We start from the raw sequence: 130,794 nt of genomic DNA on the forward strand, positions 1-130,794 counted from the left end.
CCGGCAGGATCATGAGACCAGCCACCTGACAAAACTGAGGAGTATTTGTCTGTAATATAGCTCTTGTGGGGAAAAAAACAATCATTCTGATTAGCTGGGCCTGTGCCCCTGCCCAGTAATGTGAATTCCATAGATTCGGGCCTAATGAATTTATTTCAATTGACTGATTTCCCTATATGAACTCAGTAAAATCTTTCAAATTGTTGCATTTGTTTGTTTATATATATATATATATATTCCCAGAGATGAAAAAAGCAAAACTACAAAAACAGGGTTTCAGTCCAAAAGATGTATTAAATTAATCACTTGCATTACTTTAACAAGCACAATTTACAGTCAAAAATAGGACACGGTCCATTAGTGCCTTAAAGTAATTTCCAGTACTTTACTTTTCCAACAAGGGGGACAGTTAAAAGAGTTCAGTCAGGTCTGGTCTAAGCTTGAGTGCCAGTCTGTTTGCGCCATCATGCCCACTTCCTTGTCACTCATTGTCATGGCAAACAGCTTGGGATTGACAATGAGCAATGGAGATGGAAAGAGCACAACCAGATATGGATCCAGCTCTGGTCACCTTATTTAGACATTAAAAAGTGTACAAGACTCCATGTTAGACCACCATACAGTAAGAGAGGCATGAGAAGCTAGAGCCACATAAATATGAAGACAAGTCTATTGGTGGACTGCTATGTGCTGTGGCGACAGAGAACAAGGCCTTGTAACACACTTGTGGTTGAAATGTTTATAGAAACAAAAAATGTTCAAAGTGTGTCCAAGTCTCAAGGCTGATGTTAATTGTATCTCTAACCCAGCAGAGAAGCTATACAGCATGATCAGAGTGAAAGCCATGGGCTGTAATGCTGAAGGGGGCTTTGCTGTCCAGAACACTTCCTCAAAAGGATTTAGAACCCGAGGACCACTTTCTGCCAGCCTGGTAAAGTTCTGTCTGTACATTAGCAAACAGAACCCAGCTAGTTCCGTTCAGAACTCCTCTGAGAAGAAATCACTTCAACAAATCCTTCAAATGCCCCTCTCACCAAGCAAGAACGTTAAGATGTCACAATGGAATCACAGTTATCCATGTAGCGTTGAAACAGACAACAGTATTCCCACGGAAGATATTGCTCAGTAAAACCGCATGTACTTGGGGAAAATGTTAGCAGGAACTCAAACGTGCTCCATATAATTTTACAAAATGCAATTAATAAACCCCCCCCCCCCCCCCAAAAAAATGAAACGGAATCAAGAATGGGTTAAGGTTAACATCTCACTTAAACTAGACTATGGGGTCAAAAGCAAAAATTTAGTACTGATTTTAAATATTAAACCTGGCGAATCATCTTCTATAGGCAAATGCATCATCAGACAAGTGATTTTTACAAGACTCAACAGGTAATCAATATATAATAGAAATGAACCAATTCCACATTTATGTAAACTATCTAATGAATAAACCTGGTTAGGAAGCGAGGTTCCATCTACACAGTCATCCATTTAGTTGCATATGTTACTGTTAAACGTGTTGTTTTCTATCTGAGGAAGAGGGATAAACGTGTTGTTTTCTATCTGAGGAAGAGGGATAAACGTGTTGTTTTCTATCTGAGGGGCGAGTAGGAAGAGGGATAAACGTGTTGTTTTCTATCTGAGGGGCGAGTAGGAAGAGGGATAAACGTGTTGTTTTCTAGCTGACTAAGGGGCGAGTAGGAAGAGGGATAAACGTGTTGTTTTCTAGCTGACTGAGGGGCGAGTAGGAAGAGGGATAAACGTGTTGTTTTCTATCTGAGGGGCGAGTAGGAAGAGGGATAAACGTGTTGTTTTCTATCTGAGGAGGAGGGGCGAGTAGGAAGAGGGATAAACGTGTTGTTTTCTATCTGAGGAGGGGCGAGTAGGAAGAGGGATAAACGTGTTGTTTTCTATCTGAGGGGCGAGTAGGAAGAGGGATAAACGTGTTTTCTATCTGAGGGGCGAGTAGGAAGAGGGATAAACGTGTTGTTTTCTATCTGACTGAGGAGGAGGAGCGAGTAGGAAGAGGGATAAACGTGTTGTTTTCTATCTGAGGAAGAGGGATAAACGTGTTGTTTTCTATCTGAGGAGGAGGGGCGAGTAGGAAGAGGGATAAACGTGTTGTTTTCTATCTGAGGAGGAGGGGCGAGTAGGAAGAGGGATAAACGTGTTGTTTTCTGTCTGACTGAGGGGCGAGTAGGAAGAGGGATAAACGTGTTGTTTTCTGTCTATCTGAGGAGGGGCGAGTAGGAAGAGGGATAAACGTGTTGTTTTCTATCTGAGGAAGAGGGAAAAACGTGTTGTTTTCTATCTGAGGATGAGGGGCGAGTAGGAAGAGGGATAAACGTGTTGTTTTCTAGCTGACTGAGGGGCGAGTAGGAAGAGGGATAAACGTGTTGTTTTCTATCTGAGGATGAGGGATAAACCTGTTATTTTCTATCTGAGGATGAGGGGCGAGTAGGAAGAGGGATAAACGTGTTGTTTTCTATCTGAGGAGGGGTGAGTAGGAAGAGGGATAAACGTGTTGATCTTTTTCATTTTTCCAAAAACAAATTGAGAATTGGAGGTATGGGTCACCAATAAATCATTTTCTGTTCCCAGGAATTCGAAGTCTATTTCAACCTTCCTGGAAAGTTGAACACTGCATTTTCCAAGGCCGTTGGAATGTTGACCACTAAAAGCCCAGGAGATCTCTCTCGGATGTCACAACGGAGAGGGAGGGACGGAGCTATGCACCGTACTGGACCATGGAGAAGTTCTTCATGATGCTATCCACAGCTATCCCAGCCTCCTGTATGTTGTACCTGGGGAACACACAGGAAAAAAAATCGTTTGACTAATAAAGTTGCAGTGGAACACAATAAAATCAGGAATGGGCAATGATGGTAAAGCTTCCAAAAATATTTTCCGATATACATCTTGTCAATGATATATTATCTGTCACAAACAGTGAAGATGAAAGAAATGGGTGCGCCAATATACATCACCACTTCGGAATGTGAACTCCTAGCATGACGGACATAACATTGACATCTAATATGAGTGTGGATGCAAATTTCAGTCAATTTTGTTGTCGACTAACCAACCCCCATTAACCGGTTAAACAGGAAATACTATGAACAGACTTTTTCCAATAGGAGATTCAAAAATATCTCACAGTATTGAACATGCAGCTACTGGAATGAGGCAGAGAATAGAATACATAATTTGCAAACATTTGCCAAAATGCTATTTTTTATTTTATTTACTTAACTAGGCAAGTCAGTTAAGAACAAATTTGTATTTACAATGACGGCCTACACCGGCCAAACCCAGACGATGCTGTGCCAATTGTGCGCCGCCCTATGAGGCTCCCAATCACAGCCGGTTGTGATACAGCCTGGATTCGAACCAGGGTCTGTAGTGACGCCTCTAGCACTGAGAAGCGGTGCCTTAGACCGCTGCACCACTCGGGAGACCCAAATATATCCAGCGACACTGGTTCTGAGCGAAGAGATGGTAAGGTAGGTAGTTGGTTCTGAAGGAGTAGAGTACACTACCGTTCAATTTGAGGGGGGAAATGCTTGTGCTTCTAGTTCCGACAGTGCAGTAATATCTAACAAAGTCCCCAACAACTACCTTCAACACACACAAATCTAAAGGGGTGAATGAGAACATGTACATGAATGTATATGGATGAGCGATGGCCGAGCGGCGTAGGCAAGGTGCGGTAGATGGTATAAAAAAAAACAGTATATACACGTGATATGAGTAATGTAAGATATGTAAACATTATTAAAGTGGCATTATTTAGTGTCATTGTTTAAAGTGACTAGTGTTCCATTTATTAAAGTGGACAGTGATTGGGTCTCCATGTAGGCAGCAGACTCTCTGAGTTAGTGATGGCTGTTCAGCAGTCTGATGGCCTTGAGATAAAAGCTGTTTTTCAGTCTCTCGGTCTCAGCTTTGATGCACCTGTACTGACCTCGCCTTCTGGATGATAGCGGGGTGAACAGGCAGTGGCTCAGGTGGTTGTTGTTCTTGATGATCTTTTTGGCCTTCATGTGACATCGGGTGCTGTAGGTGTCCTGGAGGGCAGGTAGTTTGCCCCCGGTGACGCGTTGTGCAGACCCATTACCCTCTGGAGAGCCCTGCGGTTGTGGGCGGTGCACCGTACTAGGCGGTGATACAGCCCTACAGGATGCTCTCAATTGTGCATCTGTAAAACTTTGTCAGGGTTTTAGGTGCTAAGCCAAATGTCTTCAGCCTCTTGAGGTTGAAGAGGCGCTGTTGCACCTTCACCACATATTTATGTGGATGGACCAATTCAGTTTGTCTGTGATGTGTACGCCCAGGAATTAAAATCTTTCCACCTTCTCCACTGCAGTCCCGTCGATGTGGGCGCAGTCCTTGTTAGCGGGCCGTAACAGTGCCACTGTATTATCCCCAAAGTGGGAAAATGTGTTCAGTTTGTCTGGAAACGTGACATTGGTGTCCGTGACTTGGATTTATTTTTTCCCCCGTAATTTCCTGTATACCCTGCCACATACGTCTCACATACATCTCGAGGGAATAACTACACTGTTTATATTCAGACATATTCCCAGACCAAACTATCTGACTAGAGACATAGCCATTAGTTGTTAAGAAAGCTACGTTCTAACTATCTGACTAGAGACATAGAACGTAGCTTTCTTAACAACTAATGGCTAACTATTTGACTAGAGACATAGCCATTAGTTGACGTAAGAAAGCTACAGTGAGGGAAAATAGTATTTGATCCCCTGCTGATTTTGTACGTTTGCCCACTGACAAAGAAATGATCCGTCTATAAGTTTAATGGTAGGTTTATTTGAACAGTGAGAGACAGAATTACAAAAAAAAATCTAGAAAAACACATGTCAAAAATGTTATAAATTGATTTGCATTTTAAATGAGGAAATAAGAATTTGACCCCCTCTCAATCAGAAATATTTCTGGCTCCCAGGGTGTCTTTTATACAGGTAACGAGCTGAGATTAGGAGCACACTCGTCTGACCTCTGATTGCCACAAAGTACTAAGTCATGTTTTGCAGAGGGGTCAAATACTTATTTCCCTCATTAAAATGCAAATCAATTTATAACATTTTTGACATGTGTTTTTCTAGATTTTTTTGTTTGGAATCTGATTGATTGCTTCTGTGGACAGGTGTCTTTTATACAGGTAACACACTGAGATTAGGAGCACTCCCTTTAAGAGTGTGCTCCTAATCTCAGCTCGTTACCTGTATAAAAGACACCCTGGGAGCCAGAAATATTTCTGATTGAGAGGGGGTCAAATACTTATTTCCCTCATTTAAAATGCAAATCAATTTATAACATTTTTGACATGTGTTTTTCTAGATTTTTTTTTTGTAATTCTGTCTCTCACTGTTCAAATAAACCTACCATTAAAATTATAGACGGATCATTTCTTTGTCAGTGGGCAAACGTACAAAATCAGCAGGGGATCAAATACTATTTTCCCCCTCACTGTACGTTCTAACTATCTGACTAGAGACATAGCCATTAGTTGGTAAGAAAGCTACATTCTAACTATGACTAGAGACGCAACACGAGAGAAATACACATTAGACCTCCCCCTGCAGCACTATAACTAGGCCGTACCAGTCAGCAGTGGAGACAGTGTAGTAGACAGGTGGTCTGATGGCTGAGCGGTCACTGAAGGAGGAGATGTCCCCCAGACCAGCAGCCCCCATGTTGTTAAAGACCAGCCAGTCTCCAGGGCTGAGCTCAGGCAGCAGGCAGTGGTCTACCAGCTGGTCTAGGCTGTCACATGATGGACCCCACAGGCTGCTGGAGAACACTGGCTCCTCAGCCCTAGACCCCCTCTGTGGAAGGAGAGGTTAAGATTACACACGGTCTTTGAACAGGTGAGGCATATCAAACTATATGTTCAGCAAATGATAGAGGCTTCTTAACCCACTGTCATCTACGGAGGCTTCTTAACCCACTGTCATCTACGGAGGCTTCTTAACCCACTGTCATCTACCGAGGCTTCTTAACCCACTGTCATCTACCGAGGCTCCTTGACCCACTGTTGATCTAAAATGGTCAATCTACACACAAAACCCCTTAATAAATTCAATTTTTAATTTTTTTTAAAAAATACCTTATTTAAATAAGTATTCAGACCCTTTGCTAAGAGACTCAAAATTGAGCTCAGGTGCATCCTGTTCCAATGGATCATCCTTGAGATGTTTCAACAACTTGATTGTAAATGTGGTATTTCAGTTTAATTTGTTATAAATTAGCAAAAATGTCAAAAAACATGTTTTTGCTTAGTCATGATGTGTAGTAGATTGATAGGGAAAAAACAATTTCATCAATTTTAGAGTAAGGCTGTAAAGTTACAAAACTTGGGAAAAGTGAAGGGGTGTACATAGGTATTCAGACCCTTTACTGACCTCGTCTCCTCAGATGAGGACCCCAGCCGGCTGCTACTGACCTCGTCTCCTCTGATGAGGACCCGGCCAGCTGCTACTGACCTCGTCTCCTCAGATGAGGACCCGGCCAGCTGCTACTGACCTCGTCTCCTCTGAGGACCAGGCCAGCTGCTACTGACCCGGCCAGCTGCTACTGACCTCGTCTCCTCTGAGGACCAGGCCAGCTGCTACTGACCCGGCCGGCTGCTACTGACCTCGTCTCCTCTGAGGACCCGGCCAGCTGCTACTGACCTCGTCTCCTCTGAGGACCAGGCCAGCTGCTACTGACCCGGCCGGCTGCTACTGACCTCGTCTCCTCAGATGAGGACCCGGCCAGCTGCTACTGACCTCGTCTCCTCTGATGAGGACCCGGCCAGCTGCTACTGACCTCGTCTCCTCTGATGAGGACCCGGCCAGCTGCTACTGACCTCGTCTCCTCTGATGAGGACCAGGCCGGCTGCTACTGACCTTGTGCACAGCCGGGGCAGGGATGGTGCTTCCTAGCAGCTTGCTGGAGAAAGACCCGTAGACGCCATCGTTCAGGTAGTACAGGAACTCTGGCTCGTCATCTGGGGTCAGCTCATCTGATGGATGGATGAGGAGATAGACAGGATGTTTCAGAACAAAGTACACCAACAAAGAGACCACAGTATACCGTATTCCCCTTAGTGGGTTCATTGTAATGTTCTGCAGTATACCGTATTCCCCTTAGTGGGTTCATTGTAATGTTCTGCAGTATACCGTATTCCCCTTAGTGGGTTCATTGTAATGTTCTGCAGTATACCGTATTCCCCTTAGTGGGTTCATTGTAATGTTCTGCAGTATACCGTATTCCCCTTAGTGGGTTCATTGTAATGTTCTGCAGTATACCGTATTCCCCTTAGTGGGTTCATTGTAATGTTCTGCAGTATACCGTATTCCCCTTAGTGGGTTCATTGTAATGTTCTGCAGTATACCGTATTCCCCTTAGTGGGTTCATTGTAATGTTCTGCAGTATACCGTATTCCCCTTAGTGGGTTCATTGTAATGTTCTGCAGTATACCGTATTCCCCTTAGTGGGTTCATTGTAATGTTCTGCAGTATACTGTATTCCCCTTAGTGGGTTCATTGTAATGTTCTGCAGTATACCATATTCCCCTTAGTGGGTTCATTGTAATGTTCTGCAGTATACCGTATTCCCCTTAGTGGGTTCATTGTAATGTTCTGCAGTATACTGTATTCCCCTTAGTGGGTTCATTGTAATGTTCTGCAGTATACCGTATTCCCCTTAGTGGGTTCATTGTAATGTTCTGCAGTATACCGTATTCCCCTTAGTGGGTTCATTGTAATGTTCTGCAGTATACTGTATTCCCCTTAGTGGGTTCATTGTAATGTTCTGCAGTATACCGTATTCCCCTTAGTGGGTTCATTGTAATGTTCTGCAGTATACCGTATTCCCCTTAGTGGGTTCATTGTAATGTTCTGCAGTATACCGTATTCCCCTTAGTGGGTTCATTGTAATGTTCTGCAGTATACCGTATTCCCCTTAGTGGGTTCATTGTAATGTTCTGCAGTATACCGTATTCCCCTTAGTGGGTTCATTGTAATGTTCTGCAGTATACCGTATTCCCCTTAGTGGGTTCATTGTAATGTTCTGCAGTATACCGTATTCCCCTTAGTGGGTTCATTGTAATGTTCTGCAACATCCACCTGTACAAAGATATTCTCTAACATGGTGTGTGTGCTCTGTTATAGATATTTTCTCATCCCACAGAGAAATACTGTCTCCGTTCTATCCCATTAATTAAATGGAAATGTGTGGGGTTTCTTTAAGCATATCCTAACTTCCGAGACACCCTCAGAGGGCGGAGTCACGGCCAGGGTCTGTCATTATCAACAGCAACCCGGGAGAAATTAATAGTAGTGACGGCAGTAGTCAGTCAGCAGGCTCACCCTGAGCAAGGCCGTTCCAGTCCCGGGCCACAACCTTCTTGCCGATGACATTGACAGCCAGAGTGAAGGCAGAGGAGACGTAGTAGCTACCAGGCTGAGCGATGACCTGCACTCCAGACAGAGTGGGGAAGTAGGCATCCAGCAGCAGTCTAACGGTGGTATGAACCTACAGAGAGGAAGTCAGTTGAGTAATGCCTGTGTGCAAAAAAAACACCATTATAGTCCCTCTATAGTGCACTATGTATTACCAGGGCCCATTAGGAATAGGGGGCCATTTGGGAAAACATACAATCTGTTTGTTTTGGTAAGTAATGCCATGTGATGAGAGGTATCATCACATACCTGTTTGAGCTGAAACTCTGAGCCAGAGAATCCACCACCAATATCCAGGATGCTCATGTTGAACCCCAACTCCGCCTAACCAGGAAAGAGACAGAACAATTTAAAGAGCAAAAAAAAAGATGGGGAGGGGACACGGGGGAAATCAGGCCTGAGAAGTAGATATTGAACACTTACAGGATGTCTATGGACATAAACGTCTCACGTGTGAGTTCCAAATATTCAGCTGGTCTCCCCCCCAGATGGAGTGGTCAGAATGCACTCACTGCGCCAACATGTGATTGTTACACAACAGGACAGTTAACCTGCCCTCCAACCAAGGCACGCTGCCTGCTAACTATCTGTATGTGGTCCTTCCTACCTTCTGTATGAACGCTGCATTCTACCTTCTGTCTGAACGCTGCATTCTACCTTCTGTCTGAACGCTGCATTCTACCTTCTGTATGAACGCTGCATTCTACCTTCTGTATGAACGCTGCATTCTACCTTCTGTATGAACGCTGCATTCTACCTTCTGTCTGAACGCTGCATTCTACCTTCTGTCTGAACGCTGCATTCTACCTTCTGTCTGAACGCTGCATTCTACCTTCTGTCTGAACGCTGCATTCTACCTTCTGTCTGAACGCTGCATTCTACCTTCTGTATGAACGCTGCATTCTACCTTCTGTCTGAACGCTGCATTCTACCTTCTGTCTGAACGCTGCATTCTACCTTCTGTATGAACGCTGCATTCTACCTTCTGTATGAACGCTGCATTCTACCTTCTGTCTGAACGCTGCATTCTACCTTCTGTCTGAACGCTGCATTCTACCTTCTGTCTGAACGCTGCATTCTACCTTCTGTCTGAACGCTGCATTCTACCTTCTGTCTGAACGCTGCATTCTACCTTCTGTATGAACGCTGCATTCTACCTTCTGTATGAACGCTGCATTCTACCTTCTGTATGAACGCTGCATTCTACCTTCTGTATGAACGCTGCATTCTACCTTCTGTATGAACGCTGCATTCTACCTTCTGTATGAACGCTGCATTCTACCTTCTGTATGAACGCTGCATTCTACCTTCTGTATGAACGCTGCATTCTACCTTCTGTATGAACGCTGCATTCTACCTTCTGTATGAACGCTGCATTCTACCTTCTGTATGAACGCTGCATTCTACCTTCTGTATGAACGCTGCATTCTACCTTCTGTATGAACGCTGCATTCTACCTTCTGTATGAAAGCTGCATTCCTAAAGTTCTCAGACCCTTTGACCTTTCCCCACATTTTGTTGAGTTACAGCCTTTTTCTAAAATTGATTAAATCACCCCCCCCCCCCCCCCCCAAATCTACACACAATACCTCATAATGACAAAGCAACATTTTTTTTTTGGAAATCTTAGCAAATATATTTAAAAAAAAACACTACTACTACTAATAATAATAATAATATCACATAGTATTGAGTGAAGGGTCTGAATGCCTGTTGAAGCACCTTGAGTCTTCAGTGACTACAGCCTTGAGTCTTCTTGGGTATGACAACACAAGCTTGGCACACCTGTATTTAGGGAGATTCTCCCATTCTTCTCTGCAGATCATCTCAAGCTCTGTCAGGTTGGATGGGGAGCGTTGCTTCTACCATGTTGGTGATCAGGCTCCTGTTGATGTCAACTAACTTTATGGTGTTGGAGACATGCTTTGCCACGCAGTCGTGGGTGAACAGAGCACAGGAAGGGGCTGAGCACGCACCCCTGAGGGGCCCCAGCGTTGAGGATCAGCGTGGCAGATGTGTTGTTGCCTACCCTCACCACCTGGGGGCGGCCCGTCAGGAAGTAGAGGATCCAGTTGCAGAGGGAGGCGTTTAGTCCCACGGTCCTTAGCTTAGTGATGAACTTTGAGGGCAATATGGTGTTGAATGCTGAGCTGTAGTCAATGAACAGCATTCTCACGAAGGTGTTCCTTTTGTCCAGGTGGGAAAGGGCAGTGTGGAGTGCAATAGAGATTGCATCATCTGTGGTTCTGTTGGGGCAGTATGCAAATTGGAGTGGGTCTAGGGTTTCTGGGATGATGGTGTTGATGTGAGCCATGACCAGCCTTTCAAAGCACTTCATGGCTACAGATGTGAGTGCTACAGGTCTGTATTCATTTAGGCAGGTTACCTTGGTGTTCTTGGGCACAGGGACTATGGTGGGTCTGCTTGAAACATGTAGGTATTACAGACTCAGTCAGGGAGAGGTTGAAAATGTCAGTGAAGACACTTGCCAGTTGGCCAGCACATGGTCACAGTACACGTCCTGGTAATCCATCTGCCCCTGAGGCCTTGTGAATGTTGACCTGTTTAAAGGTCTTACTCACATCGGCTACGGAGAGCGTGATCACACAGTCGTCCGGAAGAGCTGGTGCACTCATGCATGCTTCAGTGTTGCATGCCTCGACAAAAAAGCATTTTGCTCGTCTGGTATCTCGTGTCACTGGGTAGCTCGCGGCTGGGTTTCTCTTTGTAGTCCGTAATAGTTTTCAAGCCCTGCCACATCCGACGAGCATCAGAGCCGGTGTAGTAGGATTCAATCTTGTTTTTTTTAACCTTGACCCCTTTTTCCTCCACAATTTCATGGTATCCAATTGTCTCATTGCTGCAACTCCCGTACAGACTCGGGAGAGGCAAAGGTCAAGAGCCACGTGTCCTCAAAAAACACGACCCAACTAAGCCGCACTCCTTCTTGACACAATGCCAGCTTAACCCGGAAGCCAGCCACACCTGGCGATCGTGTAGGCGCGCATGCGCCCAGCCCGCAACAGAAGTCTCTAGTGCGCGATGGGACAAGGACATCGCTGCCGGCCAAACACTCCCCTAACCCAGACGACGCTGGGCCAATTGTGCGCCGCACCATGGGTCTCCCAGTTGTGGCCAGCTGCGGGATTTATTATAAGAGTCCGGGTTAGTGTACCGCGCCTTGAAAGCGGCAGCCTTTAGCTCAGTGCGGATGTTGCCTGTAGCGGTAGACACGGGCGGCCTGTAGCGGTAGACACGGGCGTGGCCTGTAGCGGTAGACACGGGCGTGGCCTGTAGCGGTAGACACGGGCGTGGCCTGTAATGTAGACGCCATCCCCTGTAATGTAGACGCCATCCCCTGTAATGTAGACGCCATCCCCTGTAATGTAGACGCCATCCCCTGTAATGTAGACGCCATCCCCTGTAATGTAGACGCCATCCCCTGTAATGTAAACGCCATCCCCTGTAATGCAGAACAATAAAGGCCGCTGGATGCTCGCCAACGTATTTAGTTCTAGATCATTTAGTTATTGTCCTTGGTGTGGTTGGCCCTTTAACCTTCCTGATCAGAGGACAACCTAGACAGAGTTAATTCATAACCACTCCACCTGACCATGTAAACTAACCCCCTTAATACCCAGTAATAAGCTCCCATGTTATCTCCCCCTTAATACCCAGTAATAAGCTCCCATTTATCCCATCTGACCATGTAAACTAACCCCCTTAATACCCAGTAATAAGCTCCCATTTCGCCCATGTTATCTCCCCCTTAATACCCAGTAATAAACTCCCATTTCACCCATGTTATCTCCCCCTTAATACCCAGTAATAAACTCCCATTTCACCCATCTGACCATGTAAACTAACCCCTTTAATACCCAGTAATAAGCTCCTCCACTCACCCCCATGTCAAACACACAGCGGGCATCCGACAGCGCGTGGGTGTAGGCCTGCAGGTCCTTGCAGGAGCTGGGAATGTGAAACCTGAAGACACAACCAAAGACAATTGTAATTACTGTACTAACAGTAATAATTAGGTTTCTAACATACGATTGTAAGGATTAGGAAGATGCTAAATCATGGTAGCTACTGCCTGAAGCAGAAGTAAACAGTTAAATTTGTCGCTACAGCCAAACAAGGTAACCCAAGGTCAAATTAATTTAACCTAAAACATGTAGATAGGATAAACCAACCCTTTAAATCACTACAATGGACAAAGTGCTACTTGTGATGGTCACCATTTAACAGCATCCAGCTACACAATGAAAGATGTGTACTTACGTAACTCCCACCACCTGCACCCCCAGGTCCTTGGCAGCCTCCAGCAGGTGTCTACAGCTCTTCAGAGAGCAGCCAAACTCCATGCTGGTCTCTGCTGCCTGGGCCCATGTAGTTACCTGAACCAGCAGCCTGGGAGAAGATGAGGAACAGAACAAGGCACAATTCACTTTATTCACTAAGGACATTTACATTGTCCCAGGAATCTGACCTGTGGTGCTGACAAAAAACAAACAATATACAGAAGATTTACACCATCTACAAAAATTCATTAGTGACTGGTTTCTTCCATAGTTCACAGAGACCCGACACGGTCCTCTCGTCCATAGTTCACAGAGACCCGACACGGTCCTCTCGTCCATAGTTCACAGAGACCCGACACGGTCCTCTCGTCCATAGTTCACAGAGACCCGACACGGTCCTCTCGTCCATAGTTCACAGAGACCCGACACGGTCCTCTCGTCCATAGTTCACAGAGACCCGACACGGTCCTCTCGTCCATAGTTCACAGAGACCCGACACGGTCCTCTCGTCCATAGTTCACAGAGACCCGACACGGTCCTCTCGTCCATAGTTCACAGAGACCCGACACGGTCCTCTCGTCCATAGTTCACAGAGACCCGACACGGTCCTCTCGTCCATAGTTCACAGAGACCCGACACGGTCCTCTCGTCCATAGTTCACAGAGACCCGACACGGTCCTCTCGTCCATAGTTCACAGAGACCCGACACGGTCCTCTCGTCCATAGTTCACAGAGACCCGACACGGTCCTCTCGTCCATAGTTCACAGAGACCCGACACGGTCCTCTCGTCCATAGTTCACAGAGACCCGACACGGTCCTCTCGTCCATAGTTCACAGAGACCCGACACGGTCCTCTCGTCCATAGTTCACAGAGACCCGACACGGTCATATCAGTATGTGATAATGATTTTTTATTTTTTATTATGAAGGAGCTTTTTTCCTTTTGAATTACTTCAACTTTTCCCAGTTAACTACAAACCAAGAAACACCTAGATGGGCAATTGCCTTTTAGACTCTGGTCTGCATGGGCACCTACCTGGCTTTGGGGTGAGAACGGGCTATCTTGCAGAGTTCCGTCTCGCTGTCGCACACCAAGAGGTCGACGCCATTCTTGGCTGCGTGTTTGATGTGGGACAGCTGTTTGCAAACTCCAGAGAAGATGATGTTGTCGGGGGGCACGCCGTGGTCCAACACCAGACTGACTTCAGCCTGAGACAACACATCATAGACACATACGTTAGAACACAGGACATACAGGTTCCATTTTAGGAAACTGCTCCCTGTGTAGTTAAAATAAAATATGTTATTCGTCACGACTCGGAAAACAACCGGTGTAGACCTAACCGTGACGTGCTTATTTACAAGCCCTTAAGCAACGACGCAGATTCGTTTTTTGCTAATATTTTCTTTAAAAACAAACTAAGAAAAAATAAAAAAATAACAGTGAGGTTATATACAGGGAGTACCGGTACTGAGTCAATGTGCGGAGGTTAGTTGAGGTAATATTTACATCAAATCAAACTATATTAGTCACATGCGCCGAATACAACAAGTTTACCGTGAAATGCTGACTTACAAGCCCTAAACCAACAGTGTAGACTTCACCGTGAAATGCTGACTTACAAGCCCTTAACCAACAGTGTAGACTTCACCGTGAAATGCTGACTTACAAGCCCTTAACCAACAGTGTAGACTTCACCGTGAAATGCTGACTTACAAGCCCTTAACCAACAGTGTAGACTTCACCGTGAAATGCTGACTTACAAGCCCTTAACCAACAGTGTAGACTTCACCGTGAAATGCTGACTTACAAGCCCTTAACCAACAGTGTAGACTTCACTGTGAAATGCTGACTTACAAGCCCTTAACCAACAGTGTAGACTTCACCGTGAAATGCTGACTTACAAGCCCTTAACCAACAGTGTAGACTTCACCGTGAAATGCTGACTTACAAGCCCTTAACCAACAGTGCAGTTCAAGAAGAAGAAAATACTCACCAAGTAGACTAAAATAAAAAGTAACACTAAGAATAACAATAACGCAGCTATATACAGGGGGTACTGGTACAGAGTCAATGTGGAGACTATATACAGGGGGTACCGGTACAGAGTCAATGTGGAGACTATATACAGGGGGTACTGGTACAGAGTCAATGTGGAGGCTATATACAGGGGGTACTGGTACAGAGTCAATGTGGAGGCTATATACAGGGGGTACCGGTACAGAGTCAATGTGGAGGCTATATACAGGGGGTACCGGTACAGAGTCAATGTGGAGACTATATACAGGGGGTACTGGTACAGAGTCAATGTGGAGGCTATATACAGGGGGTACCGGTACAGAGTCAATGTGGAGGCTATATACAGGGGGTACCGGTACAGAGTCAATGTGGAGGCTATATACAGGGGGTACCGGTACAGAGTCAATGTGGAGACTATATACAGGGGGTACTGGTACAGAGTCAATGTGGAGGCTATATACAGGGGGTACTGGTACAGAGTCAATGTGGAGGCTATATACAGGGGGTACCAGTACAGAGTCAATGTGGAGGCTATATACAGGGGGTACCGGGACAGAGTCAATGTGGAGGCTATATACAGGGGGTACTGGTACAGAGTCAATGTGGAGGCTATATACAGGGGGTACCGGTACAGAGTCAATGTGGAGGCTATATACAGGGTGTTACGGTACAGAGTCAATGTGGAGGCTATATACAGGGTGTTACGGTACAGGTTAGTTGAGGTAATCTGTACATGTAGGTGGGGGTGAAGTGACTATACATAGGTAACAAACAAACAGCGAGTAGCAGTAGTGTTCAAAAGGGAGGGGGGGGGGGGGGCAATGTAAATTGTCTGGTGACGATTTTTATGAATTGTTCAGCAGTCTAATGGCTTGGGGGTAGAAGCTGCTGAGGAGCCTTTTGGTCCCAGACTTAGTGCTCCGGTACCGCTTGCCGTGCGGTAGCAGAGAAAACGGTCCAGAACTTGGGTGACTGGAGTCTGACAATTTTATGGGCTTTCCTCTGACACCGCCTGGTATACAGGTCCTGGATGGCAGGACGCTTGGCTCCAGTGATGTACTGAATGCACTACCCTCTGTAGCGCCTTACGGTCAGATGCCGAGCAGTTGCCACACCAGGCGGTGATGCAACCAGTCAGGATGTGGACACTAAGGAACTTGAAGCTCTCGACCCACTCCACTACAGCCCCGTCGATATGAATGGGGTTGTTTTCAGCCCTCCTTCTCCTGTAGCCCACATGGGGTTGTTTTCAGCCCTCCTTCTCCTGTAGCCCACATGGGGTTGTTTTCAGCCCTCCTTCTCCTATAGCCCACATGGGGTTGTTTTCAGCCCTCCTTCTCCTATAGCCCACATGGGGTTGTTTTCAGCCCTCCTTCTCCTATAGCCCACATGGGGTTGTTTTCAGCCCTCCTTTTCCTGTAGCCTACATGGGGTTGTTTTCAGCCCTCCTTCTCCTGTAGCCCACATGGGGTTGTTTTCAGCCCTCCTTCTCCTGTAGCCCACATGGGGTTGTTTTCAGCCCTCCTTCTCCTGTAGCCCACATGGGGTTGTTTTCAGCCCTCCTTTTCCTGTAGCCCACATGGGGTTGTTTTCAGCCCTCCTTTTCCTGTAGCCCACAATCATCTCCTTTGGTCTTGAACACGTTGTTGAAGGAGGTTGTTGTCCTGGCAACACCCGGCCAGGTCGCTGACCTCCTCCCAAAAGGCCGTCTCATCGTTGTCGGTAACACCGTTGAGTCGTGGGCAAACTTAATGATGGTGTTGGAGTCGTGCCTGGCCGTGCAGTCACGGGCGAACAGGGAGTACAGGAGGGGACTAAGTACACAACCCTGAGGGGCCCCCGTGTTGAGGGTGACGGATGTGTTATTACCTATCCTTTAGTGTTTGTGCTCCCACTGGCACAGAGAAAGCCGACAGAATGAAAAGGTATTCAAGAATGCCGTTAATGTTACTTGATTTATCATTTGTTTTAATAAAACACCCAAACATAAGTGATAAAATACAATTTAAAAAAAAAAAGGTACCACTCACCTTGTCAGCACAGACGAAGCCGAGGCCGAGAGAGGCCAAGACCTCAATGACAACCGGGCTGCTGTTGGATTGGACCTGGTAGTAGGGCCTGATCTGGGGCATGGTGAGCTGCCACTGGGCATGCTGTCTCATCAGGGACCCAAGGTCAGACACTACAAACACACTCTTTTCAGCCTGGGGAACACAAGAGCTAGTGTTATATATATATATATATACACACACACACACACACAGGGTGGTTCCTCCCTCCATATATGCACACACACACACCCTCTCTAGCACTTGTCTGTCTGTGTATATACACACACACACACAGACATATACAAAGAAGCGCTAGATATAATATATATAGATATAATATATACACACACACCGAAAGACAGGCGCTGGTTACACACACACACACACCGAAAGACAGGCGCTGGTTACACACACACACCGAAAGACAGGCGCTGGTTACACACACACACCGAAAGACAGGCGCTGGTTACACACACACACCGAAAGACAGGCGCTGGTTACACACACACACCGAAAGACAGGCGCTGGTTACACACACACACCAAAAGACAGGCGCTGGTTACACACACACACCGAAAGACAGGCGCTGGTTACACACACACACACACCGAAAGACAAGCGCTCGTCACACACACCGAAAGACAAGCGCTCGTCACACACACCGAAAGACAAGCGCTCGTCACACACACCGAAAGACAAGCGCTCGTCACACACACCGAAAGACAAGCGCTCGTCACACACACACCGAAAGACAAGCGCTCGTCACACACACCGAAAGACAAGCGCTCGTCACACACACACACACCGTAAGACAAGCGCTCGTCACACACACACACACACCGTAAGACAAGCGCTCGTCACACACACTGAAAGACAAGCGCTCGTCACACACACCGAAAGACAAGCGCTCGTCACACACACCGAAAGACAAGCGCTCGTCACACACACCGAAAGACAAGCGCTCGTCACACACACCGAAAGACAAGCGCTCGTCACACACACACACCGTAAGACAAGCGCTCGTCACACACACTGAAAGACAAGCGCTCGTCACACACACACACACCGAAAGACAAGCGCTCGTCACACACACACACACCGAAAGACAAGCGCTGGTCACACACACTGAAAGACAAGCGCTGGTCACACACACACACACACACACACTGAAAGACAAGCGCTGGTTACACACACACACACTGAAAGACAAGCGCTGGTTACACACACACTCATCTTGTTGCCTGAAGAAAAGTAAATGTGGGCAATTCCAACATCCTCAATGTGCGCCTCTGAATTCGATAAGGATACGCGGTGTATCCGTCTCTTCACTAGTCCTTCATAGCTGCGATGCCTGCGAGAAGGACTCCATCTCATGGCATTAGCTTATAAGAATTGAGATCTGAGAGACATGCGAGTGAGTAGTGCTTCGGGGCACAGCAATTGGTTCAGCCCCAGGGCACAACAGCCACAAGGCAAGGAATTTTTTTTGGGGGGGGGTTTACACATTGTTAAGGCTTTCATGAATCCTCCACCAGGGTTCTTTTAGCTCTTCTAATCGTGTGAATACAATCAATTCCCTCACCAGAGCTTGTTCGTACACATGCCCGTCAATGACATCTTCCAGGGTGGTTCCTCCCTCCAGGAGTTCAATCATGTGGTTTGGTTCGTCCGCGAGTCCTTTCATCTCAACCGTATTCAGCAGACAATCATAAAGAAGTAGTAGTCAAGTAGTCAAAGTCGCGACTGAGCCGTGGGTCCTGCAACACACAGAGAGAGGACAACCATATGTAGCTGGTAGGCGGACAACAACTTCATTATTACAAATCTCCTTTAAGAAACCATGCAAGCTAGTACAAAAAAACTACTTTTCATGAATTTTGTTTATCTGAAGTAGATGATAAATCAATGTATTTTCCACCATGCTTGCCGAGACATGGGTTGGACTGTGTATGATGTTTCCAATATTGACCTCAATTCCAGAGGCGTCAGCTTGATCCAAAAGCTGCTTACATCACATGTTGACATAAACAAGCCCCTTTGTAAGGGTGCCTTCAAACCAAAACACATCAACTGGTTGTCTGACGCAGCGAAACACCACTAGGCCTTCCCACAACACACTGCTCTTATTGGAAACCATCGAGTTCCTGCTTGTCTTACACACGTTCGTCCGGTTTGAAGGCACCCTACGGAAAGGGTCAGAATGGCTTCTGCTTACATGGACAAGTCTGTAGATGGCCGTGTCCCGCTATCAGCTAGGATCCCAAGGCGGCTCAGCGTTGAAGTCAAAGCGCTCCCGGTAAAGGGACGCCCCTAGGCCTTCTGGGTAGCAGTTATACACCTGTAAAGAGAAGAGGGAGCCCTGTGGGGAGAACAGGTACACGTTTTTAAAAAGTTGCTGATTGTTTGTGTTGAAACTGGAAATGTGTGACTCAAAGGCCTAAAGGCTCAGACAAGTCATTAACATAGTCAGCCAGGCGTAACAGCATGGATAGAGGGTACAGTGTGTTCAGATCTAGTCACTATTGCATAAACCTGGAAACTAATTATATTCATTGACAGATTATACTGATGGTAAAGTCTGTACACACAGCTATGATGAGTGAAATTTACTGCACCCTAAAATAACCATTTGTTAGTGACTTTTCCACTATGCAGTGGTGTATGGAAGGATCGATATGTTAGGTACTTAGCTTCAACCCAGTGGTGGTTTAGGTAAATATTGACAAAGTCAAAACATGGCATTATGTACTCATTTACCGGAGCACTGTAACCAACTATGTTTAGGAAAACATTTCTTGGGGAGTTTAAGATTCATTTATTGAGGCTGAAAGCTGTTGAATACACATCAATAACACATACTATTTGCATAATAAATCAATGTGCTTTGACAAGCAAAGAAATATGGGGGAGAAAATGCTTCCATGCAACGCAAAACACTATCTAGCAAGTGTTACTTTGATTCCCAGTAAAGGTGGTATTTTGAATCAGTATCATGGATGACCATGATGAATGGGTAGGATATGAGCAGGCACAGAGAAGAAAATGTAACTAGGTCTAAACCTGTATCTGTACTTTAGACCTAACGCCCAGACTAACTCCCACTCACCAGCTCGGCAGGCGTTTTGCAAAATACGTTCATTGATAATAACCAAATATAAAGTTTCGTTGAGCAACTATCTTAAATTTACTCACGTCGGGCCGGTGGGTACTTCCAAAAAACGTCTATATTTTTAAAACAATTAATCGAAAATATAATGTATATATAATATCTACAGCTGCTGTAGACTTCCGACCTGAGCGTGGCAATCACGAGTCAACCCTGGAAGTGACATTTTCTCGGTTGTTTGTACATTATTATTTATATCTAATTATTTTTTAAAGTACATACCAGTCGTACCGGGAGTAAATGAAGATAGTTGCTCAGTGAAACTCTGACCAACGACCGTATTTTGACATACCGTTCGGCGAGCTGGAGAACGGGAGTCTGAACCGGAGCTTTCTGGGCGTTAGAGAAGTCTAACAGGTCATTGGTTTGTTATCACAACACAGCAAACGAGCAAGGAATGATGTCTGATAAACATTAAGAGGTAATTAGGTAACTACTTAACATTCATTTGGCTGTCAATGTCCAGAGACACAGCGAAACGTTTTTAAACATTTGACAGTAGTTAGAAGTCGCTTTGGTTTCATGAAGAACGCGGGCGCTATTGACATTGCGCTAACAAATACATGTAGCTACTAACCAACTAAAACTGTAAAATACATTAATGCTATCATTTATCAAATAGTATCTTATTTTGTTCTACAGGTAAACAACGTGTGCAAATGTTTACAAGAGAGCGCCATTTCCAGATGGAAAGGAAAGCAGGTCGCCCGTGTTGTGGCTAGTTAGCAGTTAGCGCCCTGTTAGCTGGCTAGGACTCCGCCCGCCATGTTGCGTTGGCTAGCCAGCGTTCTTAGCACCAATTCAATCGAAGTCTTTTTTTATACTTACGTGAGATAACGGCGAAAATGTTTCGGAAAATCGTCTTCTCTTTTTCGGCGGAATTTTTAAAATGTAGTACACACCACATTAAAAAGAAAGAACAAGGTCTATTTTTGCCATATGTTCGGCTGACGACAGCTCTGTAAATGTACGGCCGTTGTTTCTCTTGGCTACTGGGAGAAGGGGCGGGGTCTGCTTCGCCCTAGCCAATCACGTTTCGCTATTTTTAAAGGAAATGCCAAATATGTATTTCCGAATAAAATAGATTTGTTGCGTGTTTAATCATGGTCATTATATTTGGTGCTAACATATGACTTTATACAGACAGGGACTATCATGGGAAAACTGGAAGATTATTTCACACTCATGAATGCGATGACAATTTACTTGCATTTGCTGTTGAATAAGATTCTGAATCATTTATATAATTATGAACACCAGCAACAAATGCTTCTCACATTGAAACCAATTCACTTGTCCAGAGTGTGTGAGAAAAGTAAACGCTGGCTATTTGTGTCTGATCTCCTATTATTTATGTGGCTCAGCTGTCACTCTGTCAGTGCAATGCACACATCATGTAAACACACATACTGTACATCAAACAGGAAAATATTAGTTTACCTGCTATACTATAGAATCCCATTTCAGCTACCCAAATACCCTAATCCAGTGGTACCAAACTCCAGTTCTACTGTCCCCACAGCGGCACACATTTCTGTTGTAGCCCTGGACAAATGTACCTGATTCAACTCATTGAAGGCCTGATGATTAGTTGACAAGTTGAATCAATTGTGTTTAAACATGTGTACTGTAGGGGGTACTCGAGGACCGGAGTTGGGCACCACTGCTCTAATCTAAACTCTTGTTTGTTCTAAATAAATATGGAAATGTTTCTAATTTCTTTCACTTGTTTGAAACACAGATCCAGCTTATGCTCCTCACAGAGTGAAATGGTTTAAATCCAAATTTATTTACAGGGTGAATTATGCATAGTCACAAGATTCGGGGAATATTCAATAGCTGTAAACATTTGGGTGTGACAGTAGGGTATAACAGTAAGGTGTAACAGTGGGGTGTGTGACACTCAAACTTTGAACTCCTGTGTTATTTGTTACAGCAACACTTTCCTCACAGATTAACTTTGTTCAGCGCCCATTTGTTTGGCTTGGTAAAATTCAGGTAAACATTCACTCGAGTGACCCAGTTTTATGTAATTGGTTCTATAAAAAACGAAATCCATAACTATTCTGTAACTAGTGATTCATTTCTCATCCTGCTACAGTTTGTCACAATTTGTGTCTGTGTCACCCTACACCAGTTACAGAATAGTTATGGATTTCATTTTTTATAGAACCAATTACATAAAACTGGGTTACTCAAGTGAATGTTTACCTGAATTTTACCAAGCCAAACAAATGGGCGCTGAACAAAGTTAATCTGTGAGGAAAGTGTTGATGTAACAAATAACACAGGAGTTCAAAGTTTGAGTGTCACACACCCCACTGTTACACCTTACTGTTATACCCTACTGTCACACCCCACTGTTACACCCCACTGTCACAGCCCACTGTCACACCCCACTGTTACACCCCAATGTCACAGCCCAATGTTACACCCTACTGTTACACCCTACTGTTACAACCCACTGTCACACCCCAATGTTACACCCCAATGTTACACCCCAATGTAACTAGTGCCGGGGCGTCAGGGTAGCCTAGTGGTTAGAGCGTTGGACTAGTAACTGAAAGGTTGCAAGTTCAAATCCCCGAGCTGACAAGGTACAAATCTGTCGTTCTGCCCCTGAACAGGCAGTTAGCCCACTGTTCCTAGGCCGTCATTGAAAATAAGAATTTGTTCTTAACCGACTTGCCTAGTTAAATAAAGGTTAAAAAAAATATATACAAAAAATGTTACACCCTACTGTTACTATTACACCCTACTGTTATACTCTACTGTTACAGCACACTGTTACATCCTACTGTTACTGTTACACCCTACTGTTACTGTTACACCCTACTGTCACGGTTACACCCTACTGTCGCGGTTACACCCTACTGTTACTGTTATACCCGACTGTTACTGTTATACCCGACTGTTACACCCTACTGTTACTGTTATACCCTACTGTTACACTCTACTGTTACTGTTACACCCTACTGTTAATGTTATACCCTACTATTACTGTTATACCCTACTGTTATACCCTACTGTTACTGTTACACCCTACGTCTGTTACAGCCTACTGTTACTGTTATACCCTACTGTTACTGTTATACCCTACTGTTACACCCTACTGTTAATGTTATACCCTACTATTACTGTTATACCCTACTGTTACACCCTACATCTGTTACAACCTACTGTTATTGTTATACCCTACTGTTACACCCTACTGTTACTGTTATACCCTAGTGTTACTGTTACTGTTACACCCTACTGTTATTGTTACACCCTACTGTTACTGTTATACCCTACTGTTATACCCTACTGTTACACCCTACTGTTACTGTTATACCCTACTGTTACACCCTACTGTTACTGTTATACCCTACTGTTATACCCTACTGTTATACCCTACTGTTATTGTTACACCCTACTGTTACTGTTATACCCTACTGTTATACCCTACTGTTACACCCTACTGTTACTGTTATACCCTACTGTTATACCCTACTGTTATACCCTACTGTTATTGTTACACCCTACTGTTACTGTTATACCCTACTGTTATACCCTACTGTTACACCCTACTGTTACTGTTACACTCTACTGTTACACCCTACTGTTATACCCTACTGTTACTGTTATACCCCACTGTTACACCTTACTGTTACTGTTACACCCTACTGTTACACCCTACTGTCACTGTTACACCCTACTGTCACACCCCACTGTTAATGTTATACCCTACTATTACTGTTATACCCTACTGTTACACCCTACATCTGTTACAACCTACTGTTATTGTTATACCCTACTGTTACTGTTATACCCTAGTGTTACTGTTATACCCTACTTTTACTGTTATACCCTACTGTTACACCCTACTGTTACTGTTATACCCTACTGTTATAATCTACTGTTATACCCTACTGTTACTGTTATACCCTACGTCTGTTACAGCCTACTGTTACTGTTATACCCTACTGTTACTGTTATACCCTACTGTTACTGTTATACCCTACTGTTACACCCTACTGTTAATGTTATACCCTACTATTACTGTTATACCCTACTGTTACACCCTACATCTGTTACAACCTACTGTTATTGTTATACCCTACTGTTACTGTTACACCCTACTGTTACTGTTAAACCCTAGTGTTACTGTTATACCCTACTGTTACTCTACTGTTACTGTTACACCCTACTGTTATTGTTACACCCTACTGTTACTGTTACACCCTACTGTTATACCCTACTGTTACACCCTACTGTTACTGTTACACCCTACTGTTACACCCTACTGTTATTGTTACACACTACTGTTACTGTTATACCCTACTGTTACACCCTACTGTTATACCCTACTGTTACACCCCACTGTTACACCTTACTGTTACTGTTACACCCTACTGTCACACCCTACTGTCACTGTTACACCCTACTGTTACACCCCACTGTTAATGTTATACCCTACTATTACTGTTATACCCTACTGTTACACCCTACATCTGTTACAACCTACTGTTATTGTTATACCCTACTGTTACTGTTATACCCTAGTGTTACTGTTATACCCTACTGTTAATGTTATACCCTACTGTTAATGTTATACCCTACTGTTACACCCTACTTTTACTGTTATACCCTACTGTTACACCCTACTGTTACTGTTATACCCTACTGTTATAATCTGCTGTTACACCATACTGTTACTGTTACACCCTACTGTTATACCCTACTGTTACTGTTATACCCTACTGTTACTGTTACACCCTTCTGCTATAATCTACTGTTACTGTTATACCCTACTGTTACACCCTACTGTTATAATCTATTGTTAATGTTATACCCTACTGTTAATGTTATACCCTACTGTTACACCCTAGTGTTACTGTTACAACCTACTGTTACTGTTATACCCTACTGTTACTGTTATACCCTACTGTTACTGTTACACCCTATGGTTACACCCTACTGCTGCACCCTACTGCTACTTTTACACCCTACTGTTACACCCTACTGTTACCGTTACACCCTACTGTTACTGTTACACCCTACTGTTACCGTTACACCCTAATGCTACTTTTATACCCTACTGTTACTGTTATACCCTACTGTTACACCCTACATCTGTTACAACCTACTGTTATTGTTATACCCTACTGTTACTGTTATACCCTAGTGTTACTGTTATACCCTACTTTTACTGTTATACCCTACTGTTACACCCTACTGTTACTGTTATACCCTACTGTTATAATCTACTGTTATACCCTACTGTTACTGTTATACCCTACGTCTGTTACAGCCTACTGTTACTGTTATACCCTACTGTTACTGTTATACCCTACTGTTACTGTTATACCCTACTGTTACACCCTACTGTTAATGTTATACCCTACTATTACTGTTATACCCTACTGTTACACCCTACATCTGTTACAACCTACTGTTATTGTTATACCCTACTGTTACTGTTACACCCTACTGTTACTGTTAAACCCTAGTGTTACTGTTATACCCTACTGTTACTCTACTGTTACTGTTACACCCTACTGTTATTGTTACACCCTACTGTTACTGTTATACCCTACTGTTATACCCTACTGTTACACCCTACTGTTACTGTTACACCCTACTGTTACACCCTACTGTTATTGTTACACACTACTGTTACTGTTATACCCTACTGTTACACCCTACTGTTATACCCTACTGTTACACCCCACTGTTACACCTTACTGTTACTGTTACACCCTACTGTCACACCCTACTGTCACTGTTACACCCTACTGTTACACCCCACTGTTAATGTTATACCCTACTATTACTGTTATACCCTACTGTTACACCCTACATCTGTTACAACCTACTGTTATTGTTATACCCTAGTGTTACTGTTATACCCTAGTGTTACTGTTATACCCTACTGTTAATGTTATACCCTACTGTTAATGTTATACCCTACTGTTACACCCTACTTTTACTGTTATACCCTACTGTTACACCCTACTGTTACTGTTATACCCTACTGTTATAATCTGCTGTTACACCATACTGTTACTGTTACACCCTACTGTTATACCCTACTGTTACTGTTATACCCTACTGTTACTGTTACACCCTTCTGCTATAATCTACTGTTACTGTTATACCCTACTGTTACACCCTACTGTTATAATCTATTGTTAATGTTATACCCTACTGTTAATGTTATACCCTACTGTTACACCCTAGTGTTACTGTTACAACCTACTGTTACTGTTATACCCTACTGTTACTGTTATACCCTACTGTTACTGTTACACCCTATGGTTACACCCTACTGCTGCACCCTACTGCTACTTTTACACCCTACTGTTACACCCTACTGTTACCGTTACACCCTACTGTTACTGTTACACCCTACTGTTACCGTTACACCCTAATGCTACTTTTATACCCTACTGTTACTGTTATACCCTACTGTTACTGTTATACCCTACTGTTACTGTTACACCCTATGGTTACACCCTACTGTTACACCCTACTGCTACACCCTACTGCTACTTTTACACCCTACTGCTACACCCTACTGTTACTGTTACACCCTACTGTTATAATCTACTGTTACACCCTACTGTTATAATATACTGTTATAATCTACTGTTACTGTTACACCCTACTGTTATAATCTACTGTTACTGTTACACCCTACTGCTACTGTTACACCCTACTGTTATAATCTACTGTTACACCCTACTGTTACTGCTACACCCTACTGTTACTGCTACACCCTACTGTTACTGCTACACCCTACTGTTACTGCTACACCCTACTGTTACTGCTACACCCTACTGTTACTGCTACACCCTACTGTTACTGCTACACCCTAATGTTATAATCTACTGTTATAATCTACTGTTACACCCTACTGTTACTGCTACACCCTACTGTTACTGCTACACCCTACTGTTATAATCTACTGTTATAATCTACCGTTACTGTTACACCCTACTGTTATGCCTAATCCTGTGGAGCACAGTGTTATTTCCAGGTCTGCTACTCCATAACCACCACTGACACAAACTAGATGCTAGGGTATGTCCAAGTGTTGACAGAGACTTTAAACTATACTTTTTAATGACTCATTGATAAAACATTTACCCAGACAATATCTACAAACTCTGACGACAAACCTTGTTTGTGTGCGTGTGTTGCTGAGGGGTTGAATGTGTCAGTGGGTCAACATCCTATAAAGATTTAATCTCACACCAAAACATCCTGAAGGAATCCCATGACTGACTGTGAGGGAATCTTCTGATCTGTTGAATTAACCAACTTCTCAGTATAATTGCCTCACAAGAAAACAGTTATTTGAGGTTGAGGAGGCCATGATACTCTTGTCCTTCTTCTGTCTACTGGGACTTCAGGAACTTAGTTTGTCTGTTTTTTTTGGTACAACAACATGAACACAAACATAGTCTACGTCCCAAATTAGTCCTGATTCCTGGTGACCAATGCTGACTGTTTTCCTGCTCCCAAATGTCACCCTCTTCCCTACACAGTGCGCTACTTTGATGGACCCTATTCCCGACACAGTGCGCTACTTTGATGGACCCTATTCCCTACAGTGTGCTACTTTGATGGACCCTATTCCCTACAGTGCGCTACTTTGATGGACCCTATTCCCCACAGTGCGCTACTTTGATGGACCCTATTCCCTACACAGTGCGCTACTTTGATGGACCCTATTCCCTACACAGTGCGCTACTTTGATGGACCCTATTCCCGACACAGTGCGCTACTTTGATGGACCCTATTCCCTACACAGTGCACTACATTGATGGGAATAGCGTGTCATTTGTGACACAAAGTAATGAGACAGAAGATTGTAATAACAACCACAAACTCTCTCATGTATCAACATCACCACCATGTACTGGGGAACTAACAGACAATCCCCACCATGTACTGTACTGGGGAACTAACAGACAATCACCACCATGTACTGTACTGGGGAACTAACAGACAATCACCACCATGTCCTGGGGAACTAACAGACAATCACCACCATGTCCTGGGGAACTAACATACAATCACCACCATGTACTGTACTGGGGAACTAACAGACAATCCCCACCATGTACTGTACTGGGGAACTAACATACAATCACCACCATGTACTGTACTGGGGAACTAACAGACAATCACCACCATGTACTGTACTGGGGAACTAACAGACAATCACCACCATGTCCTGGGGAACTAACAGACAATCACCACCATGTCCTGGGGAACTAACAGACAATCACCACCATGTCCTGGGGAACTAACAGACAATCACCACCATGTCCTGGGGAACTAACAGACAATCACCACCATGTCCTGGGGAACTAACAGACAATCACCACCATGTACTGGGGAACTAACAGACAATCACCACCATGTACTGGGGAACTAACAGACAATCACCACCATGTACTGGGCAACTAACAGATAATCACCACCATGTACTGTACTGGGGAACTACGACAATCACCACCATGTACTGGGGAACTAACAGACAATCATCACCATGTACTGGGCAACTAACAGATAATCACCACCATGTACTGTACTGGGGAACTACGACAATCACCACCATGTACTGGGGAACTAACAGACAATCACCATGTACTGGGGAACTAACAGACAATCATCACCATGTACTGGGGAACTAACAGACAATCCCCACCATGTACTGGAGAACTAACAGACAATCCTCACCATGTACTGGGGAACTAACAGACATTCACCACCATGTACTGGGGAACTAACAGACATTCACCACCATGTACTGTACTGGGGAACTAACAGACAATCACCAGCATGTTGTTATCCACCAAACTAATCAACATGATGTCATAGTCCATGTTGTTATCCACCAACTAATCAACATGATGTCATCGTCCAGATAATTCTATCCAAGGAATGCAGCTGATTTAGGGCTTACTTACTGCGTATTTTGGGCACAAATAAAGACTTTGTTACAATATCCTTCTCGCCATGTAAGGGCTTTGTGGCACCGTTTGAGCTGTTGGTTGTAACTGCTGTTTAGTATGTTAGGATCACAATAGAAGTGTTTCTGCATTCAACATGGATAGAGTGGGATTTCGCATTTATCAGCAGAGTTAAACACAAACACTGAGGCTACAGCCCAAATGGCACCCTATTCCCTCTATAGTGCACTACTGTGATAGACCCTATTCCCTGTATAGTGCACTACTTTTCACCAGGGCCCAGAGGGTGCCAGTTTAAGGACTGCTCACAAGTCAGGAAGTGTTGCTGAAGTATGGATCATCTGTATATGTCTCACTCGCTCCCTGACATGCCATCAGTTTACTATCTGTATCTGTCTCACTCGCTCCCTGGCATGCCATCAGTTTACTATCTGTATCTGTCTCACTCTCTCCCTGACATGCCATCAGTTTACTATCTGTCTCACTCTCTCCCTGACATGCCATCAGTTTACTATCTGTCTCACTCTCTCCCTGGCATGCCATCAGTTTACTATCTGTCTCACTCTCTCCCTGGCTTGCCATCAGTTTACTATCTGTATCTGTCTCTCTCTCTCCCTGGCATGCCATCAGTTTACTATCTGTCTCACTCTCTCCCTGACATGCCATCAGTTTACTATCTGTCTCACTCTCTCCCTGGCATGCCATCAGTTTACTATCTGTCTCACTCTCTCCCTGACATGCCATCAGTTTACTATCTGTATCTGTCTCACTCTCTCCCTGGCATGCCATCAGTTTACTATCTGTCTCACTCTCTCCCTGGCATGCCATCAGTTTACTATCTGTCTCACTCTCTCCCTGACATGCCATCAGTTTACTATCTGTCTCACTCTCTCCCTGACATGCCATCAGTTTACTATCTGTCTCACTCTCTCCCTGACATGCCATCAGTTTACTATCTGTCTCACTCTCTCCCTGGCATGCCATCAGTTTACTATCTGTCTCACTCTCTCCCTGACATGCCATCAGTTTACTATCTGTCTCACTCTCTCCCTGACATGCCATCAGTTTACTATCTGTCTCACTCTCTCCCTGACATGCCATCAGTTTACTATCTGTATCTGTCTCACTCTCTCCCTGGCATGCCATCAGTTTACTATCTGTCTCACTCTCTCCCTGACATGCCATCAGTTTACTATCTGTATCTGTCTCACTCTCTCCCTGACATGCCATCAGTTTACTATCTGTCTCACTCTCTCCCTGACATGCCATCAGTTTACTATCTGTATCTGTCTCTCTCTCTCTCTCCCTGACATGCCATCAGTTTACTATCTGTATCTGTCTCTCTCTCTCCCTGACATGCCATCAGTTTACTATCTGTATCTGTCTCTCTCTCTCCCTGACATGCCATCAGTTTACTATCTGTATCTGTCTCTCTCTCTCCCTGACATGCCATCAGTTTACTATCTGTATCTGTCTCTCTCTCTCCCTGACATGCCATCAGTTTACTATCTGTATCTGTCTCTCTCTCTCCCTGACATGCCATCAGTTTACTATCTGTATCTGTCTCTCTCTCTCCCTGACATGCCATCAGTTTACTATCTGTATCTGTCTCTCTCTCTCCCTGACATGCCATCAGTTTACTATCTGTATCTGTCTCTCTCTCTCCCTGACATGCCATCAGTTTACTATCTGTATCTGTCTCACTCGCTCTCTGACAGCAGTATACTAGTTAGAGCTGTATCTGTCTCACTCTCTCTCTCTCTGACAGCAGTATACTAGCTATAACTGTGGGTGCTCTGCCTGAAGCCTGGCCTCTATTTCTATGTTTAAACAGACAGTGGATGCTCTGCCTGAAGCCTGGCCTCTATTTCTATGTTTAGACAGACAGTGGATGCTCTAACTGAAGCCTGGCCTCTATTTCTATGTTTAGGAAAACAGTGGATGCTCTAACTGAAGCCTGGCCTCTATTTCTATGTTTAGACAGACAGTGGATGCTCTGCCTGAAGCCTGGCCTCTATTTCTATGTTTAGACAGACAGTGGATGCTCTAACTGAGCTGTTTACGACTGTTCAGTCATGCTGTAGCCCAGAGGAGTCCAACACAGACCAGGATTAGTTCAGTGATTTCTCAACACACCACATGTTTCTGTAAGAAAATAACCCATGATTTATAATATGACATAAATCACATCAATGATACACTGTATTAGTTTGGAATATGGGGTTGAGTTATCCTACTTTTGTGGCAGTGTCACTTGAGGTAAGGCTGCTTCACATCAACTGGGCTAGAAGAGAACAGAGTGTATACTGTGTCCCTATACTCTAGTAGATGTGCTCTTGTGCCCTCTGGAGGCGTGGGATGGGTTTACCAAATATGGTTCAGTACATGCCCCAGAAGTCATTGGTACAGGTCCGCTGGCCCTGTTACAATAATACTTGAAAAGGGCATCATACTTTTCCCCCTTCCTTGAAAGAATCACATTCATATAAGTTCAGTTGTTATCATCATCAGACTGTATTTGGTTCATATTCTGTTATGTTCGAATGAAGGGATATTCCTCTGCTGTGTGTACAATGCCCCATGTCAATGCCCCATGTCAATGCCCCATGTCAATGCCCCATGTCAATGCCCCATGTCAATTTCCCATGTCAATTTCCCATGTCAATGCCCCATGTCAATGCCCCATGTCAATGCCCCATGTCGTAGCGTCTCCCTTTCACAAGAGGTCAGTAATGAGAGCTGTGACTGACCAAAACAAAATGCCTCTGCACATCTGCTACTGCGCATACGTACAACTTCTTATCCGGTCCGGTGAGAGAACGGCAGGTTGAGGTTGCCAAGGTCAGAGTAGTGCAGAAGGTGTCTTAAGCTGAGGCAAAGAAGACAGAACGAGGAAGATGGGTCCAGGGTGAGGGATTTGAGAGGATGCTGAGGAGGTGAAGACAGTTGTAGAGGAAGATGGGTCCAGGGTGAGGGATTTGAGATGATGCTGAGGAGGTGAAGACAGTTGTAGAGGAAGATGGGTCCAGGGTGAGGGATTTGAGATGATCTGTGTAAGTAGGCCGAGGACAATAGAGGGTGATAGGAATAACGTGTTTCAGTAAGGTTGGCTCCTTAGCGTTCATAGAGAGTGATAGGAATAACATGCGTTTCAGTAAGGTTGGCTCCTTAGCGTTCATAGAGAGTGATAGGAATAACATGCGTTTCAGTAAGGTTGGCTCCTTAGCATTCAGAGCCATGGTTATCAACTGTCATTGAATCACAGAGAATAGATGTGTTGGCAGCTGATGAAATGTACAGGGGTTGCGAGATTGGACTGCAGAAGAGTTACAAGGTGTTTTGAACGAGAAGATGTCGGCCTGGTGTAGGATCAGATCGGGTCAAGTAGAGGAATAGTGGTGAGATTTGAATAGGTGTAGGGTTAGTTGGTATAGCAGTGAGGTTTTAATGGGTGTAGGGTTAGTTGGTATAGCAGTGAGGTTTTAATGGATGTAGGGTTAGTTGGTATAGCAGTGAGGTTTTAATGGGTGTAGGGTTAGTTGGTATAGCGGGGAGGTTTTAATGGATGTAGGGTTAGTTGGTATAGTGGGGAGGGAGGTTTTAATGGGTGTAGGGTTAGTTGGTATAGTGGGGAGGGAGGTTTTAATGGGTGTAGGGTTAGTTGGTATAGCAGTGAGGTTTTAATGGATGTAGGGTTAGTTGGTATAGTGGGGAGGGAGGTTTTAATGGGTGTAGGGTTAGTTGGTATAGTGGGGAGGGAGGTTTTAATGGGTGTAGGGTTAGTTGGTATAGTGGGGAGGGAGGTTTTAATGGGTGTAGGGTTAGTTGGTATAGTGGGGAGGGAGGTTTTAATGGGTGTAGGGTTAGTTGGTATAGTGGGGAGGGAGGTTTTAATGGGTGTAGGGTTAGTTGGTATAGTGGGGAGGGAGGTTTTAATGGGTGTAGGGTTAGTTGGTATAGCAGTGAGGTTTTAATGGATGTAGGGTTAGTTGGTATAGTGGGGAGGGAGGTTTTAATGGGTGTAGGGTTAGTTGGTATAGTGGGGAGGGAGGTTTTAATGGGTGTAGGGTTAGTTGGTATAGTGGGAAGGGAGGTTTTAATGGATGTAGGGTAAGTTGGTATAGTGGGGAGGGAGGTTTTAATGGGTGTAGAGTTAGTTGGTATAGCAGTGAGGTTTTAATGGATGTGGGGAGGGAGGTTTTAATGGGTGTAGGGTTAGTTGGTATAGCGGGGAGGGAGGTTTTAATGGGTGTAGGGTTAGTTGGTATAGCGGGGAGGGAGGTTTTAATGGGTGTAGGGTTAGTTGGTATAGTGGGGAGGGAGGTTTTAATGGGTGTAGGGTTAGTTGGTATAGTGGGGAGGGAGGTTTTAATGGGTGTAGGGTTAGTTGGTATAGTGGGGAGGGAGGTTTTAATGGGTGTAGGGTTAGTTGGTATAGTGGGGAGGGAGGTTTTAATGGGTGTAGGGTTAGTTGGTATAGTGGGGAGGGAGGTTTTAATGGGTGTAGGGTTAGTTGGTATAGTGGGGAGGGAGGTTTTAATGGGTGTAGGGTTAGTTGGTATAGTGGGGAGGGAGGTTTTAATGGGTGTAGGGTTAGTTGGTATAGTGGGGAGGGAGGTTTTAATGGGTGTAGGGTTCGTTGGTATAGCGGGGAGGGAGGTTTTAATGGGTGTAGGGTTAGTTGGTATAGCGGGGAGGGAGGTTTTAATGGGTGTAGGGTTAGTTGGTATAGTGGGGAGGGAGGTTTTAATGGGTGTAGGGTTAGTTGGTATAGCGGGGAGGGAGGTTTTAATGGGTGTAGGGTTAGTTGGTATAGTGGGGAGGGAGGTTTTAATGGGTGTAGGGTTAGTTGGTATAGTGGGGAGGGAGGTTTTAATGGGTGTAGGGTTAGTTGGTATAGTGGGGAGGGAGGTTTTAATGGGTGTAGGGTTAGTTGGTATAGCGGGGAGGGAGGTTTTAATGGGTGTAGGGTTAGTTGGTATAGTGGGGAGGGAGGTTTTAATGGGTGTAGGGTTAGTTGGTATAGTGGGGAGGGAGGTTTTAATGGGTGTAGGGTTAGTTGGTATAGCGGGGAGGTTTTAATGGGTGTAGGGTTAGTTGGTATAGCGGGGAGGTTTTAATGGGTGTAGGGTTAGTTGGTATAGCAGGGAGGTTTTAATGGGTGTAGGGTTAGTTGGTATAGCAGGGAGGTTTTAATGGGTGTAGGGTTAGTTGGTATAGCAGGAGGTTTTAATGGGTGTAGGGTTAGTTGGTATAGCGGGGAGGTTTTAATGGGTGTAGGGTTAGTTGGTATAGTGGGGAGGTTTTAATGGGTGTAGGGTTAGTTGGTATAGCAGGGAGGTTTTAATGGGTGTAGGGTTAGTTGGTATAGCAGGAGGTTTTAATGGGTGTAGGGTTAGTTGGTATAGCAGGAGGTTTTAATAGGTGTAGGGTTAGTTGGTATAGCAGGGAGGTTTTAATGGGTGTATACAGTGGGGCAAAAAAGTATTTAGTCAGCCACCAATTGTGCAAGTTCTCCCACTTAAAAAGATGAGGCCTGTAATTTTCATCATAGGTACACTTCAACTATGACAGACAAAATGAGAAGAAGATCACATTGTAGGATTTTATTGAATTTATTTGCAAATTATGGTGGAAAATAAGTATTTTGTCAATACCCTTGTGTTTTTACAAGGCCTACGGTTGCATAGGCCTGCATGATGAAAACATACGTAAATCAAGCACAGCCCTGTGAGTTCTATTGTCTAACAGTTGTCTCTGTGTCTGGGTAGAGGAAATCCCCCTCCTGATCTAGTCTAAATATAATTTCTATGAATTTCTATGAATTAAATGAACCCCCCCCCCCCCCCCCCCCGGAGCCAGGAGTTTCTTTCTGTTTTTTAAAACCATGTGACCTGATTAGTAAAAACTGGTCCCATCATAACCCTTAAACCTTTTTACAACTGATGAATCACTGTCATACCATATAGGGTCAGGGGTTTTCTTGGTTATGTTGACAGGGGGTAAAAAATTCCCCACCGCTCTGGGACCTATGGCGCCACCAGTCTGACCGCTCTGGGACCTATGGCGCCACCAGTCTGACCGCTCTGGGACCTATGGCGCCACCAGTCTGACCGCTCTGGGACCTATGGCGCCACCAGTCTGACTGCTCTGGGACCTATGGTGCCACCAGTCTGCTTGCAGTTGTCAGTTATCACCAGGTATGTGGATGGGCTTTATTCAGGAACGTTTCTTGGGATACGTTGATGTGTCAGGTGGGTGAGATGTGCAGTCTGTGTTGGACTTGATGGATTTTGAGATGTTTGAGTTTAACTTCAAGAAGAAACACGTTGTCCAAACCTACGGTGGCACAGCTGTAATGGAATGTCTCTGCTGTTTGTATGTACAGCTAAGTCCCCTCCTGTTCTCTAATTAAGAGGTGATGACCACTCCACTACCATTGTCAACTCTCTCCTGACATGAACTGAAGCCACGTCTCATGTGCCCGCTCATCCACTGGCACATTGAATGTTTCCTCTCCAATCACTGTGAGGACCCTAATCAATTTTCTCTCATTACTGTGTGTAGAGTCACATCATGTAGAGAACACATCATTACACAACGATTTTACTCCTTGCTTGGACTAACTCATTCGGAGCTCTTTTGTCTAACTGTTGTTGTGTTATTGTTTTTTGTCTTCTCAGTCAAATCCTGTTCTGCACTGAAGTCAAGCCTTTGAACACCTCAACTCATGCCTCATTCAATCACAACTGTGATCTCTTCCCGACACTATGCAAGTAGCCCTCTCATTCCCATTCCCCATAATATTGTACTATAAATGTCTTTATTAAATGCTTTAGTTTAAAATAATTAGTATTTTACGATTTTTTTTAAACACACTTTGTCGTCTCTGTGCATTCCGCACCTATACCGTGGATCTCTAATCCTCCTAAAGTTCTCACGTCACCAGCCTCCACTGGACTACAGACGGTATCTTGATGCATGTAAGGATAAATCGACCAAAAACAGTGTGACCCCCCCCCCCCCCCCCCCCCCCCCCAGCCAGCTGAAGTAATGGGGGAAAAAAATGGTGTTCACTACGGCCCTGTCCTGCACCACTTCTACCGCGAGACCTGTACACAGCATCCAGTCGACGCTATCAACTGCCTTTTCTCTCACGAGTGTGACATGAATCCATGTGGAGTGAGCACGGAGAGAGATCCTGTCCAAACTTCTCTCATGCAGTCTCATGTGTCCTGGGAGGAAAATGGACAAGACAGTGGAGGCTCAGGTGACAGACATTATCGAGGGCCATCCACTTTGAACATGTGCTATTTGCGAGGACGAACTGAAACACTATCTGAAGCAGAACATGAAGAAACGCCAGAAGAAGAGTGCCCGGGAAGGAGGGTGGCTGTCAACTGTGCCTGTAAATTGTTTACTCCATGTGTAACTCTGTGCTGTTGTTTGTGTCACACTGCTTTGCTTTATATTGGCCAGCTCGCAGTTGTAAATGAGAACTTGTTCTCGACAAGCTTACCTGGTTAAATAAAAAATAAAAAATAGATTTACTGTTGATAAACTGTTTATTTGGGCTATCATGTTGATTTTGGAAGTCTACACACTGAGAAGCTTAATGTAATGTAGATAAAAATTAATTGGGATACCGATCTGTCATTAACATGCCACTCGCAACAGTGTAAGACGGGGACAAACAGTAATGAGAACAGTTAATACTGGTAATATAAGTAGTACATACTGTCTATATATGGTTCCCTGTCTGTAAATGTACATTCTGTGTCGGTGTGTGCTAAGTTGAGGGTCTTGAATTTGAGCGATAGACCCAAAGTGGGGCACTGAAGACTGACATTATAAATTTGGGTTGTATAACATTGATAGTAGGGTGCTAACATGTTGTGGGTAGATGGAAGGATTTATGTGCAAATGTATTTGTAGCCGGAGGCTAAGTATATACGGGGCATATGTTTGCGTAAGGGTGTTAGTTGCAGAGATAGTTTTGTCATTTCTATTGTCACTTTCAGTGAGGGGTTTGTCAAAGAAGATACAATGCTTGAAAAAATAACCACAGTTCCCTGTAAACAGGAGGCCACCTCACCAGAAGGGAAGTTGGCTGTAGTAGTAGTAGCATCACATCTCCTGCAGAGGGCGCCGAACGATAGGTGACCATTGCTGTACATTCATACCCCAGGGTGACTATTGTAGTGGAGCATCTGAAAGAGCTCAGCGGTGATCTCGCAAACGAACACCAACCAGACAACAATTGGAATCCGTTTGGATGGGTTCAGTCATTGTTTGGTGTTAGGGGGGCTACAAAATTTCATTGGTTGATTACATGTCTGATAAAGCTGATAATCCTGATCACCGAAAACACTGAATTAATGGTGCAGCATGTCCATAGGCCATGCTCATGGCGGGGGGGTTCTGTAAACGGTGCTCCCAAGGTAGTGTTAAGGGCCTACCGTCATGGTGACCCGTGGCAATGTGGACAGTGTCAACGAAGTGATTGCCTTGTGTGTGTGGTGATAAAGAATGTACTGATGTTTAACATTCATATGTTCCTTTCCCCCTTCTGAGAATGAATTGCACTATGTGAAGCTTTGAAACTCAATGACAACATTGTCATTTACGGGCTAAGTGTAAGAAAGTATTTCATTTTCCCTCTTTCCAAACCATGTTAGTGCTTGTTTGATGAAAATGATGTGCTTGTTTGATGAAAATGATGAAAATGATTCAACAAATAGACTATAACTCAGGTTGTTGTTGTGTCCTGGTGTTAATATGCAATTGTGATCAAGGCCACAGCTCTATCGCAATGTATCAATCTGCACATTTAATGTCAGTTTCCCTGTGGACTTTTCCCTGCAATGTGATGCAGTCCTTTCAGGGGCTGTAGGCTACCTGCATCTTGTTCAGCAAACCATGGCAAAGTTGAATTGCAATTATAAACCCAGATTTTTGTCAGTAGTCTAAGCCTATTGAAATAACAAGTCAATCTTGCAAATAGGCCATTTATAATGGTTTGCAGTCATTAAAAAGGACATAGATATTTCTTAATTCGCTTGATAACGTTATGGAAAAAGTATTTTATTAATATGTGGCAACTCCTCTGTTGCTGCGAAAAAAAATCTAATTTAGGGTAGTTTTCAGGCCTTGTGGGCGGGTTTTCACAGGTCACTGTTCTAGAAATTTTTGATAGATCCGGCAACCCTGCCGCCTGCCAAATATCCGCCCTAACCTTCATTAACAGAACTGCGGGAAAACGGTGCCTGACAGGAGGACAATGTCGACATTTACAGAAATGTTTGGTGATCAACTAGGAATGCCTTGGAGATCGACCGGCTGGTGACCACGGTTTGGCTCTTTTCACTGACAGCCACAACTCAATCAGCTAGACCTATTGACACTACCCAAATCAAGGGCTTCCCAAACACACTGATGATATGAAACAATCCACAGCGAAACATTTGTAAAGAAGCTAATGACCATTTGTGGTTAAGTCGTGCTCCCTGGGGAAGTATTTTCTATTTTATTTAGACAGGAGTAATTATATCATTTGGCAGAAACATCCATTTACTTTAGGGCAATCCAACATCCTAACAGTGCACTGTTCACCCGCCAACTTTCCTTTCCAATGTTCAGGGATATAATATCTGTATATAATGACGAGATGCTCATGTCTTTGCCCTAACAGGCTGGAAGACAGGCGACAAGCTCAAAATCTGGAATTGATTCCCATAGAAACACATTGGGTTTATCCTGGACAGAATTTGGCGAGTGAGCCCTCTTGCTTCTCTTCCTCCCTGCTGAAACTATATCACCGAAGAAAGCATCAGAGCGTAACAGATCCCCGACCACCACACGGACTACTTCGGCACTGCATTCCCCCACATGCTCTTCATGGTGCACCCCGAGTACAGACCAGCACCAGCACTACTTCGGCACTAGATTCCCCCACATGCTCTTCATGGTGCACCCCGAGTACAGACCAGCACCAGCACTACTTCGGCACTAGATTCCCCCACATGCTCTTCATGGTGCACCCCAAGTACAGACCAGCACCAAAACAGAAAAGTTGGAGGGAAAGAAAGTCCATGGATGTTATTGGATTTGACTGTTTCCTTTTGTGATGTTACCCCATTTTGCCCCGATGATGAACTCTCGCCACGTTCAGTTCTGTTCTGTCTTTGGCACGGTTTGGTAAAGGGTCATGGTAGACCACCACCACTGGTTGAATAACAATGCCTGCTCTACCCCCATACGCATGGACACTGGCTGGCTCTCACGGAGACTGCTTGGTTGATGATAAGGACAGAATCTGTCACTAAAGGTGTTGCCATTTCACCTGCTTCTGTAAACTATTGTTTTACCAAGGCACACACTCGGGCTTGTGTCACTGTTTCACTGTGTGACACTCACTGAGGCCAGTGTGTCAAGGCAGTCATTCACAATAGTGTTCTGTCAAATTTGCCTTAAACAGAGAAACGTACGGGCGCTGTGATTTATGGTTTACAGGAAGTGCGAGTCTCGAACACATTATAGCTTTGAATTTGTATGCATGTGCGACATAGGATAGACAGGAATAAACCTGAAATTAATTAAATGTTCTAGAATGACCCAGAAAAGACCAACCAAACCCACCTGCTGTCTCTGTCACGCAAAACAACAGTCCTGTTGGAGGTTCCAGACTGTGGCCCGTCGCCATTAAGCGCCGTTCCTCCTTTTCACGCTGCTAGGGCCTTGTTTGGTGGATTATTCTGTCACGGTCGACATGATGAGGAGACCAAGGCGCAGCGTGATATGAATACATACTTCTTTTAATAAAGCAAGAACACTAAACCAAAAAACGACCGTGATGCTATATAAAACGAGTGCACACATAGACAATAACCCACAAAGCCAAAATGGAAAATGGCAACCTAAAAAGGATCTCCAATCAGAGACAACGATAAACATCTGCCTTTGATTGGGAACCAATTCAGGCCACCATAGACCTACATTTACCTAGACAATACCAAAACCCCATAGATATACAAAAAACCCTAGACAAGACAAAAAACACACATACTGTACCACCCTCGTCACAACCTGACCTAACCAAAATAATAAAGATAACTAAGGTCAGGGCGTGACAATGTCAGCTCTGTCACATGTTGCAACAGGACACATCTCTCTCCACAACTGCATTGACCTGACTGGTGTCCCTCCACACATTATAGTATAATTATTAAACTATAGTGACAGCTCAGGCTTTTGTGGAGCGATGGGTAACGATGCTTCGTGGGTGTCAGTTGTCGATGTGTGCAGAGGGTCCCTGGTTTGAGCCCGGGTATGGGCGAGGGGACGGACTAAAGTTACACTGTTACATTGATGCTGTTGACCCGGATCACTGGTTGCTGCGGAAAAGGAGGAGGTCAAAAGGAGAGTGTAACCGATGTGAAATGGTTAGCTAGTTAGTGGTGGTGTGCGCTAATAGCGTTTCAATTGGTGACGTCACTCACTCTGAGAACTTGAAGTAGTGGTTCCCCTTGCTCTGCAAGGGCCTTGGCTTTTGTGGAGCGATGGGTAACGATGCTTCGTGGGTGTTGATGTGTGCAGAGGGTCCCTGGTTCGAGCCCGGGTTGGGCGAGGGGACGGAAGCTATACTGTTACATTGGTTGTCAGAGAGTTGGGACAGAATCATTGAGTGCATGTCCAGTTTAGCAGCATCTGTTGACATGTGGTTTCTGATTTATTTGAAATTTAGCAGGTTGCATTTAGCTGTTCCTCCCAAAAAATGTGTTTTTTGAAGGAAAGGCTCAATCCTCTGTCCCTTTACAGTTATCCCCGGCTGATGGTGACTCCCGAGTGGCGCAGCAGTCTAATGCACTGCATCTCAGAGTTAGAGGTGTCACTGCATACCCTGGTTCGATTCTGGGCTGTATCACAATCGGCTGTGATCTGGAGTTCCATAGGGGGGTGCACAATTGGCCCAGTGTCATCTGGGTTAGGGGAGGCCGGGGTAGGTTGTCATTATAAATAAGAATTTGTTCTTAACTGACTTGCCTAGTTAAATAAAAGATGGGTCTCACTTGACTTCACTCATTGTGTGCTCTCTTGATTGTGTCTGCAAGTACAGTAGCTAGCAAGCTAGTCAACTTTAAACTGTTAGCTTGACTGCCATTGTGAGATCAGAACGCTCGGATCAACCAGTGCGCTCTCTGAATGCCCCGAGAGCGAGAACGCACTGCATTTATGAACTGACAAGCCTCTGAATTTATGAACAGACAAGGCTCTGAATTTATGAACTGACAAGGCTCTGAATTTATGAACAGACAAGGCTCTGAATTTATAAACTGACAAGGCTCTGAATTTATGAACTGACAAGGCTCTGAATTTATGAACTGACAACTGACAAGCCTCTGAATTTATGAACTGACAACTGACAAGGCTCTGAATTTATGAACTGACAACTGACAAGGCTCTGAATTTATGAACTGACAGGGCTCTGAATTTATGAACTGACAACTGACAAGGCTCTGAATTTATGAACTGACAAGGCTCTGAATTTATGAACTGACAAGGCTCTGAATTTATGAACTGACAACTGACAAGGCTCTGAATTTATGAACTGACAACTGACAAGGCTCTGAATTTATGAACTGACAAGGCTCTGAATTTATGAACTGACAACTGACAAGGCTCTGAATTTATGAACTGACAAGGCTCTGAATTTATGAACTGACAAGGCTCTGAATTTATGAACTGACAAGGCTCTGAATTTATGAACTGACAACTGACAAGCCTCTGAATTTATGAACTGACAACTGACAAGGCTCTGAATTTATGAACTGACAACTGACAAGGCTCTGAATTTATGAACTGACAAGGCTCTGAATTTATGAACTGACAAGGCTCTGAATTTATGAACTGACAACTGACAAGGCTCTGAATTTATGAACTGACAACTGACAAGGCTCTGAATTTATAAACTGACAAGGCTCTGAATTGATGAACTGACAACTGACAAGGCTCTGAATTTATAAACTGACAACTGACAAGGCTCTGAATTTATGAACTGACAAGGCTCTGAATTTATAAACTGACAACTGACAAGGCTCTGAATTTATGAACTGACAACTGACAAGGCTCTGAATTTATGAACTGACAAGGCTCTGAATTTATGAACTGACAAGGCTCTGAATTTATGAACTGACAACTGACAAGGCTCTGAATTTATGAACTGACGAGGCTCTGAATTTATGAACTGACAAGGCTCTGAATTCATGAACTGACAAGGCTCTGAATTGATGAACTGACAACTGACAAGGCTCTGAATTTATGAACTGACAAGGCTCTGAATTTAGAAACTGACAACTGACAAGGCTCTGAATTTATGAACTGACAACTGACAAGGCTCTGAATTTATAAACTGACAAGGCTCTGAATTGATGAACTGACAACTGACAAGGCTCTGAATTTATAAACTGACAACTGACAAGGCTCTGAATTTATGAACTGACAACTGACAAGGCTCTGAATTTATAAACTGACAACTGACAAGGCTCTGAATTTATGAACTGACAAGGCTCTGAATTGATGAACTGACAACTGACAAGGCTCTGAATTTATGAACTGACAACTGACAAGGCTCTGAATTTATGAACTGACAAGGCTCTGAATTTATGAACTGACAAGGCTCTGAATTTATGAACTGACAACTGACAAGGCTCTGAATTTATGAACTGACGAGGCTCTGAATTTATGAACTGACAAGGCTCTGAATTCATGAACTGACAAGGCTCTGAATTGATGAACTGACAACTGACAAGGCTCTGAATTTATGAACTGACAACTGACAAGGCTCTGAATTCATGAACTGACAAGGCTCTGAATTGATGAACTGACAACTGACAAGGCTCTGAATTTATGAACTGACAAGGCTCTGAATTTAGAAACTGACAACTGACAAGGCTCTGAATTTATGAACTGACAAGGCTCTGAATTTATGAACTACCCAGATCACACTCTGGCACCCCAGACTGAATTTACAAACGCCGTGAAGATGATCTATTATATTGACAAGATAGCCGAGTGACCGCCCTAACAATGGAAATGCATGTCCTCAATGAGTGAAGGCAAGTGAGATCAGGTGGGACCATTCTAGCCAATGAGAGGGCAGATATGCGTGTGAACAACAGGTAAGTCGTTTTTCTTAAAGTTGCCGGAATGACACGTCTCCACTTATATCAGTACATTTGTAACAAGCTAAACATTACGAAACGTATATTCGGTAAAATAAGCCTAATGTAATTCGATACACTATAATAGCACTCCATACAAAAAAAAGGCTTATCTCACGCGGACAGATTTTGGGCAGAGTAAATCCTCTCGCTTCTCCTCTTCCTCTCTGCTGGTGGCCACAATAAATTGCTGTAGGTGGACTCAGTGGCCGAGACAGTTGAGGAATACGGACATCACAACGCGGTTCGACGTTTATTTAGTTCTGTAGCAATACCTGTTTCGTACGCCGAAATACATATTTTTTTCTGTCGAAGACTGCCATTATTTACGTGGCTATAATAATGGTGTGAAGGTGGATAAACGGCCGGGGACCCAGGCTTCTCCAAGATTTCGGCGTTAATCAGTATCTGAACGCCGGTGCCGTGAACATGGATATCGCCGATGGAGCAGAGGAGCTTTCCTTGGAGGAAATCTTATCGTTGTACAGCCAGCCGATCAATGAAGAGCAGGGATGGGCTGTTTGTTACCAATGTTGCAGAACTTTGGTTCAGAAACACCGGAGGGTTCATTCCAAGACCTCCAGCGCTTCAGTTGGGGATTTGCCGAGAAGGATTGAAGGACCTGGCGATGTACGGATTCTGAGAGATGGAACAGTTCAATTGCACCACCAAGACAGCACAGGTAAACACAGTGTCTGTCAAAATCGGACCTACTTTGAAGCCTATCTAGGCTCCCCTAGTTGCATGGTTAACTGAAGTGAACATAACTAATGGGTTAGGTTACACACGTGTATAGACGCCATGCTTCTCAGATTGGATCGGATTTCCACATCTTTACTGTGGCAGAGGCCTAAACCAATTACCTTGTCAATTCACTGATATTACACATGGAGCTTGAATATACAGTGTTTAGGCCTACATATTTGTATCGTTCAGCCAAACAGGCTTAGTAATGCCTGTTAATTATGAATGCAATTATTTGTTCATGATTAATCACTGTATCAATCATTTTTGATTGCAATATGCCTAGTAATCAAATCATATATGTTTGTAAACAATGCCTTTGACCAGGATCCATCACTCACAGACCTGATGCTCAATGGGTATTTGGCCAGAGGTCGGCTGCATCCCAATCTCTCCTTTCACCCTTCGAGTTGACTTGTTCACTTCCTTTCATTGATTTTAAAGGAAATTACTGGTATCTGGAAACTTCCTGTAGGCTAGCTGATGCCTACACCATGCTTTTACATGTGTGGGGAGTAGTGAACGAGTGCACACTTCGGGAGGAAGGAGAGATTATTGGGACGCAACCGTGGAGGTAGAGCGGCTGCTTACCTGTGTAGTGTTGGTGAGCCTGTGGCAGAAAGCTGTAGTCTGTCTAGCATGTGGTTTAATATCTGCGTAGGTAAGGGGAAGTAGTTGACACCACAGCCGCTGGCACTGGGTTTGATTTCCTTTTCACGCTGTTGTGTTATCTTATTACCCTCTGCCACACACACACAACCTCCACTCTCTCACTGTCGGAGGCCATTAGATGGTGATAAATAATGGGCCGCTGGCTGGGATTGGTTGTGTTCTGGTTTGGTTTGTCAAACCTGTGTAACGTCACATCCCGAGCACAGTCTCTGTTAATGTGTCTATCACACTTCTCATCAGAAAATGCAAAAACAACCCTCCTGTTTGACTGAATCAGAACTTGAGTGGTTGGGTCCTGCAGATTTATAAGGTGAGGTATTTTGAGGTATTATAACCTCTGAAGTGCCTTGCGGTCGGAGACCGAGCAATTGCCATACGCGGCAGTGATGCAACCGGTCAGAATGCTCTTGATGTTGCAGCTGTAGAACCTTTTGAGGATCTCTGGACCCTTGCCAAATCTTTTTTTTTTTCCCGAGGGTGCCCTCTTCACGACTGTCTTGGTGTGTTTGGACCATTATAGTTTTGTTGATGTGGACACCAAGGAATTTGAAGCGCTCCACCTGCTCCACTACAGCCCTGTTGATGAGAATGGGGGCGTGCTCGGTCCTCCTTTTCCTGTAGTCCACAATCATCTCCTTAGTCTTGGTTACGTTGAGGGATAGGTTGTTATTCTGGCACCACCCGGCCAGGTCTCTGACCCTCCTCCCTATAGGCTGTCTTGTCGGTGATCAGGCCTACCACTGTTGTGTCGTCAGCAAACTTAATGATGGTGTTGGTGTCGTGCCTGGCCATGCAGTCGTGGGTGAACAGGAAGTACAGGAGGAGACTGAGCACGCACCCCTGGGGAGCGCCAGCGTTGAGGATCAGCGTGGCAGATGTGTTGCTACATACCCTCACCACCTAGGGGCGGCCCATCAGGAAGTCCAGGATCCAGTTGCAGAGGGAGGTGTTTAGTCCCAGGTTCCTTAGCTTAGTGATGAGCTTTGAGGGTACTGTGGTGTTGAACGCTGAGCTGTAGTCAATTAATAGCATTCTCACATAGTTGTTCCTTTGTGAGAGAGGGGGAAGCCACTAGCTATACCCAAAAAGGGCCACTTCATGACCGTAGTATTCATATTATCTATGTTAAAGCTACAGCGGTATGTTACGAGGCCCCTGGTCTCAGCTACACAACTGAGAGATGGATGGATTGCACAGCAGGTGTAAGAAATGGGGTGTGGGAGGAGGCATGTTATGCCGATTTGGTCTGACATCTCTTTTTAACACCAATGGCTGGGCCTGGAGGGACCTCCTCCTTCAAGATAATGTCATTCTGACTGCCCTTGTTCTGAACACCTCCAAAACAAAGGTCATGGGGTTTGGTAAGATCGCTCCTCTTTCACCCCAGCTGCCAAACAGGTGTGATTACTACCTCTGAGGGTTTAGAGCTTGAGGTAGTCACCTCATACAAGTACCACCTAAAACTTCTCAACTGGGAATATTGAACCACCAGCTGATTCAGATGGACATCCATGCTAGATTACGGCGACGTAATGCTTATAGGACACATCACTGCACTCTATACTCATCTGCAAACGGGTCATCTCTGTATACCTGTCGCAAGACCCACTGGTTGACGCTTATTTATAAAACCCTCTTAGGCCTCACTCCTCCTTATCTGAGATATCTACTGCAGCCCTCATCTTCCACATACAACACCCGTTCTGCAATCTGTCCCTCATACATTAGTCACCTAATCATCCCCAATTTACAATTGGCTCATTCACCTCCCATGTAACTACTCCCCAGGTTGTTGCTATGAATGAGAATATCAGTCAACTTGCCTCGTAAAATAAACAATTTTAGCTGTTCTTGCCATAATAGGGACTTGGTCTTTTATCAAATAGGGCTGTGTTCTGTATACCACCCCTACCTTGTCACAACACAACTGATTGGCTCCAATGCATTAAGAAGGAAAAAAATTCCGCAAATGAACTTTAACAAGGCACACCCGTTAATTGAAATGCATTCCAGGTGACTACCTCATGAAGCTTGTTGAGAGAATGCCAAGAGTGTGCAAAACATGTGTTATTCATTTTTATATTTCTTTCTCCGTATGGACTCGAGAGGCGACGGTCGAGAGCCGTGAGTCCTCTGAAACACAACCCAACCAAGCCGCACTGCTTCTAGACACAATGCCCACTTAATCCGGAAGCCAGCCGCACCAATGTGTCGGAGAAAACACTGTACACCTGGCGACCGAGTCGGCGTGCACTGCCCCCGGCCCGCCACAGGAGTTGCTAGTGTGCGACAGGAAAAGGAAATCCCTTCCGACCAAACCTGGATGACGCTGGGCAAATTGTGCGCTGCCCCATGCGTCTCCCGGTCGCGGCTGTCTGCGACAGAGCCTGGGCTCGAACCCAGAATCTCTAGTAGCGATTTGATATAGGGGGCGCTCTTTAAATTTTTGGATAAAAAAACGTTCCCGTTTTAAACAAGATATTTTGTCACGAAAAGATGCTCGACTATGCATATAATTGACAGTTCTGGAAAGGAAACACTCTGACGTTTCCAAAACTGCAAAGATATTGTCTGGGAGTGCCACAGAACTGATGCTACAGGCGAAACCAAGATGAAATTTCAAACAGGAAATGCCCAAGATTTTGAAGGCGCTGTGTTCCAATGTCTCCTTATATGGCTGTGAATGCGCCAGGAATGAGCTTACACTTTCTGTCGTTTCCCCAAGGTGTCTGCAGCATTGTGACGTATTTGTAGGCATATCATTGGAAGATTGACCATAAGAGACTACATTTACCAGGTCCTTGCTTGGTGTCCTCCGTCGAAATGATTGCGTAATCTCCAGCTGCGTGTATTTTTCCATTTGCTTCCGAGGAGAAACCCAACTGCCACGAATGATTTATCATCGAATAGATATGTGAAAAACACCTTGAGGATTGATTCTAAACAACGTTTGCAATGTTTCTGTCGATTTTATTATGGAGTTAATTTGGAAAAAAGTTCGCCGTTGTAATGACTGAATTTTCGGGGTTTCTTCTTAGCCAAACGTCATGAACAAAACGGAGCGAGTTCTCCTACACAAATAATATTTTTGGAAAAACTGAACATTTGCTATCTGAGTCTCCTCATTGAAAACATCCGAAATTCTTCAAAGGTAAATTATTTTATTTGCATGCTTTTCTTGTTTATGTGAAAATGTTGCCTGCTGAATGCTAGGCTTAATGCTATGCTAGCTATCAATACTCTTACACAAATGCTTGTGTAGCTTTGGTTGAAAAGCATATTTTGAAAATCTGAGATGACAGTGTTGTTAACAAAAGGCTAAGCTTGTGAGTGAATATATTTATTTCATTTCATTTGCTATTTTCATGAATAGTTAACGTTGCGTTATGGTAATGAGCTTGAGGCTACAAATAGGATCATAAATAGGCTATGATTACGCTCCCGGATACGGGATTGCTCGACGCAAGAAGTTAAGGTACCACGTTCATCTGTACACACTATAGTACGCAAGTATAAACACCATGGGACCACGCAGCCGTCATACCGCTCAGGAAGGAGACTCGTTCTGTCTCCTAGAGATGAACGTACTTTGGTGTGAAAAGTGCAAATCAATCCCAGAACAACAGCAAAAGACCTTGTGAAGATGTTGGAGGAAACCGGTACAAAAGTATCTATATCCACAGTAAAACGAGTCCTATATCGACATAACCTGAAAGGCCTCTCAGCAAGGAAGAAGCCACTGCCACAGGTCCAAAACCGCCATAAAAAATCCAGACTACAGTTTGCAACTGCACATGGGGACAAAGATCATACTTTTTGGAGAAATGTATTCTGGTCTGATGAAACAAAAATAGAATTGTTTGACCATAATGACCACCATTATGATTGGAAGAGCACAGGGCGCCAGTGGTGAATTTGCCAATCTTGGTGTTCTCTGGCAAATGCCAAACGTCCTGCACGGTGTTGGGCTGTAAGCACAACCCCCACCTGTGGACGTCGGGCCCTCATACCACCCTCATGGAGTCTGTTTCTGACCGTTTGAGCAGACACATGCACATTTGTGGCCTGCTGGAGGTCATTTGGCATGGGCTCTGGTAGTGCTCCTCCTTGCACAAAGGCGGAGGTAGCGGTCCTGCTGCTGGGTTGTTGCCCTCCTACGGCCTCCTCCACGTCTCCTGATGTACTGGCCTGTCTCCTGGTAGCGCCTCCATGCTCTGGACACTACGCTGACAGACACAGCAAACCTTCTTGCCACAGCTCGCATTGACGTGCCATCCTGGATGAGCTGCACTCCCTGAGCCACTTGTGTGGGTTGTAGACTCCGTCTCATGCTACCACTAGAGTGAAAGCACCACCAGCATTCAAAAGTGACCAAAACATCAGCCAGGAATCATAGGAACTGAGAAGTGGTCTGTGGTTATCACCTGCAGAACCACTCCTTTATTGGGGGTGTCTTGCTAATTGCCTGTCATTTCCACCTGTTGTCTATTCCATTTGCACAACAGCATGTGAAATTTATTGTCAATCAGTGTTGCTTCCTAAGTGGACAGTTTGATTTCACAGAAGTGTGATTGACTTGGAGTTACATTGTGTTGTTTTAAGTGTTCCCTTTATTTTTGAGAATTACAACAATACTGAATGAACCCACTTATTTTAACTTAATATAATACATAGTAATATCTATTTAGTTGCAACTAAATAATGAAACATGTTCAATTTGGATAAAATAAATGTTGGCGAAGAAAGTAAAACTGCAATATGTGCCATGTAAAATAGCTAACATTTAAGTCCCTTCCTCCGAACATGAGAACATACGAAAGCTGGTGGTTCAATATTCCCAGTTAAGAAGTTTTTAGGTTGTAGTTTATTATAGGAATTATGACACGGCGACTATACCTTTTGACAATTGGATGTTCTTATTGGCACTTTAGTAATTATATTAAAAACCCAGAAATAGCTTTTGATCATTTTAATATGGTTAAATCTGGAAAATATCATTTCGAAAACAAAATGTTTATTCTTTCAGTGAAAAATGGAACCGTTCTGTATTTTATCAGACGGGTGGCAACCCTAAGTCTAATTATTGCTGTTACATTGCACAACCTTCAATATAATGTCATAATTATGTGAAATTCTGGCAAACTAATTCATGTCTTTGTTAGGAAGAAACACAGTTCGCAACGAGCCAGGCAGCCAAACTGTTGCATATTCCCTGACTGCTGCACCGAACGCAAGAGAAGTGACACAATTTTCCTAGTTAATATTGCCTGCTATCATGCATTTATTTTAACTAAATATGCAGGTTTAAAAAAATATACTTCTGTGTATTGATTTTATGAAAGGCATTGATGGCTAGGTACATTCGTGCAACGACTGTGCTTTTTTTCCGCAAATGTGTTTTTGGTAAATCAGCCGTTTGGCAAAGTTGAAGTAGGCTGTGATTTGATAAGTTAACAGGCACCTCATTGATTATATGCAAAGCAGGACAAGCTAGATTAACTAGTGATTATGTGAAGATTGATTGTTTTTTTTAAAAAACGTTTAATGCTAGCTAGCAACGTACCTTGGCTCATTACAGCCACAAGGTCCTTTTTGGAAAGGCACTCGCGTAACAGGCGGTCAGCCTGCCGTGACAGGCGGTCAGCCTGCCGTGACAGGCGGTCAGCCTGCCGTGACAGGCGGTCAGCCTGCCGTGCAGTTTCCTCATGGATTGCAATGTAATTGGCGTCCAAAAAGGCAGATTACCGATTGTTATGAACTTGAAATCAGACCTAATTAATCGGCCATGTCGATTAATCGGTTGGCCTCTAGTGTAAATTTGACTAACTTTTTTTCAATTTTTTTTCTTCTAGATAAACCCAGACCTCCCAACACTTCCTTAGAGGTGAGTTACATATACCCTGTTTCCAGAACTGGGCCTTGTATTCCGCTTTTACAGTAAGACTGTGGTAACATTTAGCCAGGTGTGTTTCATGGAATGAGAAGCAACCCCATTACAGAGCCCAGTGCCCACCATGAAAACCATTATAAGCCATTTGTACCAGCCTAGCATGACCGCTATGACCCAGTGGGGTTTGTACCAGCCTAGCGTGACCGCTATGATCCAGTGGGGTTTGTACCAGCCTAGCGGACAATGGTCCGTTGTGAAGCCCAGCAGCAGAGACCGCTTGGTGCTGAGAAGGGGTTTGTTTCTCATTCTTTATCACTCCCAGACGTTTGACTGACACACTAAAATGGAAGGAAGACCGAAGCTTTTCCCATCCTATGAATCTACTGGCTCCGTATGTGACAAACACCGGTTGTTGGAGTTGGTTAGTGTCTACTGGCTCCGTATGTGGGTGAATAACGGCCTGTTGTTTTTTTGTCTTGTAGGTGATTGAATCTCTGGGAATCATGATCTACAAGGCGTTGGACTACAGTCTGAAGGACAGCGAGGAGAGAGAGCTCAGTCCGCCTCTGGAGCAACTCATCGACATGATGACCAACATGGCAGAGAAGGAGAGGGACAGTGACCCCTGCCATGATGAAGGTTACGAGGCCACCGAGGAGGAGGAAGACCCAAACACTGTCTGTAATATTAAAAGATTCAGAGACGTGCTCACGGTACGTCTTGTCTGACCTAGTTACCTGTAACATGTTATAACGGTACGTCCTGTCTGACTGTCTCGACTACATAGTTACCTGTAACATGTTAGAACGGTACTGGTCTGACTGTCTCGAACTACATAGTTACCTGTAACATGTTATAATGGTACTGGTCTGACTGTCTCGACTACATAGTTACCTGTAACATGTTAGAACGGTACTGGTCTGACTGTCTCGACTACATAGTTACCTGTAACATGTTAGAACGGTACTGGTCTGACTGTCTCGACTACATAGTTAGTTACCTGTAACATGTTATAATGGTACCTGTCTCACTGTATCGACTACATAGTTACCTGTAACATGCTAGAACGGTACTGGTCTAATTACTAGCCTGAGTGCCAGTCCATTGTGCTATAGGAGGAGACAACAGGTCTGGGACCAGGCTATAGAAGGAGACAACAGGTCTGGGACCAGGCTATAGAAGGAGACAACAGGTCTGGGACCAGGCTATAGGAGGAGACAACAGGTCTGGGACCAGGCTATAGGAGGAGACTCTAGTAGGGCTGTGTGTCTCTCTATCCAACCTTCCCTCCTGGTCTATGTATAGGTCTCTAGTAGGGCTGTCTCTCTCCAACCTTCCCTCCTGCTCTATGTATAGGTCTCTAGTAGGGCTGTGTCTCTCTCTCCAACCTTCCCTCCTGCTCTATGTATAGGTCTCTAGTAGGGCTGTGGCGGTCATGACATTTCTCCAGCCGGTGATTGTGAAGCAAATAACGGCCGGTCTCACGGTAATTCACCATTAGTTACCATGGACGATCTACGATTAAGACTATCCAACGGGACATTAAACTGTAATATCTCATGTTGTTGCGAGACGTGGCTGAACGATGACACTGGTCCATTTGTTTGGGTTTTCCTTGCATCGGCAGGACAGAACAGCTACGTCTGGTAAGGAGGAGTTGTGTCTTTGTCAAGAACAGCTGGTGCGCAATGTCTCATATTAAAGAAGTCGTGAGGTATTGCTCGCCGGAGGTGGAGTACCTTATGATAAGCTGTAGACCACACTATCTACCAAGAGTTCTCATCTGTATTATTGTAGCTGTCTATTTACCACCACAGACCGATGCTGGCACTAAGACCACACTCAACGAGCTGTATCAGGCCATAAGCAAACAAGACCATGCTAATCCAGAAGCGACGCTCCTAGTGGCCGCGGACTATAATGCAGGCACATTTAAATCCATTTTACCTCATTTCTACCAGCATGTTAAATGTGCAACCAGAGGAAAAATAACTCTAGACCACCTTTACTCCACACAGAGAAACGTACAAAGCTCTCCCTCGCCCTCCATTTGGTAAATAATAACCATCATTCTATCCTCCTGATTCCTGCTTACAAGCAAAAACTAAAGCAGGAAGTACCAGTGACTCTCTCAGTCCAGAAGTGGTCAGATGACGCGGATTCTACACTACAGGATTGTTTTGTTGGCACAGACTGGAATATGTTCCGGGATTCATCCAATGGCATTGAGGAGTACACCACCTTCGTCATCGGCTTCATCAATAAGTGCATCGATGACGTCATCCCCACAGTGACTGTACGTACATATCCCAAACAGAAGCCATGGATTACAGGCAACGTCTGCACTGAGCTAAAGGATAGAGCTGCCACTTTCAAGGAGCGGGACTCTAACCCGGAAGCTGATAAGAAATCCTGCTATGCCCTCTGAGGAACCATCAAACAGGCAAAGCGTCAACCTACTCCACTGCTCTGGCGCTGGTCGGATGTGGCTTCAACTATTACGGACTACAAAGGGAAACCCAGCCACGAGCTGCCCAGTGACCATGCCTACCATGCTTTTTTCTATGCTTGCATTGAGGTAAGCAACACTGACGCATGCATGAGAGCACCAGCTGTTCGGGACGACAGTGTGATCACACTCTCCGTAGCCGACATGAGCAAGACCTTGAAACAGTGCTTTGAAAGGCTGGTCATGGCTCACATCAACATCGTTATGCCAGAAACCCTAGACCCACTCTAATTTGCATACCGCCCCAAACAGATCCACAGATGACGCAATCTCAATTGCACTCCACACTGCACTTTCCCACCTGGACAAAAGGAATACCTATGTGAGAATGCTGTTCATTGACTACAGCTCAATGTTTTACACTATAGTGCCCTCAAAGCTCATCACTTAGCTAAGGACCCTGGGACTAAACAGCTCCCTCTGCAACTTGATCCTGGACATGCTGATAGTCTGCCCCCAGGTGGTAAGGTTAGGCAACAACACGTCTGCCTTGCTCATCAACACTGCAGCCCCTCAGGGGTGCGTGCTCAGCCCCCTCCTGTAGTCCCTGTTCATCTACGACTGCGTGGGCAAACACGACTCAAACACCAGTAAGTTTGCTGGCGACACAACAAGTAGGCCTGATCATCGACAACGATGAAACAGCCTGTGGAGAGGTGGTCAGAGACCTGGCAGGGTGGTGCCAGGACAACTACCTCTCTCAATGTGAGTAAGACAAAGGAGCTGCTCGTGGACTACAGGAAAAGGAGCGCTGAACAGGCCACCATTAACATCGATGGGACTGGAGTGGCGCGGGTCGAGTTCCTAGGCTTCCACATCACCATCAAACTATCATCGTCCAAACGCACCAAGACAGTCGTGAAGAGGGCACGACAACACCACTTCCCCTTCAGGAGACTAAAAAGATTTGGGATGGCTTCCCAGATCCTCAGAAGGTTCTACAGCTGCACCATCGAGAGCATCCTGACCGGTTGTATCACCACCTGGTATGGCAACTGCTCGGCATCTGACTGTAATGCTCTACCGAGGGTAGTGCGTACGGCCCAGTACATCACTGGGGCCAAGCTTCCTGCCATTCAGGACCTATATAATAGGCGGTATCAGAGGAAAGCCCAGAAAATTCAGACTCCAGTCACCCAAGTCATAGACTGTTCTCTCTGCTACCACACAGCAAGTCTTGGCCAAAAGGCTCCGAAACAGCTTCCACCCCCAAGCCATAAGACAGATTTTTAACAACAAATTAGTTTTTGTGCTGCTGATACTCGCTGTTTATTAACTATGCTTAGTCACTTTACAAATGACATTGACTAATCTGTACTCTGTCGTGGAAATGTCCTCTATTTACCAAATCATGAGAGCAAACCACAAGTCAGTTATCACAAAGTCCATCTTTAATTATATGAGCTCTATCACAACCCTGTGACTCTCAGATCAATTCAGTGTCTATAAATTAATTATCTGAGAGTCCTTACACATTGCAAATGAGATCCTTTATAGCAAAGACACACACATAGCCAGACAGCATTGGCCATAATTTATCGTTCAGCTTTGTCTCCTAAACTATGTTATTTTCTCAAACTCAGAACCATAAACAAATCCTCCATATCAACAGGCATATATCAAATCCATCCTATCTTGACAAGATCACAGAGACACATTTACTGGCACACAGACATTGTGGAGCCAAGAGATCCACGCTTGACCTCTCCCCTCTCTCCGGCCCAAATAACTTAGTCTTGACATAGTATTATACAAACACATTCTGATGAGAAGTAACTTACAAACATATGATGAATATGAAACATCTGATTATTCCCCAACAACCCCCGCACATTGACTGTACCGTTACCCTCTGTATGTAGCCTCATTACCATGTATGTAGCCTCGTTACCAACCTGTGCCCCCTGTATGTAGCCTCGTTACCAACCTGTGCCCCCTGTATGTAGCCTCGTTACCAACCTGTGCCCCCTGTATGTAGCCTCGTTACCAACCTGTGCCCCCTGTATGTAGCCTTGTTACCAACCTGTGCCCCCTGTATGTAGCCTCGTTACCAACCTGTGCCCCCTGTATGTAGCCTCGTTACCAACCTGTGCCCCCTGTATGTAGCCTCGTTACCAACCTGTGCCCCCTGTATGTAGCCTCGTTACCAACCTGTGCCCCCTGTATGTAGCCTCGTTACCAACCTGTGCCCCCTGTATGTAGCCTCGTTATTGTTTTGTAAATTGCTTTTTACCTTTTGATTTAGATGTACAAAAAAATATATTTTTTGAATCAACTCTTTTCTTGAACTACCTTGTTGGTTGAGAGCTTGGTAAGTAAACATTTCAGTCAGATTGTATTCAGCGCATGTGACAAATACAATTTAGGGTCTGAATACTTTCCTAATGTATTGCATTTTTTATGTGTGTTCTAAATGATATTGTCCTGATAATGGATTACTTACTAGAGCCCGTTGCTAGGGAACATCATCCATCAACAACCTCTCTCCGTCACACTCTGTTCTGAGCTGTCATCTCAAGCTCCTTCCTGTAATGATCTGTGTATACATTAAATTATCAGTATATGACCTTGTCTGCCGTCCCTCCTCCTTCTCCCAGCTGTGTACGTCCCACCTGCCCAGCCCCTCTGATGCCCCTAACCACTACCAGGCTGTGTGTCGGGCGCTCTACGCCGAGACCAGAGAGCTAAGCACCTTCCTGGAGAAGATCAGGAGTGCCAAAGAGGTGAGGTACCTGACACGTTTATTCACCCAATCCCTTACTCACTGAAGAGGTGAGGTACCTGACTCGGCAGCAGCTGATCAGTTTGACATAATGTGTGTTGGAGAGGCCCGGAGTCTGATCAACAGCTCTAACAGTAGAAGTGTTTCAATGATCAATTAGCTAGAATGATCCCATATTCTGCAGACCTGCTCAGAATCAGGATCTTAACCAGGCAAGGCACATCTCCAAAAGGAGACAAAGCTGCTTGGTGTTGTCAGTTTATCCATATTTGACCAGAAAGCACTGTCCAGGTTTCTCCCTATTCAGAAAGGGTTCCTGGTCCAAACTAATTAGCCTAGTTACTGCTAGACCAATTACATTAGTTCACTGAGTCGGTAAGGAGATGAATGATCAATTTGAGAGTTTCAACAGATTAATGATTCACAAGGGAGCGTTTCCAACGGGGTTGAGTCCACCGCACAGTCAGCAGCCAGTCCGAGGGAAGCCCAAGGCATGCTGGGATGACAGCAGGGGACTATCTGGTTTAACTTGGTCAGTGAGGCAAAGGACACTGGGAGGTCTCTGTGCTGTATCTAAATAGTCTACAGTGGCTTCCTCTCCTTCCCTACACCATTTGTAACCTGGTTGCTGTGTGTAACCTGGTTGCTGTGTGTAACCTGGCTGCTGTGTGTAACTGTGTGTCACTTGGCTGCTGTAGCTTGGCTGCTGTGTGTAACCTGGCTGCTGTGTGTAACCTGGCTGCTGTGTGTAACCTGGCTGCTGTGTGTAACCTGGCTGCTGTGTGTAACCTGGCTACTGTGTGTAGCTGTGTGTAACCTGGTTGCTGTGTGTAACCTGGCTGCTGTGTGTAACCTGGCTGCTGTGTGTAACCTGGCTGCTGTGGGTAGCTGTGTGTAACCTGGCTGCTGTGTGTAACCTGGCTGCTGTGTGAAACCTGGCTGCTGTGTGTAACCTGGCTGCTGTGTGTAACTGTGTGTAACCTGGCTGCTGTGTGTAACCTGGCTGCTGTGTGTAACCTGGCTGCTGTGTGTAACCTGGCTGCTGTGTGAAACCTGGCTGCTGTGTGAAACCTGGCTGCTGTGTGTAACTGTGTAACCTGGCTGCTGTGTGTAACTGTGTAACCTGGCTGCTGTGTGTAGCTGTGTGTAACATGGCTGCTGTGTGTAACATGGCTGCTGTGTGAAACCTGGCTGCTGTGTGTAACCTGGCTGCTGTGTGAAACCTGGCTCCTGTGTGTAGCTGTGTGTAACCTGGCTGCTGTGTGTAGCTGTGTGTAACCTGGCTGCTGTGTGTAGCTGTGTGTAACCTGGTTGCTGTGTGTAACCTGGCTGCTGTGTGTAACCTGTGTTGTGTGTAACCTGGCTGCTGTGTGTAGCTGTGTGTAACCTGGCTGCTGTGTGTAGCTGTGTGTAACCTGGCTGCTGTGTGAAACCTGGCTGCTGTGTGAAACCTGGCTGCTGTGTGAAACCTGGCTGCTGTGTGAAACCTGGCTGCTGTGTGTAACTGTGTAACCTGGCTGCTGTGTGTAGCTGTGTGTAACATGGCTGCTGTGTGAAATCTGGCTCCTGTGTGTAGCTGTGTGTAACCTGGCTGCTGTGTGTAGCTGTGTGTAACCTGGCTGCTGTGTGTAGCTGTGTGTCACCTGGTTGCTGTGTGTCACCTTGTTGCTGTGTGTAACCTGGCTGCTGTGTGTAGCTGCTCTGACTGCAGTCGGATTAAGCTACGACTTTCTCCTGCTTTACCTTACATCTCTTCCCCTCTCTCCTCCCGCCGTCCCTCACCTCCCCTCCCTCTCTCCTCCTGCCGTCCCTCACCTCCCCTCCCTCTCTCCTCCTGCCGTCCCTCACCTCCCCTCCCTCTCTCCTCCCGCCGTCCCTCTCCTCCCGCCGTCCCTCCCCTCCCCTCCCTCTCTCCTCCCGCCGTCCCTCCCCTCCCCTCCCTCTCTCCTCCCGCCGTCCCTCGCCTCTCCTCCCGCCGTCCCTCGCCTCCCCGCCGTCCCTCGCCTCCCCTCCCTCTCTCCCGCCGTCCCTCCCTCTCTCCCGCCGTCCCTCCCTCTCTCCCGCCGGTCGCTCTCCTCTCGCCGTCCCTCCCTGTTGAAGCGCCTTTGGCAGAGATTACAGCCTCGATTCTTATTGGGTATGACGCTACACCTGCATTTGGGGAGTTTCTCCCATTCTTCTATGCGTTCAAGTCCAGGCTCTGGCTGGGTCACTCAAGGACATTCTGAGACTTGTCCTGAAGCCACTCCTGCGTTGTCTTGGCTGTGGGTCGTTATCCTGTTAGACTGGGGTGAAGATTCACCTTTCAAGGTCTTGAGACTGGAGCAGGTTTTCATCAAGGATCTCTCTGTACTTTGCTCCGTTCATCTTTGCTTTGTTCCTGACTAGTCTCCTGGTCCCTGCTGCTGAAAAACATCCCTACAGCATGATGCTGCCACCACCATGCTTCACCGTAGGGATGGTGCCAGGGTTCCTCCTGACGTGACGCTTGGCATTCAGGCCAAAGAGTTCAATTTTGGTTTCATCAGACCAGAGAATCTTGTTTCTCATGGTCTGACAGTCCTTTAGGTGCCTTATGGCAAATTCCAAACGGGCTGTTATGTGCCTTTCTACTGAAGAGTGGCTTCCGTCTGGTCACTCTACCATAAAGGCCTGATTGGTGGAGTGCTGCAGAGATGGTTGTCCTTCTGGAAAGTTCTCCCATCTCCACAGAGCAACTCTAGAGCTCTGTCAGAGTAATCATCGGATTCTTGGTCACCTCCCTGACCATGGCCCTTCTCCCCCAATTGCTCAGTTTGGCCGGGTGGCCAGCTCTAGGAAGAGTCTTGGTGTTTCCAAACTTCTTCCATTTAAGAATGATGGAGGTCACTGTGTTCTTGGGGACCTTCAATGCTGCAGAAGTGTTTTGGTACCCTTCACTGAGCCTCGACACAATCCTGTCTTGGAGCTCTACGGACAATTCCTTTGACCTCACGGCTTGGTTTTTGTTCTGACATGCAACTGTGGGACCTTATATGGACAGGTGTGTGCCTTTCCAAATCATGTCCAATCAATTGAATTTACCACAGGTGGACTTGAATCAAGTTGTTGAAACATCTCAAGGATGATCAATGGAAACAGGATGCACCTGAGCTCAATTTACAGTCTCATAGCAAAGGGTCTGAATACTTAAGTTATTTCTGTTTTTAAATTAAATACATTTCTTAATGTTGCTTTGTTATGGAGTATTGTGTGTAGTTTGCTGAAGATTTTTGTTTAATCCATTTTAGAATAAGGCTGTAACAAAATGGGATTGTTTTATTCATGTGGACAGGGAAACAATCTTGAAGATTCCAATTGGTCAGACCAGTGTTGAACAGTTGTTAGTACGAGTACTCCACAGTTACAAGAAATGTGGCCTCAGGATATGCGGTTTCCAGTTTGAACAAAATCCAGTGTGTGTTTTCTTGAGCGCCTTTGTGGTATCAGCTTGAGGAAGAGTTATGGCGATGACCGAAGAGAACTCTCTCGGGAGGTAATGCGGTCGGCATTTGGTTTGAGGTGTTCTAGGTTGGTTAAACGAAAGGACTGGAGTTCGTGTTCGTTACCGCACCATGAGTAGTTAATCGTGACGTACACCTCCACCTTTTTCCTCCGAGTTCTGCGCAATATACTCTGAACCCAGCTGGCTGTGTAGACTGGGACAGTATATCCGGAGATGTATATCCCAGTGGGGCTCTGCTGTGACAACCAGTGGTGTAGTGAGGAGCTGATAGACATTTTTAAAATGTCTATCATTTAGTTCCACTTTGCTTTACCCCCACTCAGAAGTTCAATGAGGACTGTCTGCTGGAACAAGATCTGACATCCTCATCACATGAAAACATATTGATGTAGAAGTGTGCGGATAAATAACACTGCCCATGACCTTCTGGTGTTGACCCAGAGCAACATAACTCCCACAGTGTATTAAACAGATCACCTCTCACGCTCTCCATTCATGTCTTCCCCCTTGTAGAACCTGCGGCGGATGGCGCGAGTCACTGGAGAGGAACCCATCAGAGATGTCAACGAGCTACAGAACGCTGACTGGGTAAGCGTAGCCTAATGTAGCGGGCGCTAAAAGTCCCCGCATCGCTTTTTCAGGGGAAACGGAAGTTAGCTTGAATATACTGTATCCCTGAGAACCAGAAGAATCCGGTGTGGTAAGACACACCGCGAGGGTGTGGTAAGAAAGACCCTGAGGGTGTGGTAAGAAAGACCCCGAGGGTGTGGTAAGACAGACTGCGAGGGTGTGGTAAGAAAGACCATAATTCTCTTATCGCTCAACACAGGAACAGTTCTGATACTTGACACCTAGATACTGTAAAGCTCTAAATGTTGATACTATTGTCTGTGTTTGGGGTCAATTTCAATTCAGGAAGTACACTGAAAGTTGCATTCCAATTCTGTAAAATTAGGAAAATGTAGAATTGAAATTTGGTTTACTTTCTGAATTGAATTAGAAATTAAATGAACCCCAACCCTGCTATTATCCTGTGTCCCTCAGGCTAAGTTCTGGATGCAGGTGATGGGTGACCTGCGTAACGGGGTCAAGCTGAGGAAGGTCCAGGAGAGACAGTACAGCCCTCTACCTGTAGAGTTCCAGCTCACACCTTACGAGATGCTGATGGATGACATCCGCTTCAAACGATACAAACTACGGAACGTCATGGTGAGGGACTTAAACATGAAGAATATCACCTTAGAGGAATGACGGATCATGGTTTAAGTCATCGTGAAGGGAGGGTCTCATCTGTCAGCCCGGTTCCACGTCGCTGAGCTCGTATTTATGAAACGTTGCAGAGTCCTGCTCTGTGATTTTAGTTTTGCCTTTCAGATCATAATTCAGATCATAATGAATAAGATTGGTTGGACAGGAGGAGCTCATGCTATTGTCATGTAACTTGTTAGTTTACACCTGTTGTTTACGAAGCGTGTGACATATGATTGGATCCTGGATCAGCTTTTCTACTCTTCAGATGCTTTCTGGGTCCTGATGTTTTTCATACATTCGGAAAGTATTCATGCAAGTCGGTTAAGAACAAATTCTTATTTACAATAACGGCCAAACCCAGACAACGCTGGGTCAATTGTACGCCGCCCTATGGGAGTCCCAATCACAGCCGGATGTGATACATCCTCGAATTGAACCAGGGACTGTAGTGACGTACCTTGCACTGAGATGCAGTGCCTTAGAACCCTGCGCCACTAGGGGGCCCAAATTATGCAATCTTTATTGCGCTCTACACTGCCATTGACTACAGCTCAGCATTCAATACCATAGTGCCCTCAACTCATCACTAAGCTAAGGACCCGGGGACTAAACACACCTCCCTCTGCAACTGGATCCTGGACTTCCCGACGGGCCGCCCCCAGGTGGTGAGGGTAGGTAACAACACATCCGCCACGCTTATCCTCATCACAGGGGCCCCTCGGGTGTGTGCTCAGCCCCCTTCTGTACTTCCTGTTCACCCACGACTGCACGGCCAGGCACGACTCCAAAACCATCATTAAGTTTGCTGATGACACAACAGTGGTAGGCCTCATCTCTGACAACGAGACAGCCTATAAGGAGGAGGTCAGACCCGGCCGGGTGTTGCTAGAATAACAACCTCTTCCTCAACGTGATCAAGACAAAAGAGATGATTGTGGACTTCAGGAAAGAGAGGACTGAGCACGCCCCCATTCTCATCGACTGGGCTGCAGTGGAGCAGGTTGAGAGCTTCAAGTTCCTTGGCGTCCACATCACCAACAAACTAACATGGTCCAAGCACACCAAGACAGTCGTGAAGAGGGCACGACACAACCTATTCCCCCTCAGGAGACTGAAAAGATTTAGCACGAGTCCTCTGTTCCTCAAAAGGTTCTACAGCTGCACCATCGAGAGCATCCGGACTGGCTATGCTAACTGCTCGGCCTCCGACCGCAAGGCACTACAGAAGGTAGTGCGTACAGCCCAGTACATCACTGGGGCCAAGCTTCCTGCCATCCAGGACCTCTGTACAAGGCGGTCATCGGAAAGCCCTAAAAATTCTCAGGCTCCAGCCACCCTAGTCATAGACTTCTCTCCGCTACCATATGGCAAGCTCTACCAGAGCGCATATTCTAGGTCCAAAAGAGGCTTCTTAACAGCTTTGCCCCCCCCCCCCCATTTTTTTATTTGATTGGTTGTCTCATAGGGTGGGGCACAACTTTCCAAATGCGCTGTATGTGTAGTGTTACATTACCCTTTATCTCTCAGTGACATATCCTGACATAATGTAAACGTTATACATTACCCTCTCTCACTCAGTGACACATCCTGACATAATGTAAACGTAATGTACCTTCCTCCTCTAACCCTTAACTAGTGGTCTAGACCCTGCACTATATACCTTCCTCCTCTAACCCGTAACTAGTGGTCTAGACCCTCCACTACATACCTTCCTCCTCTAACCCTTAACTAGTGGTCTAGACCCTCCACTATATACCTTCCTCCTCTAACCCTTAACTAGTGGTCTAGACCCTCCACTATATACCTTCCTCCTTTAACCCTTAACTAGTGGTCTAGACCCTCCACTATATACCTTCCTCCTATAACCCTTAACTAGTGGTCTAGACCCTCCACTATATACCTTCCTCCTCTAACCCTTAACTAGTGGTCTAGACCCTCCACTATATACCTTCCTCCTCTAACCCTTAACTAGTGGTCTAGACCCTCCACTATATACCTTCCTCCTCTAACCCTTAACTAGTGGTCTAGACCCTCCACTATCTACCTTCCTCCTCTAACCCTTAACTAGTGGTCTAGACCCTCCACTATATACCTTCCTCCTCTAACCCTTAACTAGTGGTCTAGACCCTCCACTATCTACCTTCCTCCTCTAACCCTTAACTAGTGGTCTAGACCCTCCACTATATACCTTCCTCCTATAACCCTTAACTAGTGGTCTAGACCCTCCGCTATATACCTTCCTCCTCTAACCCTTAACTAGTGGTCTAGACCCTCCGCTATATACCTTCCTCCTATAACCCTTAACTAGTGGTCTAGACCCTCCACTATATACCTTCCTCCTATAACCCTTAACTAGTGGTCTAGACCCTCCGCTATATACCTTCCTCCTCTAACCCTTAACTAGTGGTCTAGACCCTCCGCTATATACCTTCCTCCTATAACCCTTAACTAGTGGTCTAGACCCTCCGCTATATACCTTCCTCCTCTAACCCTTAACTAGTGGTCTAGACCCTCCACTATATACCTTCCTCCTATAACCCTTAATTTTTGGTTTAGACCCTCCACTATATACCTTCCTCCTCTAACCCTTAACTAGTGGTCTAGACCCTCCACTATATACCTTCCTCCTATAACCCTTAATTTCTGGTCTAGACCCTCCACTATATATCTTCCTCCTCTAACCCTTAACTAGTGGTTTAGACCCTCTAAACCTCAGCACTCCAGTGACATGAATAAATATATTTTCATTTTCTCAGAACACATCAGTATTAAACGACTCAACTTTAGTGTTTGGTCTCACATTCCAATGATTACATCCAACTTTAGTGTTTGGTCTCACATTCCAATGATTACATCCAACTTTAGTGTTTGGTCTCACATTCCAATGATTACATCCAACTTTAGTGTTTGGTCTCACATTCCAATGATTACATCCAACTTTAGTGTTTGGTCTCACATTCCAATGATTACATCCAACTTTAGTGTTTGGTCTCACATTCCAATGATTACATCCAACTTTAGTGTTTGGTCTCACATTCCAATGATTACATCCAACTTTAGTGTTTGGTCTCACATTCCAATGATTACATCCAACTTTAGTGTTTGGTCTCACATTCCAATGATTACATCCAACTTTAGTGTTTGGTCTCACATTCCAATGATTACATCCAACTTTAGTGTTTGGTCTCACATTCCAATGATTACATCCAACTTTAGTGTTTGGTCTCACATTCCAATGATTACATCCAACTTTAGTGTTTGGTCTCACATTCCAATGATTACATCCAACTTTAGTGTTTGGTCTCACATTCCAATGATTACATCCAACTTTAGTGTTTGGTCTCACATTCCAATGATTACATCCAACTTTAGTGTTTGGTCTCACATTCCAATGATTACATCCAACTTTAGTGTTTGGTCTCACATTCCAATGATTACATCCAACTTTAGTGTTTGGTCTCACATTCCAATGATTACATCCAACTTTAGTGTTTGGTCTCACATTCCAATGATTACATCCAACTTTAGTGTTTGGTCTCACATTCCAATGATTACATCCAACTTTAGTGTTTGGTCTCACATTCCAATGATTACATCCAACTTTAGTGTTTGGTCTCACATTCCAATGATTACATCCAACTTTAGTGTTTGGTCTCACATTCCAATGATTACATCCAACTTTAGTGTTTGGTCTCACATTCCAATGATTACATCCAACTTTAGTGTTTTGGTCTCACATTCCAATGATTACATCCAACTTTAGTGTTTGGTCTCACATTCCAATGATTACATCCAACTTTTTGGATGCGTTTGCTGTTTCGATTAGTTTCAGATTACTTTCTGACCAATAGAAATGGATGGTAAATAATGTATTGTTATTTACAAGAAAAGTGACAATACAATAGAATATGTTTCTTAACACTTGTCCGTTCATGTGGATTCTCTCTACCATGATTACGGATAGTCTTGAATGAGTGAGAGAGTTCATCTACAAATATGAAAATCCCAAGACATGCTAACCTCTCTCCATTACAATAACAGCTGACGTTAGCATTTTGTGTGTGTGTGTACTCACTACCTCTCCTGTTCTGATGTGTTGTTACTCCAGGTGAATGGAGACATCCCTCCCAAGTTAAAGAGCGCTCATGAGGTCATCCTGGACTTCATCCGCTCCCGACCACCTCTCAACCCTGTGAGTCCTGACCTGGTCTCTGACCACCTCTCAACCCTGTGAGTCCTGACCTGGTCTCTGACCACCTCTCAACCCTGTGAGTCCTGACCTGGTCTCTGACCACCTCTCAACCCTGGGAGTCCTGACCTGGTCTCTGACCACCTCTCAACCCTGGGAGTCCTGACCTGGTCTCTGACCACCTCTCAACCCTGGGAGTCCTGACCTGGTCTCTGACCACCTCTCAACCCTGGGAGTCCTGACCTGGTCTCTGACCACCTCTCAACCCTGGGAGTGCTGTTCAATTACGTATATTATAAACAATATGAAATGTGAAAGCATGCATGTCTATGGTGCAGACCTAGTTCACATTGGTCGCGATTTTAAATAGTCTAGTGCGTCAGACCCAGCTGCTGTGCTACGACAGACCTGATGATGATGAGGATGAATTGGGAAGATTGTGTGTCTGGCAGCCTCCTATTGCTACGACTGAGAGCACAGTTGTACACTCTAGACTGTAATTATTGCCCTTGTGACGCCTTCTTGCTCCTAAGGGGATGAATCCAGTTTTGTTGAATTGAAAGGAAGGGCAGAAGGGCAGTGCTTCAGTATGTTGCTTCAGTACATGTTTTTATTGTGGATGGTTGATGAGCCTCCTGCACAGAATTCATTATCTGCTTGTCTGTCTACTTGTAGGTTACTGGAAGGAAGTTGAAGCCTCACCCTGCGTGGCCGCAGACCCTACATGAGCGTCTCTTAGAGGGCATCAAACAGGAGAGGAAGCTACGGCCTGTTTCACCTGACGTGACCCGACGCAACCGCCTGGGTGAGCAGGACACACACGCTCGGATGCAGCCGGGACGCGGCCCGGCTCGGCCGGTGTTACACAAAAGTTGACCCTCACTCCATTTCATTCCCACATATGACACATTATTATATTAGTGTCACAGATTATAATTTCTAATACTGGTAGGTTCCTTGATAATTTGTGAGATTGAGGGCATCTAGTTTAGATTGTAGGATGGCCAGGGTGTTAAGCATATCCCAGTTTAGGTCACCTAGCAGTACGAATACTGAAGATGGGGGGGGGGGGGGGGCAAGCAATCAATTCACATATGGTTTCCAGGGCACAGGTGGGGGCTGACGGGGGTCTGTAACAAGCGGCAACAGTGAGAATTATTTCTGGAAAGGTGGATATTTAAAAGTAGAAGCTTGAATTGTTTGTGCACAGACCTGGATAGCATGACAGAACTATGCAGGTATTCTATGCAGTAGATTGCAACTCTATCTTGTTGGAAAATGTTGTAGTTGGGGATGGAAATTTCAGGAGTTTTGGTGGCCTTCCTAAGGCTCGGCTAGGACATCAGAGTTGGCGGAGTGTACTAAAGCAGTGAATAAAACAAACTTAGGGAGGATGCTTCTGATGTTAACATGCATGAAATCAAGGCTTTTATGGTTATAGAAGTCTAGGGAATAGGTGTAGTACTGGGGCTACAGGTCCCTGGGTTAACCTCCACATCACCTGAGGAGGAGGAGGAGTAGGATACGGGTACGGCTAAAGGCTAAAAGAACTGGTCGTTTTGTGCGTTCGGAGCAGAGTAAAAGGAGCAGATTTCTGGGCGCGGAGGAATAGATTCAAGGCTTAATGTACAGACAAGGGTATGGTAGGATGTGAGTACAGTGGAGGTAAGCCTAGGCATGGCTTAAGTCACGGCATGTGTGGATGGTGGAACAGAAGGGCTAGGTTTAGCTAAGGCGTATTGAGCAGGGCTGGAGGCTCTACAGTGAAATAACACAAAAATTACTAACCAAAACCGCAATAGACAAGGCATGATGACATTAGGGAGAGGCATGTATGAGTGATCATAGGGTCTAGTGAGTAGCAAGGTGAGCCGGATGTACGGCAATTCAGACAGCTAGCAGGCTAGCAGTGAGTTAGTGGAGCTAACGTGATGCAGCCCAGACTCCCAGGCTAGCAGTGAGTTAGTGAAGCTAACATGATGCAGCCCAGACTCCCAGGCTAGCAGTGAGTTAGTGGAGCTAACATGATGCAGCCCAGACTCCCAGGCTAGCAGTGAGTTAGTGGAGCTAACATGATGCAGCCCAGACTCCCAGGCTAGCAGTGAGTTAGTGGAGCTAACATGATGCAGCCCAGACTCCCAGGCTAGCAGTGAGTTAGTGGAGCTAACATGATGCAGCCCAGACTCCCAGGCTAGCAGTGAGTTAGTGGAGCTAACATGATGCAGCCCAGACTCCCAGGCTAGCAGTGAGTTAGTGGAGCTAACATGATGCAGCCCAGACTCCCAGGCTAGCAGTGAGTTAGTGAAGCTAACATGATGCAGCCCAGACTCCCAGGCTAGCAGTGAGTTAGTGGAGCTAACATGATGCAGCCCAGACTCCCAGGCTAGCAGTGAGTTAGTGGAGCTAACATGATGCAGCCCAGACTCCCAGGCTAGCAGTGAGTTAGTGGAGCTAACATGATGCAGCCCAGACTCCCAGGCTAGCAGTGAGTTAGTGGAGCTAACATGATACAGCCCAGACTCCCAGGCTAGCAGTGAGTTAGTGGAGCTAACATGATACAGCCCAGACTCCCAGGCTAGCAGTGAGTTAGTGGAGCTAACATGATGCAGCCTACACTCCCAGTGCAGGCTAGCAGTGAGTTAGTGGAGCTAACATGATGCAGCCTACACTCCCAGTGCAGGCTAGCAGTGAGTTAGTGGAGCTAACATGATGCAGCCTACACTCCCAGTGCAGGCTAGCAGTGAGTTAGTGGAGCTAACATGATGCAGCCTACACTCCCAGTGCAGGCTAGCAGTGAGTTAGTGGAGCTAACATGATGCAGCCTACACTCCCAGTGCTGGCTAAGTGGGGCAGGCACACTTGCGAACTCCAATTCAGTAAGTCAAATCACCTTTTCCCTTGTGTTCATTAAATTACTCTGACAATATCACCCCCATCTGATGAATGTCATGTTCAAATCTACCAGGTTCAGACCCAAACACACAGACATGCTTTAAAGTAAGGGGTGATGGTTGGGTTGTGTGGGGTGATGGTTGGGTTGTGTGGGGTGATGGTTGGGTTGTGTGGGGTGATGGTTGGGTTGTGTGGGGTGATGGTTGGGTTGTGTGGGGTGATGGTTGGGTTGTGTGGGGTGATGGTTGTGTGGGGTGATGGTTGTGTGGGGTGATGGTTGTGTGGGGTGATGGTTGTGTGGGGTGATGGTTGTGTGGGGTGATGGTTGTGTGGGGTGATGGTTGTGTGGGGTGATGGTTGTGTGGGGTGATGGTTGTGTGGGGTGATGGTTGGGTTGTGTGGGGTGATGGTTGGGTTGTGCGGGGTGATGGTTGGGTTGTGCGAGGTGATGTTTGGGTTGGGTAATGGTGGGGTGGGGTGGGGTGAAGGTTGAGTTGGGTAATGGTGGGGTGGGGTGAAGGTTGAGTTGTGTGGGGTGATGGTTGTGTGGGGTGATGGTGGGGTGGGGTGAAGGTTGAGTTGTGTGGGGTGAAGGTTGAGTTGTGTGGGGTGAAGGTTGAGTTGTGTGGGGTGAAGGTTGAGTGGGGTGATGGTTGTGTGGGGTGATGGTTGTGTGGGGTGATGGTTGTGTGGGGTGATGGTTGTGTGGGGTGATGGTTGTGTGGGGTGATGGTTGTGTGGGGTGATGGTTGGGTTGTGTGGGGTGATGGTTGGGTTGTGTGGGGTGATGGTTGGGTTGTGCGGGGTGATGGTTGGGTTGTGCGAGGTGATGTTTGGGTTGGGTAATGGTGGGGTGGGGTGAAGGTGGGGTGGGGTAATGGTTGAGTTGGGTGGGGTGATGGTGGGGTGGGGTAATGGTTGGGTAGGGTAATGGTGGGTTGGGGTGATGGTTGGGTCGGGTAATGGTTGGGTTATATTATGGTGGGGGTTCAGGTAGGTTTAGGGGTATGGTGGGGTAGGGTTATATTATGATTAGGTATGGTTAGTGCAGTGCTGACTAAAGTGCTTCCTAGAGGGGACGGATTACCCTGTAACACTAAAGGCTGCCTGCCTGGCCTGTCCGTCACCTTGATTCACTATGGTATACAGTGCCTTGGGAAAGTGTTCAGACCCCTTGACTTTTTCCACATTTTGTTACGTTACAACCTTTTTCTAAAATGTATTAAATTGTTTTTTCACTCATCAATCTATACACAATACCCCATAATGACATTACAATACCCCATAATGACAAAGCAAAAACTGAAATATCACCTTTACATAAGTATTCAGACCCTTTACTCAGTACTTTGTTGAAGCACCTTTGACAGCGATTTCAGCCTTGAGTCTTAAGTATGATGCTACAAGCTTGGCACATCTGTATTTGGGGAGTTTCTCCTTTTCTTCTCTGCAGATCCTCTCAAGCTCTGTCATGTTGGATAGGGAGTGTTGCTGCACAGCTATTTTCTGGTTTCTCCAGAGATATTCGATTGGGTTCAAGTCCGGGCTCTGGCTGGGCCACTCAAGGGCTTTGGAGCAGGTTTTCATCAAGAATCTGTCAATACTTTGCTCCATCTTTCCCTCGATCCTGACTAGTCTCCCAGTCCCTGCCGCTGAAAAACATCCACACAGCATGACGCTGCCACCACCATGTTTCACCGTAGGGATGGTGCCAGGTTTCATCCAGTCGTGACTCTTGGCATTCAGGCCAAATAGTTCAATATTGGTTTCATCAGACCAGAGTATCTTGTCTCATGTTCTGAGAGTCTTTTGGCAAACTCCAAGAAGGTTGTCATGTGTCTTTTACTGAAGAGTGATTTTCATCTGGCCACTCTACCATAAAGGCCTGATTGGTTGAGTGCTGCAGAGATGGTTGTCGTTCTGGAAGATTCTCCCATCTCCACAAAGGAACTCTGTAGCTCTGTCATAGTGACCATCGGGTTCTTGGTCACCTCTCTGGCCAAGGCCCTTCTCCCAGATTGTTCAGTTTGGCCGGGTGGCCAGCTCTAGGAAGAGTCTTGGTGTTTCCAAACTTCTTCCATTTAAGAATGATTGAGGCCACTGTGTTCTTGGGAACCTTCAATGTTGCAGACATTTTTTGGTGCCCAGATCTGTGCCTAGACACAATCCTGTCTTGGTGCTCTATAGACAATGGCTTGGTTTTTGCTCTGACATGCACTGTCAAAGGATGAGCAATGGCAACTGGATGCACCTGAGCTCAATTTTGACTCTCATAGCAAAGGGTCTGAATACTTATATAAATAAGGTGTTTTTAAAAATAAAAAAATTGACATTTGCAAACATTTCTGAACATGTTTTCGCTTTGTCATTATGGGGTAGTGTGTCAATTTTTTGTAGGGAGAAACAGGGTTGATGATGATGATGATAGGACCATATTGAAGATGTTCCCTCCTATAGGAGCAGACTAAAGACCTGACTGTAACACAGACTGATGATTAGGGTGGAATACAGTGTTGATGATGATGATGATGATGATAGGACCATATTGAAGATGTTCCTTCCTATAGGAGCAGACAAAAGCATCAGCACCCCTCAAGATCTGAACCGCAGCTCTGGTATTATTACTGCTCTCACACCTTTCGTGTGAGATGATGTACATAGTGTTGGACTTGAATGAGAGGAAATGCATTTCAGAATACTACCAAATTGTATCTGTAAAATCAACTGTCTTTGTGGGCGCCTATTTGCTTCACTCTTGCTCCTTTACTGACGGTATCATCAATATTTAGGGAAGTTTTCCTTCTCACAGTAATAATTGATGTTGCCTCTAGAGGTAAACCAGTTTAACCCAATGAGTCCAATCGTAATGCTGGTGCCTTTTTTAAACATTGTGTTTCTGTACTTACAGCGTTTTATAAGAAGGTCATACCAAAGATAATCTTGATTTAGAATTGTAGGACCCCTTGAAGTATAAAAAATATATCCAGTATACATAATGATTTGATTAATGTGTTGTTGGCCTTGCTGCTATTAGCCCGTACAAACGCCTTGAACAACAGAGTCCCCGTCCCCCCCAAAACCAAGGTTTGTTCTGAAGTGTCTGTCAAATATCTGAGAGACATAAAGATCAGGAAACCATTTATTTATTTTTGTACAAGTATTTATCCCCTTATTTTAGGCATTGAACAGTTTCCAGTACGAGTCAAAAGTTTGGACAGACCTACTCAATGGTTTTTTTCTTTATTTTTTTCTATTTTCCTGTCACCTGTGACTAATGTTCACCTTTCCTCTGTCCTCTGACTCCTCCCACAGACTTGTTCACTCCAGATGCCCCCAGGAAGCACGCCACCAGCACCCTGTCCTGTCCACCAGCTCCCGGGGTGGGAGGGGCTCTGCGTCAGAGGAAGAGGCTCCTGAAGGCGCCCACGCTGTCTGAACTGGAGAGCTCAGAGTCCGATGTACGTGTGTGTGGATAGAACGTGATTGTTTGTTATCCATACACCACTTACACAAAAGCCTTTTTTCTACAACGACGAGTACAAGAAAGCTCTTGACTTGCACACACAAACAAGTGTTTCTAGTCCTTTATCCAGCCAATATCCAGAGTGTCTAGTTCGTCTTGTCCAGAGTGTCTAGTTCGTCTTGTCCAGAGTGTCTAGTTCGTCTTGTCCAGAGTGTCTAGTTCGTCTTGTCCAGAGTGTCTAGTTCGTCTTGTCCAGAGTGTCTAGTTCGTCTTGTCCAGAGTGTCTAGTTCGTCTTGTCCAGAGTGTCTAGTTCGTCTTGTCCAGAGTGTCTAGTTCGTCTTGTCCAGAGTGTCTAGTTCGTCTTGTCCAGAGCGTCTAGTTCGTCTTGTCCAGAGCGTCTAGTTCGTCTTGTCCAGAGCGTCTAGTTCGTGTCGTCGTCTAGTTCGTGTCGTCCAGTGGCAGAAATGATCATGTTTGCCGAGGAGCAGGTTAGTCTCTTGTGTAATGGTAGTCTGTCTCCATCAGTCATGTGTATCTCCTCATTAACAGGATGAGCCCAGTCACAGCTCCTCCAGTTTGTCAGCATCCATGTTGGACGCCTCGTCTCCGGGATCTGTCCTGGGGAAGAACGGTAAGATACTTTCACTCTTTTTATTTTTATAGATCTCTTTGTATTTATGAATTCATAGTGAACATTTTATAAACTGTTCCATATTCCACGAAAACATGCACATTATTGAATGGTAAAGTACATAACACCATGTGTACTAGCTAGTACACTAGATCTGTCCACTCTTTGAAGGCTCCTGAGGTATAGAACACCGCTGTTACATCCCAAATGGCACCCTATTCACTAGATAGTGCACTATCAAGCTATTTTTATTTGAAAGATTATACAGACAACACAAACACCCCATATGCGCTAACAGAGCTCGACCCAAATACCAGACTTTAATTAAACATTATATAGATATACAGTTGAAGTCGGAACAACCTTAGCCAAATACATTTAAACTCAGTTTTTCACAATTCCTGATATTTAATCCTAGTAGAAATTCCCTGTCTTAGGTCAGTCAGGATCACCACTTTATTTTAAGAATGTGAAATGTCAGAATAATAGTAGAGTGATTTATTTCAGATTTGATTTCTTTCATCACATTCCCAGTGGGTCACAAGTTTACATACACTCAATTAGTATTTGGTAGCATTGCCTTCTAATGTTTTGGGTAGCCTTCCACACGCTTCCCACAATAAGTTGGGTGAATTTTGGCCCATTCCTTCTGACAGAGCTGGTGTAACTGAGTCAGGTTTGTAGGCCTCCTTGCTCGCGCATGCTTTTCCAGTTCTGCCTACAAATGTTCTATGGGATTGAGGTCAGGGCTTTATGATGGCCACTCCAATACCTTGACTTCGTTGTCCTTAAGCCCTTTAGCCACAACTTTGGGAGTATACTTGGGGTCATTGTCCATTTGGAAGACCCATTTGTGACCAAGCTTTAACTTCCTGACTGATGTCTTGAGATGTTGCTTCAATATTGACAGCATGGCCAATGTATTCAACCTTTTCTAGCCTATGATGTTGAGTGTTTATCCTTTTAAGCTTGGAAAAGAGACCCTTAAACCCAGACTTGGACCACACCACACACTCCACTGAATATCAGGTTAGTTATTGCTTTGCAACATTAATCAATCAACCAATCAAGCAATCATATGTATTGATGAAGCCCTTTTTACATCACTTGACATCAAAGTGCTATACAGAAACCAGCATTCTGTGGTGGTTAATTTCTTTACTATCAGATGAGGAGAGACAAACTTATCACAAGTCAGAGTTATACTTAAACAATATTTTTATTCACTTATTAATAAGGGAGCAGGTTAATACAACGCACACATGGGTCACAAGGTTAATATGTGTATGGAAGATACTTATACTTTACAGCAGACACAGTATCTGCTGTAAAAACCGTACTCTTTGTGTAGAGACCAGGGTCTGGCCCTGGGGTCGTCTCTCCCTGGTACCTTATAGAACAGAAAAATTAACTTATGCTCTGTAATGCGGTCTCTTTAGGTTTTATCACCCAAAAGACATCATAGATCTCCTGTCAGTGTTATCTACCAGAGACCCATCCTCAGTAGAACACACACAGATGAGCGTTCTAACAACCCCTTATTCTGTTGCATTTAACAACCATTTGATGCTATAACAGCATTATAACACAATCTTATTATTTCCACCATTGGTGTAACTCTGAAAAAAGCAATGAAGATTCTATTCATCTTGTCTCTGCTTCCAGTATGAATGAAAATAGTTTCCTGAGCCAATGCTAACTTGCGTTAGAGTCATGACTGGGGGCATGCTAGCTGATACCATAGACTTTGTTATTGTGCTAACGCTAGTTAGCATCTTCCTTTAAACTGCATGCAGAGACATTTAAAATGGTGTTCACGAGTTCATCGGAGTCTAAGGAAAGTAGATAAAAGGCTTCATTGCCAGAATCCTGAAGTATCCTTTTAAACACGTTGTTTTCAAAACTGTTGCAGCTTCTTCAGACAGACGAGCAGTTCTGATGAGAATGGATGTGTTGTCGTCTGGGGGTGTGTTACTGTGTGTTGTCGTCTGGGGGTGTGTTACTGTGTGTTGTCGTCTTGAAGCTGTGTGATTATGGTGTGTTGTCGTCTGGGGTGTGCTACTGTGTGTTGTCGTCTTGAAGCTGTGCGATTATGCTGTGTTGTCGTCTTGAAGCTGTGTGCTTATGGTGTGTTGTCCTTTGGGGTGTGCTACTGTGTTGTCGTCTTGAAGCTGTGTGATTATGCTGTGTTGTCGTCTTGAAGCTGTGTGCTTATGGTGTGTTGTCCTTTGGGGTGTGCTACTGTGTTGTCGTCTTGAAGCTGTGCGATTATGCTGTGTTGTCGTCTTGAAGCTGTGTGCTTATGGTGTGTTGTCCTCTGGGGTGTGCTACTGTGTGTTGTCGTCTTGAAGCTGTGCGATTATGCCGTGTTGACGTCTTGAAGCTGTGTGATTATGGTGTGTTGGAGCTGTGTCTTGAAGCGGTGTGATTATGCTGTGTTGAAGCTGTGTGATTATGCTGTGTTGAAGCTGTGTGTCGTCTTGAAGCGGTGTGATTATGCTGTGTTGAAGCTGTGTGATTATGCTGTGTTGAAGCTGTGTCTTGAAGCTGTGCGATTATGCTGTGTTGTCGTCTTGAAGCGGTGTGATTATGCTGTGTTGAAGCTGTGTGTCGTCTTGAAGCGGTGTGATTATGCTGTGTTGAAGCTGTGTGTCGTCTTGAAGCGGTGTGATTATGCTGTGTTGAAGCTGTGTGTCGTCTTGAAGCGGTGTGATTATGCTGTGTTGAAGCTGTGTGTCGTCTTGAAGCTGTGTGATTATTAATACAAGGAAATGGATGATGCTACACTTCGTGGCTGGTAAATTCCCTACTAGCCGACATGATGAAGGTGGAGTTAACATGAGGCAACAGAAAACCCAGGAGGGGAGAAATTACATAGTAGCTGTTGTCAAAACTGCAAAATGTACCATCTCCACCGGCAGAAGGGTTCTTGTACCAAATCCAAGAGTTTGGGGCATGTTCAAAACATGTGCAATAAAGTAGCAGGAGTGATGCTGCACTACTTTAGTCCTATATGGGGCCCTGGTCATATGTAGGGCACTACTTTAGTCCTATATGGGCCCTGGTCAAATGTAGGGCACTACTTTAGTCCTATATGGGGCCCTGGTCAAATGTAGGGCACTACTTTAGTCCTATATGGGGCCCTGGTCAAATGTAGGGCACTACTTTAGTCCTATATGGGGCCCTGGTCAAATGTAGGGCACTACTTTAGTCCTATATGGGGCCCTGGTCAAATGTAGGGCACTACTTTAGTCCTATATGGGGCCCTGGTCAAATGTAGGGCACTACTTTAGTCCTATATGGGGCCCTGGTCAAATGTAGGGCACTACTTTAGTCCTATATGGGCCCTGGTCAAATGTAGGGCACTACTTTAGTCCTATATGGGGCCCTGGTCAAATGTAGGGCACTACTTTAGTCCTATATGGGGCCCTGGTCAAATGTAGGGCACTACTTTAGTCCTATATGGGGCCCTGGTCAAATGTAGGGCACTACTTTAGTCCTATATGGGGCCCTGGTCAAATGTAGGGCACTACTTTAGTCCTATATGGGGCCCTGGTCAAATGTAGGGCACTACTTTAGTCCTATATGGGGCCCTGGTCAAATGTAGGGCACTACTTTAGTCCTATATGGGGCCCTGGTCAAATGTAGGGCACTACTTTAGTCCTATATGGGGCCCTGGTCAAATGTAGGGCACTACTTTAGTCCTATATGGGGCCCTGGTCAAATGTAGGGCACTACACTATCAAACTGCCTTTATCAACTCTCGCTCTCCTTCCTCCTGAACTCTAATCTCACTGTTTTCTCTCTCCCCTCCAGCACCCCCTAGGTTCCGGCCCATCACCATGACTCCCCAGCCTGACAGTCACCCCTCCCCTCAGAGGAGACACTCCATTGAGAAGGAGCCCCCCACCAGCATACGACCCTTCACAGCCCCCACCAGACAGAGCTCCAATTCTCTGGTATGTACACTATTGTGTGCTGCATGGTATTATAGTGGACACTACTTAACTACTGTGTGCTGCATGGTATTATAGTGGACACTACTTCACTACTGTGTGCTGCATAGTATTATAGTGGACACTACTTCACTACTGTGTGCTGTATGGTATTATAGTGGACACTACTTCACTACTGTGTGCTGTATGGTATTATAGTGGACACTACTTCACTACTGTGTGCTGCATGGTATTATAGTGGACACTACTTCACTGCTGTGTGCTGCATGGTATTATAGTGGACACTACTTCACTACTGTGTGCTGCATGGTATTATAGTGGACACTACTTCACTACTGTGTGCTGCATGGTATTATAGTGGACACTACTTCACTACTGTGTGCTGCATAGTATTATAGTGGACACTACTTCACTACTGTGTGCTGCATGGTATTATAGTGGACACTACTTAACTACTGTGTGCTGCATGGTATTATAGTGGACACTACTTCACTACTGTGTGCTGCATGGTATTATAGTGGACACTACTTCACTACTGTGTGCTGCATGGTATTATAGTGGACACTACTTAACTACTGTGTGCTGCATGGTATTATAGTGGACACTACTTCACTACTGTGTGCTGCATGGTATTATAGTGGACACTACTTAACTACTGTGTGCTGCATGGTATTATAGTGGACACTACTTCACTGCTGTGTGCTGCATGGTATTATAGTGGACACTACTTCACTACTGTGTGCTGCATAGTATTATAGTGGACACTACTTCACTACTGTGTGCTGTATGGTATTATAGTGGACACTACTTCACTACTGTGTGCTGTATGGTATTATAGTGGACACTACTTCACTACTGTGTGCTGCATGGTATTATAGTGGACACTACTTCACTGCTGTGTGCTGCATGGTATTATAGTGGACACTACTTCACTACTGTGTGCTGCATGGTATTATAGTGGACACTACTTCACTACTGTGTGCTGCATGGTATTATAGTGGACACTACTTCACTACTGTGTGCTGCATAGTATTATAGTGGACACTACTTCACTACTGTGTGCTGCATGGTATTATAGTGGACACTACTTAACTACTGTGTGCTGCATGGTATTATAGTGGACACTACTTCACTACTGTGTGCTGCATGGTATTATAGTGGACACTACTTCACTACTGTGTGCTGCATGGTATTATAGTGGACACTACTTAACTACTGTGTGCTGCATGGTATTATAGTGGACACTACTTCACTGCTGTGTGCTGCATGGTATTATAGTGGACACTACTTCACTACTGTGTGCTGCATGGTATTATAGTGGACACTACTTCACTACTGTGTGCTGCATGGTATTATAGTGGACACTACTTCACTACTGTGTGCTGCATAGTATTATAGTGGACACTACTTCACTACTGTGTGCTGCATGGTATTATAGTGGACACTACTTCACTACTGTGTGCTGCATAGTATTATAGTGGACACTACTTCACTACTGTGTGCTGCATGGTATTATAGTGGACACTACTTCACTACTGTGTGCTGCATAGTATTATAGTGGACACTACTTCACTACTGTGTGCTGTATGGTATTATAGTGGACACTACTTCACTACTGTGTGCTGCATGGTATTATAGTGGACACTACTTCACTACTGTGTGCTGTATGGTATTATAGTGGACACTACTTCACTACTGTGTGCTGCATGGTATTATAGTGGACACTACTTAACTACTGTGTGCGGCATGGTATTATAGTGGACACTACTTCACTACTGTGTGCTGCATGGTATTATAGTGGACACTACTTAACTACTGTGTGCTGCATGGTATTATAGTGGACACTACTTCACTGCTGTGTGCTGCATGGTATTATAGTGGACACTACTTCACTACTGTGTGCTGCATGGTATTATAGTGGACACTACTTCACTACTGTGTGCTGCATGGTATTATAGTGGACACTACTTCACTACTGTGTGCTGCATAGTATTATAGTGGACACTACTTCACTACTGTGTGCTGCATGGTATTATAGTGGACACTACTTCACTACTGTGTGCTGCATAGTATTATAGTGGACACTACTTCACTACTGTGTGCTGTATGGTATTATAGTGGACACTACTTCACTACTGTGTGCTGCATGGTATTATAGTGGACACTACTTCACTACTGTGTGCTGCATGGTATTATAGTGGACACTACTTCACTGCTGTGTGCTGCATGGTATTATAGTGGACACTACTTCACTACTGTGTGCTGCATGGTATTATAGTGGACACTACTTCACTACTGTGTGCTGCATGGTATTATAGTGGACACTACTTCACTACTGTGTGCTGCATAGTATTATAGTGGACACTACTTCACTACTGTGTGCTGCATGGTATTATAGTGGACACTACTTCACTACTGTGTGCTGTATGGTATTATAGTGGACACTACTTCACTACTGTGTGCTGCATGGTATTATAGTGGACACTACTTCACTACTGTGTGCTGCATGGTATTATAGTGGACACTACTTCACTACTGTGTGCTGCATGGTATTATAGTGGACACTACTTCACTACTGTGTGCTGCATAGTATTATAGTGGACACTACTTCACTACTGTGTGCTGTATGGTATTATAGTGGACACTACTTAACTACTGTGTGCTGCATGGTATTATAGTGGACACTACTTCACTACTGTGTGCTGCATAGTATTATAGTGGACACTACTTCACTACTGTGTGCTGCATGGTATTATAGTGGACACTACTTAACTACTGTGTGCTGCATGGTATTATAGTGGACACTACTTCACTACTGTGTGCTGCATGGTATTATAGTGGACACTACTTCACTACTGTGTGCTGTATGGTATTATAGTGGACACTACTTCACTACTGTGTGCTGCATGGTATTATAGTGGACACTACTTCACTACTGTGAAGAGGCGACTCCTGGATGCTGCAAAGAAAAAGCCATATCTCAGACTGGCAAAAGAACACAGACACTGGACAGAGGAACACTGCCTAGAAGACCAGCATCCTGGAGTCACCTCTTTACTGTTAACGCTGAGACTGGACAGAGGAACTCTGCCTAGAAGACCAGCATCCTGGAGTCACCTCTTTACTGTTAACGCTGAGACTGGACAGAGGAACTCTGCCTAGAACACCAGCATCCTGGAGTCACCTCTTTACTGTTAACGCTGAGACTGGACAGAGGAACTCTGCCTAGAAGACCAGCATCCTGGAGTCACCTCTTTACTGTTAACGCTGAGACTGGTGTTTTGCGGGTACTATTTAATGAAGCTGCCAGTTGAGTACTTTGTCATCTTCAGAGGCAGATGTAATGATAGAATGCTATTCTGGAGGAGGAGTCAGTAGTGGTCCTGTCAGTAATACTGAGGAGTCAGTAGTGGTCCTGTCAGTAATACTGAGGAGGAGGAGTTGGTAGTGGTCCTGTCAGTAGTACTGAGGAGGAGGAGGAGTCGGTAGTGTTCCTGTCAGTAGTACTGAGGAGGAGGAGTCGGTAGTTGTCCTGTCAGTAGTACTGAGGAGGAGGAGTCGGTAGTGGTCCTGTCGGTAATACTGAGGAGTCGGTAGTGGTCCTGTGGGTAGTACTGAGGAGGAGGAGTCGGTAGTGGTCCTGTCAGTAGTACTGAGGAGGAGGAGTCGGTAGTGGTCCTGTCGGTAATACTGAGGACGAGGAGTCGGTAGTGGTCCTGTCGGTAATACTGAGGAGGAGGAGTCGGTAGTGGTCCTGTCGGTAATACTGAGGAGGAGGAGTCGGTAGTGGTCCTGTCGGTAGTACTGAGGAGTCGGTAGTGGTCCTGTCGGTAATACTGAGGAGTCGGTGGTGGTCCTGTCGGTAATACTGAGGAGTCGGTAGTGGTCCTGTCTGTAGTACTGAGGAGTCGGTAGTGGTCCCGTCTGTAGTACTGAGGAGTCGGTAGTGGTCCCGTCTGTAGTACTGAGGAGTCGGTAGTGGTCCCGTCTGTAGTACTGAGGAGTCGGTAGTGGTCCCGTCTGTAGTACTGAGGAGTCGGTAGTGGTCCCGTCTGTAGTACTGAGGAGTCGGTAGTGGTCCCGTCTGTAGTACTGAGGAGTCGGTAGTGGTCCCGTCTGTAGTACTGAGGAGTCGGTAGTGGTCCCGTCTGTAGTACTGAGGAGTCGGTAGTGGTCCCGTCTGTAGTACTGAGGAGTCGGTAGTGGTCCCGTCTGTAGTACTGAGGAGTCGGTAGTGGTCCCGTCTGTAGTACTGAGGAGTCGGTAGTGGTCCCGTCTGTAGTACTGAGGAGTCGGTAGTGGTCCCGTCTGTAGTACTGAGGAGTCGGTAGTGGTCCCGTCTGTAGTACTGAGGAGTCGGTAGTGGTCCCGTCTGTAGTACTGAGGAGTCGGTAGTGGTCCCGTCTGTAGTACTGAGGAGTCGGTAGTGGTCCCGTCTGTAGTACTGAGGAGTCGGTAGTGGTCCCGTCTGTAGTACTGAGGAGTCGGTAGTGGTCCCGTCTGTAGTACTGAGGAGTCGGTAGTGGTCCCGTCTGTAGTACTGAGGAGTCGGTAGTGGTCCCGTCTGTAGTACTGAGGAGTCGGTAGTGGTCCCGTCTGTAGTACTGAGGAGTCGGTAGTGGTCCCGTCTGTAGTACTGAGGAGTCGGTAGTGGTCCCGTCTGTAGTACTGAGGAGTCGGTAGTGGTCCCGTCTGTAGTACTGAGGAGTCGGTAGTGGTCCCGTCTGTAGTACTGAGGAGTCGGTAGTGGTCCCGTCTGTAGTACTGAGGAGTCGGTAGTGGTCCCGTCTGTAGTACTGAGGAGTCGGTAGTGGTCCCGTCTGTAGTACTGAGGAGTCGGTAGTGGTCCCGTCTGTAGTACTGAGGAGTCGGTAGTGGTCCCGTCTGTAGTACTGAGGAGTCGGTAGTGGTCCCGTCTGTAGTACTGAGGAGTCGGTAGTGGTCCCGTCTGTAGTACTGAGGAGTCGGTAGTGGTCCCGTCTGTAGTACTGAGGAGTCGGTAGTGGTCCCGTCTGTAGTACTGAGGAGTCGGTAGTGGTCCCGTCTGTAGTACTGAGGAGTCGGTAGTGGTCCCGTCTGTAGTACTGAGGAGTCGGTAGTGGTCCCGTCTGTAGTACTGAGGAGTCGGTAGTGGTCCCGTCTGTAGTACTGAGGAGTCGGTAGTGGTCCCGTCTGTAGTACTGAGGAGTCGGTAGTGGTCCCGTCTGTAGTACTGAGGAGTCGGTAGTGGTCCCGTCTGTAGTACTGAGGAGTCGGTAGTGGTCCCGTCTGTAGTACTGAGGAGTCGGTAGTGGTCCCGTCTGTAGTACTGAGGAGTCGGTAGTGGTCCCGTCTGTAGTACTGAGGAGGAGGAGGAGTCGGTAGTGGTCCTGTCGGTAATACTGAGGAGTCGGTAGTGGTCCTGTCGGTAATACTGAGGAGTCGGTAGTGGTCCTGTCGGTAATACTGAGGAGTCGGTAGTGGTCCTGTCGGTAATACTGAGGAGTCGGTAGTGGTCCTGTCGGTAGTACTGAGGAGTCGGTAGTGGTCCTGTCGGTAGTACTGAGGAGTCGGTAGTGGTCCTGTCTGTAGTACTGAGGAGTCGGTAGTGGTCCTGTCTGTAGTACTGAGGAGTCGGTAGTGGTCCTGTCTGTAGTACTGAGGAGTCGGTAGTGGTCCTGTCTGTAGTACTGAGGAGTCGGTAGTGGTCCTGTCTGTAGTACTGAGGAGTCTGTAGTGGTCCTGTCTGTAGTACTGAGGAGGAGGAGGAGTCGGTAGTGGTCCTGTCGGTAGTGGTCCTGTCGGTAGTACTGAGGAGGAGGAGTCGGTAGTGGTCCTGTCGGTAGTACTGAGGAGGAGGAGTCTGTAGTGGTCCTGTCGGTAGTACTGAGGAGGAGGAGTCGGTAGTGGTCCTGTCGGTAGTACTGAGGAGGAGGAGTCGGTAGCGGTCCCGTCTGTAGTACTGAGGAGTCGGTAGCGGTCCCGTCTGTAGTACTGAGGAGTCTGTAGCGGTCCCGTCTGTAGTACTGAGGAGTCGGTAGCGGTCCCGTCTGTAGTACTGAGGAGTCGGTAGTGGTCCCGTCTGTAGTACTGAGGAGTCGGTAGTGGTCCCGTCTGTAGTACTGAGGAGTCGGTAGTGGTCCCGTCTGTAGTACTGAGGAGTCGGTAGTGGTCCCGTCTGTAGTACTGAGGAGTCGGTAGTGGTCCCGTCTGTAGTACTGAGGAGTCGGTAGTGGTCCCGTCTGTAGTACTGAGGAGTCGGTAGTGGGTCCCGTCTGTAGTACTGAGGAGTCGGTAGTGGTCCCGTCTGTAGTACTGAGGAGTCGGTAGTGGTCCCGTCTGTAGTACTGAGGAGTCGGTAGTCGTCCCGTCTGTAGTACTGAGGAGTCGGTAGTGGTCCCGTCTGTAGTACTGAGGAGTCGGTAGTGGTCCCGTCTGTAGTACTGAGGAGTCGGTAGTGGTCCCGTCTGTAGTACTGAGGAGTCGGTAGTGGTCCCGTCTGTAGTACTGAGGAGTCGGTAGTGGTCCCGTCTGTAGTACTGAGGAGTCGGTAGTGGTCCCGTCTGTAGTACTGAGGAGTCGGTAGTGGTCCCGTCTGTAGTACTGAGGAGTCGGTAGTGGTCCCGTCTGTAGTACTGAGGAGTCGGTAGTGGTCCCGTCTGTAGTACTGAGGAGTCGGTAGTGGTCCCGTCTGTAGTACTGAGGAGTCGGTAGTGGTCCCGTCTGTAGTACTGAGGAGTCGGTAGTGGTCCCGTCTGTAGTACTGAGGAGTCGGTAGTGGTCCCGTCTGTAGTACTGAGGAGTCGGTAGTGGTCCCGTCTGTAGTACTGAGGAGTCGGTAGTGGTCCCGTCTGTAGTACTGAGGAGTCGGTAGTGGTCCCGTCTGTAGTACTGAGGAGTCGGTAGTGGTCCCGTCTGTAGTACTGAGGAGTCGGTAGTGGTCCCGTCGGTAGTACTGAGGAGTCGGTAGTGGTCCCGTCGGTAATACTGAGGAGTCGGAGGAGTCGGTAGTGGTCCCGTCGGTAATACTGAGGAGTCGGTAGTGGTCCCGTCGGTAATACTGAGGAGTCGGTAGTGGTCCTGTCGGTAATACTGAGGAGTCGGTAGTGGTCCTGTCTGTAGTACTGAGGAGGAGGAGGAGTCGGTAGTGGTCCTGTCGGTAGTGGTCCTGTCGGTAGTACTGAGGAGGAGGAGTCGGTAGTGGTCCTGTCGGTAGTACTGAGGAGGAGGAGTCGGTAGTGGTCCTGTCGGTAGTACTGAGGAGGAGGAGTCGGTAGTGGTCCCGTCTGTAGTACTGAGGAGTCGGTAGTGGTCCCGTCTGTAGTACTGAGGAGTCGGTAGTGGTCCCGTCTGTAGTACTGAGGAGTCGGTAGTGGTCCCGTCTGTAGTACTGAGGAGTCGGTAGTGGTCCCGTCTGTAGTACTGAGGAGTCGGTAGTGGTCCCGTCTGTAGTACTGAGGAGTCGGTAGTGGTCCCGTCTGTAGTACTGAGGAGTCGGTAGTGGTCCCGTCTGTAGTACTGAGGAGTCGGTAGTGGTCCCGTCTGTAGTACTGAGGAGTCGGTAGTGGTCCCGTCTGTAGTACTGAGGAGTCGGTAGTGGTCCCGTCTGTAGTACTGAGGAGTCGGTAGTGGTCCCGTCTGTAGTACTGAGGAGTCGGTAGTGGTCCCGTCTGTAGTACTGAGGAGTCGGTAGTGGTCCCGTCTGTAGTACTGAGGAGTCGGTAGTGGTCCCGTCTGTAGTACTGAGGAGTCGGTAGTGGTCCCGTCTGTAGTACTGAGGAGTCGGTAGTGGTCCCGTCTGTAGTACTGAGGAGTCGGTAGTGGTCCCGTCTGTAGTACTGAGGAGTCGGTAGTGGTCCCGTCTGTAGTACTGAGGAGTCTGTAGTGGTCCCGTCTGTAGTACTGAGGAGTCTGTAGTGGTCCTGTCTGTAGTACTGAGGAGGAGGAGGAGTCGGTAGTGGTCCTGTCGGTAGTACTGAGGAGGAGGAGTCTGTAGTGGTCCTGTCGGTAGTACTGAGGAGGAGGAGTCGGTAGTGGTCCTGTCGGTAGTACTGAGGAGGAGGAGTCGGTAGTGGTCCCGTCTGTAGTACTGAGGAGTCGGTAGTGGTCCCGTCTGTAGTACTGAGGAGTCGGTAGTGGTCCCGTCTGTAGTACTGAGGAGTCGGTAGTGGTCCCGTCTGTAGTACTGAGGAGTCTGTAGTGGTCCCGTCTGTAGTACTGAGGAGTCGGTAGTGGTCCCGTCTGTAGTACTGAGGAGTCGGTAGTGGTCCCGTCTGTAGTACTGAGGAGTCGGTAGTGGTCCCGTCTGTAGTACTGAGGAGTCGGTAGTGGTCCCGTCTGTAGTACTGAGGAGTCGGTAGTGGTCCCGTCTGTAGTACTGAGGAGTCGGTAGTGGTCCCGTCTGTAGTACTGAGGAGTCGGTAGTGGTCCCGTCTGTAGTACTGAGGAGTCGGTAGTGGTCCCGTCTGTAGTACTGAGGAGTCGGTAGTGGTCCCGTCTGTAGTACTGAGGAGTCGGTAGTGGTCCCGTCTGTAGTACTGAGGAGTCGGTAGTGGTCCCGTCTGTAGTACTGAGGAGTCGGTAGTGGTCCCGTCTGTAGTACTGAGGAGTCGGTAGTGGTCCCGTCTGTAGTACTGAGGAGTCGGTAGTGGTCCCGTCTGTAGTACTGAGGAGTCGGTAGTGGTCCCGTCTGTAGTACTGAGGAGTCGGTAGTGGTCCCGTCTGTAGTACTGAGGAGTCGGTAGTGGTCCCGTCTGTAGTACTGAGGAGTCGGTAGTGGTCCCGTCTGTAGTACTGAGGAGTCGGTAGTGGTCCCGTCTGTAGTACTGAGGAGTCGGTAGTGGTCCCGTCTGTAGTACTGAGGAGTCGGTAGTGGTCCCGTCTGTAGTACTGAGGAGTCGGTAGTGGTCCCGTCTGTAGTACTGAGGAGTCGGTAGTGGTCCCGTCTGTAGTACTGAGGAGTCGGTAGTGGTCCCGTCTGTAGTACTGAGGAGTCGGAGGAGTCGGTAGTGGTCCCGTCGGTAATACTGAGGAGTCGGAGGAGTCGGTAGTGGTCCCGTCGGTAATACTGAGGAGTCGGTAGTGGTCCCGTCGGTAATACTGAGGAGTCGGTAGTGGTCCCGTCGGTAATACTGAGGAGTCGGTAGTGGTCCCGTCGGTAATACTGAGGAGTCGGTAGTGGTCCCGTCGGTAATACTGAGGAGTCGGTAGTGGTCCTGTCTGTAGTACTGAGGAGGAGGAGGAGTCGGTAGTGGTCCTGTCGGTAGTGGTCCTGTCGGTAGTACTGAGGAGGAGGAGTCGGTAGTGGTCCTGTCGGTAGTACTGAGGAGGAGGAGTCGGTAGTGGTCCTGTCGGTAGTACTGAGGAGGAGGAGTCGGTAGTGGTCCCGTCTGTAGTACTGAGGAGTCGGTAGTGGTCCCGTCTGTAGTACTGAGGAGTCGGTAGTGGTCCCGTCTGTAGTACTGAGGAGTCGGTAGTGGTCCCGTCTGTAGTACTGAGGAGTCGGTAGTGGTCCCGTCTGTAGTACTGAGGAGTCGGTAGTGGTCCCGTCTGTAGTACTGAGGAGTCGGTAGTGGTCCCGTCGGTAGTGGTCCCGTCTGTAGTACTGAGGAGTCGGTAGTGGTCCCGTCTGTAGTACTGAGGAGTCGGTAGTGGTCCCGTCTGTAGTACTGAGGAGTCGGTAGTGGTCCCGTCTGTAGTACTGAGGAGTCGGTAGTGGTCCCGTCTGTAGTACTGAGGAGTCGGTAGTGGTCCCGTCTGTAGTACTGAGGAGTCGGTAGTGGTCCCGTCTGTAGTACTGAGGAGTCGGTAGTGGTCCCGTCTGTAGTACTGAGGAGTCGGTAGTGGTCCCGTCTGTAGTACTGAGGAGTCGGTAGTGGTCCCGTCTGTAGTACTGAGGAGTCGGTAGTGGTCCTGTCTGTAGTACTGAGGAGTCTGTAGTGGTCCTGTCTGTAGTACTGAGGAGGAGGAGGAGTCGGTAGTGGTCCTGTCGGTAGTACTGAGGAGGAGGAGTCTGTAGTGGTCCTGTCGGTAGTACTGAGGAGGAGGAGTCGGTAGTGGTCCTGTCGGTAGTACTGAGGAGGAGGAGTCGGTAGTGGTCCCGTCTGTAGTACTGAGGAGTCGGTAGTGGTCCCGTCTGTAGTGCTGAGGAGTCGGTAGTGGTCCCGTCTGTAGTACTGAGGAGTCGGTAGTGGTCCCGTCTGTAGTACTGAGGAGTCGGTAGTGGTCCCGTCTGTAGTACTGAGGAGTCGGTAGTGGTCCCGTCTGTAGTACTGAGGAGTCGGTAGTGGTCCCGTCTGTAGTACTGAGGAGTCGGTAGTGGTCCCGTCTGTAGTACTGAGGAGTCGGTAGTGGTCCCGTCTGTAGTACTGAGGAGTCGGTAGTGGTCCCGTCTGTAGTACTGAGGAGTCGGTAGTGGTCCCGTCTGTAGTACTGAGGAGTCGGTAGTGGTCCCGTCTGTAGTACTGAGGAGTCGGTAGTGGTCCCGTCTGTAGTACTGAGGAGTCGGTAGTGGTCCCGTCGGTAGTACTGAGGAGTCGGAGGAGTCGGTAGTGGTCCTGTCGGTAATACTGAGGAGTCGGTAGTGGTCCTGTCGGTAATACTGAGGAGTCGGTAGTGGTCCTGTCGGTAATACTGAGGAGTCGGTAGTGGTCCTGTCGGTAATACTGAGGAGTCGGTAGTGGTCCTGTCTGTAGTACTGAGGAGTCGGTAGTGGTCCTGTCTGTAGTACTGAGGAGTCGGTAGTGGTCCTGTCTGTAGTACTGAGGAGTCGGTAGTGGTCCTGTCTGTAGTACTGAGGAGTCGGTAGTGGTCCTGTCTGTAGTACTGAGGAGTCGGTAGTGGTCCTGTCTGTAGTACTGAGGAGTCTGTAGTGGTCCTGTCTGTAGTACTGAGGAGGAGGAGGAGTCGGTAGTGGTCCTGTCGGTAGTGGTCCTGTCGGTAGTGGTCCTGTCGGTAGTACTGAGGAGTCTGTAGTGGTCCTGTCTGTAGTACTGAGGAGGAGGAGGAGTCGGTAGTGGTCCTGTCGGTAGTACTGAGGAGGAGGAGTCTGTAGTGGTCCTGTCGGTAGTACTGAGGAGGAGGAGTCGGTAGTGGTCCTGTCGGTAGTACTGAGGAGGAGGAGTCGGTAGTGGTCCCGTCTGTAGTACTGAGGAGTCGGTAGTGGTCCCGTCTGTAGTACTGAGGAGTCGGTAGTGGTCCCGTCTGTAGTACTGAGGAGTCGGTAGTGGTCCCGTCTGTAGTACTGAGGAGTCTGTAGTGGTCCCGTCTGTAGTACTGAGGAGTCTGTAGTGGTCCCGTCTGTAGTACTGAGGAGTCGGTAGTGGTCCCGTCTGTAGTACTGAGGAGTCGGTAGTGGTCCCGTCTGTAGTACTGAGGAGTCGGTAGTGGTCCCGTCTGTAGTACTGAGGAGTCTGTAGTGGTCCCGTCTGTAGTACTGAGGAGTCTGTAGTGGTCCCGTCTGTAGTACTGAGGAGTCGGTAGTGGTCCCGTCTGTAGTACTGAGGAGTCGGTAGTGGTCCCGTCTGTAGTACTGAGGAGTCGGTAGTGGTCCCGTCTGTAGTACTGAGGAGTCGGTAGTGGTCCCGTCTGTAGTACTGAGGAGTCGGTAGTGGTCCCGTCTGTAGTACTGAGGAGTCGGTAGTGGTCCCGTCTGTAGTACTGAGGAGTCGGTAGTGGTCCCGTCTGTAGTACTGAGGAGTCGGTAGTGGTCCCGTCTGTAGTACTGAGGAGTCGGTAGTGGTCCCGTCTGTAGTACTGAGGAGTCGGTAGTGGTCCCGTCTGTAGTACTGAGGAGTCGGTAGTGGTCCCGTCTGTAGTACTGAGGAGTCGGTAGTGGTCCTGTCTGTAGTACTGAGGAGTCTGTAGTGGTCCTGTCTGTAGTACTGAGGAGGAGGAGGAGTCGGTAGTGGTCCTGTCGGTAGTACTGAGGAGGAGGAGTCTGTAGTGGTCCTGTCGGTAGTACTGAGGAGGAGGAGTCTGTAGTGGTCCTGTCGGTAGTACTGAGGAGGAGGAGTCGGTAGTGGTCCCGTCTGTAGTACTGAGGAGTCGGTAGTGGTCCCGTCTGTAGTACTGAGGAGTCGGTAGTGGTCCCGTCTGTAGTGCTGAGGAGTCGGTAGTGGTCCCGTCTGTAGTACTGAGGAGTCGGTAGTGGTCCCGTCTGTAGTACTGAGGAGTCGGTAGTGGTCCCGTCTGTAGTACTGAGGAGTCGGTAGTGGTCCCGTCTGTAGTACTGAGGAGTCGGTAGTGGTCCCGTCTGTAGTACTGAGGAGTCGGTAGTGGTCCCGTCTGTAGTACTGAGGAGTCGGTAGTGGTCCCGTCTGTAGTACTGAGGAGTCGGTAGTGGTCCCGTCTGTAGTACTGAGGAGTCGGTAGTGGTCCCGTCTGTAGTACTGAGGAGTCGGTAGTGGTCCCGTCTGTAGTACTGAGGAGTCGGTAGTGGTCCCGTCTGTAGTACTGAGGAGTCGGTAGTGGTCCCGTCTGTAGTACTGAGGAGTCGGTAGTGGTCCCGTCTGTAGTACTGAGGAGTCGGTAGTGGTCCCGTCTGTAGTACTGAGGAGTCGGTAGTGGTCCCGTCTGTAGTACTGAGGAGTCGGTAGTGGTCCCGTCTGTAGTACTGAGGAGTCGGTAGTGGTCCCGTCTGTAGTACTGAGGAGTCGGTAGTGGTCCCGTCTGTAGTACTGAGGAGTCGGTAGTGGTCCCGTCTGTAGTACTGAGGAGTCGGTAGTGGTCCCGTCTGTAGTACTGAGGAGTCGGTAGTGGTCCCGTCTGTAGTACTGAGGAGTCGGTAGTGGTCCCGTCTGTAGTACTGAGGAGTCGGTAGTGGTCCCGTCTGTAGTACTGAGGAGTCGGTAGTGGTCCCGTCTGTAGTACTGAGGAGTCGGTAGTGGTCCCGTCTGTAGTACTGAGGAGTCGGTAGTGGTCCCGTCTGTAGTACTGAGGAGTCGGTAGTGGTCCCGTCTGTAGTACTGAGGAGTCGGTAGTGGTCCCGTCTGTAGTACTGAGGAGTCGGTAGTGGTCCCGTCTGTAGTACTGAGGAGTCGGTAGTGGTCCCGTCTGTAGTACTGAGGAGTCGGTAGTGGTCCCGTCTGTAGTACTGAGGAGTCGGTAGTGGTCCTGTCTGTAGTACTGAGGAGTCGGTAGTGGTCCTGTCTGTAGTACTGAGGAGTCTGTAGTGGTCCTGTCTGTAGTACTGAGGAGGAGGAGGAGTCGGTAGTGGTCCTGTCGGTAGTGGTTCTGTCGGTAGTACTGAGGAGGAGGAGTCGGTAGTGGTCCTGTCGGTAGTACTGAGGAGGAGGAGTCTGTAGTGGTCCTGTCGGTAGTACTGAGGAGGAGGAGTCGGTAGTGGTCCTGTCGGTAGTACTGAGGAGGAGGAGTCGGTAGTGGTCCTGTCGGTAGTACTGAGGAGGAGGAGTCGGTAGTGGTCCCGTCTGTAGTACTGAGGAGTCGGTAGTGGTCCCGTCTGTAGTACTGAGGAGTCGGTAGTGGTCCCGTCTGTAGTACTGAGGAGTCGGTAGTGGTCCCGTCTGTAGTACTGAGGAGTCGGTAGTGGTCCCGTCTGTAGTACTGAGGAGTCGGTAGTGGTCCCGTCTGTAGTACTGAGGAGTCGGTAGTGGTCCCGTCTGTAGTACTGAGGAGTCGGTAGTGGTCCCGTCTGTAGTACTGAGGAGTCGGTAGTGGTCCCGTCTGTAGTACTGAGGAGTCGGTAGTGGTCCCGTCTGTAGTACTGAGGAGTCGGTAGTGGTCCCGTCTGTAGTACTGAGGAGTCGGTAGTGGTCCCGTCTGTAGTACTGAGGAGTCGGTAGTGGTCCCGTCTGTAGTACTGAGGAGTCGGTAGTGGTCCCGTCTGTAGTACTGAGGAGTCGGTAGTGGTCCCGTCTGTAGTACTGAGGAGTCGGTAGTGGTCCCGTCTGTAGTACTGAGGAGTCGGTAGTGGTCCCGTCTGTAGTACTGAGGAGTCGGTAGTGGTCCCGTCTGTAGTACTGAGGAGTCGGTAGTGGTCCCGTCTGTAGTACTGAGGAGTCGGTAGTGGTCCCGTCTGTAGTACTGAGGAGTCGGTAGTGGTCCCGTCTGTAGTACTGAGGAGTCGGTAGTGGTCCCGTCTGTAGTACTGAGGAGTCGGTAGTGGTCCCGTCTGTAGTACTGAGGAGTCGGTAGTGGTCCCGTCTGTAGTACTGAGGAGTCGGTAGTGGTCCCGTCTGTAGTACTGAGGAGTCGGTAGTGGTCCCGTCTGTAGTACTGAGGAGTCGGTAGTGGTCCCGTCTGTAGTACTGAGGAGTCGGTAGTGGTCCCGTCTGTAGTACTGAGGAGTCGGTAGTGGTCCCGTCTGTAGTACTGAGGAGTCTGTAGTGGTCCCGTCTGTAGTACTGAGGAGTCTGTAGTGGTCCCGTCTGTAGTACTGAGGAGTCGGTAGTGGTCCCGTCTGTAGTACTGAGGAGTCGGTAGTGGTCCCGTCTGTAGTACTGAGGAGTCGGTAGTGTTCCCGTCTGTAGTACTGAGGAGTCGGTAGTGTTCCCGTCTGTAGTACTGAGGAGTCGGTAGTGGTCCCGTCTGTAGTACTGAGGAGTCGGTAGTGGTCCCGTCTGTAGTATTGAGGAGGAGGAGTCGGTAGTGGTCCTGTCGGTATTACTGACGAGGAGGAGGAGTCGGTAGTGGTCCTGTCGGTAGTACTGAGGAGTCGGTAGTTGTCCTGTAGGTAGTACTGAGGAGTCGGTAGTGGTCCTGTCGGTAGTACTGAGGAGTCGGTAGTGGTCCTGTCGGTAATACTGAGGAGGAGGAGTCGGTAGTGGTCCCGTCGGTAGTACTGAGGAGTCGGTAGTGGTCCCGTCGGTAGTACTGAGGAGTCGGTAGTGGTCCCGTCGGTAGTACTGAGGAGTCGGTAGTGGTCCCGTCGGTAGTACTGAGGAGTCGGTAGTGGTCCCGTCTGTAGTACTGAGGAGTCGGTAGTGGTCCCGTCTGTAGTACTGAGGAGTCGGTAGTGGTCCCGTCTGTAGTACTGAGGAGTCGGTAGTGGTCCCGTCTGTAGTACTGAGGAGTCGGTAGTGGTCCCGTCTGTAGTACTGAGGAGTCGGTAGTGGTCCCGTCTGTAGTACTGAGGAGTCGGTAGTGGTCCCGTCTGTAGTACTGAGGAGTCGGTAGTGGTCCTGTCTGTAGTATTGAGGAGGAGGAGTCGGTAGTGGTCCCGTCTGTAGTATTGAGGAGGAGGAGTATGTATTGGTCCCGTCTGTAGTACTGAGGAGTCGGTAGTGGTCCCGTCTGTAGTACTGAGGAGTCGGTAGTGGTCCCGTCTGTAGTACTGAGGAGTCGGTAGTGGTCCCGTCTGTAGTACTGAGGAGTCGGTAGTGGTCCCGTCGGTAGTACTGAGGACGAGGAGTCGGTAGTGGTCCCGTCGGTAGTACTGAGGACGAGGAGTCGGTAGTGGTCCCGTCTGTAGTACTGAGGAGTCGGTAGTGGTCCCGTCTGTAGTACTGAGGAGTCGGTAGTGGTCCCGTCTGTAGTACTGAGGAGTCGGTAGTGGTCCCGTCTGTAGTACTGAGGAGTCGGTAGTGGTCCCGTCTGTAGTACTGAGGAGTCGGTAGTGGTCCCGTCTGTAGTACTGAGGAGTCGGTAGTGGTCCCGTCTGTAGTACTGAGGAGTCGGTAGTGGTCCCGTCTATAGTACTGAGGAGTCGGTAGTGGTCCCGTCTGTAGTACTGAGGAGTCGGTAGTGGTCCCGTCTGTAGTACTGAGGAGTCGGTAGTGGTCCCGTCTGTAGTACTGAGGAGTCGGTAGTGGTCCCGTCTGTAGTACTGAGGAGTCGGTAGTGGTCCCGTCTGTAGTACTGAGGAGTCGGTAGTGGTCCCGTCTGTAGTACTGAGGAGTCGGTAGTGGTCCCGTCTGTAGTACTGAGGAGTCGGTAGTGGTCCCGTCTGTAGTACTGAGGAGTCGGTAGTGGTCCCGTCTGTAGTACTGAGGAGTCGGTAGTGGTCCCGTCTGTAGTACTGAGGAGTCGGTAGTGGTCCCGTCTGTAGTACTGAGGAGTCGGTAGTGGTCCCGTCTGTAGTACTGAGGAGTCGGTAGTGGTCCCGTCTGTAGTACTGAGGAGTCGGTAGTGGTCCCGTCTGTAGTACTGAGGAGTCGGTAGTGGTCCCGTCTGTAGTACTGAGGAGTCGGTAGTGGTCCCGTCTGTAGTACTGAGGAGTCGGTAGTGGTCCTGTCTGTAGTACTGAGGAGTCTGTAGTGGTCCTGTCGGTAGTACTGAGGAGGAGGAGGAGTCTGTAGTGGTCCTGTCGGTAGTACTGAGGAGGAGGAGGAGTCTGTAGTGGTCCTGTCGGTAGTACTGAGGAGGAGGAGTCGGTAGTGGTCCTGTCGGTAGTGGTCCTGTCGGTAGTACTGAGGAGGAGGAGTCGGTAGTGGTCCTGTCGGTAGTGGTCCTGTCGGTAGTACTGAGGAGGAGGAGTCGGTAGTGGTCCCGTCTGTAGTACTGAGGAGTCGGTAGTGGTCCCGTCTGTAGTACTGAGGAGTCGGTAGTGGTCCCGTCTGTAGTACTGAGGAGTCGGTAGTGGTCCCGTCTGTAGTACTGAGGAGTCGGTAGTGGTCCCGTCTGTAGTACTGAGTCGGTAGTGGTCCCGTCGGTAGTACTGAGGACGAGGAGTCGGTAGTGGTCCCGTCTGTAGTACTGAGGAGTCGGTAGTGGTCCCGTCTGTAGTACTGAGGAGTCGGTAGTGGTCCTGTCTGTAGTATTGAGGAGGAGGAGGCTGTAGTGGTCCTGTCTGTAGTACTGAGGAGGAGGAGTCGGTAGTGGTCCTGTCGGTAGTACTGAGGAGTCGGAGGAGTCGGTAGTGGTCCTGTCGATAATACTGAGGAGGAGGAGTCGGTAGTGGTCCTGTCGGTATTACTGACGAGGAGGAGGAGTCGGTAGTGGTCCTGTCGGTAGTACTGAGGAATCGGTAGTTGTCCTGTAGGTAGTACTGAGGAGTCGGTAGTGGTCCTGTCGGTAGTACTGAGGAGGAGGAGTCGGTAGTGGTCCCGTCTGTAGTACTGAGGAGTCGGTAGTGGTCCTGTCTGTAGTACTGAGGAGTCTGTAGTGGTCCTGTCGGTAGTACTGAGGAGGAGGAGGAGTCGGTAGTGGTCCTGTCGGTAGTACTGAGGAGGAGGAGTCTGTAGTGGTCCTGTCGGTAGTACTGAGGAGGAGGAGTCGGTAGTGGTCCTGTCGGTAGTACTGAGGAGGAGGAGTCGGTAGTGGTCCCGTCTGTAGTACTGAGGAGTCGGTAGTGGTCCCGTCTGTAGTACTGAGGAGTCGGTTGTGGTCCCGTCTGTAGTACTGAGGAGTCGGTAGTGGTCCCGTCTGTAGTACTGAGGAGTCGGTAGTGGTCCCGTCTGTAGTACTGAGGAGTCGGTAGTGGTCCCGTCTGTAGTACTGAGGAGTCGGTAGTGGTCCCGTCTGTAGTACTGAGGAGTCGGTAGTGGTCCCGTCTGTAGTACTGAGGAGTCGGTAGTGGTCCCGTCTGTAGTACTGAGGAGTCGGTAGTGGTCCCGTCTGTAGTACTGAGGAGTCGGTAGTGGTCCCGTCTGTAGTACTGAGGAGTCGGTAGTGGTCCCGTCTGTAGTACTGAGGAGTCGGTAGTGGTCCCGTCTGTAGTACTGAGGAGTCGGTAGTGGTCCCGTCTGTAGTACTGAGGAGTCGGTAGTGGTCCCGTCTGTAGTACTGAGGAGTCGGTAGTGGTCCTGTCTGTAATACTGAGGAGTCGGTAGTGGTCCTGTCGGTAATACTGAGGAGTCGGTAGTGGTCCTGTCGGTAATACTGAGGAGTCGGTAGTGGTCCTGTCGGTAGTACTGAGGAGTCGGTAGTGGTCCTGTCTGTAGTACTGAGGAGTCGGTAGTGGTCCTGTCTGTAGTACTGAGGAGTCGGTAGTGGTCCTGTCTGTAGTACTGAGGAGTCGGTAGTGGTCCTGTCTGTAGTACTGAGGAGTCTGTAGTTGTCCTGTAGGTAGTACTGAGGAGTCGGTAGTGGTCCTGTCGGTAGTACTGAGGAGGAGGAGTCGGTAGTGGTCCCGTCTGTAGTACTGAGGAGTCGGTAGTGGTCCTGTCTGTAGTACTGAGGAGTCTGTAGTGGTCCTGTCGGTAGTACTGAGGAGGAGGAGGAGTCGGTAGTGGTCCTGTCGGTAGTACTGAGGAGGAGGAGTCTGTAGTGGTCCTGTCGGTAGTACTGAGGAGGAGGAGTCGGTAGTGGTCCTGTCGGTAGTACTGAGGAGGAGGAGTCGGTAGTGGTCCCGTCTGTAGTACTGAGGAGTCGGTAGTGGTCCCGTCTGTAGTACTGAGGAGTCGGTAGTGGTCCCGTCTGTAGTACTGAGGAGTCGGTAGTGGTCCCGTCTGTAGTACTGAGGAGTCGGTAGTGGTCCCGTCTGTAGTACTGAGGAGTCGGTAGTGGTCCCGTCTGTAGTACTGAGGAGTCGGTAGTGGTCCCGTCTGTAGTACTGAGGAGTCGGTAGTGGTCCCGTCTGTAGTACTGAGGAGTCGGTAGTGGTCCCGTCTGTAGTACTGAGGAGTCGGTAGTGGTCCCGTCTGTAGTACTGAGGAGTCGGTAGTGGTCCCGTCTGTAGTACTGAGGAGTCGGTAGTGGTCCCGTCTGTAGTACTGAGGAGTCGGTAGTGGTCCCGTCTGTAGTACTGAGGAGTCGGTAGTGGTCCCGTCTGTAGTACTGAGGAGTCGGTAGTGGTCCCGTCTGTAGTACTGAGGAGTCGGTAGTGGTCCCGTCTGTAGTACTGAGGAGTCGGTAGTGGTCCCGTCTGTAGTACTGAGGAGTCGGTAGTGGTCCCGTCTGTAGTACTGAGGAGTCGGTAGTGGTCCCGTCTGTAGTACTGAGGAGTCGGTAGTGGTCCCGTCTGTAGTACTGAGGAGTCGGTAGTGGTCCCGTCGGTAATACTGAGGAGTCGGTAGTGGTCCTGTCTGTAGTACTGAGGAGTCGGTAGTGGTCCTGTCTGTAGTACTGAGGAGTCGGTAGTGGTCCTGTCTGTAGTACTGAGGAGTCGGTAGTGGTCCTGTCTGTAGTACTGAGGAGTCGGTAGTGGTCCTGTCTGTAGTACTGAGGAGTCTGTAGTGGTCCTGTCTGTAGTACTGAGGAGGAGGAGGAGTCGGTAGTGGTCCTGTCGGTAGTGGTTCTGTCGGTAGTACTGAGGAGGAGGAGTCGGTAGTGGTCCTGTCGGTAGTACTGAGGAGGAGGAGTCTGTAGTGGTCCTGTCGGTAGTACTGAGGAGGAGGAGTCGGTAGTGGTCCTGTCGGTAGTACTGAGGAGGAGGAGTCGGTAGTGGTCCTGTCGGTAGTACTGAGGAGGAGGAGTCGGTAGTGGTCCTGTCGGTAGTACTGAGGAGGAGGAGTCGGTAGTGGTCCCGTCTGTAGTACTGAGGAGTCGGTAGTGGTCCCGTCTGTAGTACTGAGGAGTCGGTAGTGGTCCCGTCTGTAGTACTGAGGAGTCGGTAGTGGTCCCGTCTGTAGTACTGAGGAGTCGGTAGTGGTCCCGTCTGTAGTACTGAGGAGTCGGTAGTGGTCCCGTCTGTAGTACTGAGGAGTCGGTAGTGGTCCCGTCTGTAGTACTGAGGAGTCGGTAGTGGTCCCGTCTGTAGTACTGAGGAGTCGGTAGTGGTCCCGTCTGTAGTACTGAGGAGTCGGTAGTGGTCCCGTCTGTAGTACTGAGGAGTCGGTAGTGGTCCCGTCTGTAGTACTGAGGAGTCGGTAGTGGTCCCGTCTGTAGTACTGAGGAGTCGGTAGTGGTCCCGTCTGTAGTACTGAGGAGTCGGTAGTGGTCCCGTCTGTAGTACTGAGGAGTCGGTAGTGGTCCCGTCTGTAGTACTGAGGAGTCGGTAGTGGTCCCGTCTGTAGTACTGAGGAGTCGGTAGTGGTCCCGTCTGTAGTACTGAGGAGTCGGTAGTGGTCCCGTCTGTAGTACTGAGGAGTCGGTAGTGGTCCCGTCTGTAGTACTGAGGAGTCGGTAGTGGTCCCGTCTGTAGTACTGAGGAGTCGGTAGTGGTCCCGTCTGTAGTACTGAGGAGTCGGTAGTGGTCCCGTCTGTAGTACTGAGGAGTCGGTAGTGGTCCCGTCTGTAGTACTGAGGAGTCGGTAGTGGTCCCGTCTGTAGTACTGAGGAGTCGGTAGTGGTCCCGTCTGTAGTACTGAGGAGTCGGTAGTGGTCCCGTCTGTAGTACTGAGGAGTCGGTAGTGGTCCCGTCTGTAGTATTGAGGAGGAGGAGTCTGTAGTGGTCCTGTCGGTAGTACTGAGGAGGAGGAGTCGGTAGTGGTCCTGTCGGTAGTACTGAGGAGGAGTCGGTAGTGGTCCCGTCTGTAGTACTGAGGAGGAGTCGGTAGTGGTCCCGTCTGTAGTACTGAGGAGTCGGTAGTGGTCCCGTCGGTAGTGGTCCCGTCGGTAGTACTGAGGACGAGGAGTCGGTAGTGGTCCCGTCTGTAGTACTGAGGAGTCGGTAGTGGTCCCGTCTGTAGTACTGAGGAGTCGGTAGTGGTCCCGTCTGTAGTACTGAGGAGTCGGTAGTGGTCCCGTCTGTAGTACTGAGGAGTCGGTAGTGGTCCCGTCTGTAGTACTGAGGAGTCGGTAGTGGTCCCGTCTGTAGTACTGAGGAGTCGGTAGTGGTCCCGTCTGTAGTACTGAGGAGTCGGTAGTGGTCCCGTCTGTAGTACTGAGGAGTCGGTAGTGGTCCCGTCTGTAGTACTGAGGAGTCGGTAGTGGTCCCGTCTGTAGTACTGAGGAGTCGGTAGTGGTCCCGTCTGTAGTACTGAGGAGTCGGTAGTGGTCCCGTCTGTAGTACTGAGGAGTCGGTAGTGGTCCCGTCTGTAGTACTGAGGAGTCGGTAGTGGTCCCGTCTGTAGTACTGAGGAGTCGGTAGTGGTCCCGTCTGTAGTACTGAGGAGTCGGTAGTGGTCCCGTCTGTAGTACTGAGGAGTCGGTAGTGGTCCCGTCTGTAGTACTGAGGAGTCGGTAGTGGTCCCGTCGGTAGTACTGAGGACGAGGAGTCGGTAGTGGTCCCGTCTGTAGTACTGAGGAGTCGGTAGTGGTCCCGTCTGTAGTACTGAGGAGTCGGTAGTGGTCCTGTCTGTAGTATTGAGGAGGAGGAGTCGGTAGTGGTCCCGTCTGTAGTATTGAGGAGGAGGAGTCTGTATTGGTCCCGTCTGTAGTACTGAGGAGTCGGTAGTGGTCCCGTCTGTAGTACTGAGGAGTCGGTAGTGGTCCCGTCTGTAGTACTGAGGAGTCGGTAGTGGTCCTGTCTGTAGTACTGAGGAGTCGGTAGTGGTCCTGTCTGTAGTATTGAGGAGGAGGAGTCTGTAGTGGTCCTGTCTGTAGTACTAAGGAGGAGGAGTCGGTAGTGGTCCTGTCGGTAGTACTGAGGAGTCGGAGGAGTCGGTAGTGGTCCTGTCGGTAATACTGAGGAGGAGGAGTCGGTAGTGGTCCTGTCGGTATTACTGACGAGGAGGAGGAGTCGGTAGTGGTCCCGTCGGTGGTACTGAGGAGGAGGAGGAGTCGGTAGTGGTCCCGTCGGTAGTACTGAGGAGTCGGTAGTGGTCCCGTCGGTAGTACTGAGGAGTCGGTAGTGGTCCCGTCGGTAGTACTGAGGAGTCGGTAGTGGTCCCGTCTGTAGTACTGAGGAGTCGGTAGTGGTCCCGTCTGTAGTACTGAGGAGTCGGTAGTGGTCCCGTCTGTAGTACTGAGGAGTCGGTAGTGGTCCCGTCTGTAGTACTGAGGAGTCGGTAGTGGTCCCGTCTGTAGTACTGAGGAGTCGGTAGTGGTCCCGTCTGTAGTACTGAGGAGTCGGTAGTGGTCCCGTCTGTAGTACTGAGGAGTCGGTAGTGGTCCCGTCTGTAGTACTGAGGAGTCGGTAGTGGTCCCGTCTGTAGTACTGAGGAGTCGGTAGTGGTCCCGTCTGTAGTACTGAGGAGTCGGTAGTGGTCCCGTCTGTAGTACTGAGGAGTCGGTAGTGGTCCCGTCTGTAGTACTGAGGAGTCGGTAGTGGTCCCGTCTGTAGTACTGAGGAGTCGGTAGTGGTCCCGTCTGTAGTACTGAGGAGTCGGTAGTGGTCCCGTCTGTAGTACTGAGGAGTCGGTAGTGGTCCCGTCGGTAGTACTGAGGACGAGGAGTCGGTAGTGGTCCCGTCTGTAGTACTGAGGAGTCGGTAGTGGTCCCGTCTGTAGTATTGAGGAGGAGGAGTCTGTATTGGTCCCGTCTGTAGTACTGAGGAGTCGGTAGTGGTCCCGTCTGTAGTACTGAGGAGTCGGTTGTGGTCCCGTCTGTAGCACTGAGGAGTCGGTAGTGGTCCCGTCTGTAGTACTGAGGAGTCGGTAGTGGTCCCGTCTGTAGTACTGAGGAGTCGGTAGTGGTCCCGTCTGTAGTACTGAGGAGTCGGTAGTGGTCCCGTCTGTAGTACTGAGGAGTCGGTAGTGGTCCCGTCTGTAGTACTGAGGAGTCGGTAGTGGTCCTGTCTGTAGTACTGAGGACGAGGAGTCGGTAGTGGTCCCGTCTGTAGTACTGAGGACGAGGAGTCGGTAGTGGTCCCGTCGGTAGTACTGAGGACGAGGAGTCGGTAGTGGTCCCGTCGGTAGTACTGAGGACGAGGAGTCGGTAGTGGTCCCGTCTGTAGTACTGAGGAGTCGGTAGTGGTCCTGTCTGTAGTACTGAGGAGGAGGAGTCGGTAGTGGTCCTGTCGGTAGTACTGAGGAGTCGGAGGAGTCGGTAGTGGTCCTGTCGGTAATACTGAGGAGGAGGAGTCGGTAGTGGTCCTGTCGGTATTACTGACGAGGAGGAGGAGTCGGTAGTGGTCCTGTCGGTAGTACTGAGGAGTCGGTAGTTGTCCTGTAGGTAGTACTGAGGAGTCGGTAGTGGTCCTGTCTGTAGTACTGAGGAGGAGGAGTCGGTAGTGGTCCTGTCGGTAGTACTGAGGAGGAGGAGTCGGTAGTGGTCCCGTCTGTAGTACTGAGGAGTCGGTAGTGGTCCCGTCTGTAGTACTGAGGAGTCGGTAGTGGTCCCGTCTGTAGTACTGAGGAGTCGGTAGTGGTCCCGTCTGTAGTACTGAGGAGTCGGTAGTGGTCCCGTCTGTAGTACTGAGGAGTCGGTAGTGGTCCCGTCTGTAGTACTGAGGAGTCGGTAGTGGTCCCGTCTGTAGTACTGAGGAGTCGGTAGTGGTCCCGTCTGTAGTACTGAGGAGTCGGTAGTGGTCCCGTCGGTAGTACTGAGGACGAGGAGTCGGTAGTGGTCCCGTCTGTAGTACTGAGGAGTCGGTAGTGGTCCTGTCTGTAGTACTGAGGAGTCGGTAGTGGTCCTGTCTGTAGTATTGAGGAGGAGGAGTCTGTAGTGGTCCTGTCTGTAGTACTGAGGAGGAGGAGTCGGTAGTGGTCCTGTCGGTAGTACTGAGGAGTCGGAGGAGTCGGTAGTGGTCCTGTCGGTAATACTGAGGAGGAGGAGTCGGTAGTGGTCCTGTCGGTATTACTGACGAGGAGGAGGAGTCGGTAGTGGTCCTGTCGGTAGTACTGAGGAGTCGGTAGTTGTCCTGTAGGTAGTACTGAGGAGTCGGTAGTGGTCCTGTCGGTAGTACTGAGGAGTCGATAGTGGTCCTGTCGGTAATACTGAGGAGGAGGAGTCGGTAGTGGTCCCGTCGGTGGTACTGAGGAGGAGGAGGAGTCGGTAGTGGTCCCGTCGGTAGTACTGAGGAGTCGGTAGTGGTCCCGTCGGTAGTACTGAGGACGAGGAGTCGGTAGTGGTCCCGTCTGTAGTATTGAGGAGGAGGAGTCGGTAGTGGTCCCGTCTGTAGTATTGAGGAGGAGGAGTCTGTAGTGGTCCCGTCTGTAGTACTGAGGAGTCGGTAGTGGTCCCGTCTGTAGTACTGAGGAGTCGGTAGTGGTCCCGTCTGTAGTACTGAGGAGTCGGTAGTGGTCCCGTCTGTAGTACTGAGGAGTCGGTTGTGGTCCCGTCTGTAGTACTGAGGAGTCGGTAGTGGTCCTGTCTGTAGTATTGAGGAGGAGGAGTCTGTAGTGGTCCTGTCTGTAGTACTAAGGAGGAGGAGTCGGTAGTGGTCCTGTCGGTAGTACTGAGGAGTCGGAGGAGTCGGTAGTGGTCCTGTCGGTAATACTGAGGAGGAGGAGTCGGTAGTGGTCCTGTCGGTATTACTGACGAGGAGGAGGAGTCGGTAGTGGTCCTGTCGGTAGTACTGAGGAATCGGTAGTTGTCCTGTAGGTAGTACTGAGGAGTCGGTAGTGGTCCTGTCGGTAGTACTGAGGAGTCGGTAGTGGTCCTGTCGGTAATACTGAGGAGGAGGAGTCGGTAGTGGTCCCGTCGGTGGTACTGAGGAGGAGGAGGAGGAGTCGGTAGTGGTCCCGTCGGTAGTACTGAGGAGTCGGTAGTGGTCCCGTCGGTAGTACTGAGGAGTCGGTAGTGGTCCCGTCTGTAGTACTGAGGAGTCGGTAGTGGTCCCGTCTGTAGTACTGAGGAGTCGGTAGTGGTCCCGTCTGTAGTACTGAGGAGTCGGTAGTGGTCCCGTCTGTAGTACTGAGGAGTCGGTAGTGGTCCCGTCTGTAGTACTGAGGAGTCGGTAGTGGTCCCGTCTGTAGTACTGAGGAGTCGGTAGTGGTCCCGTCTGTAGTACTGAGGAGTCGGTAGTGGTCCCGTATGTAGTACTGAGGAGTCGGTAGTGGTCCCGTCTGTGGTACTGAGGAGTCGGTAGTGGTCCCGTCTGTGGTACTGAGGAGTCGGTAGTGGTCCCGTCTGTAGTACTGAGGAGTCGGTAGTGGTCCCGTCTGTAGTACTGAGGAGGAGGAGGAGTCGGTAGTGGTCCTGTCGGTAGTACTGAGGAGTCGGTAGTGGTCCCGTCTGTAGTACTGAGGAGTCGGTAGTGGTCCCGTCTGTAGTACTGAGGAGTCGGTAGTGGTCCCGTCTGTAGTACTGAGGAGTCGGTAGTGGTCCCGTCTGTAGTACTGAGGAGTCGGTAGTGGTCCCGTCTGTAGTACTGAGGAGTCGGTAGTGGTCCCGTCTGTAGTACTGAGGAGTCGGTAGTGGTCCCGTCTGTAGTACTGAGGAGTCGGTAGTGGTCCCGTCTGTAGTACTGAGGAGTCGGTAGTGGTCCCGTCTGTAGTATTGAGGAGTCGGTAGTGGTCCCGTCTGTAGTATTGAGGAGGAGGAGTCTGTAGTGGTCCTGTCGGTAGTACTGAGGAGGAGGAGTCGGTAGTGGTCCTGTCGGTAGTACTGAGGAGGAGTCGGTAGTGGTCCCGTCTGTAGTACTGAGGAGTCGGTAGTGGTCCCGTCTGTAGTACTGAGGAGTCGGTAGTGGTCCCGTCTGTAGTACTGAGGAGTCGGTAGTGGTCCCGTCTGTAGTACTGAGGAGTCGGTAGTGGTCCCGTCGGTAGTACTGAGGACGAGGAGTCGGTAGTGGTCCCGTCTGTAGTACTGAGGAGTCGGTAGTGGTCCCGTCTGTAGTACTGAGGAGTCGGTAGTGGTCCCGTCTGTAGTACTGAGGAGTCGGTAGTGGTCCCGTCTGTAGTACTGAGGAGTCGGTAGTGGTCCCGTCTGTAGTACTGAGGAGTCGGTAGTGGTCCCGTCTGTAGTACTGAGGAGTCGGTAGTGGTCCCGTCTGTAGTACTGAGGAGTCGGTAGTGGTCCCGTCTGTAGTACTGAGGAGTCGGTAGTGGTCCCGTCTGTAGTACTGAGGAGTCGGTAGTGGTCCCGTCTGTAGTACTGAGGAGTCGGTAGTGGTCCCGTCTGTAGTACTGAGGAGTCGGTAGTGGTCCCGTCTGTAGTACTGAGGAGTCGGTAGTGGTCCCGTCTGTAGTACTGAGGAGTCGGTAGTGGTCCCGTCGGTAGTACTGAGGACGAGGAGTCGGTAGTGGTCCCGTCGGTAGTACTGAGGAGTCGGTAGTGGTCCTGTCTGTAGTACTGAGGAGTCGGTAGTGGTCCTGTCTGTAGTACTGAGGAGTCGGTAGTGGTCCTGTCTGTAGTATTGAGGAGGAGGAGTCTGTAGTGGTCCTGTCTGTAGTACTGAGGAGGAGGAGTCGGTAGTGGTCCTGTCGGTAGTACTGAGGAGTCGGAGGAGTCGGTAGTGGTCCTGTCGGTAATACTGAGGAGGAGGAGTCGGTAGTGGTCCTGTCGGTATTACTGACGAGGAGGAGTCGGTAGTGGTCCTGTCGGTAGTACTGAGGAGTCGGTAGTTGTCCTGTAGGTAGTACTGAGGAGTCGGTAGTGGTCCTGTCGGTAGTACTGAGGAGTCGATAGTGGTCCTGTCGGTAATACTGAGGAGGAGGAGTCGGTAGTGGTCCCGTCGGTGGTACTGAGGAGGAGGAGGAGTCGGTAGTGGTCCCGTCGGTAGTACTGAGGAGTCGGTAGTGGTCCCGTCGGTAGTACTGAGGACGAGGAGTCGGTAGTGGTCCCGTCTGTAGTATTGAGGAGGAGGAGTCGGTAGTGGTCCCGTCTGTAGTATTGAGGAGGAGGAGTCTGTAGTGGTCCCGTCTGTAGTACTGAGGAGTCGGTAGTGGTCCCGTCTGTAGTACTGAGGAGTCGGTAGTGGTCCCGTCTGTAGTACTGAGGAGTCGGTAGTGGTCCCGTCTGTAGTACTGAGGAGTCGGTTGTGGTCCCGTCTGTAGTACTGAGGAGTCGGTCGTGGTCCTGTCTGTAGTATTGAGGAGGAGGAGTCTGTAGTGGTCCTGTCTGTAGTACTAAGGAGGAGGAGTCGGTAGTGGTCCTGTCGGTAGTACTGAGGAGTCGGAGGAGTCGGTAGTGGTCCTGTCGGTAATACTGAGGAGGAGGAGTCGGTAGTGGTCCTGTCGGTATTACTGACGAGGAGGAGGAGTCGGTAGTGGTCCTGTCGGTAGTACTGAGGAATCGGTAGTTGTCCTGTAGGTAGTACTGAGGAGTCGGTAGTGGTCCTGTCGGTAGTACTGAGGAGTCGGTAGTGGTCCTGTCGGTAATACTGAGGAGGAGGAGTCGGTAGTGGTCCCGTCGGTGGTACTGAGGAGGAGGAGGAGGAGTCGGTAGTGGTCCCGTCGGTAGTACTGAGGAGTCGGTAGTGGTCCCGTCGGTAGTACTGAGGAGTCGGTAGTGGTCCCGTCTGTAGTACTGAGGAGTCGGTAGTGGTCCCGTCTGTAGTACTGAGGAGTCGGTAGTGGTCCCGTCTGTAGTACTGAGGAGTCGGTAGTGGTCCCGTCTGTAGTACTGAGGAGTCGGTAGTGGTCCCGTCTGTAGTACTGAGGAGTCGGTAGTGGTCCCGTCTGTAGTACTGAGGAGTCGGTAGTGGTCCCGTCTGTAGTACTGAGGAGTCGGTAGTGGTCCCGTATGTAGTACTGAGGAGTCGGTAGTGGTCCCGTCTGTGGTACTGAGGAGTCGGTAGTGGTCCCGTCTGTGGTACTGAGGAGTCGGTAGTGGTCCCGTCTGTAGTACTGAGGAGTCGGTAGTGGTCCCGTCTGTAGTACTGAGGAGGAGGAGGAGTCGGTAGTGGTCCTGTCGGTAGTACTGAGGAGTCGGTAGTGGTCCCGTCTGTAGTACTGAGGAGTCGGTAGTGGTCCCGTCTGTAGTACTGAGGAGTCGGTAGTGGTCCCGTCTGTAGTACTGAGGAGTCGGTAGTGGTCCCGTCTGTAGTACTGAGGAGTCGGTAGTGGTCCCGTCTGTAGTACTGAGGAGTCGGTAGTGGTCCCGTCTGTAGTACTGAGGAGTCGGTAGTGGTCCCGTCTGTAGTACTGAGGAGTCGGTAGTGGTCCCGTCTGTAGTACTGAGGAGTCGGTAGTGGTCCCGTCTGTAGTATTGAGGAGGAGGAGTCGGTAGTGGTCCCGTCTGTAGTATTGAGGAGGAGGAGTCTGTAGTGGTCCTGTCGGTAGTACTGAGGAGGAGGAGTCGGTAGTGGTCCTGTCGGTAGTACTGAGGAGGAGTCGGTAGTGGTCCCGTCTGTAGTACTGAGGAGTCGGTAGTGGTCCCGTCTGTAGTACTGAGGAGTCGGTAGTGGTCCCGTCTGTAGTACTGAGGAGTCGGTAGTGGTCCCGTCTGTAGTACTGAGGAGTCGGTAGTGGTCCCGTCGGTAGTACTGAGGACGAGGAGTCGGTAGTGGTCCCGTCTGTAGTACTGAGGAGTCGGTAGTGGTCCCGTCTGTAGTACTGAGGAGTCGGTAGTGGTCCCGTCTGTAGTACTGAGGAGTCGGTAGTGGTCCCGTCTGTAGTACTGAGGAGTCGGTAGTGGTCCCGTCTGTAGTACTGAGGAGTCGGTAGTGGTCCCGTCTGTAGTACTGAGGAGTCGGTAGTGGTCCCGTCTGTAGTACTGAGGAGTCGGTAGTGGTCCCGTCTGTAGTACTGAGGAGTCGGTAGTGGTCCCGTCTGTAGTACTGAGGAGTCGGTAGTGGTCCCGTCTGTAGTACTGAGGAGTCGGTAGTGGTCCCGTCTGTAGTACTGAGGAGTCGGTAGTGGTCCCGTCTGTAGTACTGAGGAGTCGGTAGTGGTCCCGTCTGTAGTACTGAGGAGTCGGTAGTGGTCCCGTCTGTAGTACTGAGGAGTCGGTAGTGGTCCCGTATGTAGTACTGAGGAGTCGGTAGTGGTCCCGTCTGTAGTACTGAGGAGTCGGTAGTGGTCCCGTCTGTAGTACTGAGGAGTCGGTAGTGGTCCCGTCGGTAGTACTGAGGACGAGGAGTCGGTAGTGGTCCCGTCTGTAGTACTGAGGAGTCGGTAGTGGTCCCGTCTGTAGTATTGAGGAGGAGGAGTCTGTATTGGTCCCGTCTGTAGTACTGAGGAGTCGGTAGTGGTCCCGTCTGTAGTACTGAGGAGTCGGTTGTGGTCCCGTCTGTAGCACTGAGGAGTCGGTAGTGGTCCCGTCGGTAGTACTGAGGACGAGGAGTCGGTAGTGGTCCCGTCTGTAGTACTGAGGAGTCGGTAGTGGTCCTGTCTGTAGTATTGAGGAGGAGGAGTCGGTAGTGGTCCCGTCTGTAGTATTGAGGAGGAGGAGTCTGTATTGGTCCCGTCTGTAGTACTGAGGAGTCGGTAGTGGTCCCGTCTGTAGTACTGAGGAGTCGGTTGTGGTCCCGTCTGTAGCACTGAGGAGTCGGTAGTGGTCCCGTCTGTAGTACTGAGGAGTCGGTAGTGGTCCCGTCTGTAGTACTGAGGAGTCGGTAGTGGTCCCGTCTGTAGTACTGAGGAGTCGGTAGTGGTCCCGTCTGTAGTACTGAGGAGTCGGTAGTGGTCCCGTCTGTAGTACTGAGGAGTCGGTAGTGGTCCCGTCTGTAGTACTGAGGAGTCGGTAGTGGTCCCGTCGGTAGTACTGAGGACGAGGAGTCGGTAGTGGTCCCGTCTGTAGTACTGAGGAGTCGGTAGTGGTCCTGTCTGTAGTACTGAGGAGTCGGTAGTGGTCCTGTCTGTAGTATTGAGGAGGAGGAGTCTGTAGTGGTCCTGTCTGTAGTACTAAGGAGGAGGAGTCGGTAGTGGTCCTGTCGGTAGTACTGAGGAGTCGGAGGAGTCGGTAGTGGTCCTGTCGGTAATACTGAGGAGGAGGAGTCGGTAGTGGTCCTGTCGGTATTACTGACGAGGAGGAGGAGTCGGTAGTGGTCCCGTCGGTGGTACTGAGGAGGAGGAGGAGTCGGTAGTGGTCCCGTCGGTAGTACTGAGGAGTCGGTAGTGGTCCCGTCGGTAGTACTGAGGAGTCGGTAGTGGTCCCGTCGGTAGTACTGAGGAGTCGGTAGTGGTCCCGTCTGTAGTACTGAGGAGTCGGTAGTGGTCCCGTCTGTAGTACTGAGGAGTCGGTAGTGGTCCCGTCTGTAGTACTGAGGAGTCGGTAGTGGTCCCGTCTGTAGTACTGAGGAGTCGGTAGTGGTCCCGTCTGTAGTACTGAGGAGTCGGTAGTGGTCCCGTCTGTAGTACTGAGGAGTCGGTAGTGGTCCCGTCTGTAGTACTGAGGAGTCGGTAGTGGTCCCGTCTGTAGTACTGAGGAGTCGGTAGTGGTCCCGTCTGTAGTACTGAGGAGTCGGTAGTGGTCCCGTCTGTAGTACTGAGGAGTCGGTAGTGGTCCCGTCTGTAGTACTGAGGAGTCGGTAGTGGTCCCGTCTGTAGTACTGAGGAGTCGGTAGTGGTCCCGTCTGTAGTACTGAGGAGTCGGTAGTGGTCCCGTCTGTAGTACTGAGGAGTCGGTAGTGGTCCCGTCTGTAGTACTGAGGAGTCGGTAGTGGTCCCGTCTGTAGTACTGAGGAGTCGGTAGTGGTCCCGTCGGTAGTACTGAGGACGAGGAGTCGGTAGTGGTCCCGTCTGTAGTATTGAGGAGGAGGAGTCGGTAGTGGTCCCGTCTGTAGTACTGAGGAGTCGGTAGTGGTCCCGTCTGTAGTACTGAGGAGTCGGTTGTGGTCCCGTCTGTAGCACTGAGGAGTCGGTAGTGGTCCCGTCTGTAGTACTGAGGAGTCGGTAGTGGTCCCGTCTGTAGTACTGAGGAGTCGGTAGTGGTCCCGTCTGTAGTACTGAGGAGTCGGTAGTGGTCCCGTCTGTAGTACTGAGGAGTCGGTAGTGGTCCCGTCTGTAGTACTGAGGAGTCGGTAGTGGTCCCGTCTGTAGTACTGAGGAGTCGGTAGTGGTCCCGTCTGTAGTACTGAGGAGTCGGTAGTGGTCCCGTCTGTAGTACTGAGGAGTCGGTAGTGGTCCCGTCTGTAGTACTGAGGAGTCGGTAGTGGTCCCGTCGGTAGTACTGAGGACGAGGAGTCGGTAGTGGTCCCGTCTGTAGTACTGAGGAGTCGGTAGTGGTCCTGTCTGTAGTACTGAGGAGTCGGTAGTGGTCCTGTCTGTAGTATTGAGGAGGAGGAGTCTGTAGTGGTCCTGTCTGTAGTACTGAGGAGGAGGAGTCGGTAGTGGTCCTGTCGGTAGTACTGAGGAGTCGGAGGAGTCGGTAGTGGTCCTGTCGGTAATACTGAGGAGGAGGAGTCGGTAGTGGTCCTGTCGGTATTACTGACGAGGAGGAGGAGTCGGTAGTGGTCCTGTCGGTAGTACTGAGGAGTCGGTAGTTGTCCTGTAGGTAGTACTGAGGAGTCGGTAGTGGTCCTGTCGGTAGTACTGAGGAGTCGATAGTGGTCCTGTCGGTAATACTGAGGAGGAGGAGTCGGTAGTGGTCCCGTCGGTGGTACTGAGGAGGAGGAGGAGTCGGTAGTGGTCCCGTCTGTAGTACTGAGGAGTCGGTAGTGGTCCCGTCTGTAGTACTGAGGAGTCGGTAGTGGTCCCGTCTGTAGTACTGAGGAGTCGGTAGTGGTCCCGTCGGTAGTACTGAGGACGAGGAGTCGGTAGTGGTCCCGTCGGTAGTACTGAGGACGAGGAGTCGGTAGTGGTCCCGTCTGTAGTACTGAGGAGTCGGTAGTGGTCCCGTCTGTAGTACTGAGGAGTCGGTAGTGGTCCCGTCTGTAGTACTGAGGAGTCGGTAGTGGTCCCGTCTGTAGTACTGAGGAGTCGGTAGTGGTCCCGTCGGTAGTACTGAGGACGAGGAGTCGGTAGTGGTCCCGTCTGTAGTACTGAGGAGTCGGTAGTGGTCCTGTCTGTAGTATTGAGGAGGAGGAGTCGGTAGTGGTCCCGTCTGTAGTATTGAGGAGGAGGAGTCTGTATTGGTCCCGTCTGTAGTACTGAGGAGTCGGTAGTGGTCCCGTCTGTAGTACTGAGGAGTCGGTTGTGGTCCCGTCTGTAGCACTGAGGAGTCGGTAGTGGTCCCGTCTGTAGTACTGAGGAGTCGGTAGTGGTCCCGTCTGTAGTACTGAGGAGTCGGTAGTGGTCCCGTCTGTAGTACTGAGGAGTCGGTAGTGGTCCCGTCGGTAGTACTGAGGACGAGGAGTCGGTAGTGGTCCCGTCGGTAGTACTGAGGACGAGGAGTCGGTAGTGGTCCCGTCTGTAGTACTGAGGAGTCGGTAGTGGTCCCGTCTGTAGTACTGAGGAGTCGGTAGTGGTCCCGTCTGTAGTACTGAGGAGTCGGTAGTGGTCCCGTCTGTAGTACTGAGGAGTCGGTAGTGGTCCCGTCTGTAGTACTGAGGAGTCGGTAGTGGTCCCGTCTGTAGTACTGAGGAGTCGGTAGTGGTCCCGTCTGTAGTACTGAGGAGTCGGTAGTGGTCCTGTCTGTAGTACTGAGGACGAGGAGTCGGTAGTGGTCCCGTCGGTAGTACTGAGGACGAGGAGTCGGTAGTGGTCCCGTCTGTAGTACTGAGGAGTCGGTAGTGGTCCCGTCGGTAGTACTGAGGACGAGGAGTCGGTAGTGGTCCCGTCTGTAGTACTGAGGAGTCGGTAGTGGTCCTGTCTGTAGTACTGAGGAGGAGGAGTCGGTAGTGGTCCTGTCGGTAGTACTGAGGAGTCGGAGGAGTCGGTAGTGGTCCTGTCGGTAATACTGAGGAGGAGGAGTCGGTAGTGGTCCTGTCGGTAATACTGAGGAGGAGGAGTCGGTAGTGGTCCTGTCGGTATTACTGACGAGGAGGAGGAGTCGGTAGTGGTCCTGTCGGTAGTACTGAGGAGTCGGTAGTTGTCCTGTAGGTAGTACTGAGGAGTCGGTAGTGGTCCTGTCTGTAGTACTGAGGAGGAGGAGTCGGTAGTGGTCCTGTCGGTAGTACTGAGGAGGAGGAGTCGGTAGTGGTCCCGTCTGTAGTACTGAGGAGTCGGTAGTGGTCCCGTCTGTAGTACTGAGGAGTCGGTAGTGGTCCCGTCTGTAGTACTGAGGAGTCGGTAGTGGTCCCGTCTGTAGTACTGAGGAGTCGGTAGTGGTCCCGTCTGTAGTACTGAGGAGTCGGTAGTGGTCCCGTCTGTAGTACTGAGGAGTCGGTAGTGGTCCCGTCTGTAGTACTGAGGAGTCGGTAGTGGTCCCGTCTGTAGTACTGAGGAGTCGGTAGTGGTCCCGTCTGTAGTACTGAGGAGTCGGTAGTGGTCCTGTCTGTAGTACTGAGGACGAGGAGTCGGTAGTGGTCCCGTCGGTAGTACTGAGGACGAGGAGTCGGTAGTGGTCCCGTCTGTAGTACTGAGGAGTCGGTAGTGGTCCCGTCGGTAGTACTGAGGACGAGGAGTCGGTAGTGGTCCCGTCTGTAGTACTGAGGAGTCGGTAGTGGTCCTGTCTGTAGTACTGAGGAGGAGGAGTCGGTAGTGGTCCTGTCGGTAGTACTGAGGAGTCGGAGGAGTCGGTAGTGGTCCTGTCGGTAATACTGAGGAGGAGGAGTCGGTAGTGGTCCTGTCGGTAATACTGAGGAGGAGGAGTCGGTAGTGGTCCTGTCGGTATTACTGACGAGGAGGAGGAGTCGGTAGTGGTCCTGTCGGTAGTACTGAGGAGTCGGTAGTTGTCCTGTAGGTAGTACTGAGGAGTCGGTAGTGGTCCTGTCTGTAGTACTGAGGAGGAGGAGTCGGTAGTGGTCCTGTCGGTAGTACTGAGGAGGAGGAGTCGGTAGTGGTCCCGTCTGTAGTACTGAGGAGTCGGTAGTGGTCCCGTCTGTAGTACTGAGGAGTCGGTAGTGGTCCCGTCTGTAGTACTGAGGAGTCGGTAGTGGTCCCGTCTGTAGTACTGAGGAGTCGGTAGTGGTCCCGTCTGTAGTACTGAGGAGTCGGTAGTGGTCCCGTCTGTAGTACTGAGGAGTCGGTAGTGGTCCCGTCTGTAGTACTGAGGAGTCGGTAGTGGTCCCGTCTGTAGTACTGAGGAGTCGGTAGTGGTCCCGTCGGTAGTACTGAGGACGAGGAGTCGGTAGTGGTCCCGTCTGTAGTACTGAGGAGTCGGTAGTGGTCCTGTCTGTAGTACTGAGGAGTCGGTAGTGGTCCTGTCTGTAGTATTGAGGAGGAGGAGTCTGTAGTGGTCCTGTCTGTAGTACTGAGGAGGAGGAGTCGGTAGTGGTCCTGTCGGTAGTACTGAGGAGTCGGAGGAGTCGGTAGTGGTCCTGTCGATAATACTGAGGAGGAGGAGTCGGTAGTGGTCCTGTCGGTATTACTGACGAGGAGGAGGAGTCGGTAGTGGTCCTGTCGGTAGTACTGAGGAGTCGGTAGTTGTCCTGTAGGTAGTACTGAGGAGTCGGTAGTGGTCCTGTCGGTAGTACTGAGGAGTCGATAGTGGTCCTGTCGGTAATACTGAGGAGGAGGAGTCGGTAGTGGTCCCGTCGGTGGTACTGAGGAGGAGGAGGAGTCGGTAGTGGTCCCGTCGGTAGTACTGAGGAGTCGGTAGTGGTCCCGTCGGTAGTACTGAGGAGTCGGTAGTGGTCCCGTCGGTAGTACTGAGGAGTCGGTAGTGGTCCCGTCTGTAGTACTGAGGAGTCGGTAGTGGTCCCGTCTGTAGTACTGAGGAGTCGGTAGTGGTCCCGTCTGTAGTACTGAGGAGTCGGTAGTGGTCCCGTCTGTAGTACTGAGGAGTCGGTAGTGGTCCCGTCTGTAGTACTGAGGAGTCGGTAGTGGTCCCGTCTGTAGTACTGAGGAGTCGGTAGTGGTCCCGTCTGTAGTACTGAGGAGTCGGTAGTGGTCCCGTCTGTAGTACTGAGGAGTCGGTAGTGGTCCCGTCTGTAGTACTGAGGAGTCGGTAGTGGTCCCGTCTGTAGTACTGAGGAGTCGGTAGTGGTCCCGTCTGTAGTACTGAGGAGTCGGTAGTGGTCCCGTCTGTAGTACTGAGGAGTCGGTAGTGGTCCCGTCTGTAGTACTGAGGAGTCGGTAGTGGTCCCGTCTGTAGTACTGAGGAGTCGGTAGTGGTCCCGTCTGTAGTACTGAGGAGTCGGTAGTGGTCCCGTCTGTAGTACTGAGGAGTCGGTAGTGGTCCCGTCTGTAGTACTGAGGAGTCGGTAGTGGTCCCGTCTGTAGTACTGAGGAGTCGGTAGTGGTCCCGTCTGTAGTACTGAGGAGTCGGTAGTGGTCCCGTCGGTAGTACTGAGGACGAGGAGTCGGTAGTGGTCCCGTCTGTAGTACTGAGGAGTCGGTAGTGGTCCTGTCTGTAGTACTGAGGAGTCGGTAGTGGTCCTGTCTGTAGTACTGAGGAGTCGGAGGAGTCGGTAGTGGTCCTGTCGGTAATACTGAGGAGGAGGAGTCGGTAGTGGTCCTGTCGGTATTACTGACGAGGAGGAGGAGTCGGTAGTGGTCCTATCGGTAGTACTGAGGAGTCGGTAGTTGTCCTGTAGGTAGTACTGAGGAGTCGGTAGTGGTCCTGTCGGTAGTACTGAGGAGGAGGAGTCGGTAGTGGTCCCGTCGGTGGTACTGAGGAGGAGGAGGAGTCGGTAGTGGTCCCGTCGGTAGTACTGAGGAGTCGGTAGTGGTCCCGTCGGTAGTACTGAGGAGTCGGTAGTGGTCCCGTCGGTAGTACTGAGGAGTCGGTAGTGGTCCCGTCGGTAGTACTGAGGAGTCGGTAGTGGTCCCGTCTGTAGTACTGAGGAGTCGGTAGTGGTCCCGTCTGTAGTACTGAGGAGTCGGTAGTGGTCCCGTCTGTAGTACTGAGGAGTCGGTAGTGGTCCCGTCTGTAGTACTGAGGAGTCGGTAGTGGTCCCGTCTGTAGTACTGAGGAGTCGGTAGTGGTCCCGTCGGTAGTACTGAGGAGTCGGTAGTGGTCCCGTCGGTAGTACTGAGGACTAGGAGTCGGTAGTGGTCCCGTCTGTAGTATTGAGGAGGAGGAGTCGGTAGTGGTCCCGTCTGTAGTATTGAGGAGGAGGAGTCTGTAGTGGTCCCGTCTGTAGTACTGAGGAGTCGGTAGTGGTCCCGTCTGTAGTACTGAGGAGTCGGTAGTGGTCCCGTCTGTAGTACTGAGGAGTCGGTAGTGGTCCCGTCTGTAGTACTGAGGAGTCGGTAGTGGTCCCGTCTGTAGTACTGAGGAGTCGGTTGTGGTCCCGTCTGTAGTACTGAGGAGTCGGTAGTGGTCCCGTCTGTAGTACTGAGGAGTCGGTAGTGGTCCCGTCTGTAGTACTGAGGAGTCGGTAGTGGTCCCGTCTGTAGTACTGAGGAGTCGGTAGTGGTCCCGTCTGTAGTACTGAGGAGTCGGTAGTGGTCCTGTCGGTAGTACTGAGGAGTCGGTAGTTGTCCTGTAGGTAGTACTGAGGAGTCGGTAGTGGTCCCGTCTGTAGTACTGAGGAGTCGGTAGTGGTCCCGTCTGTAGTACTGAGGAGTCGGTAGTGGTCCCGTCTGTAGTACTGAGGAGTCGGTAGTGGTCCCGTCGGTAGTACTGAGGACGAGGAGTCGGTAGTGGTCCCGTCTGTAGTACTGAGGAGTCGGTAGTGGTCCTGTCTGTAGTACTGAGGAGTCGGTAGTGGTCCTGTCTGTAGTACTGAGGAGTCGGAGGAGTCGGTAGTGGTCCTGTCGGTAATACTGAGGAGGAGGAGTCGGTAGTGGTCCTGTCGGTATTACTGACGAGGAGGAGGAGTCGGTAGTGGTCCTGTCGGTAGTACTGAGGAGTCGGTAGTTGTCCTGTAGGTAGTACTGAGGAGTCGGTAGTGGTCCTGTCGGTAGTACTGAGGAGGAGGAGTCGGTAGTGGTCCCGTCGGTGGTACTGAGGAGGAGGAGGAGTCGGTAGTGGTCCCGTCGGTAGTACTGAGGAGTCGGTAGTGGTCCCGTCGGTAGTACTGAGGAGTCGGTAGTGGTCCCGTCTGTAGTACTGAGGAGTCGGTAGTGGTCCCGTCTGTAGTACTGAGGAGTCGGTAGTGGTCCCGTCTGTAGTACTGAGGAGTCGGTAGTGGTCCCGTCTGTAGTACTGAGGAGTCGGTAGTGGTCCCGTCGGTAGTACTGAGGAGTCGGTAGTGGTCCCGTCGGTAGTACTGAGGACTAGGAGTCGGTAGTGGTCCCGTCTGTAGTACTGAGGAGTCGGTAGTGGTCCTGTCGGTAGTACTGAGGAGTCGGTAGTTGTCCTGTAGGTAGTACTGAGGAGTCGGTAGTGGTCCCGTCTGTAGTACTGAGGAGTCGGTAGTGGTCCCGTCTGTAGTACTGAGGAGTCGGTAGTGGTCCCGTCTGTAGTACTGAGGAGTCGGTAGTGGTCCCGTCGGTAGTACTGAGGACGAGGAGTCGGTAGTGGTCCCGTCTGTAGTACTGAGGAGTCGGTAGTGGTCCTGTCTGTAGTACTGAGGAGTCGGTAGTGGTCCTGTCTGTAGTACTGAGGAGTCGGAGGAGTCGGTAGTGGTCCTGTCGGTAATACTGAGGAGGAGGAGTCGGTAGTGGTCCTGTCGGTATTACTGACGAGGAGGAGGAGTCGGTAGTGGTCCTGTCGGTAGTACTGAGGAGTCGGTAGTTGTCCTGTAGGTAGTACTGAGGAGTCGGTAGTGGTCCTGTCGGTAGTACTGAGGAGGAGGAGTCGGTAGTGGTCCCGTCGGTGGTACTGAGGAGGAGGAGGAGTCGGTAGTGGTCCCGTCGGTAGTACTGAGGAGTCGGTAGTGGTCCCGTCGGTAGTACTGAGGAGTCGGTAGTGGTCCCGTCTGTAGTACTGAGGAGTCGGTAGTGGTCCCGTCTGTAGTACTGAGGAGTCGGTAGTGGTCCCGTCTGTAGTACTGAGGAGTCGGTAGTGGTCCCGTCTGTAGTACTGAGGAGTCGGTAGTGGTCCCGTCGGTAGTACTGAGGAGTCGGTAGTGGTCCCGTCGGTAGTACTGAGGACTAGGAGTCGGTAGTGGTCCCGTCTGTAGTATTGAGGAGGAGGAGTCGGTAGTGGTCCCGTCTGTAGTATTGAGGAGGAGGAGTCTGTAGTGGTCCCGTCTGTAGTACTGAGGAGTCGGTAGTGGTCCCGTCTGTAGTACTGAGGAGTCGGTAGTGGTCCCGTCTGTAGTACTGAGGAGTCGGTAGTGGTCCCGTCTGTAGTACTGAGGAGTCGGTAGTGGTCCCGTCTGTAGTACTGAGGAGTCGGTAGTGGTCCCGTCTGTAGTACTGAGGAGTCGGTAGTGGTCCCGTCTGTAGTACTGAGGAGTCGGTAGTGGTCCCGTCTGTAGTACTGAGGAGTCGGTAGTGATCCCGTCTGTAGTACTGAGGAGTCGGTAGTGGTCCTGTCGGTAGTACTGAGGAGTCGGTAGTTGTCCTGTAGGTAGTACTGAGGAGTCGGTAGTGGTCCCGTCTGTAGTACTGAGGAGTCGGTAGTGGTCCCGTCTGTAGTACTGAGGAGTCGGTAGTGGTCCCGTCTGTAGTACTGAGGAGTCGGTAGTGGTCCTGTCGGTAGTACTGAGGAGTCGGTAGTTGTCCTGTAGGTAGTACTGAGGAGTCGGTAGTGGTCCTGTCTGTAGTACTGAGGAGGAGGAGTCGGTAGTGGTCCTGTCGGTAGTACTGAGGAGGAGGAGTCGGTAGTGGTCCCGTCTGTAGTACTGAGGAGTCGGTAGTGGTCCCGTCTGTAGTACTGAGGAGTCGGTAGTGGTCCCGTCTGTAGTACTGAGGAGTCGGTAGTGGTCCCGTCTGTAGTACTGAGGAGTCGGTAGTGGTCCCGTCTGTAGTACTGAGGAGTCGGTAGTGGTCCCGTCTGTAGTACTGAGGAGTCGGTAGTGGTCCCGTCTGTAGTACTGAGGAGTCGGTAGTGGTCCCGTCTGTAGTACTGAGGAGTCGGTAGTGGTCCCGTCTGTAGTACTGAGGAGTCGGTAGTGGTCCCGTCGGTAGTACTGAGGACGAGGAGTCGGTAGTGGTCCCGTCTGTAGTACTGAGGAGTCGGTAGTGGTCCTGTCTGTAGTACTGAGGAGTCGGTAGTGGTCCTGTCTGTAGTACTGAGGAGTCGGAGGAGTCGGTAGTGGTCCTGTCGGTAATACTGAGGAGGAGGAGTCGGTAGTGGTCCTGTCGGTATTACTGACGAGGAGGAGGAGTCGGTAGTGGTCCTGTCGGTAGTACTGAGGAGTCGGTAGTTGTCCTGTAGGTAGTACTGAGGAGTCGGTAGTGGTCCTGTCGGTAGTACTGAGGAGGAGGAGTCGGTAGTGGTCCCGTCGGTGGTACTGAGGAGGAGAAGGAGTCGGTAGTGGTCCCGTCGGTAGTACTGAGGAGTCGGTAGTGGTCCCGTCGGTAGTACTGAGGAGTCGGTAGTGGTCCCGTCGGTAGTACTGAGGAGTCGGTAGTGGTCCCGTCTGTAGTACTGAGGAGTCGGTAGTGGTCCCGTCTGTAGTACTGAGGAGTCGGTAGTGGTCCCGTCTGTAGTACTGAGGAGTCGGTAGTGGTCCCGTCTGTAGTACTGAGGAGTCGGTAGTGGTCCCGTCTGTAGTACTGAGGAGTCGGTAGTGGTCCCGTCTGTAGTACTGAGGAGTCGGTAGTGGTCCCGTCTGTAGTACTGAGGAGTCGGTAGTGGTCCCGTCTGTAGTACTGAGGAGTCGGTTGTGGTCCCGTCTGTAGTACTGAGGAGTCGGTTGTGGTCCCGTCTGTAGTACTGAGGAGTCGGTTGTGGTCCCGTCTGTAGTACTGAGGAGTCGGTAGTGGTCCCGTCTGTAGTACTGAGGAGTCGGTAGTGGTCCCGTCTGTAGTACTGAGGAGTCGGTAGTGGTCCCGTCTGTAGTACTGAGGAGTCGGTAGTGGTCCTGTCGGTAGTACTGAGGACGAGGAGTCGGTAGTGGTCCCGTCTGTAGTATTGAGGAGGAGGAGTCGGTAGTGGTCCCGTCTGTAGTATTGAGGAGGAGGAGTCGGTAGTGGTCCCGTCTGTAGTATTGAGGAGGAGGAGTCTGTAGTGGTCCCGTCTGTAGTACTGAGGAGTCGGTAGTGGTCCCGTCTGTAGTACTGAGGAGTCGGTAGTGGTCCCGTCTGTAGTACTGAGGAGTCGGTAGTGGTCCCGTCTGTAGTACTGAGGAGTCGGTAGTGGTCCCGTCTGTAGTACTGAGGAGTCGGTAGTGGTCCCGTCTGTAGTACTGAGGAGTCGGTAGTGGTCCCGTCTGTAGTACTGAGGAGTCGGTAGTGGTCCCGTCTGTAGTACTGAGGAGTCGGTAGTGGTCCCGTCTGTAGTACTGAGGAGTCGGTAGTGGTCCCGTCTGTAGTACTGAGGAGTCGGTAGTGGTCCCGTCTGTAGTACTGAGGAGTCGGTAGTGGTCCCGTCTGTAGTACTGAGGAGTCGGTAGTGGTCCCGTCTGTAGTACTGAGGAGTCGGTAGTGGTCCCGTCTGTAGTACTGAGGAGTCGGTAGTGGTCCCGTCTGTAGTACTGAGGAGTCGGTAGTGGTCCCGTCTGTAGTACTGAGGAGTCGGTAGTGGTCCCGTCTGTAGTACTGAGGAGTCGGTAGTGGTCCCGTCGGTAGTACTGAGGACGAGGAGTCGGTAGTGGTCCCGTCTGTAGTACTGAGGAGTCGGTAGTGGTCCCGTCTGTAGTACTGAGGAGTCGGTAGTGGTCCCGTCGGTAGTACTGAGGACGAGGAGTCGGTAGTGGTCCCGTCTGTAGTACTGAGGAGTCGGTAGTGGTCCCGTCTGTAGTACTGAGGAGTCGGTAGTGGTCCCGTCGGTAGTACTGAGGACGAGGAGTCGGTAGTGGTCCCGTCTGTAGTATTGAGGAGGAGGAGTCGGTAGTGGTCCCGTCTGTAGTATTGAGGAGGAGGAGTCTGTAGTGGTCCCGTCTGTAGTACTGAGGAGTCGGTAGTGGTCCCGTCTGTAGTACTGAGGAGTCGGTAGTGGTCCCGTCTGTAGTACTGAGGAGTCGGTAGTGGTCCCGTCTGTAGTACTGAGGAGTCGGTAGTGGTCCCGTCTGTAGTACTGAGGAGTCGGTAGTGGTCCCGTCTGTAGTACTGAGGAGTCGGTAGTGGTCCCGTCTGTAGTACTGAGGAGTCGGTAGTGGTCCCGTCTGTAGTACTGAGGAGTCGGTAGTGGTCCCGTCTGTAGTACTGAGGAGTCGGTAGTGGTCCCGTCTGTAGTACTGAGGAGTCGGTAGTGGTCCCGTCTGTAGTACTGAGGAGTCGGTAGTGGTCCCGTCTGTAGCACTGAGGAGTCGGTAGTGGTCCCGTCTGTAGCACTGAGGAGTCGGTAGTGGTCCCGTCTGTAGCACTGAGGAGTCGGTAGTGGTCCCGTCTGTAGCACTGAGGAGTCGGTAGTGGTCCCGTCTGTAGCACTGAGGAGTCGGTAGTGGTCCCGTCTGTAGCACTGAGGAGTCGGTAGTGGTCCCGTCGGTAGCACTGAGGAGTCGGTAGTGGTCCCGTCGGTAGCACTGAGGAGTCGGTAGTGGTCCCGTCGGTAGCACTGAGGAGTCGGTAGTGGTCCCGTCTGTAGCACTGAGGAGTCGGTAGTGGTCCCGTCTGTAGCACTGAGGAGTCGGTAGTGGTCCCGTCTGTAGTACTGAGGAGGAGGAGTCTGTAGTGGTCCCGTCGGTAGTACTGAGGAGTCGGTAGTGGTCCCGTCGGTAGTACTGAGGAGTCGGAGGAGTCGGTAGTGGTCCTGTCGGTAGTGGTCCTGTCGGTAGTACTGAGGAGGAGGAGTCGGTAGTGGTCCTGTCGGTAGTACTGAGGAGGAGGAGTCTGTAGTGGTCCTGTCGGTAGTACTGAGGAGGAGGAGTCTGTAGTGGTCCTGTCGGTAATACTGAGGAGGAGGAGTCGGTAGTAGTCCTGTCGGTAGTACTGAGGAGGAGTCGTCGGTAGTGGTCCCTTCTGTAGTACTGAGGAGTCGGTAGTGGTCCCGTCTGTAGTACTGAGGAGTCGGTAGTGGTCCCGTCTGTAGTACTGAGGAGTCGGTAGTGGTCCCGTCTGTAGTACTGAGGAGTCGGTAGTGGTCCCGTCTGTAGTACTGAGGAGTCGGTAGTGGTCCCGTCTGTAGTACTGAGGAGTCGGTAGTGGTCCCGTCTGTAGTACTGAGGAGTCGGTAGTGGTCCCGTCTGTAGTACTGAGGAGTCGGTAGTGGTCCCGTCTGTAGTACTGAGGAGTCGGTAGTGGTCCCGTCTGTAGTACTGAGGAGTCGGTAGTGGTCCCGTCGGTAGTACTGAGGAGTCGGTAGTTGTCCTGTAGGTAGTACTGAGGAGTCGGTAGTGGTCCCGTCTGTAGTACTGAGGAGTCGGTAGTGGTCCCGTCTGTAGTACTGAGGAGTCGGTAGTGGTCCCGTCGGTAGTACTGAGGAGGAGGAGTCGGTAGTGGTCCCGTCTGTAGTACTGAGGAGTCGGTAGTGGTCCCGTCTGTAGTACTGAGGAGTCGGTAGTGGTCCCGTCTGTAGTACTGAGGAGTCGGTAGTGGTCCCGTCTGTAGTACTGAGGAGTCGGTAGTGGTCCCGTCTGTAGTACTGAGGAGTCGGTAGTGGTCCCGTCTGTAGTACTGAGGAGTCGGTAGTGGTCCCGTCTGTAGTACTGAGGAGTCGGTAGTGGTCCCGTCTGTAGTACTGAGGAGTCGGTAGTGGTCCCGTCTGTAGTACTGAGGAGTCGGTAGTGGTCCCGTCTGTAGTACTGAGGAGTCGGTAGTGGTCCCGTCTGTAGTACTGAGGAGTCGGTAGTGGTCCCGTCGGTAGTACTGAGGACGAGGAGTCGGTAGTGGTCCCGTCGGTAGTACTGAGGACGAGGAGTCGGTAGTGGTCCCGTCTGTAGTACTGAGGAGTCGGTAGTGGTCCCGTCTGTAGTACTGAGGAGGAGGAGTCGGTATTGGTCCTGTCGGTAGTACTGAGGAGGAGGAGTCGGTAGTGGTCCTGTCGGTATTACTGACGAGGAGGAGGAGTCGGTAGTGGTCCTGTCGGTAGTACTGAGGAGTCGGTAGTGGTCCTGTCGGTAGTACTGAGGAGGAGGAGTCGGTAGTGGTCCTGTCGGTATTACTGACGAGGAGGAGTCGGTAGTGGTCCTGTCGGTATTACTGACGAGGAGGAGGAGTCGGTAGTGGTCCTGTCGGTAGTACTGAGGAGTCGGTAGTTGTCCTGTAGGTAGTACTGAGGAGTCGGTAGTGGTCCTGTCGGTAGTACTGAGGAGTCGATAGTGGTCCTGTCGGTAATACTGAGGAGGAGGAGTCGGTAGTGGTCCCGTCGGTGGTACTGAGGAGGAGGAGGAGTCGGTAGTGGTCCCGTCGGTAGTACTGAGGAGTCGGTAGTGGTCCCGTCGGTAGTACTGAGGAGTCGGTAGTGTTCCTGTCGGTAGTACTGAAGAGGAGGAGTCTGTAGTGGTCCTGTCGGTAGTACTGAGGAGGAGGAGTCTGTAGTGGTCCTGTCGGTAATACTGAGGAGGAGGAGTCGGTAGTAGTCCTGTCGGTAGTACTGAGGAGGAGTCGTCGGTAGTGGTCCCTTCTGTAGTACTGAGGAGTCGGTAGTGGTCCCGTCTGTAGTACTGAGGAGTCGGTAGTGGTCCCGTCTGTAGCACTGAGGAGTCGGTAGTGGTCCCGTCGGTAGCACTGAGGAGTCGGTAGTGGTCCCGTCGGTAGCACTGAGGAGTCGGTAGTGGTCCCGTCTGTAGTACTGAGGAGTCGGTAGTGGTCCCGTCTGTAGTACTGAGGAGTCGGTAGTGGTCCCGTCTGTAGTACTGAGGAGTTGGTAGTGGTCCCGTCTGTAGTACTGAGGAGTCGGTAGTGGTCCCGTCTGTAGTACTGAGGAGTCGGTAGTGGTCCCGTCTGTAGTACTGAGGAGTCGGTAGTGGTCCCGTCTGTAGTACTGAGGAGTCGGTAGTGGTCCCGTCGGTAGTACTGAGGACGAGGAGTCGGTAGTGGTCCCGTCTGTAGTACTGAGGAGTCGGTAGTGGTCCCGTCTGTAGTACTGAGGAGTCGGTAGTGGTCCCGTCGGTAGTACTGAGGACGAGGAGTCGGTAGTGGTCCCGTCTGTAGTATTGAGGAGGAGGAGTCGGTAGTGGTCCCGTCTGTAGTATTGAGGAGGAGGAGTCTGTAGTGGTCCCGTCTGTAGTACTGAGGAGTCGGTAGTGGTCCCGTCTGTAGTACTGAGGAGTCGGTAGTGGTCCCGTCTGTAGTACTGAGGAGTCGGTAGTGGTCCCGTCTGTAGTACTGAGGAGTCGGTAGTGGTCCCGTCTGTAGTACTGAGGAGTCGGTAGTGGTCCCGTCTGTAGTACTGAGGAGTCGGTAGTGGTCCCGTCTGTAGTACTGAGGAGTCGGTAGTGGTCCCGTCTGTAGTACTGAGGAGTCGGTAGTGGTCCCGTCTGTAGTACTGAGGAGTCGGTAGTGGTCCCGTCTGTAGTACTGAGGAGTCGGTAGTGGTCCCGTCTGTAGCACTGAGGAGTCGGTAGTGGTCCCGTCTGTAGCACTGAGGAGTCGGTAGTGGTCCCGTCTGTAGCACTGAGGAGTCGGTAGTGGTCCCGTCTGTAGCACTGAGGAGTCGGTAGTGGTCCCGTCTGTAGCACTGAGGAGTCGGTAGTGGTCCCGTCGGTAGCACTGAGGAGTCGGTAGTGGTCCCGTCGGTAGCACTGAGGAGTCGGTAGTGGTCCCGTCGGTAGCACTGAGGAGTCGGTAGTGGTCCCGTCTGTAGCACTGAGGAGTCGGTAGTGGTCCCGTCTGTAGCACTGAGGAGTCGGTAGTGGTCCCGTCTGTAGTACTGAGGAGGAGGAGTCTGTAGTGGTCCCGTCGGTAGTACTGAGGAGTCGGTAGTGGTCCCGTCGGTAGTACTGAGGAGTCGGAGGAGTCGGTAGTGGTCCTGTCGGTAGTGGTCCTGTCGGTAGTACTGAGGAGGAGGAGTCGGTAGTGGTCCTGTCGGTAGTACTGAGGAGGAGGAGTCTGTAGTGGTCCTGTCGGTAGTACTGAGGAGGAGGAGTCTGTAGTGGTCCTGTCGGTAATACTGAGGAGGAGGAGTCGGTAGTAGTCCTGTCGGTAGTACTGAGGAGGAGTCGTCGGTAGTGGTCCCTTCTGTAGTACTGAGGAGTCGGTAGTGGTCCCGTCTGTAGTACTGAGGAGTCGGTAGTGGTCCCGTCTGTAGTACTGAGGAGTCGGTAGTGGTCCCGTCTGTAGTACTGAGGAGTCGGTAGTGGTCCCGTCTGTAGTACTGAGGAGTCGGTAGTGGTCCCGTCTGTAGTACTGAGGAGTCGGTAGTGGTCCCGTCTGTAGTACTGAGGAGTCGGTAGTGGTCCCGTCTGTAGTACTGAGGAGTCGGTAGTGGTCCCGTCTGTAGTACTGAGGAGTCGGTAGTGGTCCCGTCTGTAGTACTGAGGAGTCGGTAGTGGTCCCGTCGGTAGTACTGAGGAGTCGGTAGTTGTCCTGTAGGTAGTACTGAGGAGTCGGTAGTGGTCCCGTCTGTAGTACTGAGGAGTCGGTAGTGGTCCCGTCTGTAGTACTGAGGAGTCGGTAGTGGTCCCGTCGGTAGTACTGAGGAGGAGGAGTCGGTAGTGGTCCCGTCTGTAGTACTGAGGAGTCGGTAGTGGTCCCGTCTGTAGTACTGAGGAGTCGGTAGTGGTCCCGTCTGTAGTACTGAGGAGTCGGTAGTGGTCCCGTCTGTAGTACTGAGGAGTCGGTAGTGGTCCCGTCTGTAGTACTGAGGAGTCGGTAGTGGTCCCGTCTGTAGTACTGAGGAGTCGGTAGTGGTCCCGTCTGTAGTACTGAGGAGTCGGTAGTGGTCCCGTCTGTAGTACTGAGGAGTCGGTAGTGGTCCCGTCTGTAGTACTGAGGAGTCGGTAGTGGTCCCGTCTGTAGTACTGAGGAGTCGGTAGTGGTCCCGTCTGTAGTACTGAGGAGTCGGTAGTGGTCCCGTCGGTAGTACTGAGGACGAGGAGTCGGTAGTGGTCCCGTCGGTAGTACTGAGGACGAGGAGTCGGTAGTGGTCCCGTCTGTAGTACTGAGGAGTCGGTAGTGGTCCCGTCTGTAGTACTGAGGAGGAGGAGTCGGTATTGGTCCTGTCGGTAGTACTGAGGAGGAGGAGTCGGTAGTGGTCCTGTCGGTATTACTGACGAGGAGGAGGAGTCGGTAGTGGTCCTGTCGGTAGTACTGAGGAGTCGGTAGTGGTCCTGTCGGTAGTACTGAGGAGGAGGAGTCGGTAGTGGTCCTGTCGGTATTACTGACGAGGAGGAGTCGGTAGTGGTCCTGTCGGTATTACTGACGAGGAGGAGGAGTCGGTAGTGGTCCTGTCGGTAGTACTGAGGAGTCGGTAGTTGTCCTGTAGGTAGTACTGAGGAGTCGGTAGTGGTCCTGTCGGTAGTACTGAGGAGTCGATAGTGGTCCTGTCGGTAATACTGAGGAGGAGGAGTCGGTAGTGGTCCCGTCGGTGGTACTGAGGAGGAGGAGGAGTCGGTAGTGGTCCCGTCGGTAGTACTGAGGAGTCGGTAGTGGTCCCGTCGGTAGTACTGAGGAGTCGGTAGTGGTCCTGTCGGTAGTACTGAAGAGGAGGAGTCTGTAGTGGTCCTGTCGGTAGTACTGAGGAGGAGGAGTCTGTAGTGGTCCTGTCGGTAATACTGAGGAGGAGGAGTCGGTAGTAGTCCTGTCGGTAGTACTGAGGAGGAGTCGTCGGTAGTGGTCCCTTCTGTAGTACTGAGGAGTCGGTAGTGGTCCCGTCTGTAGTACTGAGGAGTCGGTAGTGGTCCCGTCTGTAGCACTGAGGAGTCGGTAGTGGTCCCGTCGGTAGCACTGAGGAGTCGGTAGTGGTCCCGTCGGTAGCACTGAGGAGTCGGTAGTGGTCCCGTCTGTAGTACTGAGGAGTCGGTAGTGGTCCCGTCTGTAGTACTGAGGAGTCGGTAGTGGTCCCGTCTGTAGTACTGAGGAGTCGGTAGTGGTCCCGTCTGTAGTACTGAGGAGTCGGTAGTGGTCCCGTCTGTAGTACTGAGGAGTCGGTAGTGGTCCCGTCTGTAGTACTGAGGAGTCGGTAGTGGTCCCGTCTGTAGTACTGAGGAGTCGGTAGTGGTCCCGTCTGTAGTACTGAGGAGTCGGTAGTGGTCCCGTCTGTAGTTCTGAGGAGTCGGTAGTGGTCCCGTCTGTAGTACTGAGGAGTCGGTAGTGGTCCCGTCTGTAGTACTGAGGAGTCGGTAGTGGTCCCGTCTGTAGTACTGAGGAGTCGGTAGTGGTCCCGTCTGTAGTACTGAGGAGTCGGTAGTGGTCCCGTCTGTAGTACTGAGGAGTCGGTAGTGGTCCCGTCTGTAGTACTGAGGAGTCGGTAGTGGTCCCGTCTGTAGTACTGAGGAGTCGGTAGTGGTCCCGTCTGTAGTACTGATGAGTCGGTAGTGGTCCCGTCTGTAGTACTGAGGAGTCGGTAGTGGTCCCGTCTGTAGTACTGAGGAGTCGGTAGTGGTCCCGTCTGTAGTACTGAGGAGTCGGTAGTGGTCCCGTCTGTAGTACTGAGGAGTCGGTAGTGGTCCCGTCTGTAGTACTGAGGAGTCGGTAGTGGTCCCGTCTGTAGTACTGAGGAGTCGGTTGTGGTCCCGTCTGTAGTACTGAGGAGTCGGTAGTGGTCCCGTCTGTAGTACTGAGGAGTCGGTAGTGGTCCCGTCTGTAGTACTGAGGAGTCGGTAGTGGTCCCGTCTGTAGTACTGAGGAGTCGGTAGTGGTCCCGTCTGTAGTACTGAGGAGTCGGTAGTGGTCCCGTCGGTAGTACTGAGGAGTCGGTAGTGGTCCCGTCTGTAGTACTGAGGAGTCGGTAGTGGTCCCGTCTGTAGTACTGAGGAGTCGGTAGTGGTCCCGTCTGTAGTACTGAGGAGTCGGTAGTGGTCCCGTCTGTAGTACTGAGGAGTCGGTAGTGGTCCCGTCTGTAGTACTGAGGAGTCGGTAGTGGTCCCGTCTGTAGTACTGAGGAGTCGGTAGTGGTCCCGTCTGTAGTACTGAGGAGTCGGTAGTGGTCCCGTCTGTAGTACTGAGGAGTCGGTAGTGGTCCCGTCTGTAGTACTGAGGAGTCGGTAGTGGTCCCGTCTGTAGTACTGAGGAGTCGGTAGTGGTCCCGTCTGTAGTACTGAGGAGTCGGTAGTGGTCCCGTCTGTAGTACTGAGGAGTCGGTAGTGGTCCCGTCTGTAGTACTGAGGAGTCGGTAGTGGTCCCGTCTGTAGTACTGAGGAGTCGGTAGTGGTCCCGTCTGTAGTACTGAGGAGTCGGTAGTGGTCCCGTCTGTAGTACTGAGGAGTCGGTAGTGGTCCCGTCGGTAGTACTGAGGACGAGGAGTCGGTAGTGGTCCCGTCTGTAGTACTGAGGAGTCGGTAGTGGTCCCGTCTGTAGTACTGAGGAGTCGGTAGTGGTCCTGTCTGTAGTACTGAGGAGGAGGAGTCGGTATTGGTCCTGTCGGTAGTACTGAGGAGGAGGAGTCGGTAGTGGTCCTGTCGGTATTACTGACGAGGAGGAGGAGTCGGTAGTGGTCCTGTCGGTAGTACTGAGGAGTCGGTAGTTGTCCTGTAGGTAGTACTGAGGAGTCGGTAGTGGTCCTGTCGGTAGTACTGAGGAGTCGATAGTGGTCCTGTCGGTAATACTGAGGAGGAGGAGTCGGTAGTGGTCCCGTCGGTGGTACTGAGGAGGAGGAGGAGTCGGTAGTGGTCCCGTCGGTAGTACTGAGGAGTCGGTAGTGGTCCCGTCGGTAGTACTGAGGAGTCGGTAGTGGTCCTGTCGGTAGTACTGAGGAGGAGGAGTCTGTAGTGGTCCTGTCGGTAGTACTGAGGAGGAGGAGTCTGTAGTGGTCCTGTCGGTAATACTGAGGAGGAGGAGTCGGTAGTAGTCCTGTCGGTAGTACTGAGGAGGAGTCGTCGGTAGTGGTCCCTTCTGTAGTACTGAGGAGTCGGTAGTGGTCCCGTCTGTAGTACTGAGGAGTCGGTAGTGGTCCCGTCTGTAGTACTGAGGAGTCGGTAGTGGTCCCGTCGGTAGCACTGAGGAGTCGGTAGTGGTCCCGTCGGTAGCACTGAGGAGTCGGTAGTGGTCCCGTCTGTAGTACTGAGGAGTCGGTAGTGGTCCCGTCTGTAGTACTGAGGAGTCGGTAGTGGTCCCGTCTGTAGTACTGAGGAGTCGGTAGTGGTCCCGTCTGTAGTACTGAGGAGTCGGTAGTGGTCCCGTCTGTAGTACTGAGGAGTCGGTAGTGGTCCCGTCTGTAGTACTGAGGAGTCGGTAGTGGTCCCGTCTGTAGTACTGAGGAGTCGGTAGTGGTCCCGTCTGTAGTACTGAGGAGTCGGTAGTGGTCCCGTCTGTAGTACTGAGGAGTCGGTAGTGGTCCCGTCTGTAGTACTGAGGAGTCGGTAGTGGTCCCGTCTGTAGTACTGAGGAGTCGGTAGTGGTCCCGTCTGTAGTACTGAGGAGTCGGTAGTGGTCCCGTCTGTAGTACTGAGGAGTCGGTAGTGGTCCCGTCTGTAGTACTGAGGAGTCGGTAGTGGTCCCGTCTGTAGTACTGAGGAGTCGGTAGTGGTCCCGTCTGTAGTACTGAGGAGTCGGTAGTGGTCCCGTCTGTAGTACTGAGGAGTCGGTAGTGGTCCCGTCTGTAGTACTGAGGAGTCGGTAGTGGTCCCGTCTGTAGTACTGAGGAGTCGGTAGTGGTCCCGTCTGTAGTACTGAGGAGTCGGTAGTGGTCCCGTCTGTAGTACTGAGGAGTCGGTAGTGGTCCCGTCTGTAGTACTGAGGAGTCGGTAGTGGTCCCGTCTGTAGTACTGAGGAGTCGGTAGTGGTCCCGTCTGTAGTACTGAGGAGTCGGTAGTGGTCCCGTCTGTAGTACTGAGGAGTCGGTAGTGGTCCCGTCTGTAGTACTGAGGAGTCGGTAGTGGTCCCGTCTGTAGTACTGAGGAGTCGGTAGTGGTCCCGTCTGTAGTACTGAGGAGTCGGTAGTGGTCCCGTCTGTAGTACTGAGGAGTCGGTAGTGGTCCCGTCTGTAGTACTGAGGAGTCGGTAGTGGTCCCGTCTGTAGTACTGAGGAGTCGGTAGTGGTCCCGTCTGTAGTACTGAGGAGTCGGTAGTGGTCCCGTCGGTAGTACTGAGGACGAGGAGTCGGTAGTGGTCCCGTCTGTAGTATTGAGGAGGAGGAGTCGGTAGTGGTCCCGTCTGTAGTATTGAGGAGGAGGAGTCGGTAGTGGTCCCGTCTGTAGTATTGAGGAGGAGGAGTCTGTAGTGGTCCCGTCTGTAGTACTGAGGAGTCGGTAGTGGTCCCGTCTGTAGTACTGAGGAGTCGGTAGTGGTCCCGTCTGTAGTACTGAGGAGTCGGTAGTGGTCCCGTCTGTAGTACTGAGGAGTCGGTAGTGGTCCCGTCTGTAGTACTGAGGAGTCGGTAGTGGTCCCGTCTGTAGTACTGAGGAGTCGGTAGTGGTCCCGTCGGTAGTACTGAGGACGAGGAGTCGGTAGTGGTCCCGTCGGTAGTACTGAGGACGAGGAGTCGGTAGTGGTCCCGTCTGTAGTACTGAGGAGTCGGTAGTGGTCCCGTCTGTAGTACTGAGGAGTCGGTAGTGGTCCCGTCTGTAGTACTGAGGAGTCGGTAGTGGTCCCGTCTGTAGTACTGAGGAGTCGGTAGTGGTCCCGTCGGTAGTACTGAGGACGAGGAGTCGGTAGTGGTCCCGTCTGTAGTATTGAGGAGGAGGAGTCGGTAGTGGTCCCGTCTGTAGTATTGAGGAGGAGGAGTCTGTAGTGGTCCCGTCTGTAGTACTGAGGAGTCGGTAGTGGTCCCGTCTGTAGTACTGAGGAGTCGGTAGTGGTCCCGTCTGTAGTACTGAGGAGTCGGTAGTGGTCCCGTCTGTAGTACTGAGGAGTCGGTAGTGGTCCCGTCTGTAGTACTGAGGAGTCGGTAGTGGTCCCGTCTGTAGTACTGAGGAGTCGGTAGTGGTCCCGTCTGTAGTACTGAGGAGTCGGTAGTGGTCCCGTCTGTAGTACTGAGGAGTCGGTAGTGGTCCCGTCTGTAGTACTGAGGAGTCGGTAGTGGTCCCGTCTGTAGTACTGAGGAGTCGGTAGTGGTCCCGTCTGTAGTACTGAGGAGTCGGTAGTGGTCCCGTCTGTAGTACTGAGGAGTCGGTAGTGGTCCCGTCTGTAGTACTGAGGAGTCGGTAGTGGTCCCGTCTGTAGCACTGAGGAGTCGGTAGTGGTCCCGTCTGTAGCACTGAGGAGTCGGTAGTGGTCCCGTCTGTAGCACTGAGGAGTCGGTAGTGGTCCCGTCTGTAGCACTGAGGAGTCGGTAGTGGTCCCGTCTGTAGCACTGAGGAGTCGGTAGTGGTCCCGTCGGTAGCACTGAGGAGTCGGTAGTGGTCCCGTCGGTAGCACTGAGGAGTCGGTAGTGGTCCCGTCGGTAGCACTGAGGAGTCGGTAGTGGTCCCGTCGGTAGCACTGAGGAGTCGGTAGTGGTCCCGTCGGTAGCACTGAGGAGTCGGTAGTGGTCCCGTCGGTAGCACTGAGGAGTCGGTAGTGGTCCCGTCGGTAGCACTGAGGAGTCGGTAGTGGTCCCGTCGGTAGCACTGAGGAGTCGGTAGTGGTCCCGTCGGTAGCACTGAGGAGTCGGTAGTGGTCCCGTCTGTAGCACTGAGGAGTCGGTAGTGGTCCCGTCTGTAGCACTGAGGAGTCGGTAGTGGTCCCGTCTGTAGCACTGAGGAGTCGGTAGTGGTCCCGTCTGTAGCACTGAGGAGTCGGTAGTGGTCCCGTCTGTAGCACTGAGGAGTCGGTAGTGGTCCCGTCTGTAGTACTGAGGAGGAGGAGTCTGTAGTGGTCCCGTCAGTAGTACTGAGGAGTCGGAGGAGTCGGTAGTGGTCCTGTCGGTAGTGGTCCTGTCGGTAGTACTGAGGAGGAGGAGTCGGTAGTGGTCCTGTCGGTAGTACTGAGGAGGAGGAGTCGGTAGTGGTCCTGTCGGTAGTACTGAGGAGGAGGAGTCTGTAGTGGTCCTGTCGGTAGTACTGAGGAGGAGGAGTCTGTAGTGGTCCTGTCGGTAATACTGAGGAGGAGGAGTCGGTAGTAGTCCTGTCGGTAGTACTGAGGAGGAGTCGTCGGTAGTGGTCCCTTCTGTAGTACTGAGGAGTCGGTAGTGGTCCCGTCTGTAGTACTGAGGAGTCGGTAGTGGTCCCGTCTTTAGTACTGAGTAGTCGGTAGTGGTCCCGTCTGTAGTACTGAGGAGTCGGTAGTGGTCCCGTCGGTAGTGGTCCCGTCTGTAGTACTGAGGAGTCGGTAGAGGTCCCGTCTGTAGTACTGAGGAGTCGGTAGTGGTCCCGTCTGTAGTACTGAGGAGTCGGTAGTGGTCCCGTCTGTAGTACTGAGGAGTCGGTAGTGGTCCCGTCTGTAGTACTGAGGAGTCGGTAGTGGTCCCGTCTGTAGTACTGAGGAGTCGGTAGTGGTCCCGTCTGTAGTCCTGAGGAGTCGGTAGTGGTCCCGTCTGTAGTCCTGAGGAGTCGGTAGTGGTCCCGTCTGTAGTACTGAGGAGTCGGTAGTGGTCCCGTCTGTAGTACTGAGGACGAGGAGTCGGTAGTGGTCCCGTCTGTAGTACTGAGGAGGAGGAGGAGTCGGTAGTGGTCCTGTCGGTAGTACTGAGGAGGAGGAGGAGTCGGTAGTGGTCCTGTCGGTAGTACTGAGGAGTCGGTAGTGGTCCTGTCGGTAGTACTGAGGAGTCGGTAGTGGTCCTGTCGGTAATACTGAGGAGGAGGAGTCGGTAGTGGTCCTGTCGGTAGTACTGAGGAGTCGGTAGTGGTCCTGTCGGTAATACTGAGGAGGAGGAGTCGGTAGTGGTCCTGTCGGTAGTACTGAGGAGGAGGAGTCGGTAGTGGTCCCGTCTGTAGTACTGAGGAGTTGGTAGTGGTCCCGTCTGTAGTACTGAGGAGTCGGTAGTGGTGCCGTCTGTAGTACTGAGGAGTCGGTAGTGGTCCCGTCTGTAGTACTGAGGAGTCGGTAGTGGTCCCGTCTGTAGTACTGAGGAGTCGGTAGTGGTCCCGTCTGTAGTACTGAGGAGTCGGTAGTGGTCCTGTCGGTAATACTGAGGAGGAGGAGTCGGTAGTGGTCCTGTCGGTAGTACTGAGGAGGAGGAGTTGGTAGTGGTCCCGTCGTTAGTACTGAGGAGGAGGAGGAGTCGGTAGTGGTCCCGTCTGTAGTACTGAGGAGTCGGTAGTGGTCCCGTCTGTAGTACTGAGGAGTCGGTAGTGGTCCCGTCTGTAGTACTGAGGAGTCGGTAGTGGTCCTGTCGGTAATACTGAGGAGGAGGAGTCGGTAGTGGTCCTGTCGGTAGTACTGAGGAGGAGGAGGAGTCGGTAGTGGTCCCGTCGTTAGTACTGAGGAGGAGGAGGATTCGGTAGTGGTCCCGTCTGTAGTACTGAGGAGTCGGTAGTGGTCCCGTCTGTAGTACTGAGGAGTCGGTAGTGGTCCCGTCTGTAGTACTGAGGAGTCGGTAGTGGTCCTGTCGGTAGTACTGAGGACGAGGAGTCGGTAGTGGTCCTGTCTGTAGTACTGAGGAGTCGGTAGTGGTCCTGTCTGTAGTACTGAGGAGGAGGAGTCGGTAGTGGTCCTGTCGGTAGTACTGAGGAGTCGGTAGTGGTCCCGTCGGTAGTACTGAGGAGTCGGTAGTGGTCCCGTCGGTAGTACTGAGGAGTCGGTAGTGGTCCCGTCGGTAGTACTGAGGAGTCGGTAGTGGTCCCGTCGGTAATACTGAGGAGGAGGAGTCGGTAGTGGTCCTGTCGGTAGTACTGAGGAGGAGGAGTCGGTAGTGGTCCTGTCGGTAGTACTGAGGAGGAGGAGTCGGTAGTGGTCCCTTCTGTAGTACTGAGGAGTCGGTAGTGGTCCCGTCTGTAGTACTGAGGAGTCGGTAGTGGTCCCGTCTGTAGTACTGAGGAGTCGGTAGTGGTCCCGTCTGTAGTACTGAGGAGTCGGTAGGGGTCCCTTCTGTAGTACTGAGGAGTCGGTAGTGGTCCCGTCTGTAGTACCGAGGAGTCGGTAGGGGTCCCTTCTGTAGTACCGAGGAGTCGGTAGTGGTCCCGTCTGTAGCACCGAGGAGTCGGTAGTGGTCCCGTCTGTAGCACCGAGGAGTCGGTAGTGGTCCCGTCTGTAGCACCGAGGAGTCGGTAGTGGTCCCGTCTGTAGCACCGAGGAGTCGGTAGTGGTCCCGTCTGTAGCACCGAGGAGTCGGTAGTGGTCCCGTCTGTAGCACCGAGGAGTCGGTAGTGGTCCCGTCTGTAGCACCGAGGAGTCGGTAGTGGTCCCGTCTGTAGCACCGAGGAGTCGGTAGTGGTCCCGTCTGTAGCACCGAGGAGTCGGTAGTGGTCCCGTCGGTAGTACTGAGGAGTCGGTAGTGGTCCCGTCGGTAGTACTGAGGAGTCGGTAGTGGTCCCGTCGGTAGTACTGAGGAGTCGGTAGTGGTCCCGTCGGTAGTACTGAGGAGTCGGAGGAGTCGGTAGTGGTCCTGTCGGTAGTACTGAGGAGTCGGTAGTGGTCCTGTCGGTAATACTGAGGAGGAGGAGTCGGTAGTGGTCCTGTCGGTAATACTGAGGAGGAGGAGGAGTCGGTAGTGGTCCTGTCGGTAGTACTGAGGAGTCTTTAGTGGTCCTGTCGGTAGTACTGAGGAGTAGGTAGTGGTCCTGTCTGTAGTACTGAGGAGTCGGTAGTGGTCCTGTCGGTAATACTGAGGAGTCGGTAGTGGTCCTGTCGGTAGTACTGAGGAGTCGGTAGTGGTCCCGTCTGTAGTACTGAGGAGTCGGTAGTGGTCCCGTCTGTAGTACTGAGGAGTCGGTAGTGGTCCCGTCTGTAGTACTGAGGAGTCGGTAGTGGTCCCGTCTGTAGTACTGAGGAGTCGGTAGTGGTCCCGTCTGTAGTACTGAGGAGTCGGTAGTGGTCCCGTCTGTAGTACTGAGGAGTCGGTAGTGGTCCCGTCTGTAGTACTGAGGAGTCGGTAGTGGTCCCGTCTGTAGTACTGAGGAGTCGGTAGTGGTCCCGTCTGTAGTACTGAGGAGTCGGTAGTGGTCCCGTCTGTAGTACTGAGGAGTCGGTAGTGGTCCCGTCTGTAGTACTGAGGAGTCGGTAGTGGTCCCGTCTGTAGTACTGAGGAGTCGGTAGTGGTCCCGTCTGTAGTACTGAGGAGTCGGTAGTGGTCCCGTCTGTAGTACTGAGGAGTCGGTAGTGGTCCCGTCTGTAGTACTGAGGAGTCGGTAGTGGTCCCGTCTGTAGTACTGAGGAGTCGGTAGTGGTCCCGTCTGTAGTACTGAGGAGTCGGTAGTGGTCCCGTCTGTAGCACTGAGGAGTCGGTAGTGGTCCCGTCTGTAGCACTGAGGAGTCGGTAGTGGTCCCGTCTGTAGCACTGAGGAGTCGGTAGTGGTCCCGTCTGTAGCACTGAGGAGTCGGTAGTGGTCCCGTCTGTAGCACTGAGGAGTCGGTAGTGGTCCCGTCTGTAGCACTGAGGAGTCGGTAGTGGTCCCGTCTGTAGCACTGAGGAGTCGGTAGTGGTCCCGTCTGTAGCACTGAGGAGTCGGTAGTGGTCCCGTCTGTAGCACTGAGGAGTCGGTAGTGGTCCCGTCTGTAGCACTGAGGAGTCGGTAGTGGTCCCGTCTGTAGCACTGAGGAGTCGGTAGTGGTCCCGTCTGTAGCACTGAGGAGTCGGTAGTGGTCCCGTCTGTAGCACTGAGGAGTCGGTAGTGGTCCCGTCTGTAGCACTGAGG

At 49.5% G+C, this 130,794-nt stretch overlaps 2 protein-coding genes across 7 annotated transcripts; one reads left to right on the plus strand and one right to left on the minus strand.

Annotated features, from left to right (window-relative positions):
- Window positions 1–274: 274 nt before the first annotated feature.
- Window positions 275–39,745, minus strand: azin1b (antizyme inhibitor 1b). 3 transcript variants are annotated; one of them, XM_036970618.1, is made up of 12 exons: window positions 39,612–39,745; window positions 19,057–19,200; window positions 18,424–18,598; window positions 16,821–16,994; window positions 13,807–13,979; window positions 12,750–12,878; window positions 12,371–12,452; window positions 8,718–8,792; window positions 8,376–8,541; window positions 6,912–7,027; window positions 5,626–5,849; window positions 275–2,804 (listed from the first exon to the last, which is right to left on the minus strand). In XM_036970618.1, exons 3-12 carry the CDS (start codon window positions 18,523–18,525, stop codon window positions 2,729–2,731), a joined length of 1,317 nt encoding a protein of 438 aa, XP_036826513.1. In that variant the 5' UTR covers window positions 18,526–18,598; window positions 19,057–19,200; window positions 39,612–39,745; the 3' UTR covers window positions 275–2,728. The 3 variants fall into 3 exon arrangements, with proteins under 3 accessions (XP_036826513.1, XP_036826512.1, XP_036826514.1); XM_036970617.1 differs by lacking the exon at window positions 39,612–39,745 and adding an exon at window positions 20,836–21,010; XM_036970619.1 differs by lacking the exon at window positions 39,612–39,745 and adding an exon at window positions 20,300–20,321.
- A 3,312-nt stretch (window positions 39,746–43,057) lies between these two features.
- Window positions 43,058–75,683, plus strand: spire1a (spire-type actin nucleation factor 1a). 4 transcript variants are annotated; one of them, XM_036971641.1, is made up of 11 exons: window positions 43,058–43,150; window positions 50,461–50,492; window positions 50,981–51,211; window positions 55,605–55,730; window positions 59,727–59,801; window positions 60,258–60,422; window positions 64,564–64,656; window positions 65,329–65,458; window positions 70,858–71,003; window positions 71,559–71,640; window positions 75,457–75,683. In XM_036971641.1, the coding sequence occupies exons 3-11, from the start codon at window positions 51,002–51,004 to the stop codon at window positions 75,672–75,674; spliced, it is 1,245 nt and encodes a 414-aa protein (XP_036827536.1). In that variant the 5' UTR covers window positions 43,058–43,150; window positions 50,461–50,492; window positions 50,981–51,001; the 3' UTR covers window positions 75,675–75,683. The 4 variants fall into 4 exon arrangements, with proteins under 4 accessions (XP_036827536.1, XP_036827533.1, XP_036827535.1 ...); XM_036971638.1 differs by lacking the exon at window positions 43,058–43,150 and adding an exon at window positions 43,185–43,874; XM_036971639.1 differs by lacking the exon at window positions 43,058–43,150 and adding an exon at window positions 43,187–43,874 and having other exon boundaries at window positions 64,573–64,656.
- The last annotated feature ends 55,111 nt before the right edge of the window (window positions 75,684–130,794 follow it).

The sequence above is a fragment of the Oncorhynchus mykiss genome, chromosome 32, assembly GCF_013265735.2.
Source record: "Oncorhynchus mykiss isolate Arlee chromosome 32, USDA_OmykA_1.1, whole genome shotgun sequence".
Taxonomy (NCBI): domain Eukaryota; kingdom Metazoa; phylum Chordata; class Actinopteri; order Salmoniformes; family Salmonidae; genus Oncorhynchus; species Oncorhynchus mykiss.

Coding starts and splice junctions, on each gene's coding strand:
- azin1b (XM_036970618.1), bottom strand. CDS start 18,525: ATGAAAGGACTCGCGGACGAACCAAACCACATGATTGAACTCCTGGAG. Junction 16,995..18,423: donor ATGTGTACGAACAAGCTCTG/GTGAGGGAATTG, acceptor TGTGTTCCCCAG/GCTGAAAAGAGTGTGTTTGT. Junction 2,805..5,625: donor ACTGTCTCCACTGCTGACTG/GTACGGCCTAGT, acceptor TGTGTTCCCCAG/GTACAACATACAGGAGGCTG.
- spire1a (XM_036971638.1), top strand. CDS start 43,622: ATGGATATCGCCGATGGAGCAGAGGAGCTTTCCTTGGAGGAAATCTTA. Junction 43,875..50,460: donor GCACCACCAAGACAGCACAG/GTAAACACAGTG, acceptor TTTTTCTTCTAG/ATAAACCCAGACCTCCCAAC. Junction 51,212..55,604: donor GATTCAGAGACGTGCTCACG/GTACGTCTTGTC, acceptor TCCTTCTCCCAG/CTGTGTACGTCCCACCTGCC.